Consider the following 144,179-nt stretch of genomic DNA (forward strand, 5'->3'; position numbering starts at 1 on the left):
TAACACACGCCTTCCTGATGGCACACCAAACATTAACTTTCGGGGAATCTGTCTCATGTTGCCAGACTTCCTGAGGTTTTTCCGTGCCCCAAATACGACAATTATGACGATTAACTATGCCACTTATGTGGAAAGTGGCTGCATCAGAAAAAGTCAATTTGCCCAGAAGGTCACTGGAATTTTCCATTTTTGACTTCATCACTTGACAGAAGTCTAACCTTGCATAGTAATCTTCTTCTTGCAGCATCTGAATAGTTGTAACTTTGTAAGCATACTTATGTAGCTTCACAGTTAATATCCTGTGCACAGTGGTCTTCGGAATGTTCAGTTCAGCAGACACCCGGCGCACTGATTTTTGGGGATTCTGTTCAAATGCCCTCTCAATTTCAGCCACAGTCTCTTCACTTGCTCGACGTCTCCCAGATCTAGGCTTGTCAAGAATTGAGCCAGTTTCCTTGAATTTTTTCATCCAGTTGTTAATTAAATTTCTGTGGGGAGCTTCCCTCTTATAATGGGAGGCGAATTTTCTTCTTACTGCTGTTGTGGACTTGAGTTCAGCTAACCAGAGAACACAGTTGACTTTTTCTTCAATGTATGCCATCTTCAATCAGAGGGACTAAGGGAAAAAAATGTAATTAATTATAAATTTTTTAGCATTTATAATTCTTAAGTTATTAAAACTACACTCAAGTTTTTTGGGGGGACACCCTGTAGAGATGGGATTCAAAGGTTAGAGGGCTGAGCAGGGTGACCTATAGCCTCCTTTACAACTTTAATTTTCCACGAGCAACATCAGACTCAAAAAAAAACTCATTTGAAATTTATAAGGTTGTATAACCTACCAATATTTTTTAAGTTGGAAATGCTTAACTAGATGAGGAATTAGGCAAAGGACAATAATTGACACACACAGACTTGTTAAATTGTACAAAAAGGAACTGAAAAAAAAAGTGCAATTCCCCAAAGGATCGTATTTAGTTTAGCCTAAAGTGAAACATTCAAAAACATCAACTACATTTAACAGTTCAGGGGGAAAAAACAAAACAAAACCCTGGACTCTGAGGTTTGATTCAGATTCTTATAACATAATACTAACAGCATTGTTAGTTCAAGGGGCTAGACTAAGCACTGCCACAGCTCATATATGGAAAAGCTCTGTCTCAGGAACTGGACGGGCCTGTGATTTCACTGATAGAAGCAATTCCCTAATGAGGAAACCTCCTCAACCAATTCAGGTGTGCACTTTCTCCTCTGAGAGCTGCCTAGAATCCTGGGAAATGAGGTGACTCGTCCTAGGTTTTTTAACATACACAGTATGTACTGTAACCCTGCCACCCAAGTTTGGCTACAAATGTTTCTTTACAGAACCAAGCGGACAAGCATTTTATTAAGTATCTACTATGTGCCAGGAACTAAACTGCTGGGGATGGAAACACACACACTGTTCATGCCCTCAAGGAGCTCACAATCAAGCAGAAAGACAAGATGAAAATAACAATAATCATGTTAGCATTTACGTAACACTTGTGGTCTGCAAAGCCCTTTACAAGTATCTCCTTAGATCCTCACAAGAACCCTGGAAGATGGGTACTATTATTCTATTTTACAGATGATGAATTTGAGGCAAACAAAAGCGAAGTGACTTGACCAAGGCCACACAGCTGGAAAGTGTCCCAAGGTAAATCTGAAATCAGGTCTTCTTGACTTCAGGACCAGCAGTCCACCCACTCACTGTACCTACCTGTCCGGCTGGCCTATCCATCCATCCATTCACCCATCCGCCTACCTACTAATTACATTTCAAGGTAAATACATAGAGCTTTAATGCTTCAAACGTCACTAAGCCCTTCGGAACATCCCGTACAAATGTGCTCGTGTATACGTAACACACATGCATGTCTCTCTGTAGGCAGATGCGTGTGATTGTATTTAACATGTACATAACACCAAGAACATCTACAAATAAAATCGGTATTGCGTGTCTAGGTGTACATGGATACATGTGCACGTGCATACGCCTACATGCATGCATATATACATACACACCACACCGCCGCACCTGCGCTTCCAAGCGTCTATAAACGTACGTCTCTATCTCCCATCCAGGTATTCACACACACACATCCGTGTCTGCCAGTCCACACCCCGCCCCCCCCCACACCTGTCCGGACCCCGGGCCCATTCCGCTCCCGCCCCGGAGGACCAGGCTGGCTGCGGTGGCGGCGAAGGCCGGGGGCCTACTCACCGAGCCCCGGAGCCCGGCGTTGCGCGGAGCAGCCCCCGCCGTAGCCGCGGCCCGCCCGGGCCCATGCCCCCGCCCCGCCGCCCAGCAGGCCGGGCCGGAGGCCGCCGCCGTCGGGAGGAGGGAGCGTCCACGCCCGAGCCGTCCGGCCGGATGGAACGCCAGCGCCGGAACGTTCCGGTGTGAGTGTGTGCGCGCCTCAGCCAATCGCGTGCTCGCCCGCCCCCCGCGGCCGGAGCGAGGCTGGCGGTGGGAAGAGGAAGAAGAACATTCACCCTCCTCCTCCCAGCGCGCGGGCGGGCGGCGGCGGCGGCACCGGGGTCACGAACTCTGACCTTTCACTGACAAAAACAATAACAAACCCCCCCCTCCCCAAACCTCGGCCAAGCCTCCGCCCCCCCCCGCCCCGGGCCCGCACTCCCCCCGGCGGCCCGCTCCCCGCGGCCAAGCAGAAGCTGCTCCCCCCGCCCCCGGCGCCCCTCGCCCGCCCGCCGCCCGCCCGCGGGAAGCGGCCTCCCCGGCCCTCCGTCCCGCCCGCAGCCCGCCCCCGCCGCAGACACGGGACCAGCTTCGGGGTCAGATTCGAAGCCGCTTTGGCGCCAAATCCTGAGGTAAACGGTCGGGGTCGGTGGCGCGGCTCGGCTCGGCCGAGGCCGCTGGCTGCGGAGCGGGGAGGGGAGGGCTCTCGGCCGGGGCCGCCCCGCGCTGGAAGATGGAGGCGGCGACGGCGGCGGTTGAACCCGACCCCTTTACCTTTGCCACGGGGCGGGCGGATGGACGGGCGGGCGGCGGCCGCCGCTTTGCATAGTGGGCCGGGCCGCGCCGGGAGTGCAGGGTCGGGCGGGCACCGCTCGCTTCCTCGGCGGCCTCGCCCGCCAGCCCGCGGCCGGGCCGGGCCCGGGCCGAGCGGAGGCGCCGCTGCGGCCAGGCCGGGCCGGCACGGCGCGGGGGGTGGGCACTGCCGGGGGAATGGCCGCGGCTCCGCCTCACTGTTGGCCCTCCGCCAGCGCCGCCATCTTGTCCTCGGCGGAGATGGCTTCTGGGGTGTGTGGTTTCCCACCCCCGCCCCCCTTCGCGCCCGCCCCCCGCCCCCCTCCCGTTCGCCCCCCGGCACTCTCTCCGGCCTCGGACGGGCCTGGGGGGAGGCGGTCGGGCCGCCGATTTCTAAAGGGCGGGAGAGGCGGCCGAGCTGGAGGGACAAGTGGGAGGGAGGCGGGGCGCTCGGGCGTGACCGGCAGCGTGGCGGGCCAATCGCGGCACGCCGGGAGGAGGGGAGAGGCCGGTGCCCCTCGCTCCCCCCGCCCTGGACGCAGCTGATTGGCCCCGGGCGGAGGGGGTGGGTGGGTCAAGCGGGCGGCTAAGAGCCCTGGGGTTTCTGCTCCCCGCACCGCGTGGGACCGAACGTGCTGGGGGCAGCGTGTGGGGCGCGTGGGGGCGGGGAGCGCGAGACGTTCGGTGCGCGCGCAGCCGGCGCTGTCGGGGGGGCTGTCGGGGGGCTGTAGGGAAGCGTCAGGTGCGTCGGAGGGTGCCCTCGGGGTTGGCGTTCTCGGAAGCTCGTCTCGTGCTTTGAGGCTTGTTTCTGGCGGCGCTGCGGCGGCTCCGAGCCTTGTCTGTGAATGACTTGTCCCGTGGATGCCTTCTGTGGCGTGGCCCGCCCCGCGCCCCGCTGGACTGCGAGCTCGCTGAGGGCAGGCGCTTTGCCCTCTGCCTGGCCCACGTGTGTGCGAGGGGCAAGGCCTCCGGCCGTGGTCACCTGCAGACAGGTGTCAGCCCGGAGAGCGGCCCGTCCCGTCCGAGGAATAGCAAGCGCGCGCTGGTCCGCCCGTGTCTCTCCCAGAGCCTTCTTAAACTTGGGCGAGCGCGGGTCCTCCGGGAAGATGGCAGGTTGTGGTTCGGGCCCAGCCCTGCCTGCGGACCCCTCCTCATCTGAAGGGTGCTGGGGTGGGGCTGGAGGTCCGCCTGCAGTCTTCCTGTGGGCACCTGTCTAGTACGAAGCGTGCGAAGGGGTACGAGGCCGGGTTGGCTTTCTGACCACACTTCGGTACCATTGCCCGAGGAGTAAGCATCCGGATCGGATGGAAGGAGCTGAGAACAAAGTTCATTTCTGACCACGGTGAAACAATGAAATGACATTTCTTAAAAGAGCCGTGTATCTCTTAGGGCAGCACTTCAGCTGGTGGCCAGTCACGGTATCGTGTTTTGTTCTGTGTGACACAAACATTCTGTGGTGTAGAGTTAGAGACCGAAATGTATTCATCTGTCCTTCCTTTAACTTTGGTCATGGATTGCGGGCCCCTCCCCGCCTGGCACAGAGCCTGTGTTCGGTATTTGAGCGCTTCCTTGTCGCTGCCAGGATAGTGGCTTCAGAAGCGAGCTGTGGCCGCGAGCTGCCCGCTCTGCCTTGAGCCCAGCGTCTCCTTCTGGCCTACTTCCGGCTTAGCTCACAGCATGGCGCGTGGAGAAAACCGCAGGATTTGGAGTCAGAGGAACTAGCCCCAAGCCCCAGCGCTCCGTCACCATGCGACCCACCTGTCCTGTAAATTTTCTGGGCCTCAGTTTCCTCCCCTCTGAAATGGGGGTTGTAGAGGTGACCTCTTCTTTGTCCCCTTCCAGCTTCAGATCTGTGATTGTGTAGTTCAGAATCCTAGAACGTTTGGACCAGCTGTCCTCAGTCAAAAGCCAATAAAAGAAGAGTTAGATGTAAGAATCTTTATGTGCTATAAAGAGCATCTTATTCGGAGTTGGTATTCCTGAGTTTAAATCTGGGCTTCTAACACTGCTCCTCTGCGTAGCAGCTGAGAACTCCCTCCCTCACAAGGTGTTTTTGTGTGGTTTTGTTTAGAGATCATTCTTATAGAAAAATATTTTGTAAACCTTAAAGTGCTACAGAAATAAGAACTAGTATTGCAAAAAGTATTGTGGATAATGCAGTATAGACCCAGTGATAGACTATACATTAAACCAAGACCAGCCTAGCTAAATTCAGATTAGTCACATGATGATGATCTTTGTGACCACGGCAACTGTCTAGGACATTCTGCTAAATCATAGAGGTATTGAATCTGTTGGAGGTTCAGAAAGTATTGACATGAATGGAATTAGAGTTTCCCCAATCATGATAACTGGGATGTCATAGTGAAGGGGCAGAGTATCCAATTTTACTTGTACTTAATTTTTTGTGATAATAACAATAGCAAACCTAGTGCTTTAAGCTTTGCAAAGGTATTTGCATATTTTATTCTCATTTGATCTTCCCCATAAGATTGAGTATGACATAGTAGATAAAAGTTGGCCCCCATGAGTTTGGAAGACCTGGGTTTAAGCTGCTTCGCTGAAGTATAGTGTTCTAAGTGTCCCTTCAGCAACTCTCTAAGACTCTAAGTTATAGAATACATACCCAGTGGCATTGTTAAAGGGAGTTTCTTCAGTATGGAATTACCTTTACTAGTGAAATTACAGGCCTGGTCTAAAAAGGAAATATAAACCACTGGACAGGTTTTTTTATCTGCACTTATCTGCTATATAGACAGCAGCTTTATAAGTATGAATGGAGTGATTGTGGGTGCTTTATTATCCATTGGTATCACGGAAGAAAAAAATTGGCTGGAGAGGAACTACCTGGATAATGAGGGCTTCTAGGCTTAGCCCTGCTACCAACTGTAGTAGTGACCTAAAGCAGACTATTTCATAACTTTGGACCCCATGTTCTTCATTTGTGTCTATGAATGTGCTGAAGTAGATGGCTTTTACCAGCTTTAATAGTCTGTAATTCTACGAGGAAGGACAGTTATATTTAAGTATCTGTATATAGTGTGTGTATATATATATATATATTATATAAGTATTTAAGTATAAATATATAAGTATTTCTGAAAGTCATTAGGAGTAAGTGGTTATAATGAATTAAGTTTTTGTTAGATAAAAAGGCAAATCTTTCCATTATAGATTCAATACAGAGGTATAATCTTACATAATGAGACCTGGTTATAAATGTATATTGTTTTCACTATGAAAAAAGAGTAATAAAGAGCTACATAAAAAGCTGTTATGTATATACACTAAAATTCATAGAATAAGTTAAATGACAAAGTAGCTGACATTCAAAGTTTGCAAAGGGCTACATGTACTCTAACATTTGAGACTTATCAGCAATATTGTGAGGTATTGTTATCCCCATTTTTCAGATGAAGAAACTGAAGCTTAGGTTCACTCCAGGCGCTCTGTTCCATTACACTGTCTCCCTTAGAGATTAGAATTTGGATCTCTGGAAGCATGAAAGCAACCACTTAGATAAAAGTGCTCCTAACTAAGGTCAAGCACAGTTCCTTTGTTAGTCCCTTATTCATCCATTTAAGTGACTTCATTAATCATGTATGGCCGTAAAAGATTATATAAGTATATATGGCAGTAGGCTGGAGATGTAGCCAAGGAGATAGTTTTTCTGTACATAACCATGAGCTGAGTAAGAAGACAATGCTAAGAGAACTGAGGAGGGAGTGTACTCCAAGTATAGAGACAGCCAGAACAGATACAGGGAATGGGAACTGGAGTGTCTCATGTGAACAACAGCAAGAAGGACAGTTTGACTGGGAAGAGTAGACAGGCTAGGAGTAAAGAACTGCAGGAGCATTTGTGAGAGGGTCAAAGCAAGGAATCCAATTAGAAGTCTGTTGAGTAGTCTAGGCAAGAGGTAATATGAGCCTGAGTAAAGAAAAAGGGGTGCTTATAAAAGATGTGGAGGGAAGTGGATGTAACGAAATTGACAGCTTGCATAGGGGAGATGTAGGAGAGTGAGGAATTGGGAACGATAGATGGTTTATAAGCAAGGACTATTGTGTCCTTATCAAAAATAGGGAAATGTGAAGGGTGTAGACTTAGGGAGGTGAGTTTGAGATGTCCTATTTGAAATGTTCATTAGACCAAGAGGTACCAGTGGAGTCCAGTAGAGAAAACAGCACCATGATAGTTCAACTCATTGTGGTTGTGTGTGGTTTGTTCTTCATTCTCTAGGAGGACCATGAGATTAGGGAGATGATCACATGACTTGCAGTTGACTTTGATTTGAGTGAGGGAGGGCTATGCAAAGTCACCAGCCTCTCGATGAAATTAAGTGAGATGTGTAGAGAAAGAAGAGATACTTAAGATGCACATTGGGTATACTCACAATTAGTAGTCATGATATGAATGATTAAATAGCCTAGGAGACTGAGAAGGAACAGATAACCAGAAAAGAAATGTCACAGAAACTCAAAGAAGGTAATCAACTAGTCGCCCAGTAAACATTTATTAAGTGCCTGCTAGTGTAAGGCACTGGGGTTACAAAGAAAAGTGAGTAAAAGATAGACCCTCTTCTTAGTGTAATGGGAGAGACAAATGCAAACAACTACAAATAAACTATATATAGGATCCAGTGTGTGTGTTTGTCCTTTGTTGCCAAGAAAGACCATGCCATCAGAGAAATAATGACATGACTTGCACTTGACTTTGTTTTGCGTGAGGGAGGGCTGTGCAGGTCACCAGCCTCACTTCTCCAGAGCCATCTGAATCCAGTGACGAGATATTCACCAGGATGACTGGAGATGACCCAGAATATATAGGATAAACTGGAAATAACAGAAGACATAAGAATTAAAATTAAAATTCAGTCTTGAAGCTAGTCAGAAAAATTGGTCTCCCTTGAAATGCTACAAAAAAATCAAGAATAACCATTGAGAATAGGTCATTGGATATGGCAATTAAGAAATCATTGGTTATTATGGAGAGAGCATTTTTAGTTGAGATGTGAGATCAGAAAGCTAGATTCTTCAGGGATGAGAAACCTGTAGCCTTGGGGCCTGCAAGGGGTTAGGAACTGAGTTAGGAAGAGAAGTGGGCAATGTGTGGAGACAGCTCCTTTTTTTTTTTTTCTCATAGGAATTTAGCTGTGCGTAAAAAGAGGAGATAAAGGATCATAGTTCGAGAGCATAATACGGCCTACTGAAGATTTTTTAATAATGGGAAAGACTTGTGTGTTTTTGTAAGCAGTAAGGCAGGATCAATAGAGAAGAGATTGAAGGTAAGCATGAGAATAGGAATAATTGTGAGGTCAGTTTGAAGGAGAAGATGGAGGGCATGAGATGGGATCAAAAATACATGTAGAGGAGTTTGCCCTGGTAAGGAAGGTCATCTTTTCATCAGAGATTGGAGTAAAGGAAGAGAGAATGGGGGTAGATGTTAAGGCATAACCTTTAAAGCACTTAATAGAAATGCGTCTGGATCAGTTCTTCACAGTTCAGCTGCCAATGCCAGTCAGGAAATCTGACCTACCGAATTTTGGGCCTGGTCAGATTTAGCTGCAGATGAAGAGAGGCCAGTGTAGATATGCAGTGTTCCCTATCTTACTTTCTCCAGATTGAGTATGCTCTCCCTACTGGTATGGAGCAAAGTATAGAACAACCAGAAATTGTTTTAAAGCCGTTCAGCTTTGCTGTTCATTTTAAGTAAGCCCCCATGAAAGAGGCATAGTAGAGCAACGGAGAGTATGGTATTAGAGATCAGATAACTTGCATTTGAGTCCTGACCATTACCTCTGACCATAGCTAAGTAAACCCGCTTTATGTCAGTTTTCTTTTCTATAACATGAGGAAGTTAAACTATAAGACCTAGCTAAGGTTCCTTCCCGCTCTAAGTCTATGTTACTATGATCCTATATGTAGTGAAGGAAGCGAGCTTGGGAGGGGAGAGGTTCTTACAGAGATAACTGAGGTTCATAATTTATAATTAACTATAACGCAATTACAAGTCATTGATGAATTGACATAACAAAATTACTCTTGTGTATTTTAAAGTTCACATATTAAATCTTATTATAATAAGTATCTATTATAGAAGTCAGCTAGATTTGGGGTATGACCTAGAGGCAGAGGGTGGTCAAGATAATAGCTATAAACCTCTTTGGCCAGTATATTTGTAATTGTTCTTTCTCCATGTCAAAGCAAAATAACAAGAAACAAATGTACAAATTTAATTGTAAGTAATATTAGTAGATAGATTATGGCTTTAAGGCAAGTAGTATATCAAGTTAGTGTACATTTCTTAAAATGTCTGGGTTTGATTCTCTTGATTCTCTCTTAGGGGGTCCAAGTTCAAGAAAAACAAAACCTTTAAGCCCCAAGAGAAAGACTGTCATCTATGACTGTTATGACTTTTTGTATAACGGGGATACAAAATCCTATGACAGAGTAGCTGGAGATAGGGTACATCAGTGTGTCTTCTTCCTCCTCTCCCACCCCATCCACTCCAATTGTTGTGTGAATGGTTGCGATCGTTTTCCAAATCATTAGAAGTTGTCCTTGTTTGAAGCACTTCAGAGCTTGTTGCTTGAAAATTCTTAGATGTAGATTTTGTCTTTATGGATTATTTGTTATGATCTGAAGCAGTTTTGATTTGTTACTTTAACTAGATTTGTCTGACTTGCAAAAATCATGTTTATTTGGTTATCATCATAGAAAAACCATGTTACTATAGGAAGTTTTTAAAAATATGTAATAAAATAAAGGTTCTTTTAGAAAAAGTCTAGTAAATGTAATGTTTTTGTTGAATTGGTACAGTACAAATCTTGTTTTTATAAATTATAAATAAATGTGAAACTGTTGTGATATTTTGTCTTGCAGTCCAGTTGTGAATTGTTCAAAAATCGGATATTTGGCTAACTGAACTTTTTTTATAATGTAAAACAATTTATTTAGTTATCAGAACAACTGTATTCACAGTGGCTTTGGTATTTATAGTTTTTCATCTCTAAAAATTGATTGGCAAACAAAGGTAGCACAGAGCGTATCTATTTGGGCATTGAGTATATTTAGAAACATTTGTGACTCAAGTGTTTTCAGTGCAAGAACAGCAACCTTATGTGAAATCAGGAGAGCTGGGCTCTAGTCTCACCTCTGCCAATAACTGCTACTAACAGTGTGTCCCTGGGCAAGTCACTCTACCACTTTCCCCTGTTGTTTCATCTGTAAAACAAAGGAGGTTGAATTAGATCGCTGGTTCTTAACCTTTTTATTTGTCATGGACTGATTTGACACTCTTACCCCTTCTCATAATAATATTTTTAAATGCATAAAATAAAATACACAGGACTGTAAAGGAAACCAGTTTTATTGAAACACAATATTTCCAAAACAATTTTTTTAATACTTAAAAAAAAAAAACAACAACTTTCCCAACCCTCAAGTTAAGAACTCCTGAATTAGATAATTGCTGATGTCTCTGGTGATTGTAAAACCCTTTGGGTTTTTGGTACTTTTATTCAGGTCTTACAGCTGATCATAATGTTAAAATCTAGCTTGTCCCAAGGGTTGTTTTCTTTTTTCTTTTTTAAATATGTATTTATTTTGTTAAATATTTCCCAATTACATGTAAAAATATTTAAATCATTTTTAAAAATTTTGAGTTCAAAATTCTCTCCTCTCTCTCCAGCTCCTCCTTCCTCCTTAAGAAGGCAAGCAATTTGATATCAGTTATATGTGTGAAGTCATGTAAAGCATGTTTCCATGTTAGCCATGTTGCAAAAGAAAACACAAACAAAGAAATAAAAAGAAAGTATTTTTAAAAAGCTTGCTTCAGTTCTCATTCTGAATTCATCAGTTCTCTCTCTGGAGGTGGAGAGCAGTTTTTCATCACCGGTCCTTTGAAGTTACCTTGGATCATTGTCTTGATGGAGCAATTAAGTTGGTCATCCTTACAGTATTGCTGTTACTGTGTACTGTGTTCTCTTGGCCTGCTCGTCCTACTTTTCATGAGTTTTTTCAAAGTCTTCCCTGGTTAAGGGCTGTGTTTTCAAAAAAGATAAGTATGGAGGAAGGAATCCATTGGTAGACCTTGTAATCCCTCTTTAATTCTGGCTAACCAAAAGTAAAAAGCAAGGTTTGGAAGGCAAATCTCAAAGCTTAGATTCTGAACCAGGATTCACGTCTTTCAGAAGGTGAGACTGGAGGAGGATTCATAGGGAATCCCAGCACAGCTTTAGTATTTGATCACAAGTTGTCTTTCTGAAATTACATGTACATTTTAAATATGTTCTGCATCTTCTTCTCTCCATATTTTAGTTCATAGATTATTTTATCAATTGTCTATATAAACCACATCAACTGATAGCCATGTAGTGCCTGTCACAATACAAAGAACAATAACTGCTCCAGAACTAGAATCTTGGTTATGTAAACCAGGCTTTCAAATTATACAGTTATGATTAAAGTAATTGGATTTAGAGGTGGTTTAGATATCTAGGCTTCAGTTTCCTCATTTGTAGAATAATAAGGGGGTTAGACAAGACAAGTCTCAAAGATCTCATTCAGTTTTTAACATTGGTTTTATCCTTTGAACATAATAAATGGAATATCTCAAGATTTCAGATACAAAAATTGTCAAGGTTCCTTTTTTCCTCTCCCTGGCTATTAATAATTACATTATTCTAATGTTTATAAAGAGGAATTATGTAAGGGCACTAACAGTTTACAATCACAACAATTGAAATAACACAATGTCTTATTCATGTCAAGAAGTTCTCTCAAAGAACACTGGGCAAAATGGTCATGGAGCATTTCTGGCTTATTTGACTAAAGGAAATTCTGTACAAGGGCTCAGTAAATCTTAAAGTAGTCTAATATGAGCCATAGTTTTTGTTTGAGAGGCAGCAGAGTGCTGGAATTGGAATCAGAAGAGACCAGAGTTCAAATTCTCCTTCTGATATGTACTATGTGACCCCAGGCAGTCAATAAACATTGAAGTGTGTATCATGTGTTATGCTCCATGCTAGCCACAGAGATTGTCTTGGGTTGGCTTTCTTTTCCCTTTGTACTATTTTCACTTGGTGATTTCATTAGTTTCCATGAATTTAATGATTCTTAAATCTGTGTATTTGGCCCTAATATCTCTGTTAACTTCCGGTATCACATCTTCAAGTGCTTATTAGATATCTCCAGGATGTCCCATAGACATATTAAAATCGTCATGTCCAAAACAGAATTTGTTCTCTTTCCCCAAAAACCTTCCCTTCTTCCTAACTTCCCTGACTTTGGAGGGTGCTACTGTTCTTCCCAGGTTCAAAACTTGGATTTATCCTAAACTTCTCATTCTCCCCAATATCTACCTTCATAATACTTCTCAGATATGCCATCTCCTTCATTTGACTCTTCCTTCTGGTTTTTCCCTTTTTTTCTGATTCTTTCAAACATGACTAATATGGAAGTATGTCTAACATGATTGTACATGTATAACCTATATCAGAATCTATATCAAATTGCTGTCTGGGGGGGAAGAGAGGAAAATCTGGAACTCAAAATCTTATAAAAAAATGAATATTGAGAACTTATCTTTACATGTAATTGGAAAAAAATACTATTAAGCATGGGGGGAGGAGGGAGAGAAGATATGTTTTAGTTCTTTTCAGAGTTTTAAGCTCCATCAAGGTAGAGGCCATGTCTTGTAACAGCATTTAGCATGCTACCTTGAGCATAGTGGGCTTTTAATAACTGAACTGCACAATGAATTTATTTGTGACATTTGATTCTTCAGTACTGCCTGGGTGATAAGATAATACATATCTTAAAGATGTAGATTTAACCCAGTAAAGTGGAAGTAAGGGAATCAAACCTAGGCCTGGAGGAGATTGGGTTTCCAGCCTCCTGGCTTTCACTAATGTATTGTTATAGCCATGGACAAGTCATTTCACTTTGTTAGGCACAAGGTTCCTCAACTATAAAATGGGAAAGGGGTGGACTTTATGTTCTCAGAGATTTCTTCATTTCTAATAGTTGCTGTGTCACAATGGAAAGTTACAGTAGCTGGTAATGAAAGCTCTCAGCTGTATTCACATTAAAAACTAGCCCTTGCTATCAAAATTATCTGCTACTGGCTAGGAAATAGAAAGGTAGATCAGTGGAACAGAGTAAACATACACAGTAGTAAGTGATTATAATAACGTTGTGTTTGACAAGTATAAAGATTGAAGTTTTGGGGATAAGAATTCATTATTTGGTGAAAATTGTTGGGAAAGTTGGAAAGTAGTCTGGCAGACTAATATCTTAAACCATTTAGCAAGACATGGTCAAAACAGATACATGACTTACATATAAGGGAAGATAACAAGAAAATTAGAAGAACATGGAACCATATTACTATCAGACTAAAGTATAGGAGAACAATTTATGTGTAAATAAGATATAGAGAGCATTTTAAAGTGTAAAATGTATAATTTTGATTATACTAAATTAAAAAGATTGTGTATAAATAAAACCAGTGTAGCTAAGATTAGAAGGAAAGCAGAAAATTAAGAAAATAATTTTCATAGTCTCTGAAATAAAGGTCTCATTACTCAAATATATAAAGAACTTTGTCAGATTTGTAAGAGGAGTTATTCCTCAAATTGATAAATGGTCAAATCAGAACTATATATAGTTATATGAAAAAAATGCTCTAAATCATTGTTGATTAGAGAAATGCAAATTAAAACAACTTTGAGATAACATCACGTTGGCTAAAATGATATACGACCTTCAATTGGGAATGGCTAAATAAGTTGTGGTAAGTGATTGTGATGGAATACAACTGTCCTATAAGAAATGACGAACTTGTTAAGCTTAGAAAAACATGGAAAGGCTTGCATGAAATAATGACAAGTAAAATGAATAGTACCAAATAAACATTGTACATAGTAACAGAAATTTTGTCCCAAGAACATCTTTGAGTGACTAATTAATCTTGAGTATCATAAATACTTAAACCAGCTACAAAGGACTTAGGAAGTAAAATGCCATCTACTGCCAGACAAAGAACTGATCAGTAGAAGTATGTAAAATAATGGTGTGTGGGTATGTTTAATTGTAGGGTGGAGGGAAGGGAGGAAAAAAATTTAAAAGTGCACAACAGAACAAAAGAAAACTTTGGAAGCACAGAAATGCTGGTAGCTTTGAAAACAATATTTAATATGTATTATGTAGTTCTTTAAAAAAAAGAAATGAAAATTCATGGTTTTGTATTGAATCTTTATGTTGTGCTGTGTACATGGAAAGGTGGAGGGTTTTTTGGGTTTTTTTTTTATATTAAAGTTCAAAATAAATAAAAAAGGAAAAATTGAGCCTTTGTTTACATATGTTTTTCTTCCTTTTGCTCACCTTTTACCACCCCATTATGCTACAATGACAGATTTTCTCCAAATAGTTATTTTGGTATCAGCTGAAAAGAATAATGATGGAACACTTGTTTGCTCACAGGCCAGTGAAGGTGACCAAATACTTTTATACAGAGATTATAGTCTCTTACTGGCCTTCACTTTACTTCTCATGAAATATCCATATAATTACAGGTTACCTGATGAGTAGATATCTAATCTTTTCTGATGACAAAATTTACCCATATGGGAAGGTAGGTACCAAATCCAAATGTTTTAATATATAAATACACTTCACAACAGTATGTCTTTGTCTATAAAGATGTATTTGGTTTCACGGGTGTAAGATATTCTCTCCACTATTGCAGAGCACAGCACCCCATCCCACCCATGCTCATCTTAGCTAATGGTCTTTGGAAGCTGTTCTGGCTGAAAAGTTTTTCACCAGGCCTTGCAGCTTGAGCCTCAGAACTTACCTACGGTAGTTCTCCATCCACACCTACACAGTGCATTACCTGACTATATTTGAAAACCTTTCGAAGTTGTATATGTGGAAGAAGGGGTTTAGCATGAACAAATGGTATTGAAAAGCCTATTATTGATCATTTGCATATGGATCTTTTGGGGAGGACAAATAGCCATCATATTTCTCAGGTGGAGTTGTCTCACGATTTTCTTTAATTCCTTTTTGCTTTATCATGTAGCCTATGTTGATTTTTTTTTTTTTTTTGCACCTTTGATCTCAGTCTAATAGTATAGTGTTAGGTTGCTGTTGTGTTTGTCCTTCATTTTTGAAATGGACCATGACATCAAGGAAATGATGACATGACTTGCAGTTGACTTTGATTTGAGGAACAGAGAGCTGTACAAGGTCACCAGCCTCACTTTCTCCTCCAGAGCCATCAGAGTCCAGTGACCAGATATTCATCAGGACAACTGGACATGGCCCAGGATGCAAAGGGAGATCCTGGAGACCCTGGCGCTTAGGTTAAAGCCTTTTCAGGTTTTCATTTTGAAGTAAGGCTCATTTAGTGAATCGCCCTCTTTAAGAAGTGAGTCTAGGAATGGCCCATTTAATTAAAAAACAATGAAAATGGGAGGGGAGGCCCCTCAGGGTTGCTGGTCGAAAGAGAAACAGTTACTATTGACATTCACTGAGCCAGAAGGGCCCAAAATATGGCAGTAAAATGGTGCTTGGGCAGGGGCCTATTGTGGTCCAATATGTGAGCAACTTGTGTCCTCATTTCCCTGATGTCATGGTCCTCTTCGAAAACAAAGGACAAACACAACCTGTGAGTAGTCTAAGCTGCCAGAATGGGGACCCAGCCAGTTGGGTAACTCAGCTCATCCTCTTTCTTTCCCTCTCCAATCCAAAAGAAGGTAAATTTTGATGGCTGGAAGCTGCCCAGTTAACTTGGGGCTTACTGGCTAGATTCTTCCCTCCCTCCGTTCCTTCCTTCCTTCCTTCTTTCCTTCCTTCCTTCCTTCCTTCCTTCCTTCCTTCCTTCCTTCCTTCCTTCCTTCCCTTCCTCCCTCCCTCCTTTCTTCCTTCCTCTCTCCCTCCCTCCCTTTCTATCTCTCTCTCTCCTCCCAAACCATAAACCCATTTTACTCTGGAGTGTAGTGTTAAATGTGGCCATGAAAAGTTGGGGAATCAAGGCTCGTCATTTCCGAGGTAATTCTCACCCCTCTCCCTTTGTATAGCTTCCAGAGCAATTGAGGGAACCTGCCCTCCCTTTTCTGCAAAAATGTGGTTTGCAGATCCACTGTGTAGCATGAGGAGAGTCCAGTTAAAATGTTTTCATCTTAGGGGGCAGTCTGTCACCCTTACCAGAACCACCTGTCTCTCCATAGAAACTTCCTTCCAACTCTTCCTCTCTTTCCTTTGAGACTTCTCTGTCTCCCCAATTCCTGCATTTTCCAGGTGGTGAGGAAAGCCTCTGAAAGGTCAGTGGCACTGTTGTGTCAGTGCTCCACCTCTTTCTGAGGGCTCTTCATAGAGAATGGACTCCATTCTTTCTTCTCATCATACCCTTCGATACCATGTTTTCTTTTATAATTACATCACGATTCCTTTGAGGAACAGGACTCTATCCTTTATTTTTATAAGATGATGTCATAGAGTTGTGACATGACATTTTCAAAAAAAGAACTGGAAAATACTGTGGAAATTATTCTAGTCTACTCAATTGATAACATTTAAACATCTCTGTTGAAAGATTTACTACAAATAGCAGTTTTTTTAATCATTTAGAAGGTGCATCTTCCTATTTATTAATTTTTTTGTTCATTGTTTTTAAAACTGCTTCTGGAGTTGCTATTGTTAAAGCTTAAGGCTGATGTTTGAGGCAGAAAAGTCTTCGGTGAAATCAGTATTATTCATAATCATTGTGAGAAAAGGTCAGCTTGTTCCTATGGGTAATCCCTGGGAAGAAAGTGTCTTATTTATTACTAGCAAAAGAAGAGAGAATGGAGAAGTATAGACGGGAAGAAGATTAATTCTTTTTCCAGTTAAGATAGTTTTTAAAAGAAAATGTTCTTAAAAATAATTTGGTTAGGTTACGTTTTTTGTTTTCCTGGGGTGAAGCATGAAATAGAGTAAAAAACTGTTTTGGCCTGTCTCATGCATTGAGGTCAGTTTTTACCTTTGCATTAGCAAAGCTTTTTCACCTACTACCATTTTTACTATCATCCTTTTTTCCTATTAAATTGGTTAATTAGCTTGACTGTTATATTAGATGATTTCAATTTTGTTAGTTTAGTGCATATTTTTCTCCACTCAGTTTATTTAAGTAGATCCCTTCCTCATTTTACACGTAAAACAGAAAATTTCTGTCATATTAATATATAGCTCTACAGCTACTCATTCTACAATGAGTTGATTATTGTCATAACATAGCATAACTTATGAAACGATAAAACAAAAATATAATTTCTACTGAAAAGATTTTGCTTGTTTGAGAAACTACTGCCTTATAACATTATTTTTGTTGTTTGTTACATGTGCATAATAGAATAATTTCTGTTAAGTTTATTAAATAAATATATATCACTCACTATGTGCAAAACCGTCCTAAATACTTCAGAATATTCAGAAAGCATAACAGAGTGCCTGTAAGTCTGGAGTCTTACAACCAGTTAGGTGAGAGAAGGTGCATACAAAGCAGCACCTTTCCCTCCCCAAAGTTCTCATGGTAGTGTCCAAAGCTCTCTCCTTTGCATTTCTTCCATTCTCCCTTTTGTGGTAGTTATTTGTGTACTTGTTTTGCCTTAAAGCCTCTATAGTATATATACCTTGGTGTCTGCAGGACCTTAGTGCCTTGTACACAGTAGGCACTTAAATGTTTTTGAGTTGAAATTATTGAATCACATCTATAGAAATATCATGTAAGTGCTCCATGTTATGTATCCTATAGGAGTTAAAAGTAAGGAGAGGGCTCTTCTGGCTGAGATGATCAGGCAAGTCTTCATAAAAGAGTAGGTAGGGATTTGAACTGAGTCTTGGGAGAACGTAGAGGTTTCTAAAATCAGAGATGGGAGGGAAGGCATTTCAGATGGAGTAAATATATTGCATGAGTGAATCATGAATGGGAGGCAGTAATTAATATAGCAGTCTATTGGGGAAGAGTAGGAGCATAGCATGCTTGAGGGCAGTGGGAGGAAGGCCACAAGATGAAAGAACTGTGAGTTCTGGACAAGGTTTGTGTGAAGGGCCTTGAGCAGAGTTGATGATGATGAGATGATCAGATCTGTGCTCAAGGAAGTTTAGAAAAGAGAAAGGCTGGAAATGGCAAAACCCCTTTACTACAGTTCCCCAGAGAGGGCCTCTGACATCTTGTCCAACCCTGAGCTTTTGTGATAGTATGGAAGCACTGAAAATAGATTAGGGATATGTGCAAAAAAAATAATTCAGAGGTAGGTGCTAGAGGAGAACTGACTGCATGTGAAGAGTGTGGGAGGGGGAAGAGTCCTAGATAGCACCATGGTTTCAGACAGGCATGAATAGGTGGGTTAATGATATCACTGTAAAGGAGTTAGCCAGTGATTGTTTTGACAGAAAGAGCACGTCCAAAATAGAACTTAGTCATTGAAGTTGTTGGTAGTTCGTATAGGTGGAAGTGACATATAGGTAGTTTAAGATTGGAGCCTAAAACTTAAGGGAAGGAACAGAACTGGAAGCCACAATGATGACTTAGTTTAGTCATGAATACTAGTTTTCCAGTGAAGAGAATAGAGAAAGTTCATCTAACCCAACAAGCAATTATTGGGCACCGCCTGTTGTAGCCGCTGGATTTACAGAGACAGAAGCCAAGCAGCTCTGACCTTTGTGAGTTTATATTCCAATGGAAGAGACAATATGAACACACATATAAAACATACAGTGTGTATATGTGTGCAGATACAGGAGCCAGGCATGGGGCCACAGGCCTGTAATCACAACTCCAAGAAGGACTGAGGCTGGTAGATCTCAAGTGTGGATTACATCCTGGGTCCTCTATACTGCTTCCCTCGGTGATCTGATTAGCGCCCACGGATTTAATTGCCATCTGTATACTGATGATTTTCAAATGTCTTTCCTGCTGTATCTCTCTGCTGACCTCCAATGTCTCATTTCCAGCTGTCTTTCAAATGTCCCGAATTGAATGTCCAATAGACAACTTAAACTAAACATGTCCAAAACAGAACTCATTCTTTTTCCAAAACTCTCTTCACTTCCTACCTTCCCTATTATTGTAGAGGGCAATACCATCCTCCAGCCCCTCAGGCTCACAGACTAGAAGTCAAACTGGATTCCTCATCATCTCTTATCACCCATATGCAAGCTGTTTACAAGGCCTGTCCATTTTCCCTCTTTTCTCCTCTGACACTGCACTTCCTCATCACCTCTCACCTGGATTAGTTCAGTATCTGATAGGGGGGTTGCCTACCTCTTCCACCCCAGCCTGTCCTTCATTCAGCTACCAAATTGATCTTCCTAAAACACAGGTTTATGTCATGTCATTCCTATTTTCCTCCAGGAACAAATACAAAACGCTCTGTTTGGCATTCAGCGACTAACTAACCTAGCCTTCTACCTTTCCAGTCTTATTACTGGAATCCCCAACACATACTCTTCAATCCAGTAACACTGCTCTCCTGACTGTCTCACGAATATGACATTCCATCTCTCAATTCTGGGCATTTTCTCTGACTGTTCCCCCATGCTTGAACATTCTCCCTTCTCTTCTCCAACTACTGACTTCCCTGGTTTCCTTTAACTCCTAACCAAAACCCCACTTCTACAGGAAGCCTTCTCCAACCCCTTAATTCCATTGCTTTCCCTCTTTTAATTATTTCCTGTTTACCCTTGACATAACTTACTTTGTATATAGTTGCATGTTGTTTCCCCAGTTAGATCGTAAGATCCTTCATGTATCCCCAGAACTTAGCACATTGCTTGGTATATGATAGGTGCTTAATAAGGGTTTATTGATTTAATTCTGAGCTGCCCTGGATCATACTGATCCTGTATACATTTGACATTAATATGGTGAATACTGTTAAGTAGAAAGATCAGCCTAATGAAGAGCCCCTGCATTTCTAGCCTGATTGAGATAGAGCTGTCCAAGCCTATTGCTGCTACTCCTGAATAAGGTGATGGTGATAATACAAGAAAACCTTGAGGAAATAAAGGTACTAGGAAAGGCTTCAGATGATACTTTAGTTGAATATTGTGGGAAATGAGGGAAGGAATCTCTTATTTATTTTTACCTTACAGATAATCATCCAGCCTCTACATAAAACATCCCTAGAAACAGGGAGCTCACCACCTAATAAAGCAGCCAGTTCAATAGCCTCAAGTTCCTAGAAACCTTATTTTGATCAGAAAACTTTGTATACTTAGCCCAGTGTCTGGGACATAGTAGATACTTAATAATGCTAATCGACTAACTGACTAGTTCTGCCTTTAAGAACTGTATAGAGCGAAGCTACTCACTTTTCTACATGAAAGCCTTTGAAATTGTAGTCTCTTAGTCTTCTCCATGGTAACATGTTTAGTGTCTGAAGTCATTCCATCTTGTCCATCCTGCTCAGGACATACGCTAGTTTGTCAGTTTTTGCTTATGACAATATATTAATGTTTGGTAGCATAGTCTTTTTTAGCTTGTTTGACCTGTTGTTAAATACATGTATTTAAAAATCTGTTATAGTATAACATTGAGTTATTTAGATTAATTGGAACTAGACATGATCTATAAATACAGATAATCCCTTCATATTTCTTGGGATATTTTCACACCTTCCCCTATCCTATTTACATTTCTGAGTTTACCTGAAAATTGAAATTTTTAACAGTGATCTGTGAAATTTTTTCTAAAAACCATCTTTTAATAAAATACTATCTCACAATCTCCTAATTGGCTTTCATTGCCTTGAGTTTTATAGAAATTAATTGTTCCTAAAGTAGATATCATATGTAAATAGAGCGTAGTGACAGATGTACATGTCTCAATGGCTACAAAGGGAGAAGCCCCAGCATATGGGGCAGGCATTATTCAAGATACCATTTTAGAAAACAGTTTAAAAAGTGAGAACAGCCACCAAGACCATTGTGGATCAGATGTTTCCTCTTTTAGCACCTTGTACTTAATAGGCATCTAATGTAGGGATCAATCATTAGTTCATCAAGGTATAATTACAGAAAATTTGAGGAAGTTATCTAAATGTACATGAAATATTACCTTTTGACTATAGCCTTTAATTCCAGTCAGCTAAGCAACTTTTTCAAGTGACAAGGATGTCTGGTGCTGTTTTTTCCGCTTTTTATGCCATATAGTTTTCTTACTTTCACATTTCCCCTAGCAGATTGCTGTTATTAGTAGCAGCAGCAGTCCTGATCTTCCAAAGGTGGTAAAAATTAGTAACCACAACATCAAGGTAGGATTTTTAGCATATTATATGTAACAAATCATGGCAGTGTTTATTATTTGTATTATTTGGAGAACTATTATTTACCCTTTCAGGAGGAAAAGGTTAAATTTCTGCTTCACAGGGCTTTTGCAAATAGTGCTAATGTGTTTTTATAACATTTAGCTTAGAGGAAAGTAATTCTGCTGGTCTTTCTGGTAGTAATACATTTCAAATGATTTTTATGTTGAGGCAAAAGGAATCTGTGGAGGGAAGAAGGAATTATGAATATAAATATTGTTAGGGTTCTTTAAATTTTCACAACAAAACAGTCTAGGTAACTAAATGTTTAGCAAAACAAGAGCCAGGTAATTGCATTTGTATCTTGTATACTATACAGATACTATATATCATTTGCATATATTAAGGCTAAAAATAAACTCCATAGTTTTCTTGTTATACTAAATTTATGGTCAAAGCAGGAAAGTGAATACCTTCTGTGGCATCATAGAAAAGAATAATGGATGACTCAGAGCCAGGAGATGAGGGTTCAAGGCTTTGCTTTACCATCAACTCACTGTGTAAATATCTCTCCCACTCTCTCAGCCGCAGTTCCTTTACCTAGTTGCTAGGAATACTGCCCCATCATGGAACTACCTGATAACTGTGCTAATGTGGATAGTGTTGTAGTGAAGCAGTAATGTTGTTACAATGAGCATCATAAACGTTTTCATTTAGACTCGTATCAGCAGATAGGCATTGGAATAAATAGCACATGTAGCATGCTACACATTATGAACTCCTCACCAAGCATCTAGTTATTCATACTCTTGAAAATTGATGAGACTAAATCTAGCTCTTTATCAGTAGCAAAAGAGCTAAATTCCATGGTTTTCATTTTCAAGGGAAGGCTTTTAAAAAAATAAATTTCCTTAGGACCATATTCTTGGCATACTTTAATACTGTTAATGTTTTGTTGTCCTGGTTTGTTTGTTTGTTTTAATATTTGTTCCTTTTCTGTTAGTGATAGCCTTTGCATTTGTGCCTGCCAACAAAATGCACCAGCATTTCTGGAGGATTTTACCTTTGCAGTAATGCTAATACCAAGAGTAGAGCTGATGATGCCTCAGTATCCAGACTGATCTCAAGTCTTTCTCAGATAGCTACATTCTTATTCAGCACCTGTCATAGGAGCTGCCCTCTCAGGTGTGAGATCTACCTGACTAAGAGGTAAACAAAACTGGTAGCCACCTTAGCATTTTACAAGCCGCATTATCAGTTATCCAAATTGGTCTTTTCCTACACTTAGACTAGAGGCTTTTTCTTCTTATTTGGAATGTTTTTGTTGATCTGGTTTTGTCTCTGGGTATTTTTTGTTTTTTGGATATTTTTTAAGTCTTGTAGATAACTGAAGAAGATATTACTAATGAATAATATTCCCCAGTATGCAGTAAGCATATTACACTGCTTGCTTGCTGCCATGTCTCCAGCAGAGGGTAAATTCACGTTACATTATGCCAGAGATTAATTTTGATTATTAATAATTTTCAAGTAGCCTAATTTCTTCTTGCCTGATGGAAGTTGCTGGCATCTTTCCAAACAGGTTCTCTAATGATCTTGCTTCACCATGGCAACAAATATGGAGGTGCTGGCTCAGCAGATAGTGGAGACACAGCAGGTGGCTGAGGTGAGTGACAGATGCTATTACAATAGCTGGCACACTTCCTTTTGAAAAAAGAAATATGTCAGTGTGCTCCGTTGTTTCCAAGTGACAGAGGCAGAGTGAGGCATCCTTACTGGGCAGATTCTGTTTATACTGTAGAGTAGAGGAAGTGTCAGTATAATGTGTGCCATCCCTTTATTTTCATAGGTTATGTGAGAAGTAGGGTGTCCCATTCTAAAATCAGACTTCTTTCAAAAATTTTAACTTTGTCTCCCTTACTGCCCAACCCCATGAGAAAATTGATGCTTCTAAAAATAAGAGGGCTACATTTTGACTTTGGAACTCAATTTCAATTTCTCTTACTTGATAACCAAGCTAAAAAGCTAATGCTCTGGAATTACTGAAGACCTAGTTCTTTTGAACCACAAGATATATTTCCAAAGTAAGTACACAAACTGTAAAGATGTGAATCCTCTAAAGCATGAAATTTTGAAGAGATTTGGAAATTGAACACAGACATTTAAAGCAATAAACATGAGTTGATCATTCAGATTGTATATAAACCTTTAATTTACCTACTCTATAAATAATGATTTATATCAGCTGGGAATTAAAGAGATCAAAGCAGATTTATTTCACCTCATTAAAATATTGAAATTTTCACTTAATTTACTAATTGTGTACCATATTATGGAAAAGTCAGGCTTGTAAAACTATTTACTCTTGTAAAATTGGTGTATTTATCAGTGTTTATAATGTTTTGTTATTGTGCTAAGAGAGGGATAAATTGCCTTCAGAATCCCCATAGACTATTGTACAAATGTGAAGTGAGGGTGAAGAGTAAGTTGTATCTATGGTCTTACTTTGTAGTCAGTAAAGTTTACTTTGGAAGCTAATTTGGACAGTCTTATTTTATGGATCACTGGCCTGAGAGATTAGAGTAATTCCTCGGGGGATCAGAGATCTTTGGGTTTAATGCGGTTGTGTGCTATGTCTACATTCATAAAATTGGCGTATGGAGATTCCTATGGATTCTGCTTTGCAGCTTTATGGCTTCTGTGTGCTTTAGGTTGTGTTCTTCCCAAGGAGGAATTTATCATGTTGCCTGGATTCCAGTATTACTTCTCTTGGCAGAAATTCTCTTCTGTAGATTTATAAAACAAAAAAAGATAGTCTAACACCTACTAGCTGTGTGACCCTGGGCAAGTCATTTCACTTCTTTCAGTCTTAGTTTCCTTATCTATAAAATGGCCAAAACAATTGCACCTCTCTCCCAGGGATGTGAGGATCACATAAGACAATATATGTAAAGTGCTTTGTAAATCTTAAAGCACTATAAAAATACAAGTTAATTTTTATGTTCATAATTTGGAATATAGAAATAATGTCTTTTATTCAAAAAAGGTGAAATTTTCCTCCAAACCATCTTCTTTTAATTTTCCTTACATTATTTTAAGATTTATTTTTATTTTTGGTTCATTTATGATATTTCAGTCTTAATAGTTTGAAAGCTTTCACAATTTCCCATTGAAAGGTAATAAAGGAACACCTAGAAGACAAGAAGAAGTACCTGTTAGATTAATTCAGAAGTAGATAAAATAGGTCTTACTGTTTTTCAGCTTCATTTGCTAAACAAATGATAACATAGTTGTTTGTATCAAGTACCCTGTCAGTATAGAAAGAATCACAGGTCTTATTTCTATGAGATATTTGTGAAGTGCTTAGCACAGTGCCTGGCACATAGTAGGTGTTTAATAAATGCTTATTTCCTCTCTTCTTCCCCCCACTTTATGTTACAGTCAAACTGGCCTACTTTCTGTTCCCCAAAATTGTCATTCTATACCCTCTTCTCTTTACTTTGTACAGGCCTGGACTTTGCTCCCTCTTCCCCTCTGCCTCTTAGACTACCCAGCTTTCTCAAGGGTTAACTCTGGTACCACCACATATAGGAATTTGTAAGTCATAGATCTAGAGTTAGAAAGGACCTTCGAGGCTCTCTAATCAAACCCCTTCATTTTGCAGATGAGCAAACTGAAGCCAGGAAGGTTGCTGCTTTGTCCAAGGTCACACAGGCAGGAAACAAGAACAAGGAGGATTGGAAGCTAGATCCTCTCGATGCTAGAGCCAGTACTCTTTCTTTTCTTGATCTTCCCAGTAGTTAGTGTTCTTTTCCTCTTTCAATCATTTTGCACATGTTGATGTGCTTGCTGCATTCCCTTCCTCTCCTCCAAAGCCCAACCGTGCTTAGGCAGTTTTTAGTCCTTACATCCCCCACACCTAGTGTGATGGCTTACATATAGTAGTTGCTTAATGAAGGTTTGATCAACGAGTGAGGCATCTGGTTTACTTTCTGGCTTTGAGTTATGAAAACTGTCATGATTATTATTATCCCCAACTTACAGATGAAGAACCCAAAGCCTCGAGAGTGGTGATTTGTCCGAGGGCGTACATCAGTAATGATACACTTGAAACTGCTGACGTACATTCATGTGGAATAAATTGGCCATTGTATTAACTAGCTTCTAATACGTGCAGATTCCTAAATTCCTCAAGGTAGAAGAGCAGTAGGAGTCATTTGAGTTTAGAATATGTTGCCTTCTCCTTATGAGTATAAGAATGACATGTATAAATAACTGAAATGAATGTCCGCTTTTATGCTAGATTAGTCTGTAGTGAATGAAGAGTTCTTGATAACCCTGTTCATTCTTAGGAGGATGTTTGTGGTAGGCCTTCATTCCCCCAACTCCCCTCCAACCCCCCGCAAAAACAACCTACACAAAGAACAGTATATTTAGAGGTATTAGAGTCCTAGGTCATTTCCTATGACTTCAGGTTTGGACTTCTTCTAGGATAGTATATCTTCTTGGTAAGAGACCTTGATTTCTTAGGTAAATCTAATTTTGTGTTTTAGTAAAAACACAAAAATGATTTAAATGGAAAATCTAGTTAAAATTGTATTTTAGACAATTGTGAAATACACTTTTAAACACAAGCTAAGGACCTTGAACAAATTTTTGACAAGTTTCTTTAACAAACTCAGAAGCTTATTTATATATAGATATAGATATTTGTCATAATATATTTAAATTTAAAGTGAGAGGTCTTATTTTCACCTTCCTGAACAGTTTGATATTTTGCATAATTAATATATGACATTTATGCATCTATGGGCAAACAAAATGCAAAGAACTCACACATTATGATGGTTTTTGTGACACACCCTGTGCTTCAGTCCTAGTAATGAAATAAAGGCTTCATGTTTTGATTCTAGTAGCCTTCAAATGGATAAGCTCACTGTTAAAAAACAGAACTATTTTAAGATAATGTTAAGAATCAGTCTATATTTTAATATTAGCTGCAGTACTGCATTAGATATGCTTTTTTTAAGAAAAATTTTAAACAAGCAGCCTTTTCCAAAAATATTAGATTTATGTATTTTTATTCAAATTAATCCCTCAATACAAGAAAAAAAATATTGGTTCTTTTAAAGGGAGTTTTAAAGATTTACAGATACCATTTATAAAACCAGCACCCTTGAGGAGGAAGCCCCTTATTTTATTAAAGATAATTGAATGGAAGAAAAAGAAAGAGCTTACCATTTATCAAGCAGAGTGTACTCATTAGCCTATCTACAGACTATACTCAGAATTTCAGGATGTGAATTTTAGATGTCTTTATGTGATGTGAATAAGATATAATGGTGATTGATTTTTGTACATGCTACGGGTACCTAAGTTACCAAAAAAATTTCAAATTATTTAAGTTCCAATACAATTTTTTTTTCTGTTACTTTGGATAGTAAGAGAAGGAAGAAGTGTAGTAAAACAAAATAAACCATTTCATCTATCACCTTAACTACACTTCACTGCTACCTCCAGATGGCTTTTGGGCATTTCAGATATTGGTGTTCTCCTTGAGGCCCTGATTTGGAACCTTTTTTCCATCATGGGAGTGATGATCACTTCTTCCAACCATCAGAGTTCAGTTTATATGGCCTGTCTAGTTCCATCACTCATTCCTTCAGCATGCTGTTGTATCTTTTCTGATTATAGAAGGTTAGAGAGCAAATCTGTCTTACATCTTGAAGTAAGACATCTTAGAAGATAGTGTTTACAGGGTAAAATCTGATTAAGAGTGATAAGAATAACTTTGTTTCCAGATAACTTAAAAGGTGTATGTGTGGGTGTGTTTGTATTTACCCCAGTATCTCCCAGTTTTCAGTTCCTCATCACCAACTGCCTATTGGAATTTCAGATGGAATGTTCCAGAGATGTCTTGAACTCAACCTAAACTGAACTGACCCTCTTCCAAACTTTCCTGTTTCTATGAAAGGTGCAACCATCCTTCAGTCCCTCAGATTTGTAGCCTTGGCATTAAGCTCTCCTTCTCCTTACCCTCACTGTACATGTCTAGTTATTTGCCAAAGCTTTCTGTTTCTACCTTCACAACATTTCTTGCATCCTACTCCTCTGTACTCACACAGCTACCACCTTAGTTGAATCTTTTCATTGCCTTTTACCTAGATTATTGTGTTTTATCATCTGCATTTCAAATTTTATATATTTTTCTCTTCTCTCCCTCAGGCATTCTGAGTGAATGATGTCATAATAACTGATATTTATATCATGCTGTACAGTTCATAAACAAACATTTCATGCATTATTATCCTCATTTTTATAAAAGAAACAGATTAACTGACTGACCCAGGGTCCCACCTGATAACAGTTCAAGATGGGATTTAAATTTAGGTCCTTCTGACTCTGTGTACTATGCCATACCATTTCATGGAATGTCAAGTTTTTAGCACCTTTAATGGGAGTGCAGAGATCTCTTGGATTTCTAACTTGATTTCCCTTGGGGGTGTTCTTGACAATTCTTTTTGATTATTTTATATATATATAAAATTCTTGATATTCTGATTCTTTATTCATTTGAAATGAATTAGTCTCAGTGTCTTCTGATTTGCAAAAAATTCCCCTTAATTCAGTCTCCTATTAAATGACAGTGCATAGAAAAAATTAGCAAAGATTATAATACTTAGTTTGACCATTAGTTTTTTTACCTTAGTTTTCCTTTATGTCATTTATTTCTAGATTTTCAACCAAATTGGTTACTGCATTCCATTGATGAAGCTACTAAAATGCAAAGGATTTTAAGGACCTTGTTATTTCTCTCTATTATAGCTTTTATACTTTGTAAATAATGTATACCGAGTTGATTTCTTTTTCTACATCAGAATTGTCTGTAGTGAAGTGTTTTGTTTTTTTCCATCTCATGGCATCCATTCCAGTTAGGTCATGGCTACCTTATTATTTGAAAAAGATATGAATATATTTATTTAAATGGTGGTATATTTTAACAATGTAGGATGTAATTATTGGACTCCATATCTCTAACTTTTGTTTTAGCCTAAACTTAAGTTTATCTTTTGAAAATGTAACTGATTGCTGATGGAATCCTTATATTTTAGAGCTCTTGGGGACTTCAGAGATCAGGTCATCTAATTCCCTTATTTTCTAGATTGGGAAGTCAAGAATATTGCCCCCCCTCACCCCCCCAAGGTGAAAGAATTCACCCAAGACCATGCAGCAAGTTAGTGACAAACCAGAACTAGACTTAAGTCTTCTGACTTGTAGTCAGTGTTCTTTCTACCTTAGTATACCATTTGCTATTACTGTTAATCAAGGATAGGAAAAATAATTAAAATCCATGGCTGCTCCCAAATCTTCATTTTTACCATTTTCACCATCTCCTTTGTTAAACTTATAACCAAACCTACACAGTCACAAATTAATTAATTTAATTTTCATTCCCTTATGCCTGAGCCTGGTAGAAATGCTGCCTCGAAAAGATGTTAGAAGAAAAAAAAGATTTGGCTAGTCTACAAACTAGATAATCAGCCTGACAGCAACTCTGTGAAATAGGTAGTATAGATATTTATTGTTCCCATTTTACAGATGAAATAACTGAATGTCAGAAAGATTGAGTCTGCATTGACTTCAGGCCCCAAGTACACTATGCTGCTTCACTTTATTTGGTATTTGGTTATCATTTTAGTGCTGACTATATGTACAGCATTAGACATTCATAGAAATTAGAGCTATAAAAGACTTCAGAGATCATGTATTCCAGAGGTTCTTAAGCTGGGGCCCATGAACTTTTTATATGTAATATATATTTTGATAACAATTTCAGTAATAGTTGGTTTCCTTTGTATTTTATTTTCTATACTTAAAATATGTTTTTCTGAGAAAAGGGTTCATAGGCTTCACCAGACTGTCTATGAGACCCATGACTCAAAAAGGGTTAAGAGTCCTTGATCAAATCCAGCCCTTTCTTTTTATAGATGAGAAATCTGAGTTCCTTAGAGTTGACATGATTAAACTTAAGTTTACACAGTTAGAAAATAGCAAAGTTGGGATTTAAACCAAGTCCCTTGATAGAAATACTTCATTCTTTCTATTCTTACTACAAGAGAGAGTAACCTCAAAAAAATTTTCAGTTCCAGATTTTCTCCCTCCCTTTAAAGAAGTCATGCAAAACCTTTTTCCATATTAGCTACCTTGTGGGAGGAAAAGCAAAAAAAAATAAAGAAAGGACAAAATGCTTCAGTCTGCACTCAGAGTTCATCAGTTCTCTTTCCAGAGGTGGAGAACATTTTATATCATGAGTCCTTTGGAGTTGCAGCGGGTGATTGTATGCTCAAAGTAGCTAAGTCTTTCACAGTTAATTCAAAGATTGAATAACTAATAAATACATGAAATTGCCAAAGAGTATTTTCACATAGCAGCAAGACCAATCAGTACTAATTAATATGTCTTGGCTTTTCTCTCTCTTAAACTATTGGTTATTGAACTTGCTTTTCACCTGACAGTCTAGTTTCCCCGGTTAGATTGTTAACTAAGGGCAGACTCCTTTGTCTTTAAATTCTGGATCTCCCATAGTACCTTGTACCTGTAAACATGATTTATTTATTTGTTCATTTAAATTTAGTAGGGAAGGAGTAGCAGGAGGATAGATAAGGAGGTATGACAGCAAGAAAACTAGTCAGAGATGTCCTGTTGCAGCAGTAAATAAAAGCCTGTTAGAGAGCTACATGAAGAATTTTCTTGATAAAATAAACATTTTAATTGATCGTGACAGTTCAACTGGATTCATAGGGGTTGAATTTGGGTCTTAGCTGTCTTTTCTCAGTTACTAATTTTTTAGCTCATGGTTACCATTTAAGTTGAAAAAGTAAAACTGTCATGTCCAGTAAAAGATTATGCATTGTTTCAGGTATTTGTGCACAAGATTAATGATGACAATAACTGACATCTATATGATACCTTAAGTTTTCAAAGTAATTTCTTGACAAAAATTATCTTCTTATTAATAAATGTGGAGACCAGACTTGTTCAAGATTATGTGGCTAGTAAGAAGCTGACCTGGGATGCAAATCCAGGTCTTGTGACTCTAAGCCCAGGGTTCATTCTGCTATTGTAGGTAGCTCCTGCCTTTTGGTCACAATTCATTTATAGAAACCATATCATAGAGTAGACCATATTTTTATTTAGTAACAATGTTGTAATTGTGGGTCACTTTAAATATGTGTCATTGAACCAAAACCACAGTTAGAAACCCCTAATGTAGCATGAGAGATCCACCCCAGCATTTTGCAAACAAATCATTGGATATTTCTTTTTAAATGTTCTTTTATCAACTAAAATCAAATTGTGAGACTTATGCTTAGATCCCAGTTGTATATCATTATATGAATTACAAATTCTTTGATGGCTCTGTACTCAAATGAGATAATCTCTGGTAGAGTGCCTTATAAACCTTTAAACACTGCATACTAAGATGGAGCCAAGATGGCTGATTAGGGGCAGCAACCCATCTGAACTCTTACATCATACTCTTCCAAACAGTTTAATGCCTCAAATCAATTTTGGAGCAGCAGATTCAACAAATGACAGGGTGAGACTTTTTTCCAGCCTCCAAAAACTCAGGTCAGCAGGAGAGGTCTGTAACATGGATGGAGGTCTCTCTGGAATACATAGTGCCAGCACCAGCCTCAGACCTTGAAGGGCCATAACAGCCGCAGCAGCAGCAGTTTTGGGAGCTTGCAGCCCAGAGACAGGAAGGGAGTCAGACAACTGGTTAGGAAGAAATTACAAGGGACCCTTTACTGGCACCAGGTTCAGCTGGTGTTCATTGGCAATCCCATTGCACATATCAGTTCTGGGTTGCAGTTTCAGGGTAGGAAGAAGTGCTTGTGGTCTGTCACAGGGGAGCAGGGGACCTGGTCACAGTTCCAGGGCCAATCACTAGTGTGTACAGGGAACAGGGTCCTGGGTAAAGACCAGAACACAGATCAAAAGAGCAAGGACCACACTTCTCCCTGGATCATACCACCTGGGCAGCATTAAAAACTTAGAGACTCCCAAAACTAGCTCAGAAAACAGCAACACAAAAAAGCCTGAAGCTTGGGACAGGGTTCCCCCAAAGTCCCTCCCTGCCCAAGTGAGCAAAGCCTAGCTTTAACGTAAAGTTCAAAGTCAAGAAATAGACTGGGAAAATGAGCAAACAATAAAAGAACTTACCCATAAAAAGCTACTGTGGTGACAAGGAAAGCCAAGACAAACTCAGAAGTCAATAATGTGAAAACAGCCACAAGCACAGCTTCAAAGAAAAATGCCAATTTGACACAAGCTGAACAAGATTTCCTGAAAGAGTTAAAGAAAATGATAAGGGTAGTAAAGGAAAAATTGGGGGGCAAAATGAGAAGTGATGCAAGAAAAATAAAGGAGAATTAAGAGGTTGTTTTTTTTTAAGACACAAAAATTCACTGAAAAAAAGAACTGTTTAAAAAGCAGAAGTAGCTCACTGAAGAAAATAATTCCTTAAAAATTAGAAGCATAAAATTAGAGAAATCATAAGACTCGATAAAATTAAACTGTTTACATTTCTATGTGGGAAAATAACATGTAACTCCTAAGGAGTTTATCATTTTCAGGGCAGTTAGAGGAAATCTCTAAATACAGAGGGCATGGATGTAAGTTGATCACGTTGAAATGATCTCCAAAAAAAAAGAAAAAAAGGAATGGGAAAGAGGAATTCACTGGGAGAAAAGGGAAATGGGGAAGCAGAATGGGGAAAATTTTCTCACATAAAAGAGGCATGCAAAAAAGAGCTTTTGCAGTGAAGGGGAAAATGGGACAGGGGGTATGACAGTCAATTCTTGAACCTCATTCATTGGAATTGGTTCAAAGAGGCAAGAATACATACTTGGGTATGGAAATATTTTACCCAATTGCGAAATAAGAGGAGAACAAGATAGAGAAAAAGGGGTGGGAGTAGGGGGATGATAAAAAAAGGACTGTGCGTTAAGGAAGGCAGTGATCAAAAGCAAAATAGATTTTTTAAAATTAATTTGTTTTCAGTTTTCAACAATCACTTCCATAATATGTCTTAAATTTTCTCCCCCTTCCTCCCTGAGTTGGTATGTATTCTTATATGGGTTGTACACATATGTTCTTATTAAACACATTTTAACGTTAGTCATGTTGCATAGAGGAATTAAAATGAGTGGGAGAAACCATGAGAAAAACCAAAACAAAAGATAACACAAGGGAAAATATTCTGCTTCATTCTGCATTCCAATTCCATATTCTTTCTCTGGATGTGGATGGCTTTTTGCCTCAATAGTCCTTTGGGAATGTTTTAGGTCCTTGCTGTGAAGGACTAAGCCTATCAAAAACAGTCCCTGCACATTGTGGCTGTTACTGTGTATAATGTTCTCCTGATTCTGCTCATTTCACTTAGCATCAGTTCATATAAGTCTTTCCAGACTTTTCTGAAGTCCTTCTGTTTGTCATTTCTCATAGCCTAATAGCATTCCATTACATTCATGTACGATAACCTGTTTGGTCATTCCCCAACTGATGGGCATCCCCTTGATTTCCAGTTCCTGGCCATCACAAAGAGAGCTGCTATAAATATTTTTGTACTTGTGAAATCTATAAGTATTGTCTCTACCTATTAAATGTGAGCTGCATGAGAGTAGGAACTGTCTTTTTTTAATGTATCCCCAGTGCTGAAACATACTTTGACTAAGCACTAATAAATGCTTTTTCACTTATTCATTTAGGTGAAAGATAGTAAAAGAGAGTTTAGTTAGATTTTTGATCCAGGCCATCATAAGAACAAAGTAGTAACTTATAAGTTTTAAAATAGGCTCATCTACTGTCATTCAGATAGGATTATTTAGTACCTGGGGTTTTTTTGGTTTTATTGTTTTTTGTTTTTTTTTTAAATATTATTTGAACTCTCTTAGGAAGATTCTGAAGATCATCTGGCAGGATAAGGTACCAAATACTGAGGTCATTACTCGTATTAAACTGCCAACCATTCAAACTATGCTTCAGAGAACACAAACCTCATGGGCTGGTCACGCACATTGTTTGAATGAAAAATGTACGCTTGCCAAAAAGACTATTTTATGGAGAGCTCTCATGGGACAAGCAATGACATGGTGGTCAGAAGAGGTGATACAAGGACACTCTCAAGGTCTCTCTCAAGAACTTTGATTGTGTGACATGGGAGACAGTGACACAGGACCACTTAGCAAGATATGCCCACATCAGAGAAGGTGCTGTGCTCTCTGAGCAAAGCAGAATTGAAACAGCTCAAAGGTCAAATAGGATGGTCAAATTTAGAGTATCCACCCCAAATATTCACCCGGACTAACTGTGCCCAGTCTGAGCTCGTATTGGTCTGATCAGCCACAGTTAGACATTGAATCTTGACTTTGTCATACTGATGTCATTTTGGTCCTCTTTAAGAACGAAGGACAACAACCACCACCAGCACCATTTAGTGCTTGGTACATGCTAGGTTCTATGCCAGACACAAAGACAAAAATGAAATTGTCTCTGCCATCAAGAAGCGGTCTACAGGGGGTGAAACAACATGTTTGTAAGTATATAAAAAGTAGAATTCACTATTTGACAAAAAATGCTAGGAAAACTGGATAACAATGGAGCACAAACTAGGTATATATCAATATTTCACACCATACACCAAGATAAGAACAAAATGGGCACATGATTTAGACATAAAGGGTGATAGCATATATAAATTAGAACAGTAAGAAATTGTCTACCAGTCAGATCTATGAAGAAGGGAAGAATTCGTGACCAAATGAGATAGAGCATTATGAAATATAAAATAATTAATTTTGATTATGTTAAAATAAAAGGCTTTTGCACAAATAAAACGAATACAACTAAGATTAGAAGGAAAGCAGAAAGCCGGGGAAACAGGTGTCTCCAATAAAGGTCTCATTTTCCAAATACATAGAGAACTGAGCCAAATTTATAAGAATTCAAGTCATTCTCCAGTTGATAGATAGTCAAAGAATATGAACAGGCAATTTTCAGATGAAGTAATCAAAACTTTCTGTAGTCATGTGAGGAAATAAGAAATGCAAATTAAAACAACTCTGAGGTACCACCTCATATCTATCAGATTGGCTAATATGACAAAACAGGAAAATGATAAATGTTGGAGAGGATGTGGGAAAACTGGACTCTGATACATTGCAGGTAGAGTTGTGAATTGATCTAATTCTGGAAAGCAACTGGGAACTCTGCCCAGAGGGCTATAAAACTGCATACCCTTTGATCCAGCAATACCACTACCATATCTGCATCCGAAAGAGATTATAAAAAATGGGAAAAGAATATCAGGGCAGTTTTCCTTGATAATTTCATGAAAAATGATGTCTAGGTGCTTTTTTTGATCATGGATTTCAGGTAGTCCCATAATTTTTAAATTGTCTATTTTCCAGGTCAGTTGTTTTTCCAATGAGATATTTCCCATTATCTTCTATTTTTTCACTCTTTTGGTTTTGTTTTGTAATTTCTTGGTTTCTCATAAAGTCATTAGCTTCCATCTCTAACATTCTAATTTTTAAAGAACTATTTTTCTTCAGTGAGCTTTTGAACCTCCTTTTCCATTTGACCCATTCTGCTTTTTAAAGCATTCTTCTCCTCATTGGCTTTTTGAACCTCTTTTGCCAGTTGAGTTAACCTGTTTTTAAAGGTGTTATTCAGCATTGTTGGGGTCTCCTTTAGCAAGCTGTTGACTCACTTTTCATGATTTTCTTGCATGGCTCTCATTTATCTTCCCAGTTTTTCCTCCACCTCTGTTACTTGATTTTCAAAATCCTTTTTGAGCTCTTCCTTGGCCTGAGACCATTGCATACTTATTTTGGAGGTTTTGGATGCAGAAGCCTTGACTTTTAGGTCTTCCTCTGATGGTATGCATTGTTCTTCCTCATCCAAAAGGATGGAAGAAAATACCTGTCCACCAAAAAAGTAGCCTTCTAAAGTCTTAATTTTTCCCCCCTTTTTGGATATTTTTCCAGCCAATTACTTGACTTTTGAGTCTTTTGTCAAGAGGAAGGTATACTCTTGGGACTTGTAAATTCTCAATTCCTACAAGGTGGCACAATCAAGGGAGAGGTGTTTCCTCCTCTCCTGGCCTAAGCTCTTGTCTGTGAGCAACCACAAGCACTCTTTTCTGCCTAGGATCTGCAAGTACAATTCCCTCTCCACAACTGTCTCCAGCTCCACCATGCCAGTACTCTTCCTCAACCCAGGAGAGCCACTCAGGGCTGAGATTCAGATCAGTGGCTCATTTCCCCCACAGGCTTTAGGCCGAGGGCTCCAAAAATGGATGCTGCCGCTGTACTTGCTGCTGAGGGCGGGGCCAGACCCTGTTCTCTTCTCACACAGGTAAATGAGTTTTCTCGCTGACCTTTGAAGCTGTTTTTGGTGTGTGTAGGTTGAACAATCTGGGAACTGCAGCTGCTGCCAGGGATTCTGCCCTCTGAAGCCTGTTCCTGTCCTGTCCCTGTTGTACCGTGGCCAGTTCCGGGCTGTGCTCCACACCCAGTGCAATAGACCTTTCCTGTCGGCCTTCCAGGCTGTCTTAGGCTGGAAATCTCTTTCACTCTGTCATTTTGTGGCTTCTGCTGCTCTAGAATTTGTTTAGAGTCATTTTTTACAGATATTTTATGGGCTATAGAGAAGAGCTTCTACAGGTCCGTCATTCTATTTCACCATCTTGGCTCCACTCCCCATATATCAAATTTCTTATTTTAGGAAGAGGGTAGTGAGGGGAAAGAAAAATTTGGAACTTGGAATCTTGTAAAAGTGATCATTAAAAATTGTTTTTATATAATTGGGAAAAAATAAAATACTATTAAAAATAAAAAAATTCAAGTAAACTAAAAGAAATATATGCAAAGTAATTTGTGGGAAAATAAGCATCTGGAGGAACTTAGGAGAGTTTTGTGTAGGAAGTGACTGAACTCAGCTTAGAAAGAAACTCAGAATTCTACTAAGAGGAGGTTAGGAGGAACAGAATTCCAGGCTTGGGAAACTGTCTGTACAAAGTTATGTAGAGAGGATATGAAATGTCATGTGGAAGGAACAGCAAGAATGCCCATTTGACTTTAGTTTGTAAAGGCAAATTATGTGTAATTAGCCTGCAAAGATAGGTTGGAGCCTGATTGTAAAGGGCTTTAAATGCCAAACAGAAGAGTTATTATGTCATCCTCAAGACCAGTAGTATCAAACTCAAATAGAAACAGGGGCCATCTAAGAAGAAACTGAGGCCCAAAGAGGGTAAGTGACTTGTCCAAGGTAACAGAAAAAGTGACAGGTGGAACCCAGTTACTTTGACTCCAAATCTAATACTCTTTCTACTGGATCAAGCTGTCCTTGAAGAGAACTTGGCCTCTTGTAGCAACTGTAGAGAAAGGGGTCTATGCAAGAGATGTGGGGGAAGAGAGGATTGGTGAAACCTGGCAACTCTTTGGATATGTGGAGGAGGGGAGAGTGAGGAAACAGATGACACCAAAGTTGCAAATCCTAGTAATTTGGATTGACAAAGTTAGGGAAGTTCAGAAGAGGGATGTGTGGAGGAAGAAATAAGAGATGCCTATGAAACATCCAGTTCAAAATGCCCATGACCCCAAGTAAGCAGTGGGTGATGTTAGACTGGCTCTGGTTAATAAATAAATAGCAGTAAGAGAGTAAAGAGTTAAAGGCCCAGGTCAGAGGGTTATATATCCCCAGTTAAGGAGTAGAACGTAGGTGTGATCAGACCGGGAGGAGGAAAATCAATCCGGGGGGAGAGGAAAAAGTGGCCATACTTTTTAAAGTTTCAATGTTTTTATCCTATTGCTAGAAGTTAGTCAAACCAACAGGTATATATTAAGCTCCTACAATTCCTCTATCACTGTGGAAGCACTAGGTCTACAAACAAACTACTCCCTTCAAAAGAAAAAATTCCTGCTTTCAAGGAGCTGACAGTCTAATGTAGGGGATAACATGCAAAATGACTGTTCACAAAAGATAAGTTGGAGATAATTTCAGAGGGAAGACCCTAAGATTAAGGAGGATTGGGAAAGACTTCTTGTAGAAAGTAGAATTTTGGCTGAGACTTGAAGTCAGGGAAACCAGGAGGTGGAGATGAGGAGAGAAAGAATTGTAGGCATAGGATACAGCCAGAGAAAATGCCTGGAGCACCATGTGCAAGGAATAGCAGGGGAGCCAGGATCGCTGGATCAAGAGTGTGGGGAGGTATAAGAAGACCCTTAAGGCAGAAACTGGCCAGGTTATGTTATGTGGAGGATTTTATATTTAGTCTAGGTGCAATAAGGAGCCACTTGAGATAACTGATCAGGGGGATAACATGGTGAAACTTGCACTTTAGGAAGATCAATTTGACAGCTGAGTAGAATATAGACTGGTATTGAGTGAGACTTGAAGCAGAATGACCAACTAGTAGACTACTGCAATGATCACTTGCAGTAGACCTATACCAGGGTGAGAGTGTCAGGAGAAAAGAGACATATATGAGAGATGTTAGGAAGATAGAAACAACCAAACTTGGCACCTAATTAGATATGGGAAGTGAGAGTAAGGAGTTGAGGTTAACAACTAGGTTGTGAACCCAGGTGATTGGTAGGATGGTGATGCCCTTGACAGTAATAAAATTAACAAGAGAAGCTAGATTGGGTTTGGAGAGGAAGGATATTTTTTTTTTAAATGAAATTGTACTTCCTGTTGGAAGAGTAATCCACAAGTTCTGGTTGGTGTAGGAAGCATTATTGGCATTTATAATACATTATTGAGTTCCCTTAGATACCTGTTGGAAATAGATTTCTCTTTGTCCTCCTTCACATGTTTTCAATTGTGGTCGTGCAATAATAAAGTTATTTGTGACTGACCAGTTAATAAACAATTAAATCATTTGAAATGCTTCAAATTCTAAGTAAAAATTAGCTATCTTAACCTGACATCTTTTATTGCTCTTGCATGGTATCCAGAGACATACTTTCTCTTAAGAAGAGAGACTGAAAGAGTTTACTGATAAAAATAAAATGTCACCTCTGGATTCTCAATCAGTTTTCTTTTAGAAATATTATGGCATGGATACGTACACAACTATCACAAGTTAGCTACCAGGAGAAGTGATTACTCACAATTTCTCAAGGTATTTTGTACCTCATAAGCACTTTCATATGCTGCATTGTATTTGTGTACATGCTTTTTCTTCCCATTAGACTGTAAGCTCCTTATTAATGTATCTTAATCATCTATATATTCTTAGGATGTAGTTATTAGCACACAGTAAATGTTGAATTGTCCAAATGCCACTGGAGACTATATACCTTTCTGAATAGTGCCCAAACCTATATCCATTTTACTGAATCTTAGTGTCTGAAAGAACATGAGGGGCCATTTAATCTAACCTGTACCTGAAAAGGAATTCCTCTAACATATTTGATAGGTAGTCATGACACTTTTGCTTAATTTCTTTAGTGAGGGGACTTACCAAGGCAGCCCTTTTCATTTTTGAATTGTTCTAATTGTTAGGAATTTTTTCTTTACATCATACCTAAATCTTCTTGCTACAAGTTCTACCTATTGTATCTAACTCTTTCCTCTGGAGCCAAGGAAAATACATGTCTTCTACATGACAACCCTTCAGGTACTCATATAAGTATCATTTAAATCCTACACCCTTTCCCCCAGTCTTTTCTTACATCTAAACATTTCCAGTTCCTTAAACAGATCCACATCTGATCTCTAGCCTATCAGCATCCTTCTTAATGTAGTACTTAGAAATGGACAAAAAACTCCAGATGTGTTCTGACAAAGATAGAGCATAGTGAGATTCTTATCTTCTTAGTCTTTAGATACTCTTAAGTGTAGCCTAAAATTATATTAGCTTTTTCTGGCTGCCATATTGCATTGTAGATTCATCCTGAGCTTTCGGTACCCTTAAACTCTCAGACTTTTTTAAGACAAATAGCTACTTAGCCATACTTCCCTCATCTTGGAATGAATGAAAAAAGCTTTTATTAAGTGCTTACTACATGCAAACCACTGCTAAGCACTGGTTTAGCAGATCAAAAAGTAAAACAATCCGTGCTCTCAACAAACTCACAGTCTATTGGGAGAGACAATACATGGAAGATTTGAGCTGCAAATGTAAGAGATGTTAAGCTTTACTAGTATTTAACAGAAGGTTCTATCCTGGTACCCTCATTCATTCTGTAAGGCAGACAGTCATGTGTTATATAAAGCGTGAGAGCTATCCTGAGGGAAGATCAGAAGTTACAAATCATGAAGTTAGACAATGGCTTCTTCATTCATGTATTCACTTTCTGCATGTTGCAGTGAATGAATGAATGAAAATAGCATTTTTCAGTGTGTAAAGCACAATGCTAAGCTCTAAGCATGCTAGTGGCACTCATGTTCTAAATGGGAAGACATTATGATGTATTGTAGTTTACATATGCCCAGTTTAGTTGGTGTATGGATTAGATTATTTAGTTTTAATCAAACTAACCCTAACAAGAGTGGACAAGTGGCTTAAAAAGATTCTTGAAATGAAACCATGGATTGCTGATATTACGGATAATGTGAACATAAGCAAAGAAGGGCTGTTAGGTGGCACAGTGGATAGAGTGCCAGACCTGGAGTCAGGAAGAGCTTAATTCAAATCTAGCCTTAGGCACTTACTAGTCACTTAACCAAAGTCATCTTTGAAATGAACTGCAGAAAAAAATGACAAACCACTCTAGTATCCCCACCAAGAAAACCCCAAATGAGGTCAAGAAGAGTCAGGCACAAGTGAAAAACAATTGAACAACATGCGAGCAAGAAAATAGAGCTGATACTTGTGTTATAAGATGTCACCCATCTTTTTCTTTTAACAGGTGAGGAAAATGAGGCAAACAGAGGTTACACGACTTGCCCAGTGTCACACAGCCAATAAGTGTGTGAGGCCATATTTGAACTCAGGTTTTCCTCCCTCTAGGCCCAGTAGTCTGTCCACTGTGCTTCCTAGCTAGCAATGCTAAGTGCAACTAGTGTTGAACTTCTCTATTTAGATCTCTGTGTCTTTAAAAGTATCTTTTCCAGTCAAGACGTTAAAGCTATGTATCAAAGTAATCTGAACTTAAAACCAAAATTTTGAATCTCATAGTATTAAAATATTCTTAAAAAAACAAGGGGGTAATTTAATCATAATGCTCCCACTAAAGAATATTATTATTAATAACATTTTTATTTTTGGACCAGACCTGGAATTTTATTGGTGTTGATAACTCCCAATTAGAAAACTTCCTGTACTGGTGTGGTTTGGCACTTACTCTTCAATTTAGTCCAAGAGTGTTGCCTCAGGATATTGAAGAGATCTTTCCAAACTGATAACAGCATTGAATCATTTTTTGATACGGCCATTCAGCCGTGACTGTACCATGTTCTGCTGTGCATCTCCATCTTGTCCACAAAGGTGGTGCTTTGCCCAAAGCTTTAATCAAAATAGAAAAGGGGAGCAAGGGAGAGTGTATTTGTCAGATTATGGAGAATGAAGAAATTTATGACCAAACGAGATAGAGAACATTATAAAGTGTAAAAGGGATCATTTTGATTACATGAAATTGAAGTTTTTGCACAGAGCCAATGCAACCAAGATTAAGAAGAAAGCAGAAAACTGGGAAAGAATTTTTCATTATTATTATTATTTTATTTGTTTTCAGTGTTCTACAATCACTTCCATATATCTTAGATTTTTCCCCTTCCTTCTCCTTTTCTCCCCTACCTCCCTACTCCCTCCCTGATAAGGCATACAATTTTATATGGGTTCTACACATACATTCCTATTAAATACATTTTTACCTTAGTCATGTTGCATAGAAGAATTAAAATGAATGGGAGAAATCATAAAACAAAACAAAACATAATACAAAAGAAAATGATCTGCTTCATTCTGGGATCGAATTCCATAGTTCTTTCCCTGCATTTGGAAGGCATTTTGCCTTAAGAGACCTTTGGGAATTATTTAAGTCCTTGCATTGCAATGAAGGACTAAGTCTACCAGAAAAATTCCTCACACACTGTGGTTGTTGCTGTGTACAAAGTTCTGGTTCTGCTCCTTTCACTCAGCATCAGTTCATATAAGTCTTTCCAGGCCTTTCTGAAGTCTTCCTGTTCATCATTTCTTATAGCACAATAGTATTCCATTACATTCATATATCACAACTTGTTCAGCCATTCCCCAATTGTTGAGTATCCCTTGATTTCCAGTTTTTGGCCACCACAAAGAAAACTGATATAAATATTTTTGTACATGTGGGACCTTTCCCATTTTTATGATCTCTTGGGGATACAGTCCTAGAAGCGATATTGCTGGGTCAAAGAGTATGCATATTTTTGTAGCCCTTTGGGCATCATTCCAAATTGCTCTCCAGAATGGTTGGATCACCTCACAGCTCCACCAACAATGAATTAGTGTTTCAACTCTCCCACATCTTCTCCAACATTTATCATCTTCCTGTTTTGTCATGTTAGCCAATCTGATAGGTGTGATGTGGTATCTCAGAGCTGTTTTGATTTGCATTTCTCTAATCAATAGTGATTTAGAGCATTTTTTTCATATGACTACAGATATCTTTAATTTCTTCCTCTGAAAACTGCCTGTTCATATCCTTTGACCATTTATCTATTAGGCAATGACTTGTATTCTTGTAATTTGACTCAGTTCTCTACATATGGGAAAGAATTTTTACAACCAGTGTTGTGATAAAGGTCTCATTTCTAAAATATATAGAGAACAGAGTCAAATGTACAAAAATACAAGTCATTCCCTAGTTGATAAATGGTCAAAGGATATGAACAGACAGTTTTAGGAGGAAGAAATTAAAGCTGTCTATAGACAAAACAGAGATAAATTACCTCCACTACATTCCTCTGACCTGCCAGTTCTAATGACTCTGAAACAAAAAATAGAAGTGAGATTACTCTTCTATGATCTCTTGTTGGAGCCAGTTTGTAAATCATCCCGTTAATAGGCCATTAGAGAGTTTTGCCAAGAATTGAATTCAGGCTTAATTGTCTAGAATTCTCAGCTCTCCTCAATAACATTTGCCTATTTCCAGTGTCCTATTCGCTATAATCTTTTCAGTATCCCTGATAGTGATCAGAAGTCACATTTTTATTTTAGGGCCTTGAGATAAAATAAATACAGGCCTGTTGACTGAAATTTATCAAGATCAGCTAGGTCTTTTTTTACTATCTTTCTGTTCACCCATGCCTTGTCCTTTCCAATCCAAAGTTTATTCTCTGTGGCAGAGAAATTAGGAACAAAATAGATGTTGAGCAGCTTTTTCTTTCCTTCATAGCATGTGGGATCTGTTGTTACATCTGCTCCTGTCCCATCTTTGTTATACCAAAAAACAACCCTTTTTTCCTTTAACTTTACTCTGGGCAAGTTGGCCGTCTCTGCTCATTCTGAGCTTTAGAACCTCTGACATTCATCTCAGAGGACTTAACTACATCGCATTTTTATATTTATTCCAGTCAAGACATTGCAACTTATTATCAAGATACACTAAACTTAAAACCTGATTTTCGGCAGTACTCCCTTTTCTACCTCATTGTAATTATTTCCCTTTGGTTTTTAAGAAGTTTATTCCTAAGAGTTTCCAATTTCTCCTATACTAATTGCCCTATACAATATTTATTCATGGGCTGCTTCCCATCCTTTGTCTTAATCCCTTGAAATTGCTGTCCAAAAATCTAGAATAGAGCTCAAAGTATGTTTGACCTTTTCTATCATGCTTCCTCTTCCCCACTCCCGGAAGCCAGTACCTACTTATTGGGGAGAAAATGAGCTGGAATAGGAGTTCTCCTCTCTGCATCTTTCACATTTTTGAAATATGAAATTGTTATTAAGGCAAGTTAAGAAAGTATTAGTTACTCTGCTTTGGGCAGAGAGTACCAGCAAATAGATGGATAATTTATATCTCGTATAATACAGTTATCATTCCTCCAAGTTAGGCTTGGTATCTGTACCTTGAATTCTCTTTCTCTTTCCTGTTTCTGTCCTGGTAGTCTGAAGTATACTCTAACATTATCACTTCTGTTCCATTATCTGTTGATCTTTACCCACTAGTCTTCTTCCTTGTGATTTTTTTCTTTCTTCACATGACTTTATCTTAATATATTAGCCTACTCTGCCAGATCCCCTTTATGTAGCTTTTTCTTTTCCTGTACAGTATGCCCTTCAGAATAAGACATGCCTTTCTCGACCTGTATTCCAGTAATGGTTTGCTTTCCACCAAGTTTCATTAATACCTATAAAGTCAAATTTGTCTCCTTGCACTAATATCTCTAGTTTATTTGGTTTGTTACTCTGTCTGCACATTTGTGTATATAAACATCTAAAGTGGTGATGTTGTTACTGAGTCCTTTTTAGGATTTTTGTCCCCTATGAACTTACTGATGTTTCTGCTACTAGGATTTTTTCCTGTGGTGTAAGTATTTGTACAGCCTATACATAGTTTTCTTTCTCTCTTAGATTTGTAGGACTCCAGCTTATATAAGGTGCACATTATCCCTAACTAGGAGCTTATTATTCCTATATTTTAAGCCATGATTCAGAAATCCAAATCCCATTCTCAGATACCATTTCTTAACCAGCTGTTCACTTCCCAGATTTGCCTTTTTCTGAGGCCCTTGCCTTCATTGGGTTGCAGTGATAAAAAAAACTTCTTATGTTCACAAGGTCTTTAGTCCAAGATCTTACAATCCTTTTTTAAAAAAATAATTGTTTTTATTAAGTTAAATATTTCCCAATTAGATGTAAAAAAAAATTTTAACATTCATTTCATAAAATTTTGAGTTCTGAATTCTCTACCTCATACCTACCTCTCCCCTTCTTTGAGAAAACAAATAATTTGACACTGATTCCACATTTGAAAGGCTTAACAATCTTCAAGCAATATACTGTAGACTCCTCCTGCTAGTAGCATTTGTCCCCTTGTATATCACCAGAGGTGGGCCATATTTATTTAGTTGTGTCATTTGGCTCATTGTGTGGTGCCTATGCTACTGCCCAGCATTCCACTTGCTTCCTGATTTCTCTTATTGATTCCACTTTCTGCCTCTAGTTTCATTTGGAACAGCAAATACCAGAATTCATAGGACGGAGGAGGATTCTTAGCCTGCCCATTCACTGGCCTTCATTAAAGTGGCTTCTTAAAATGTTACAAATGGCCCTTCTGTGTATGTTTGTAATCCTCTTCCAAACAGCCAAAATGGTTTTTCTACGATATCTTCAGTCTAGTCCTCTTTGAGAACCAGTATGGTATAGCTTATATGTGAAAAAATGCCCCCTTGAGCCTTTTAGAAAGCCTTCTCTTTGCAGTAGATTAAAACAATGAATGAGTGGTGTTGAGCCATTTCATCCTTCATGAATAAATTGGGGGAAATGGAAAGATGAGAATTTGTTACACTGCCTTTCAGACTGAGCGTTATTGGTATTATTTAAACAAGTATTTGTAGTTGTACAGTAGACGTTTTGCTTTTCTTTGTCTATATGACTAAGTTAAACCCCTTAATACTTCAATTTTCTTTATAAGCCAATCTCCCTCATATCACTTCAAATTATAATATTTGATGTGTATCAGAATCACATTTCTGAGCACAAACTTGGTTTTCATCTAAATGAGTTAAACTGACAGTTTCTTTTCAGTGTGTTTGAATTATTTGGTCCAAAATCTGGTAAGAAGTTAGAATCCAGAGAATTGGAGGAAGACCTTGAATTTTTAGGTTATTTGTTTTATAATTTAAAATTAATTGGACTTTAACATGCTATTTCAGTATGTTTTCTTTAGGGAAAATGATGTCCTCCTGAGGTGCTTGATTGTAGCATGTAGGTGAAGCTGGGGTCTTGTAGGCTTCACCAGTGCAGCAGAAACTCTGGGCAGTTTCTACCAAGATGGAAAGAGTGAGCCTAGAAACAGCGATGACCTGGGTATGTCTCTGCGCAGAGAGTCTAGCAGAGTTCAGAGAGGTCTGTCCTAGCAGGTCTGAGAGATCCTCAGGAGGGGATACAGTCTGTCTGGAGTAAGTACCCACACTGTTACTCTTACGTTGATAACTTTAGGGAAAGGAAAGTCCTATAGTTTCACAAGGCTCTTGCAAATGTGTAATTTTTTAGTGCATGTGTCACAGGTATTTAGATCTGGGAGAGACTTGAGAACTTACCTAATCTATTGCTTTACTTCATTGATGTGCCCAAGGATACTCTGGTAGTAAGAGCCCAGACTCATCCAAGGCTTTTGATGTCAAACACTTTGCTTTTTACACTACAGGGTCCTTCCACTTTGAAGATGCTGAGACCACCTGGGCTACCACATTTTACAGATTCACTCTATGTAATACAAAAGTTTTGTTCATAGGGGGAGAATAATTAAAATTTAAGTCTTGATGGTTTTTTCCCTCCATTTGCATTTCAAAATTACCATAGACAAATGCAGTCACCAGTCAGCTTCCCAAATTTCAAGTATAATGGGTAATGTAATCAGAAGAATTCCCTTTCTCTCCCTTCCAGCTCAGCTCTGATGAGCACTCTAGGAGTTAGGCCCCTCTCTGGTGCCACATGTGCCTTTCTATAGGCCTTGTGTACTGACTCAGTAAAGATAAGCCTGGCACTTTGGGACCATGTAGCGATCTCTGGGCAGCAGGAAGAGGGCCTGCTTCAAAGCCAATTGACCACTGAGGAGTGGGTGCCTTCTGGCTTAGGCAGCACATGTGTGCACTGGCTGCTGGGGAAAGAAAAGCACCTCCATGTTCTGGGGCATGTAACTCTCTCTGGGACTTCCTGTGAGGGATAAAGAAGGATGCTTTCCTCCAAACTTACACATTCTTCCAGCTGGAATGTGAGCCTGGGCCTCTGGTCTCTGACTACTTCTTTTGCTTTGTGTTTCTTTCTCTGATCAGTTATCTCCACTGGCTCCTTATTGCTTCTAGACTAAATATAAAATTCTCCACATAACCTGGCCAATTTTTGCCTTAAGGGTCTTCTTACATCTCCCCATACTCTTGATCCAGTGATACTGGCTTCCCTGCTATTCCTTGTATATGGTGCTCCATTTCCCAATGCTGGGCATTTTCTCTGGCTGTACCCCGTACCTGCAATTCTTTCCCTCCTCTTCTCCACCTCTTGGTTTTCTTGGCTTCCTTTTAGTCTCAGCCAAAGTTCTACTTTCTACAACAAGTCTTTCCCAGTCCACCTTAATCTTAGGGTCTTTCCTCTGAAATTATCTCCAACTTATCCCTATATATATCTTTTTTGTACATGATTATTTTGCATATTATCTCATGCTTTAGACTGCAAGTTCCTTGAAAGCAAGAATTTTTTTTTGAGGGGAGTGGTTTGTTTGTAGCTTCCAATTCCACTTGTGATTTTCATATCCTTTGGTTGGTTAATTGGAGAATAGTTCTTATTTTTATAACTAACTCAGTTCTCTATATTGTGAGAAATGAAGTCTTTATCAGAGAAACTTCCTATAAAAAATTTTAATATTTTCCCCACTTGTCCTACTCTTTATTTTTACTCTGTTCTCAAAATGTTTTGCTTCTGATTGCCTACCTCCCTCAATCCACCCTCTATTCTCTCAGTACCTCCTTCTGTTTTCCACTTCCCCTTCTACTTTTCTATGAGGTAAGATAGACTTCTATACCCAACTGATTGTGTACATGTTCCCTCTGTATATATTCCCTCTTTCATCCACTTCTGATGAGAGACTCCTTCTACTTCCTCCATATTCCCCTCCACTGTAAAAGCTCATTCATACCTCTTTTTATGAAAGATAATTTACCCTATTTCTACCTCTCCCTTCCCTCTTCTCCCAGTGCATTCTTCTTTCTCACCTTTTAATTTTAATTTGTTTTTCATATTATCCAATCATATTCAACTCACATCTATGCTATGTATACTCGTAATTGCCCTAATAATGAGAAAATTCTTGGGAATTACAAGTATCATCTTCATATGTAGGGATGTAAATAGTTTAACTTTATTGAATCCCTTATGATTTCTCTTTCCTGTTACCTTTTTATGCTCGTCTTGAGCCTTGTATTTGAAAGTCAGATTTTTTATTCAGCTCTGATCTTTTCATCAGGAATGTTTAGAAGTCCTCTATTTCATTGAATGTCCATTTTTCCCCCTGAAGGAGTATACTTAATTTTGCAGAGTAGGTGATTCTTGGTTGTAATCCAAGCTCCTTTGCTCTACAGAATATCATATTCCAAGTCCTGTGATTTTTTTTTTTTTAATGTAGACAGTGCTAAATCAGAGGGAAGCTGACTGTGGCTCCATGATATTTGAATTGTTTCTGGCTACTTTCAGTATTTTCTCTTTGACCTGGGAGCTCTGGAATTTGACTGTAATATTCCTGAGAGTTTTCATTTTGGGATCTCTTTTAGGAGGTGATCAGTAGAGTCTTTCAATTTCTCTTTTAGAATAGAATACTCCAAAATATTTCCTTGATTATTTCTTGAAAGATGACATCTAGGCTTTTTTTTTTTTATGATCATGGCTTTCAAGCAGTGCAGTAATTCTTAAATTATCTCTCCTAGGTCAGTTATTTTTACAATAAAATATTTCATATTTTCCTCTATTTTTTCATTCTTTATTGTTTTATTGTTTCTTGATGTCTCATGGAATCATTAGCTTGCACTTGCCCAGTTCTTATTTTTAAGAAATGATTTTCTTTAGTGAGCTTTTATATCTCCTTTTCTATTTGGCCAATTCTACTTTTTAAGGAGTTCTTTTCTTCAGTGAATTTTTCTACCCCTTTTTCCATGTAACCAGTTCTACTTTTTAGTGAATTCTCTTCAGTGGATTTTTATATATCTTTTACCATTTGGCCTATTTTATTTTTTAAGGTGTTATTTTCTTCAGTATGTTTTTGTGCCCCCTTTACCAAGTTCTTGTCTTTCTTCATGATTTTCTTCCATCACTCTCATTGCTTTTTCCCAGTTTTTCCTCTATCTCTGTTATTTGATTTTTAAAATCAAATTTTAGAATGCTTTTCCAGGAATTCCTTTTGGGCCTGAGACTAATACACATTTTTCTTTGAGGCTTTGGATGTCACAGTCTTGACTTTGTTGTCTTCTTCTGAGTTATGTTTTGATTTTCCCTTCTACTATAGTAACATTGTAGTCTCAGATCCTTGTTTTGTTGTTTCCTCATTTTCGCAGTCTATTTCTTGACTTTTAACTTCATGTTAAAGTTGGGCACTACTCCTGGGATGAAGGGGGCATTATCTAAACAAAACTTCAGGTCTTTTGTGCAGCTGTTTTCAGAGCTAGTTCTAGGGGTCTGTACATTTTCAGTTCATTCAAGGTGGTATGATCTAAGGAGAGGAGTATTTACTACCCTCCTGGTCTGTACTAGGATCTATGGGTGATCACAAGCACTTTTTTCAACCCTGGAACTCTGACCAGGGTCACTGCTCCACTGTGGTCACAAGCTCCAGTGTGCTAGTGCCCATCCTTGCCATGGGACTGTGACTCAGGATTGTGACCTAGATCTTCATATGGGCAATACAACAGAGTCATGTACCCAGTGCCAGCAAAGGGACCCCCATAATATCCTTCTGATCAGTTTTCCAACTCCCTTAACTTCTATGGTCTGAGAGCTCTGAAATCCATTACTGCCATCAGTGATACAGTCACCCTCAAGGTTTGATCTGCTTGCTTACTAGATATGGCCTGTGCTGGACTATGCATCACTCTTACCCCATTGTGACCTGCCAAGCTTCTAAATTGACTTGGGCTGGAAAATTATTTCATCGTCTTACTTTCGTGAGTTCTGTTGCTGTAGAATTCATTTTGGGGCATTATTTAAAGTTATTTGGAGGAAGATTTGGGAGAGCTTTTTTCTCTGCCATGTTGCCTCTGCCCCCATCATACATTTTTTTAAAAATTATTTCCCTACAAAAATACACCTTCTTTTCACCCTACAGAAATCTTACATATTCTTTCTTTTCTTACTTGCTCCTTCTTTCATTTGTACATCAGTTATATGACCTAGCAGCCACACTTTTAAAGGTGGATGTCCAACCACTTAGTATAGCCACCACTTTAAATCTAACCAAGGTCTCCACACCTCTTTTCCCCCAAAAGGATGAGAATTATGTGACGTTGAAGGGTGATATTTGTATACACAGTTTTTGTTCCCCCATAGCAGCAAAATGTTGAGCAGGGAGCCAGAGTTTAAAAGCAGAGAAGGTGTGTATATTTCTGCAGCTGTTTTTGAAGAGTTGCTAATCTCAGCTTGAGAAGAACTAGCTACCATGAAGATCTTTTCATCTAGTTCAGATTTTGACCTACTATGGTCAGTTCATCAGTAGCAGAATAAAAGAGAAAAATTGAGACATGAATCCACATGTTTCGGGCCTTAATCCTAATTTGGCATCCATTATATATGTATTGTTAGTGAGTTCAAAGTGTAGGTTTTATCTAAAAGATCTTTGTTAACATAAAATCAAATTTGTATTACTCTCAGTGAAAGGGTTAGGGTTTAGCTACTTGCATCCCATGCAGTTACCATCCTGAATAGGATTGAAGGAGGTCACAGCAGGAAAGCTGAATAGAGTACAGAAGAGAGAACAGTGGAATAATTGTGATCTGGAGACTTGAGAAAGTCATGTCTCCACCTTCCTCTGTTGCCTTATCTATAAAATGGAGGTGATAATGCCTTTCCAACTTACCTCACAGGGTTTTTGTGCAGACTGAATGAGGTAATGGATAGAGAAGCACAGTGAATAGATTAATGTGCTATGAAAATATTAATTCTAGAATCTGCCTTTTTATGTGAGAACTCTTTCATATATGCAGAACTCTGCTCCTTAGTAGATGTCTTAATCTATTTAATTGAGGTCAAGAGGTCAAGTGACTTGCCTAGGTGACATGGCTAGTCTGTAGGTAAGATTTGAATCAGTTCATTCTGATTCAGATACAGTACTTTCCACATAATACTTTTTTTGCATGCAAATTATTGTTCAAATGTAAAATAAATCTCCAAGGGGAATTAGACTGAAAGAGATGACTTTGTGGCAGATTGGTGACTATAAATTTAATTATATCATTTCACCACTTTACTTCTTTCTGTTCCATTTTTGTTCATTTGGTACAGGTATTCCTCAGGAACTAGAAATAGAGTATGTGGAATTATGCTGTTATGAAATTTCAGAATAAAAGAGTAAAATGTGATCTACATTACCAGAAAAATCAGGGTAGCCCGAATTTTCCAGGATTTCACCTCCACCTTGACTATTCTTTCTCAATTCTGTTCCAGTATAAGACAAAGTTTAAAATAGCTACCATCTCAATAGCTGGAGTGCCCTTTTTTGGTTTTGATTTTTTTGTTTGTTTGTTTTAAAGAAGCATTATTGAGTTGCTGGAAAAACAATCACTTGAAACCCTAATCCGTCATGTCTTTTCTGTCATAAATGCAAGTAACAAAATACAGTCCAGCCAGTCTCCATTGCAGTCTAGGAATTGTATAATGCAAGCCTTTTAGTTTTCCAGTGATACTTTTAGTTAAATGAAACCTTAGATATTCATGGTAGTGCTGAGCCCAGAAATGAGAAAGAAAGAAAAAAGGAAGTGTTGAGGGGGGGGAGAGAACAAGAGCCCTTGGGGAGCAAAATCTATCCCACCTGAGCACTGAGCAAGGCATGGGGCAAAGTATGGGACCCAGAGATTTCACCTGACAATTGGCTTGGCTGATGATAAATATAAATGCTTAGCTACTCAGAAAAATAACAGAAGGGACAGGAAAAATAGAAGAAATACAAAGAAGAGAAGAGCAAACCCCAGAAGCCACCGTTAAGATTAGAAGAAGCACTGAGAACAATAGCAATATGTTTGGACAGCAGGAAAGAAGATGGCAGACAGCAGAAGACAGGAGAGGAGGACAGGGCAGCCGGGCATCCTTTTGCATGAGTGATCTCCAAATACTGAGTCATGGCAAAATGTCTATAAAACTTCTATTCGATTAAATTGAATTGAACAAAGATTATTAAGCAGTTACTAAGTGTGAGGCCAAATGTTGGGAACTGGCATTATCCATCTAGAAAATCAGAAACTTTCTATCAGTGGATAATGCTTTCCTCAAGGAATAGTAGGGAGATGAAAACTCAGCAAGCTAGAATAACTGACATACACAAAGTGTTCTATTTTTCCCCTTCTATGCATTGTCCTTTATTACAACAGTTCTTTGAGATGTTACCATCGCTAATATTTTATCCACATTTTACAGATGCAAAAATTGAATTGTGTTAAAGGGACTTGCCACATTGTGAGGGATGTTGTGGACCTGTGATTTTGTGGGTTTCAGCTCTTCTATCAGGGAAGCTTGTAAACTATAACTTAGTGTCTTTGTTGTCTGAAGCAGAGTAGCATAGTCCAGCTCCTGACACCTATTGTTTGATTGATTGTGCTAAGTGGCTAAGTGCCTTGCTCATAATCACCCAGTTAGGTTCACAGGTGGGAAGGCAAACCCAGTTCTTCCTGACTCCAGGTCCACTAGTCTTTCTACTGTACTGTACTGTACTGTACCAAAAGTTAAACTATGATAAAGTGCATGGAAAAAATAAAGTAGATTGTCATAGCATCTGAACCACGAAGGAAAAGGATTTTAATAGAGTTAGGGATGAAATCTTTTTCAGGCAAGGGGGAACATCATATTTGTGCACAAAAGGTGAGATCTGGAAACAGCAAGTTCCTAAAATATAGTGTTCTAGAAGGGAGAATCATAAAATAGTGTTGGAAAAGGTAACTTGGAGCCTGACTAGTAACTCTTGTACCAAACAAAGGAGTTGGTATTTTATACTAAAATGGGTTACATTCAAATGGTGATGTGAATTTTAGAAAGCACTTTCTCTACAAGAACCCAGCGGAGTTGATGGTATAAAGGTTATTATCCCTATTTGGTAGATGAAGGAACAGGCTCAGAGAAGTTGTCATTTGGCCATAGTCAGCAGTGGGAAGACACTTTAGGGGCATGATGCAATGAAATGTGAACATTAGGAATATCATTTGTACAGCAATGTGAAGAATGGGTTGAACACAGAGGAAAGGCTAAAGGCAGGGGAAACCAGGAAGCTATTATAATAGTACAAGTAAAAGATAATTAGGGACTACACTCGGGAGGTAACAGTGGGAATAGAAACAAACGTAAGGATAAATGCCAGAGACATTTTGAAGTGACAGGGCTTGGCAGCCAATTGGCCGGGCGTGATGGGTAAAGAGAATACATGGATGAAAAGGAAGAGTCAAGGATAACACCAAATTTTTTAACCTGAGTTGTCTAAAAAATGCTGGTAGCATCAAAAAGGGAATTTAAGAAAGGCAGATTTTAGAGAGAGTTCAGACATTTTATTAAGTTACTATTATGAGCTAATCAGTGGAAAATGGATGAGCCTTATTTTGAACATAATTGAATTTTGAGGTGTTGGACAAATATTTAGGTGAAAATATTGAATAGGCAACTTTAATCAGAGGGAGTTCAGACAAGGGTCAGGCCTAGCAATATACTTTTCATTCATTCAAAAACTATTTACTAAGTAAGTACATTGTGTTTGAAAGGAACTGTGCTAAGCATTCTGGGTCCAGAGACAAAAATGTAACAGTCCCTGCCCAAAAGGAACTTATTGTCTGCTGGGGGAAAACAGCTTGTACCTAGATAATTCAATATAAAATATATACAAAGGAATTTCAGAGGGTAGAGGAAAGGCACAACTTAGGGGGAGGGAAGGGTCAGAAAAGGACTCCTTGCAGGAAGTTAGAGGTTCTGTGACTCAGGTAAGGAGTGAAAGCATTCCAGGCATGAGGAATTGCTTGGACAGAAACTTTTTTGTATGAAGGGAATTTAATATTATGCACAAGGAATAGTAAGTGTACCAATTTGTCTTGAACTTATAGAGTGCCTAAGGGGGAATAGAATGCAGTTCATCTAGAAAGGCAGGCTAGAGCCAGATTGTGAAGGATTTTAAATGAAAATTCAGAGGAGTATGTATTTTATCCTAAAGGTGATAGGGAATCACAAGCTTCTTGGGGAATGACATGGTCAGAACTGTGCTTGAAAGAAGATTATTTTAGCAGTTATGTGGAGGATGCATTGGAGAGGGGAAAGACTGGATGCAGGAAAACCAATGCAGAGACTGTTACAAACAGGTAAGATTTAATGAATATCTACCTGAAGTAGAGTGGTAGCAACGTAAGTGGAGAGAAAGGGACTGGATCTGAGAAGTATGGAGGTAGAATTGTATGGCTTAGCAACTTGTTGGCTATGGTGGTGGGAGTTAGGAGGAATGAGCAGGGTTATAGGATTCTATATATATATAAATGTATGTATGTATGTATATATATGTATGTATAGAATCAAGGGGGAATGAGGTTAGAAACCTAGGTTACTGGAAGAATAGTGGCACGTGAACAGAAAGAAGTTAAGAAGAGAAGTAGGAATGGGGAGGGAGGAATAATGAGTTGTGTTTTGGACATATTGAAGATCGTATATCTATAGCTGTAAGAGACCTCAGAGGCTGTGTAGTCCCAACCCCTGCATATTATGGGTGAAGAAACTGGAGCCCAGGAAGGTTAGGAGGTCTTAATTCTAGTCATAGAACAGTAGACATGATTCAGAGCAGACCCTGACTCCTGAACTGGTGCTATGTTCTTGAATTATTCTTCTGGAGCACTAACAGGAAAACTTGTGATGTGGCCCTGGGGCTGGATCTACAAACCTGGGATTCATCTGCATAGAGATGGTGATTGAGCCCATGAGAGCTGAAAAGATCACCAGAAAAGACCCTGAGCCAACACTGTGGGGGATCAGAGTTTGGGGGTGAGGCCATTTGAGAGTCATTTGCTTATTGAAGCCCTGGAAATTGATGCGATTGCTACTGAAGAAAACCGTGAGAAGAGTCTTATATTATGCCCACATTTAGGAGATCCTGTAGTTTAGGATGTTGCAGGGACCTTGAAGACCATGTGATCCACCATTCTTTCTCCTCCTCCTGCCCTCTCTTCATTCACATTTTTACAAGTGACAAAAATGAAGCTAAAACTGCTTAAGTAACATGCTCAGTTACATAGGTTACTGGATTTTGAACACAGGTCCTCTGACTCCAATATCTATCACTTCACTATACTATGCTGCCAGCCACAGAAGGGAGTAAGGAGAAAGAAGTAAAGGAGTGGTAAGAGAAGTAGGAGGAGAACTAGAAGGGAACAGTATCACAGTAAACCAGAGTGAAAGAAAGTGTCAAGGGATAGAGGGAGAGAAGGATCATAGATTCATAGGTGATTAACTGTAAAATAATATGAAAAGTCCAGAGACAATGAGGACTAAGAAAAAGCCATTTGATTTGGCCATCAGGAGGTCCTTGATATGCCTTACAGAGATCTAATTCTTCAGAATGGTGGAAATAGAAGCCAGACCACAGGAGCATAAGGAATGAGTACGTAGTAAAATAGTGGAGGTAGTTGAGTATAAGCCATTCAGTCTGGGAACTTAGCGATAAAGTGAACAGGAGATAAAACAAACAATAGTGTCAGTGGACAAGAGAGTCAGAAAGACACTTCAGAGACTGGGAAGTAATGAAGACAAACGGGAAACTGTCAGCAGAGGGGGAAAGATAAGACAAAGGGAAGAAATTATATAATAGCTAACATTTATAGTTTATTAAGATTTACAAAGCACTATCCATGTATTACCTTATTTTATCCTCTCAGCAACCCTCAAAAATAGATCCTATTATTATCCCCATTTAACAGATGAGAAATCTTGGGGTAAGTGACTTACCCAGAGTCACATGGGTAGTGACTGAGACAGAATTTGAAAAGAAGTCTTACTCACTCAGAGTTCAGTACTTTACCAACTATGCCATGTAACAGAGTCAAGGAATGAAGTATAAGGAGTAGTTGGAAACACATTTGCTCAGAGAAGAGGGCCACTTTATCCTCTAATTCAGGGAGAGAGAATGGCAAAAGATATAGAAATTTGAAGGCAATCATATGAGGGATATTACTTTGGATATTCTCCATCTTCTCTAAAGCAAACATTAAAGTCATAATGAAGGCTGATGTTAGGGTTTAGAGAGAATATTTGTCACACCCACCCTCTGGTGGGTGTGAGAGGGCCAAGGAAAGGATTGCCAAGCAGTAGTGAGGATCTAGTCAAATAGAACTAATTAGCACAGTGCTCTAGCTGTTCAGAATGAGTAAGAGGAAATAGGGAGTGAGGCTGTTAGAAGGCTGAGAATTAACAAGGTAGAAACAACAGAAAGTCAAAAAGGTCTAACAGTCTGACCATGCACTCTTTACTTCTCAGGGCCTGAAATAAGGGATGTGAACTGGACTGTCTCCATAGGCCCATCTCCTTGGTCACTGGTCCTATGAGCCAAGCACCAGTCGCTGGAGAGGCTGAAAGAATGCCCCCTACAGATCAATTGTGAGAATCATGAAAGATCCCAGAAAAGTTGCTATGAAGTTATGAACAGAGGCTAAGGTTTTATTACCAAAGGCCCTTGTTTTTTTAAGACATAAACTTAAAAATCAGAGCCTCTCTCTTCCTTATATCCTGTTCCTCTTAAATTGCCCAGCTCTCCTCTCCCTTGAGTCACAGCTATAGCACTAAAATTGTGGAGGAGAGAGTAGTCTGTGATAAGAACTTTAGGTATTATACAAGTCTACAGCATTGTTTGGGTTGGGAAACACTAACTCCTGAGGACATCCAGTGTCATATACAAATCTATTAAGCATCTACTGTCTCCAGGCTGGGGATATAAAGATAAAAATGAAACAAGTCCCTGCCCTCAAGGAACTTATAGTCTATCTGGGGATACAACGTGTACATAAGAAAAGCTATCCAGAGTAAATACAAGATGATTCTGGTGGGGAGACATTAATGGTAGGGAAAAAGGATTAGAAAAGGCCGCCTGTGGACCCTGAGCTGAGAGCTTTGAAGAAAGCAAGATCTTCTAAGGAGGAGGCAAGGTAAGAGGATCTTCCAAGAATGAAAAAGAGCATATGCAAAGGCAGGTCTTTGTGTGGAAGAGCAAGGAGGCCAGTGGCTGGACTAGGAAGCCTGCAAAGGGGAACACTAATTAGTCTATGTGGGAGCCAGGTTGTGAAAAACTTGCGTTTATATTTCCATGGGCACAGTACTTGCTTTGAAGTCAGAAAACCTGGGTTCGAAAGATGCCTCTCCTCTTACTTTTTCTGAAACCTCGAGCAAGTCAATTAACCTTTCTGGATCTCTTTTTTCTCTTCCACATTGAAACAGTCACTCTAAAAGCATTATTCAGTGGTTGCTTTGTGCTAAGCACTATCCTAGGTACTGAGAATACAAAGACCAAAAAAAGAAACAATTCCTGCTATCAAAGAGGGCGCATTCTTTCACAAGAGATGATGTATACACATATGCATATACAAAATTAAAATATTCTGAATAAACAGAAAATAAATACAGACTAGTGGGGCAGGGAGAGCACTGGCCTTTGATGGGGTAGGGAGAGGTGTTAAAGAAAAGCTTCATCTGGTGCTTGAAGGAGCTGAGGGATTCTTAGAGCCAGAAGAGTAAAAGAAATATGTGGAAATAGGAGATGAAATATTATGTGTGAAAAGCAGAAAGAATTAAGTTTGGCTTTAATGTGGAATGCAGGAAGGGTAGGAAAGGAAATAAGCATTTATTAATACACCTGACTTACGTGCCAGACACTGTGCACTTTACAAATATTATCTCATTTGATTCTCCTAACAACCTAGAGGCATGTTTTATTATTCCTGTTTTACAGTTAAGGAAAGCTGAGGCAGGTAGAGATTAAGTGACTTGCCAAGGATCACACAGTAAGTGTCTGAGGCCAGATTTGAACTACCTGACTCCAGGACAGCAACCTATCCACTTCACCACCTTGCTACTCCAAGGGGAGTAATATGTAGTGAGATTGAAGAAACCGGTTGGGGCCAAGTTTTGAAGAGCTTTAAAAACCCAACAGATGAGTTTCTGTTATGACCTGGAACTGTTTTGTTTTTTTTTTTTAATGGAATGGAATGCATCTCATGATCATTTCCTGTCATTAGAAGTGTTCATGAGAGCCACAGATAACTAACAGGTATACTTTTGTCCTAGGTGGAACTATTAGATTTAGCAGATGCTAAAAAGGTCATAGGCTTATTTTTAACTTTTTACTTTATTTTCTTCAACTAACAAGCATGCAATCTCTTTTCCTCCTACTCCCAACTTAAAAACTAAACTCCAGCAACAAATAAGCATAATCAAAAACATTCTTTCCTTGTCATGTCCAAAAGTGTGCAACTTTCTCTGCAGCCAAAGTCTTTCCTCCTTCCATCAGAAAGTACTTAGCATAGGACCCACTTTTTTGAGGTCAACTACTCTACCCTTCTCAACTGACAGATAAGGAAATAAGCCCATAGAGGTGAACTAATCACACAGCTAATTAATGCCAAAACAGGAATGTTCTATCTTGTCATCCCGTGTTTTCATATTGAGTTGCTATTGACTTTTTGAGTATGATTCCCTTCAAAAAATCATGAGAACATTGGATGTCTACAAGCTAAAAAAATCAGAGGAGAGGTTTCACAAATTTTGCCTGTCATAGTTAAGTAACTGGCACAGTCCTACAATCATTATAAAATGAGAAATTAATAGGTAGAAATGAAATTGATATATCTTTGACATTATTTGGGAGAGTCTTCAAGAAAATGGAGACCTCTGTTGTAGTTGTTTTATACAAAGGCAAACATACTAGCCTTTTCTTGAAACAAGTAGAAAAATTATACTTTACAGTAACAGCCTTTACATATTCATTTTCTTATTTAATCCTTATAACAGCCCTATGAGATTATTATTACAGAGAGGGAAACTGAGATTTTTAAAAAACTGCTCAAATCCACATTGGTTTTTTGGTGTCCTTCATGCTTAAAGAAGACCAAAATGACATCACTAAGTTATAGTCAAGTTACAGTGCATCTGACCGTGGCTTCTCAGACCAATATGCGCTTAGAATGTTCTGTCTACCACAGGTCAGTCACAAATAGTCCAGGTGAACATTTGAGGTGGATTCTCTAAATCTGTGTATCTTCTCTTTCTTTTAAGCTTCTGCTTTGCTCATATCCAAACCAACATAACTAAGAAGTGTTACAATGAGCACTCAAATCTAGTTCTTTAAACTCAAACCCCAGTGTGTTCCATTATATCACCTAGAAATTAGTTATGGTATTCCTCATTCTAATTTTTAGATTTTGGGTTAATTCATAAAACATTGTTTCTATGTTCAAGGTGCTGAAGATACAAAGTCAAGATCAACAACTGTCTGCCTTCCATAAGTTTATATTCTACTAGGGAATACTATCTGTAAATAGATAAGGAGGTAAAATTTAAGCTGAGGAAAAAAGTGCTAGCATCTGGGGTTTGGAGAAGGCAAAGAATTCTAAGAGATAGAAGTGAGGACGAAGGAGGGTATTCTAAGCATGGAGAACTGCCTGTACAAAGGCACAGAGGTGGGAGTTGGGGGAACAACAAGTAGTCGGTCCAGTTTGGCCTTTGGTCATCGAAGCAGCATTTATTAAGTGCCTGCTCTGTGCCAGGCACTGTGCTAAGTGCTGGGCATACAAAATACCAAGAATGAAACAGCATCTGCTCTCAAAGAGTTTAGGGAAATGAGAAGAAGTCCACATATCATGATTGACAGAATAAATACAAGGTTCTTAGGGAGGAGGAGGCACCAGCGGTTGGAAGAATCAGGAAAGTCTTCCTGTTGAAGAGGTGCTTGTGCTGGGCTTTAGAGGAAGAAAGAGGCTGAGGGAGTAGCAGAAAGAGGATGTGCCAGTCACAGAGAAGAGGTGGCGCAAGGGCAGGAAGGTGGGGGGGGGTAGAGTGGTATGAGAGTAACAGAGAAGATGCCTGTTTGACTAGATAGCTGAGTGGGAAACAGAGAGATATGTAATGAGGCTGCTAGAAGGGTGGGTTGGGACCAGGTTGTGGAGGTCTTGGCTTTAAAAGCTAAACAGAAGAAGTTTATAATTGATTCTACCAGCAAAATTGAGGAGATAAGTAACTTGGATCTACACTTAAGCATTGGCTGCTAGGGGATTGGGGGGGGGGGGGTGCAGAAAGGATGAGACTTGCAGTAAACCGAGTTCTGAACTAAAGTGCAGCTCTGTAAATAAAGAAGTTGGATGTGAGAAATGTTTTGGAAGTAGAAACAGCAACATTCCACAACTGATTGGATATATGGGATGGGTGATGGCTTGAGTCAGCACACTGAGCCAGCTGGTACTGGCTAGCCAATTATTAAATTGTCATTGCAGCACTTGCACCTTGAAAATTGAAAAGTGCTACAAATCAGAGCTTGGTTTAGAGTTTCGTGAAAGGAAGGAGAATTAGCATTTAGGTAGTACTAATGTATCAGAAAAGGTGCTAAGCACTTTAAAAACATAATTTCATTTGATCCTCACAGCAGTCGAGTGAGGTAAGTCTTATTATCCTTATTTAACAGTTGAAGAAACAGAGGTTAAGTGATTTGCCCAGGGTCACACATCTAATACGTGTTTGAGTTTGGATTTGAACTCAGATCTGACTCCAGGCTTAGCACTCTTTTCACTTCAACCTCTAACTAACTCTGGTTTATTGTTTTGTTAATGATCTAGACTTCAGATAAGTGATAAAAAAAAAAAATGTTAATGCAGATAACTTAAAAGCATGTCACCTTTTTTTCTTTATTTTTGGCGGGGAGGCATACCTAGTTGTTCCGTGTTTGCCAGCATACTCCTCCAGTCAAGGATGATGCCAACATCAAAAACCTGAGAAACTGGAGGAATGATGATTCCTTTGCATAAAAATAATGTGAAATGTCTGAAAAGGTTGGACAGATCCACACTATGAAGAGCTTTAAACGTCACCCTGAGGTGTTTGTCTTAACCAAATGGTGGTAGGTTAGCCACTGAAGCTTCTTGAGCAGGGGAGTGGCATGTTCTGATCTCTGCTTTAGGAAGATTCTTTATGCAGCTGTATGAAGAGAGATTGGAGAGGAGACAGAGTGGAAACATGCAGTCCATTTAGAATTTTAAAATTCTCTACACAAGAAGTCAAGAGGGCTTGAATGAAGATAGTGGCTGTGGAGAGAAATTGTGGCGGCAAAGAATGACAAGTTTTGAAAACTGACTGGCCATGAAAGAAATCATGAACCCACGTGTCTGGAAGTAACACTTGGCAGAAATAGGGACATTTGGCTGAGGACTGGAAATTGCATGAGTTCTGTTTCAGACATGTTGAGTTTGAAGTGTCTAAAGAATATCCAAGTGGAGACATCCATCTTGGACAGTTGGTGATATGAGACTCAGTCTTAGGCAGAAGGTGAGGCTGGATGTATAGATTTGGTGGTTGTCTACATGGAGAGAATTGTGGAACCAGTGAGAACTACTGGCAGCTATCTGGGGCAGAGGATAGAGTGTTAGACTGGAAATCAGGAAAATCTCAGTTTTCATCCTACCTCAGTTATTTACTTAGTTGTGTGATGCTAGGTAAATTAGTTTTCTCACCTGTAAAATGGGGATATAATAATAATATTTAACTCACAGGATTGTTGTGAAGTTCAAATGAGATAACATGTAGAGTGCTTTTAAAACATTAAAGTGCTGTATAAATGCTATTACTATTATGTTAAAATATCCAGCTGATTTATTTTAAAAATGTTAAATAGGAATAGATTTCTATTATTCAGAATACACATCTTTATCCTCTCCTACCCCTTGCAATTTAGTTTAGTGAAGGGACAGAAAAGACTAAAAAAATTTACCACCTGCCTTTGGCTTTTTGGGAGAGGTGGGGGCGGGGCGGGAAAGAGACTTTCTAGCTTCTAAGAGAGAGCTGCTAAGTTGGTTCCAGCTTCAGCAATGGAGTAAGGGAAGCACTATCATGTCTTGTCATCTTATCTGATCACCAGAGATGTATGGTATTAGCCTTTTCCTCATTTTACATATGTAGAAACAGAGGCTCAGAGTGGTTAGATGACCTGCCCATGCCTAAGAACCAGCTTAGGAACAAGTAGGAAGGCGAGCCCTATGGTGGCTATGAGAACTCAGCTTGCCGCAATTCTATTAACGAGGAATCCTTCCTTTCCCACTAGCGGTGAGGGTAGCAGTTGTACCCAGCCCACACACTGGTCTAGCCTAGAATATAGTGTTGTTATTCTTACACTTGTTCTACTCTAGCTAATTTCCCAGTACTTCTCAATTGTAGTTACCCTGTGCACTTGGGATTAGTCAAATAAACAAATACTTATTGATTATATGAGAATTCCCTGGACATGATTCTATTAAACAAATTTTCCTGGAACCAAAATACCAATGAAAATACTCCCCTATGGAAGATGCTATTAATAATTTGGCCTAGACACATGTACAACTCATGTGCTATCTGATTGGCCATGAGTTCTCATAATATCATATAGTTAGATCTCTGTCCTCTAAAGACAGAGCTCACACAGTGCAACTAAGACAACTAGTTCTCAATGGAATCTGAAACTGTACTTATCCTTATATGTTCTGTTCCATGTCATGGATTCTGGAGCAGCATAGTCATTGACCCTGAACTGGTGCTAACCCTGTGCAGCTTCCTCCTTACCACATTCCAGACACAGTGGACAGAACTAAGCCCTGAGACTGGAGACGTTGTCAGAGCGCTTCTTCCTCCTAGCCTCTCTGCTTACATTCCTCCTGTTCATTACTTATACAATCTAGTGTGATCCAGAATATACTGGTCCCCTTTCCACTACCTGGTTACCCTAACTTCTCTAGCCAAGAGTGACAATGGATCATCCTTGATTGAATTGAATTGTACCCTATTAAACCTCTCTTAGACTATTCCTGGGAATCCTGCAGTGCTCTCTACTAGATATCATCTGAACCCTCTTCCCTCTCCCTACTCCAGTCCTCACTTTGCCTGCAGTTCATATAGTATTTTTTTTGGAAGTTTCCTATGACATAATGATCTTTAAGGGAAAATCCTATATGATAAACACATGTGGCTTGTTCTTTAAGGCTCCCTATTTATTGCCGTTAGAATAAAATAGAAGCTCCTTGTTGGCATTTAAAGGCCTTCACACTCTGGGGTTGACTCACCTTTCTCAGCTTATTACACATCAATCCCCATATCACTCTATACTCTAGCTAAATTGACTGATTTTTGATTATTCTTTCATACAAAATTTCATCTGTCATGCCCATGCTTTGAACTCCATGCCAAGACTACATTCTCTACTCCTCTCCCCTGTTTGAATCCTTTTCTCCCTTCAAAGCTCTGTTCAAGTGGCATCTCCTTCATGAGGTCTTTCCTAATCCTGTGGTTCACCCCATGAAAGTTCTTTCTTTTGCCTTGTTTGTGTGTTATAGTGTGCATATGATTTCCTCACAATGGTATAAAACTTTCCTAAAGGGCATTGGTTTTTGTCTTTGTATACTGAATATTAATATAATGTCTAGCATATACCAGGTACTTACTAAAGAGTTGTTGATTGATTTCTATTTACTAAGCTCCTGCCCTATCTATACCCAAAAATCTGGCCTAGAAACTAAGCAGACCTGGATTTCAGTTATGTCTCTGATATCTGCTTCTTCTGTGACCCCAGGCAAGTGACTTACCCTCTCAGTGTTCTAGGAAACTGTCTATGACTTGGAAGGACAAAGCCAGGGCCAATCTGCATTAGTAGTGATAGTTCTTTAATGAGAGCTCCTTATAGTGATACAATCACAGACTAGGACTGATCAAAAAAATTCATGTAGTAATTTACCTGAACACTTTATCTTTTAAAAACCTCCTCAGAATGACTCTATGTATGATGTATTTCATGAAAATATTACTTTTAAGACTTAGAAACTGAGGCTCAAAGAGATTATATGAGATTATATTACTTGTTATAGGTTACACTGAAGCCTTTCATCTTCTTATCCAACTCCTTTATTTTCTAGATAAGAACTCTGAAACCCAGAATGGTTCTCTTACTAATTAACATCACAGTGGAATTCTAAATCGCAGTCTCAACACACTCCAGTGTTTTCTGTTGATTTATTCTTCCTCTCTTCACTGGGCTCCTTCTTTGAAAGCAAGTCTTAGTGCATGATAATATCATGTAAGCTACATGCAGAATATTTTAGAAAGGTTTAGAAACAGTTCAAAGTGGGCATGGCTGGCTATAATTGTACTAAAACAAGGTTTAAACTAGCATTTTTAAATGCCATAAGATAGCTAAAAATAAACAATTATATTTTGCAAGTCTTATTTTAGAGAATTCTTTGCAAGAAAACAACATCATGGTACTTATTTTAGTATTTCAGTTCTTCCTATCCCCATTCAGTTTTCTCCAGAGGTCTAGCATATCTAACTTTTCTAAAATTCTGTTCACCACTTTAATGTCTTTCTTATTTACTTTGTGGTTAGATTTATCTAGTTCAGAGAGGAGGAGGTTGAGGTCCCCCATTAGTATAGTTTTACTATTTCTTCTTGTAACTCATTTAACTTCTCCTTTGGAAATCTGGACACTCTACCATTTGGTATATATATGTTCAGTATTGATATTACTTCATTGTTTGTGGTACCTTTTAGGAAATATATTCTGTTTTTGCTTTTGCTTTGTCTGAGATCCGGTTTGCTATCCCTGCTCTTTTTACTTCAGCTAAAGCATAATATATTCTGCTCCAACCTTCCACCTTTACTCTGTGTGTCTCTGCTTTAGATGTGTTTCTTTTTTTAAAAATTAATTTAAGTTTTCAACATTCATTTCCACAAAATTTTGAGTCCAAACTTTCTCCACATCTCTCCCCTCCCCTGCCAAAATGCCGTGCATTTTGATTGCCCCTTCCACCAATGTGCCCTCCCTTCTAACACCCCTCCGTTCCCTTATCCCCTTCTTTTCTCTTGTCCTATAGGGCAAGATAAATTTCTATACCCCATTACTTGTATTTCTTATTTCCCAGTTGTATGCAAAAACAACTCTCAACATTCATTCCTAAAACTTTGAGTTCCAACTTCTCTTCCTTCCTTCCTCCCCACCCATCCCCACTGAGAAGGCATGCAATTCAGTATAGGCTATATATGTGTAGTTTTGCAAATGACTTCCATAATAGTCATGTTGTATGAGACTAACTATATTTCCCTCCATCGTGTCCTGCCCCCCATTTCTTCTGTTCTCTCTTTTGACCTTGACCCTCCCCAAGAGTGTTTACTTCTAATTGCTCCCTCCTCCCATTTGCCCTCCCTTCCATCATACCCCCCACCCTACTTATGCCCTTCTCCCCTACTTTTCTGTAGTGTAAGATAGATTTTCATACCAAATTGAGTGTGCATGTTATTCCTTCCTTGAGCTAAGTGTGATGAGAGTAAGCTTCACTTTTTCCCTCTCACCTCTCTGCTTTTCCCCTCCATTGGAAAAGCTTTTTCTTGTCTCTTTTATGAGAGATAATCTGCCCCATTCCATTTCTCCTTTTGTCCTCCCAATATATTCCTCTCTTCACCCCTTGATTTTATTTTTTTTGGATATCATCCCTTCCTATTTAACTTAACCTGTGCTCTCTCTCTTTCTCTCTCTACGTGTGTGTGTGTGTGTGTGTGTGTGTGTGTATAATTCCTCCCAGCTACCCAGGTACCAAGAAAAGTTTCAAGAGTTACAAATATTATCTTTCCATGTAGGAACATAAACAGTTTAACTTTAGTAAGTACCTTGTGATTTCTCTTTCCTGTTTACCTTTTCATCTTTCTCTTGATTCTTGTGTTTGAAAGTCAAATTTTATTTTCAGCTCTGGTCTTTTCATAAAGATTGCTTGAAAGTCCTCTATTTCATTGAGCGACCATTTTTTCCCCTGAAGTATTATACTCAGTTTTGCTGGGTGGGTGATTCTTGGTTTTAATCCTAGTTCCTTTGACTTCTGGAGTATCATATTCCAAGCCCTGTGATCCCTTAATGTAGAAGCTACTAGATCTTGTGTTATCCTGATTGTATTTCCACAATACTTGAATTGTTTCTTTCTGGCTGCTTGCATTATTTTCTCCTTGACCTGGGAACTCTAGAATTTGGCTACAATAATCCTAGGAGTTTCTCTTTTTGGATCTCTTTCAGGAGGTGATCTGTGGATTCTTTCAATATTTATTTTGCCCTCTGGTTATAGAATATCAGATAATTTCATGAAAGATGATGTCTAGGCTCTTTTTTTGATCATGGCTTTCAGGTAATCTCATAATTTTTAAATTGTCTCTCCTGGATCTGTTTTCCAGGTCATTTGTTTTTCCAGTGAGATATTTCATATTCTCTTCCATTTTTTCATTCTTTTGATTTTGTTTTGTAATTTCTTGGTTTCTCATAAAGTCATTAGCTTCCATCTGTTCCATTCTAATTTTGAAAGAACTATTTTCTTCAGTGAGCTTTTGAACCTCCTTTGCCATTTGGCTAGTTCTTCTTTTTAAAGCATTCTACTCCTCAGTGGCTTTTTGGACCTCTTTTGCCAATTGAGTTAGCTTTTTTTTAAAGGTGTTATTTTCTTCAGCATTTTTTGGGGGGTCTCCTTTAGGAAGCTGTTGACTTGCTTTTCATGATTTTCTTGCATGGCTCTCATTTCTCTACCCAATTTTTTGTCCACCTGTCTTACCTGATTTTCAAAATCCTTTTTGAGCTCTTCCATGATCTGAGACCATTGCATTTTTATTTTGGAGGTTTTGGATGCAGAAGCCTTGACTTTTAGGTCTTCCTCTGATGGTATGTATTGTTCTTCCTCATCCAAAAGGATGGGGGAGAATACCTGTTCATCAAGAAAGTAACCTTCTATAGTCTTATTTTTGTTTCCCTTTTTTGGGCATTTTCCCAACTAGTTGTTTGACTTTTGGGTCCTTTGTCAAGAGTACGTTATACTCTGGGGAACTGTAAGATTTCAGTTTCTCCAGGGTGGCACAATCAAGGGAAAGGAGTTTATTCCCTGTCCAGGCTTGAGACTGAGATTCAGATCAGCTGCTCAGTTCCCCCAGGGGCTTTAGGCGAGCAGTCCCACTCAGGGGTGAGGTTCAGATCACCTGCTCAGTTCCCCCAGGGTCTTTATCCAACAATGAATGCTACCTGCTAGACCTGCTGCCTGGGGCCGGGGTTAGCTGAGGACCCTTCTCCCTTGTCATGGAAGTGAAAAAGCCCTTTCACTGACCTTTGAAGCTGCCTATAGCACCTGTGGGTTGAGGGATCTGTGAACCATGGCTTCTGCAACTGGGGATTCCACCCCTGAGGCCTGTTCCTGGACTCTGCTCCACCTCTGATGCAACAGGTCCTTCCCATCAGCCTTCCAGGTCACCCTGGGCTGGAAATTTCCTCCACTCCGCCATTCTGTGGCCTCTGCTGCTCCAGAATTTGAGAGTCTTTCCTTAGAGGTATTTTATGGGTTGTGAGAGAGGAGCTAGAGTATGTGGGTCTTTCTACTCCACCATCTTGGCTCTGCCCAGATGTGTTTCTTGTAAACAACATATTATAGGATTCTGGTTTTTTATCTACTCTGCTATCTGCTTGCATTTTATGAGTTCATCCCATTCACATTCATATTATGATTACTAACTATATTTCCCTCCAATCTATTTTCCCCGTTTATGCTTTTCACTCTCTCTTTCTCTTTCTCTCTCTCTCTCTCTCTCTCTCTCTCTCTCTCTCTCTCTCTCTCTCTCTCTCTCACATTCTACTCTGTCCCCCTTCACCAGTGTTTTGCTTTTGATCACCACCTCCCTCCATCTACCCTCTCTTCTTACATCTTCCCTTCATCTTGTCCCCTTCCCTTCCTACTTCCCTATTGGGTAAGATAGATTTCTATAGCCAACTAAGTGCACATTATTCCCTCTTTGAGCCAAATCCTGTGAGAGTAAGGTTCAAGCAGTGCTAATCCCATCCTTCTTTCCCACCACTGTAATAGATTTTTTGTGCATCTTCATGTGATATAATTTTCCCCAATTCTACCTCTCCCTTTCCTCTTCTCCTAACAGAATCCTCTTTCTCATCCCTTAATTTTTTTCTATCAGTCCATCAAAGTCAACTTATACCCACACCCTCTGTCTATGTATATTCCTTCTAACTGCCCTTATAAGAGATATAATTCTTAAACTGTTACAAGTATCATCTTCCCATGTAGGAATATAAACAGTTTAACCTTACTGAATAACTTATGGTGTTTTTCCTTTCCTGTTTACTTTTTTATGCTTCTCTTGAGTCTTACATTTGAAAATTGAATTTTTGTTCAGCTCTGGTCTTTTCAACAGGAATGTTTGAAAGTCCCCTATTTCATTGAATATCCATTGTTTTCCCTGAAAGATTATCCTCAGTTTTGCTGGGTAGTTGATTCTTCGTTGTAAACCAAGTTCCTTTGCCTTCCAGAATATTATACTCCAAGCCCTCTAGTCCTTTTATAGAGAAGCTGCTAAATCATGACTGACTCCTTGGTATTTGAATTGTTTCTTTCTGGCTGATCACAGTATTTTCTCCTTGGCCTGAGAGTTCTGGAATTTCACTGTCATATTCCTGAGAGTTTTCATTGTAGGATCACCTTCAGGAAGTGATTGGTGGATTCTTTCAATGATTTTTTTCCCTTCTTGTTCTAGAGGATATCAGGGTAGTTTTCCTTGATGAATTCTTGAAAGGTGCTGTTGGGGCTCTTTTTTTTTTTTTTTTTTAATCATAGCTTTCAGCTAGACCAATAATTCTTAAATTCTCTCTCCTGGATCTATTTTCCAGGTCAGTTATTTTTTTCCAATGAGGTATTTTACATTTTCTTCTATTTTTTTCATTTGTTTTATTTCGTTTGATTGATTCTTGATATCTCATAGAGTTATTAGCTTCTAATTACTCAGTTCTAATTTTTAAGGAATCATTTTCTTTAGCTATCTTTTTTTAACTTCCTTTTCCATTTGGACAATTCTACATTTTTAGGATTTGTTTTCTTCAGTGGATTTTTGTATATTTCTGCCAATTGCTCCTAATAAAGCAACTTTCTCCTCTGATAAGTCTCATCTTTTTCATACCCATACAGTCCTCTAGACTTCCATCACAATTTGGGGGGAAATGGGCCCCTTCTTGCCAGAGGCAAGAACTCAGGGTAGTAAAAAAATAAATAACTTTGCCTCCCAGTGAGCAACCACATCCCCTAATGCCTGTAACAGTTTTTTGGACTCATAGTACTATTTGAGGTGGATCTTCCCAGGTGACTTGATAGTTCAAATGGTTTACATGATCCTCCCGATGCTGGAGTGCCGATTACATTAAGCCTCAAAACATTATAGAGCTTCCTGAGGTCCATAATCACTAAGAAAATTCAACCTAAACACAGAGGAAAGAACAAATAGATGGAAAATAATCACTAGTATTTATATTGTTGTTCTTCAGTTATTTCAATCATGTCCGATTCTTTGTGAGCCCATTTGGGATTTTCCTTGCAAAGGTACTGTAGTGGTTTACGATTTCCTTCTGCAGCTCATTTTACAAATGGGAAAACTGAGGCAGGCAGGGTTAAGTGACTTGCTCAGGGTCACACAACTAGTAAGTGTCTGAGGTCAGATTTCAATCTAGGAAGAGGAGTCTGCATTACTCCAGGCCCAACACTCTATCCACTGTGCCACCAAGTTGCTCCAGCTAGCGTTTAATATAGCACTTTAAAATTTGTAAATCACTTTACATATGTTATTTCATTAGATACTCACAGTCTGTTATTATCTCCGTTTTACAAATGAAGAAATGGAGGCAGACAAAGGTTAAATGACTTGCCAGAGTCACACAGCTAATAAGTAAGGCAGGATTTGAATGAAGGTCTTCCTGACTCCTTAGTTCAGCTCTCTGTACACTATACCACCCAGCAACACTTTGTGGCCACATTAGAACAAGGAGGAAGAAAACAGTTGTTTACTGTCCACTGCCAGGTGCTGTGCTAAGTGCTTTTTTACAAATATTATCTCATTTGATCCTCACAACCACCCTGGGGAGCAGTTACTATTATGATCCCCATCTTAAGGCTGAGGAAACTCTATTGCACCACTAGTTGGATGGACCACCTGTGGAGCTTGGCCATTATTTTTACTTATTTCTTGGACAGATATATGGCCAGAATTGAGGAGCGGAGGCCAGAATTGGACAGGAAGAATTGTCTTTGGAGAGTTAGTTATTTTAATGACTCTGATTCCTGAGACACAAGACATATTTTTTGAGACTAGTATTCTTCTAATGATGTCCTATCACTAGGTGTCTTAGAACAGCACTGCCTCTGAAGAATTGAAACTGACGTCATACAAAGTGCTATGGAGAGACTCATGGTGGGTGTGAGTAACATATTGCAAATGAGAAGTTGCCCAGGAGAAGCATCATAAAGGATGTTATCAAAGAAACGTGTATCAGGAGAAAGGAAGATGGACCAATCATATAGTGGGAAAGAAGCAGTGGGTACTCCATGAAATCCACACACTGGGAAGAGAAAAGGAAGAAAGCCCCCAGAATGTTGAGTGGGAACTTCTTCATAGATTTAAAGGAAGAAATGAGGATGAGTCACATTAAATGGGTGCACATCTCTAAGTATCACTGGATCACAGTCTGCTTTGTTGGGAGCTATTTTAATGCCAGTGTGATTGTAGACCCATGGGATGATTGCCCTGTGGAAAAACTTTGTGACAGTTAGAGCTGCCCAGAATTGAAACAGGTGGCTTCAGAAGACAGTGGATTTCCACTGCCTAGAGACCACTTAAGGTATGTTTAGATGAGATTCTAGTTCTGATATGGATTGTGCTAAATAGCTTCTGAGAATTTTTCCGGTTCTGAGATTCTGTTATTCCGAATACCCATATTGACAAAATTATACATCCATCAAAGTGATAATACTCAAAAGCACCCTGAGATTCATAAAAGGAGAGCATTCTTTCCCTAAGAAAGAAATAAAATACCACACTCCTTCCTTTTGACAGGGTGTTACAGTTTTCTTTGAACATAAGGGAAAAAAGATTTCAAATAAGATTTTACTTTTAAACTTTTAATACAAATTAAAACACTTTTGATACCAAGTTCTCAACCTTTTCTCCCCACCCTGTCCTCCTCCTTTTTTTTAAAATAAAAGACTATATTAGTAAGTTGAGAATATTTACATCTCAAAGCGTTGACATGAATAAAAATCACCCTTTTACCTCCTATCTCTTTCCATTAAGTGACCATAATGTAGACTAAATGCAGAAAATTTAGACATTTTGTTAACTTTTTAAATTTAAAAAGTGTATGAATAGAAGATTTTCTAATTTTCTGTCATTTAAAAATAAACAAAATTAGATTTTTACTTAGGGTTCCTAAGCTTTTATTCTTTCTCATCCCCTACCCCATGGGACAGGTCACCCTCATCCCTTTAACTCCAAACCATGCAAAATGGCATGTACCTAAAGCCCCTCCAACTATCCAGTCAAAGTTCTAACGATCTATGTAGTTTCTTTCATTTGCTTTTATAATTTTCCAACACTCAATGCAGATGAGCCAAATATTTTTCATGGTATTAAAGCAAATAGTCACCATGCTTTTTAGGAGAAGGCTGTGTAAGAGACAGACCAGACTACTGCTCTAGGAGCCTGGGAATCTTGATTCTACCTGTGAGTCTGCTGTGACTCAGCATGTGACAAGTTACTCTTCTTTTGGGCCTCATTCTTGCCTCCTCTGAGAGAGTGTGTGTGTGTGTGTGTGTGTGTGTGTGTGTCCTTGTTTCTGTGTCTGTGCACATCTCTACATGTGTATCTGTGTCTTTGTGTGAATGTGTCTATGTTGGGGGAACTGTTATAATCTGATCCCCGAAGTCGTTTTCTGCTCTACCATTCTGTAATTCTCCATGTGGGTGGTAGTGATGTGGTTGATTTTATGACTTCATCTTTGAAGGAGATTTGGAATTTGTTAAAGGACTCTGTTTCTTTAAATAAATTAGCTTAATGAGCAGTTCAGATGAAGATGCACTGTGGGGGGGGGTATGGTGGCCCTGTTTCTTCCTTGTTGTGTCCTGAAATAATCACAGAGGTAGTCAAAGCATCACCAAGGTAGCCTTCTGTTTCCCCTATCTCCCATGTCAAGAAAGGTGGCTGTCTGAGGGGTGTCTGTGCAGAGGCAGGGGGCAATTGAGGAGCAGGGACTTCCCAGAGAGAGCTTCTTCTCCCCAACATATAGTAATCATGTTATTAGACAAACAAACTGCTCCAGTAGCTGGCCACCAAGCAGGAGCCCCGCAGGCAGCTCTGCTTCCTTGGTTACGGGATAGTGCTCTTGACCTTCAGAGGAACAGGGTCACCCAAAGGGCATTTTTAAACAATCTGCTCTCCTTTCTGGGACTGGAATCAGCCTTCGTGAAGCCTGTATCCAAATGCCTTTGAATTTACTTAAAAAAAAAAGTCACTACTTTCTTTTGATTGGATTGGAGTGGTCTAAGAGATTGCTGAAGAAAAATGTAAATAAAGCTGCAGGAAGGATTTAACACTGTGAGTATTGGAGTTTTGTAGCATAAAGCTGTATAGCTGCTCCTCAAAGCAAACAGTACAGAGGTTGTTGGAGCAGATTCTCTTTCTTTTCTGAGGTAGAATGGGGTTTGCCGCTTTCTTAAGGGAACCGTATTTTAAAGCAGTATCTTCAGTAAGCACACATTTCAAAGATATATTTATTAGGTATATGGTATTAGGTATTTATTAGGTAGTGATTAAAAATAATCACTAGCCTTAAGATTTATTAGGAAACCCATTTTTCTTACTGCCATACCAAGTTATGTCTGATTAAAACTTCAAAGTATATACCTGTCTGTGTGTTCCTATTAATCAAGCCTCAGTGTAGGGATGAAAGTTTTATTTTTTTAATCTCATATTAACCTTTAGTATATCCCATTTCAATAGATATAAGTGAACATTGAATGATTTCTCCTTATTAAATAAATATTTGCTCTTAAAGATACAGCACCCATATTATTGTGCCCTATCTGAATGTTCCTTGGTGGCTATGACCCCCTAAGTGCTCTGCAGGCAAGTTTGCTGGGTTTTTCCTTATTCCATGTGGTTGTTTAAAAAATGTCTCCCCCCATTTTGCTGTAAAGAAAAGTGAATCACATCTGATATCACTGTATCTGAAATTTAAGGAAAAAACCACAAGCCTCTGTTTGTTTGGCATTTGTGTGCTATTTTTCTGGTTCTTGTTAGAAGTAGTCTTACTTGAAACAAATTAGAAATACAACAAATTGATTTTATACCTTATAATCCTTTGTGTGGGGGTGACATGCAGTTTCCTGTATCCTCCAAGATGCAAGTTGGGGCTTGGACAGATTAACCCTTCCTCTGCTGACTTGTCACCGTTACTGCATTTTAGTCCTCTACCTACCTCAGCAGGAGGATAGAATAGCATGGAAAGATACAGTCTGTGACAGGTTAGCTTCTGCATATGTTCCCTAATGGAAACACTTAACCCCACTTGGGCATTTAAATAATTCTTTCAGTGTGGGTACATCATAGAAAACATAAACCTGTTGCAGGGGAAAAGGAGGGAGGGGGTAACGTGTTAGAGGTTTTCGGACTACACACAGGCCGGTATAAGGATCCTTTCTGCTACAGAGTCTTGAGTATCGCTGTCCTGTTATGAACCCATCCACTGTCCTGGAAAACAAAAAGGCATCGTTAACAGGCAAAGCGCACAATATTCGGGAACCAACATGGTTTTAATAGTTAAGATTTTGTAGGCCTAACTTGGTGGGCTTTTCCCCTCTATGTCCATCTGTTAGAAAAATAGATACGTAGACATCAATATACATAACGCATTAATATTTTGCTAAAAATGTCTTTCGAAAAATGAAAATGCATGTATTTTTTGTTCCATGTAACAAAACATTTCTTCCCTACTGAAAAAACAAATGTTAGTAGGTACACCTTTCCTATTATTAGTACTAAGAACTATAAACAGTGCTTTGACATTTACATGCTTCTTTCCTCACAATAACCCTGTGAGGTAGGTAGTGCTATTATTATTATTCCCATTTAACAAATGAGGAAACTAACCTAGAGTAAGTGACAACACCCACACTTTCAACCAAGCCTCCAGCTTCTAGGCCCTTTCCACTGTTTTCACTTTGGCTCTTTCCACTACACACTATGCCACAGTACACCCTGACTTTTAGTAAATGGATTTTCTTGGACAAAAGAGTTCTAAGAATTTTATTAAGCAAGCTCTTTTATTAAATACTTTAACCATTAAATATTTGTAAATTGTACAAACTATTTGCGTAACTTAAATAAAATAACTAATAATTAAATTTATAATAGCATTTTATAGCTTTCAAACTCTTTTCATATCCATTCCTTATGAAGTAAATAGAGTGGGTGGCAGAATCCCCATTTTCGAGATAGGAGATCTGAGGCCCAGGAAAAGTGATTTTCCCAAAGTCACATACTACTAAGCCTCAGAGCTGACTCCCAAGATCTCAAATTCCTCCTCCGGTGTTCTTTCTACCATACCAAACTTTATAATTATGCTAATTTTGCCAATATAGGATGCCAATACAGTATGGTTTGATGAACACTTAAGAAGACCTCTGTCCATAAATATCTTTTACTAATGCTAGAAATTTTACATTGGAGCTTTATTCCTTCAGATTAAGGGTTCTCAAACTATGAATAGTAGTGGACAGAATGTTCAACTAGAAATCAAGAAGACCTACATTAAATCCCATCTCTGACACTTACTGACTTTGTGATCCTGGGCAATTGACTTAATTTCTCTAGGCCTCAATTTTCTCATTAGTAAAATTAAGGTGGTTGAGGAGGCCTCTCAAATCTATTTTAGTTCTTATTTTATGATTCAGTAAAACCCTTAGGAAGGGTAATACATATTGAGCATGTATCAGTAATTTATAACATGATAGGAGTTAGCTTATTTCAGAGGTGAAGTCAGGGAGTAATTATAGCGGTTGTTGTTAGTTGTAACTGACTCTTCATGATCCCATTTGGGATTTTCTTGACAAAGATATGGTTCGCCATCTCCTTCTCCAGTTTATTTTACTGATAAGGAAAGTGAGACAAACAGGGTTAAGTGATTTGCCCGGGCTCACACAGCTAAGTGAGACTGGATTTGAACTCAGGTTTTCCTGACTTCATGCCCAGCATACTGCACCACCTAGCCACCTCAATTATGGTAGTAGAGAGCTAAAAATGACTACAAATTCTCTAGTCTAACCTCTTCATTTTACATGTGACCCGTCCTTTCCCACCTGACAGCCAGAAGTAGCTTTGGATAGGATGTGAGGGCAGAGAGCATTATGGTACTACAGGGAAGGAGGGCCTGTGTTGCAAAAGTGAGGACTTGGGAGTTAGAGTAAGAAGACACACTAGGAGCAGTGAGCTAACCCTACAGGAGGTGGTATCTTTAGAAAGTATATTCTTATAGATATTAAGGGAGGGATGAGGGGGTTGATCTGTAATTTCATTGGTATAAAAAATTCCCCATGTAGACCCTCTACACCAATACAGATCAGCAACTTTTTTTTTATAACTTTCAGAGTCTTAGTTAGGATCTTGCTTGGGAGGATGGGGGGGACTAAGAGACCACTTGCTATAGTCACCAGTGAGGATGTTTAAGAGGCATATAGTGTAGCCCCCTCTCCATACACTGTGCCTCCTATCACACACACACACACACACACACACACACACACACACACACACGTGTGTGTGTCATTGTAAAACTGTCCCCTTTCCTACTAATCTATATCACTATAGGTATCTCCTCACAAAAGTCTACTTTGCCAGCCATGAATTGACTTCTCTTCCAAAGTTTAGTGGACTAAATTCACATGAACCATATGGAGAGCACACTTTAAGTCAGCCTCCAAGACTGAAAGAGAGTTTTCAACTATTACCCATGTTCACCTTATTCCAAGGTATTTAGAAGCAATGTAGTATTGTAGAAAGTATGCTGAATGTAGAATCAGAAACTGTGGGTTGAATTCTCAGTTCTGCCTTTTACTTCTTTTGTGACTTTGAGCAGCCACTTAACTAGCTGACCTTAACCTCAATTTCCTCCCCTATAAAAATAAGGGAGTTGGACTAGATAATCGGTTAGATCCTTTCATCCTAAACTCCCTGCTTTCCAAAGACCTCCATAAAATGATATCCTATAATGTAACTTTGACCCATCTCAGTATTTAGTATCCGTCGATGTTTAATATGGTTCTATCAGCCTAGAATCAACACAGCAAATTAAGATGATCCTCACCAATCTTATTGGAGCTATTAAGGAGCTGTCTGATCGAGCATTTATCCAACAAAACCTTGTAGGTATGTTTTTTAAAAATATCACATCCTTTAGGCTCTTTACATAAATAGAATAATCACATTATAGCTCAAAAATCATTTAGGCTGTCTGATACAACAGAAAGTTGACTGAATTTGGAGTCAGAGGAACGAGTTTATAACCCAACTCCACTAATTACTTAGCACCTCATGTGACCCTGGGAAAATCACTGAACTTTTCTGAGCCTCAGTTTCTTCAGCTATAAGATGGGGAAGTTGATTAATCTCAAAGGTCCTTCCAGCACCTAAATCTGTGGATCATGAATCTAGACCAGTCTCGCTACTTGAAAAGGATTGGATAGGTAGAATCATTTGCCCAAGACCACACAGTTATTGAGTAGCTGAGTTGTTATTGAATCCTGGCTTTCTGACTCCACCAGGTTATCTCCTCAGCAGCCTTTTCAGCTTAGAGACCTCAAAATGTATTCAGTTTCAGGGAAAATAGCAAACATTAAATAACCTAATTTACTTTTTATCATCCTGGCAGGAGTAATTTTTCAAAATTGCATTATAGGATTATAGATTTAGCTTAAAGGAAAGCTAGTATGGTTTACCTGTCATTGAATTTGCTTAAGTTTAACAGGCATTTATATGCCTTCTATATGCCAGGCATTGTACTAGTTAGCAGTGACACAAAGTCAAAAGTAAAGTATCTCCTTACTTCCAGAAGTTTGCATTTTACTGGGGAGGAGGCAGGGACACAAGAGGTATAGGCATTAGATGTGCAAATATCCAGACTATATACAAAGTATTCCCAGGGATTTGGGCAGAATACCAACAACCACAGGGAAGGGTAATGGCCTCTTACAAGAGACACCACCTATACTGGACTTTGAAGAAAGCTAGGAATCTTTTGGGGTAGAGGAGAGGAGAAAAGGAGGGCTTTCCATGCCCAGTGAGGAAGAGGACAAAGGCACAGAGATGAGAAACAAAACTACACATAGAGGGGAAAAAATAAGTTGGCCAACTCATCTGAAATGTGGAGTGTGAGGAATAACGAGCAGTTAGTCTGCAAATAGCAGCTGGAGACACACTGAAGGGATTCAAATGATGGGGGTTGTCTTTTTTTAAAGGCAATATAGGAATCCAGTGAAGCTTTTTGAGCACGGGAGTGACAGCATCAGACCTGTGCTTTAGGAATATAACTTTGGCAGCTGTTTGGAAAATGGATTGGAGGACAGAGGCTTGAGGCCAGAGCACTTCACAGGAAGTAATTATAATAGTCCAGGTTAACTGGCTGTGTGAGACAAGGGGATGGATGAGAGAGAGATCATGGAGGTAGAATTCTGCACCCAGTTGCCAGGGATAAGGGGGTAATGAGAGAGAATGAAGAGTCTGTGATAACTTCAAGCTAGAAAGCTGGGGGACTGGAAGGATGATTGGTAGAAAGAGGGAAAGCTGGAAGAAGAACGGGATTGGGGAGAAATATGCGTGTAACAGGCCAGTTTTAGACATTTTACAACTTGGACGATACAAACAGCTTCCCAGTGTGGCTGTGTAGAAAGGAGCATTTAGTAGCTGCCTTGAATGCGACTAGAGATGTCAAATAGTGGGGGGAGGTGGGAGAACATTCTTGGCATACGAGTCTGTCTCTTCAGAGACAAAGAAGCAGGAGATGGGAATGGCAAGTGGGTCAGTCTGGCTAGAATGTAGGATGTGTGAAGGTATGTACTATGAAAAAAGTATGGAAGGATAAGCTGGGTGGGCACTGCGTAAGTACAGCTTGATTAATTTGCAAGTCCGATTGTGTGAAGATGACAATGTAAACCAGAAATTCTGCACATAATTCAGAATCCTCTTGGCATTTTATATATGTGAAAAAATACTTGATTGATTTATAAAGTAGCTACAGCTTCATTCAAAAATCATACATTTTAAATAGAGGTTATTAGGTGCTTTGTCAGTGACCATTCATATTTTATTAGTTATTAGAAATAAAGTTAGTAAAAATTTCAGTTCATTTTTCAGAAAATTAATCTATGAGATTTTAATTTAATTAATTTCATTTTAATTAAAAATTTTATTCATTTTCTGAAAATTTGTGAGATTTAATTGTATGAATTAATTGTTCATGAGCCATATACATAGAAACATATTCAGCATTATTATAGCATTAATTTTTATTTTAATGTGTTTTTACTTTAAAAAGTAACTATCATATGGAGCAGTTTAAACAAATATTAACTTAAAATAGTAGCAGACATTTATATGGCATTTTAAAAAGCTTTTAACTAACTTATCTCATTTAATCCGCTTAACAACTCCATTGTTGTTGATAGTACAAGAATTATTAGCCCCATCTTGCCGATGGGGAAACAGACTCAGAGCCCATTGACAAGGGTAAGATTTGAACTTTGACCTCTTCTGACTCCAAGTCCAACACTCTATCCACTCTTCTCCCCATCCCAATCCATCCTCCACATGTTCGTTAAAGTGATTTTCCTAAAGCACAAATCTAATAATTCCACTCTCCTAATCAGTAAATTCCAGGAGCTCTAGCTCTCTGTTGCTTTAGGACCAAATATAAATACAAGTTCTGTTTGGCTTTTAAGCCTTTTCTGGTGCCTCCATCTAGCCAGACTGACCATCCTCTGCCTCACATGTATCTTTTAGCTCGTTTTGCCTTGGCTGTACCTGGTGCCTGGAATGCGCTCTCTCTTCCCTTCCATGGCCTAGCATCCCTTATTTCCTTCTGTCCTCACCCAAGCAGCTCCTTTTACAGAGAGCCTTTTCTGGTCCTCCCAACTGCTGTTTCCCCTCTAAAACCTTGCCTTCCCTGAAAAGACACCACCAATTACATCATATTTATTTTGTATATACTTACATATATACATATTGTCTCCCATGATAACGAAGTTAGAGCCCATTGTATTTTTGTCTGTGTTCTCAGTGCCCAGATAGTACCTGTCAGACTATGGGTGTTTAGTCATTTCTTGTAAAGTGATTGATATGTAAGGCACTCTGTTGCTTTCTGTGGAAAATTGGAAGATTCATGTGACACAGTCCATGGACTGAAGAATTTATTGTCTAATGCAGGGGGATATGCCATAAAACAACACAATATGATGATGGACGTGAGAGGTACAGAATATGTGGGAAGCCTAGAGGAAGGAGAAGGCCCATCCAGCTTAAGGGATTCTGTCATTGGTAGCCAGCTAATCATCAACAGGGAAATTCATATCTTATCTGTGGATTGGTTTTTCACTAAGGCCCCAGACTTTTCTGTGATTGATTACCACAACTAATCCACATGGGGCTGCTCATGACTTATGTGCAAGCATCTATTTAGTATTTTAAATGTCAAATTCACATTACCTTCCCATACAAAGCCATTAACATCCTTCATGTCAAATCAACAACCTCTGATAAATGAGTATCATACTATATCTGTCTATCAAAGATTGGTGAGAAAATTAGGTGACCAGTTCTGAAAAATGATTTCTGTTACCTTTATTTTGTTATTAGATGAAAGTTACTGTGGTGGCAGTTGTCTATTTCTCATTTCTAATATTTTAAAGCTATTTAATGAGTTATTTTGAGATCATATTTTCTGTTAACATACCTGTGTTCTAATTCTGTGTCCTGAATCCTAACTAGTTTGAAATTCATAAAGATTTACCTTCAGCATAATCTGATGGGCTTCAGATATCTTCTACTGTACATGGAATGAATATTTCTTCTAAAAGGACCCACTTTAAGGGGATGGAGGAATAGCAGGCAGGCTGTTCATGTCAAGAGTGAAACTCTTCTAAATGTATCATCCTTCTTGCTTGAGTCTCTTGTCTCACTGCTTCACACAAAGTAAAACCATTTCTTTGGTTGTTAACAGGTACAGACTGTGCAGACATCACTTTCTGAATCTCCAGTAATGACCAGCCCCTCACAGCGCATCCAGATAATCTCCACAGACTCTTCAGTTGCTTCACCACAACGCATTCAGGTAATTCACTTCTTGTTCTTATCCGGGGCAGGCTTCCCATTTTTAGTGCCTCTCTGTGTGTTAGGGTCTTCTCTACATGTGCCAAGGCTAAAGGTTTCCCTGGATTAGTCCGTTCTTAGTGATCAAGAATAATATAGCCTCATAATTCAAAGTACAAGGAGAAAGTCTTCGTTATAAATTCTAATTTAATTTTCAGAAGCATTTATTATGTTTCCCTCCACCCCCACCCCCACCCCCTCATTGAACAGTCTTTGGCCACAAGTGAAGGAAAGAAATCCTCCATTGCCCACGTCCAAATGATATGTCACATTCTGCATTTTATGTGTATCTCTCCAGTCTTCAGGACTCAAGGTTTCTTATCACTTCGTTGGTCAGAATTTTAAAGTCTTTCAAAGTTACTTTTCTCTGTAATGTTTGTTTTCATTACGTAAATTGTTCTCCTAGCTCTGCTCATCCATATCAGTTCATAGAGGTTTTCTTAGTTCCCTTCAAAACTACTAATTTCATCATTTCTTATGGCACAACAACATTCCATTGCAATGTAATAATTATATTAATAAGACATAATTTGCTTAGTTATCGTACGACAGGTGGGTACTCCCTTGATTTCCAATTTTTTGCTGCTACAAAAAGAGCTACTATAAACATTTTTGTACGTATGGGTCCTTTTCTTCCTTCTTTGATCTCTTTAGGGTATATAGGCTTGGTAGTGGTATGACTAGGTCAAAGAGCATGGATAATTTGATGACCTTTGGGGCATAATTCCAAATTGTTTTCTAGAATGATTGAACCAGTTCATAGCTCTAGCAGCAGTGCTGCAATGTGACTGTTTTCTTGTGGCCTCTGACTTGTATCACTTTTTGCATTATTGATGATTTAGAGCATTTTTACTTGGTTGTTGATAGCTTGATTTCTTGATCTGAAAACTGTTCGTGTCCTTGAATGGCTATTATTATAAATTCAAATTAGTTCCATGTACATCTTGGGTATGGGATCTTTGTCAGAGAAACTTGCCACAAAGATTGTTATCTATTTATGTGTTTCCAAAGAGTAAGTCTTATCAAAATTCTCATTGAAAGTAAAAATGTTCTATAATTTGGACTTTTCAGAATGAAATACTTTTATCACTGAGATTACCTTCCTTTACTATGTTGATGTCAACTTGAAGAGGGGTCTCTAGTGCTATTGAATTCTTTTTCTCCTTGATCCTGTAACGTTCTATACTTCTGTCAGTAGCTTAGATATAGAGATAGAAAGTGTACAGATTTATAGATGCCTCAAAGTTAGGAGAGATAGTTAATATATTGAAGTACAGAAACAGTATTTATAATGTTCTCATTAAACTAGAATGATGATCTGAAACGAATAAGCCCAATAGTAACCTGGATAAATGTGATATTCAGAAATATAGTTGGGGAAAACCTGCCTGGGTCAAAATTCATGAATAAAGACGTAGGGGGTTTTCATTCACCACAGATCCCACATGGATCAAAAGTATCACTCATTCATTTGTCAAGACAGTTGATATAATCTTGGACTAAATTAATAAAAATATGGAGTCCAGATTAAGGGAAATAGTAGTCCTATTGTATTCTTGGCTAGATTGCATCTGGAGTGTCATGTTCATTTCTGGCCCACATTTCAAGAAGGACTTTGGCAAACAAGACTAACCAAAGGAGAGCAACCAGGATATTAAAGAATCTATAGAGCATTGTTTGGAAGGAACTAGGTTTGTTCTTCCCAGAGAAAATAAAGCCTAGGGTGGCAGTCATCCCATCATAAAGTCACCACTTTTCAGGACTAGGAGGGAACTCAGAGGCCGCCTGGCCTTGCCTATACCCACAAGTCGTCACAAGGCTGGCAGAGAGGGCATCTCAGAGAGCAAACGTGTAACAAGGGGCATAGCTTTGTGTGAGGCAGGGGGCATGGGTCAGCTGCCATCTGTGCTTCTTAGACTCCTCTAGGGTTTAGCAGTCTATTCAGTGGAGCTATCCTTTTGGTGTTAATGTACAATAATAACATTTGAATGCCTATTAAACATTAATAAAACTTTACATGCTGTTGATTTGTTTGCCTTTAAAAAAAACACATACACAAAACACTTTTTCCTGGTTGTTAGTATTTGATGCAGTTCCTTTCTTTAAATCTCAATGATTTTGGGGGGGAAGGGGAGCAGTGGCTGGTGTGTGTGAGAGGCAAAAACTAGAGTTCTTGTCATAGGATAAGAACATAGTTCTAGGCTGTCCAGGTTGGAAGGTGCCTTACTGGCTATATAATCCAACACCCTCATTATATAGGTAAGGCAGTTGAGGTTCAGGGATGTTAAATTGAAGACCTAAGATCATAAAGAATGCATTATGGAGCTGGGATTTGGACTGGCTTCCTGGTCTCCTGACTCTGAAGTCTAACATTCTTTTCACTTTGTCACACTACTTCAGTTTCAATCAGTCAGTAAACATTTATTAAGTGTCTACTGTATGACAGACACTATGCTAAGCATAGTGTCTACTGTATGACAGACACTATGCTAAGCATTAGAGATGCAAAAAAAGGCAAAAGACAGTCGCTTCTTAAGGAGTTCACAATGGGGGCAATGACATGCAAACAACTACGTACAAACAAGCTATGTAGAGAATGTATAGGAAATAATCAACAGAGGGAAGGCACGAGAATTAAGAGGGATTAGGGAAGGCCTTCTCTAAAGGTGAGATTTCATCTGAAACCTGAGGGAAGCCAGGAGGTGGTGATGAGGAGAGAGAGCATACTGTTCACAAGAGACAGTTACTGAAAATGCCTGGAGTCAGGAGATGGCAGTGTCTTTTGTATTGCAAGGAGGCTGATATCACTGGATGGGAGATTACATGGTGGCCTGTAAGTTATAAGAAGACTAGGAACTTGGGTAAAGGGTCCAGTTACTAAGGATTTGGGTGCCAAACAGGATATTCTATTTGATCCTGGAGGTGATAGGGGGCCACTGAAGTTTATTGAGTAGAGGGGCTGAAAGGGTGACATGATCACACAGGTACTTGAGGGAAATCACTATGTTGGCTGAATGAATGATGACTAGAGTGAGGAGAGTGACTTGAGACTGGGAAACCACTCATTGGGCTATTGCAGTAGGCCAGGAGTAAGGTAACAAAGTTCTGCACCAGGGCAGTGAAGTATCAGAAGAGAAGTGGGTGCATTCAAAAGAAAAGGTAAAATCTGGCTTGTGGCAACAGATTGGCCATGGGGGCAAGAGAAAGTGATAAACTGAAGATAACACCTAGGTTGCAAGCCTGGGACCCTGGGAAAATGGTGGTGCCCTCAGAGTACTAGGGAGGTATGGAAGGAGGTTATGGAGTTCTGTTTTGGCCATAGTGTGTTTAAGGTGTCTATAAGACATCTAGTTCAGAATGTCTGAAAGGTAGGGTGGAGATGTGAGACTAGATATCACCAAAGAGGTTAGGGCTAAATAAGGAGAACTGAGAATTGTTACCATAAAGATGATCATTGAATCCATGAGAGCTGACGGGATCATCAAGTAAAATAGAGTAGAAGGGAAAAGAGCCCTGCGGGACACTCAGAGTTAGTGGGCATGACCTGGATGAAGATCCAGCAGAGAAGATAGAGGAGCATGCAGATAGGTAGGGGGAGAACCCAGAGAGAGCCATGTCATAAGAACTTGGAGAAAAGAGATGATCAAGAAGAGGAAGATTCACAGTGTCATAGGCTTCAGAGAAGTCAACAATGAGAATTAAGAAAAGGCCATTAGACTGACAACTAAGATCATTGGTAACTCTGGAGAGCAGTCTGGGTTGAATGGTGATATCAGAAGCCAGACTGTGGGAAAGGCAATGGAGTCACCTATGAATAGCCTTCCTAAGGAATTTAGCCACAAAATGCAGAAGAGATGGCACAGAAGGTAACCGAGATAGATGGCACAAATGAGAAGTTTTGAGGATGGAGGAAACATGGGCATATTTGTAGGGAAGCAGCCAGTAAACAGGGAAAGACTGAAGTGACATGAGAGAGGGGTGGTGAAGTTGTGAGTTCAGATCCAGCTTCAGGTAGTTATTAGCTGTGTGACTAAGCAAGTCACTCAACCTCTGTGTCTGCTACCAGGTTTCCTCATCTGTGATTAAAGGACAATAATGGCATCTGTCTACCAGGGTTGTGGTAAGAATAAAATGAGTTAATATTTGACAAGAGTTTTGCAAACCTTAAAGCTGTATATAAGTACTAGCTATCATTATTATTGCTTAAGATGAAGGTCACAAGAATTGAAGAGATCAGTGAACTAGATCAGATTGCTCAGGAGGCCTTTAACATATATACATACATATATAACATACACACGTGTGTGTGTGCATGTGTGTGTACGTACATCACAAGTAAGAGGGCTCCACTAGGGTGAAGCGGAAGAATGGAAATCAGGGTACTGAACTACTGGAGAAAGGAGGCAAAATGACTTGGAGGCTGTATGACTGCTGTTGGGGCTGATAGGGAACACCATAGTGCACAAAGCCCTGGGCCTGAAGTCAGGAAGACTCATCTCAATTCAAATCTGGCCTCAGACACTAGCTGTGTGACTCTTGGCAAGTCCCTTCACCCTATTTACCCCAGTTTCTTCATCTGTAAAATGAGCTAGACAAAGAAATGGCAAATCACCCCAGTATCTTTGCCAAGAAAACCCAAAACAGAGTCAGACATGACTGAAACACAACTGAACAACAATCTGACTGCTGTAGGAATATTGATTTCAAGCTATGTTTCTGGTATTTGGTTGTAATTGCATCAGCTTGCCCTTGTGACTAGAGAGACTTAGGGTGGGGAAGAATTCAGAATAATGAGGATACCCTTAAAATGTACTAGAATCTGATTTCATAATGGTTACTTCAAAACTGCCCTTTTGGTCATCAGTCCAGATTTTAATATCTCGAGGTTGTTTGTTTTGGGGGTGTTTTTTGTGGGGGTACAGCTAAACCATATGTACAGGAATATAATGAAATAGTTCTTCCCCTTAAGAAACAATAGAAAGAATGTAGAACATAGGAAAACTTACATAAACCGATATGGAGTGAAGTAACTATCTTGGAAAATATATTCAACTATAACAATAAAAATAGAAAGATTCACAAAACAATCAAAAGTGAACATGACATGGCTAATGTAGCAATTTGTTTTGCTTAATTATACATATTTGTAACAGGTTTTGTTTTGGGTTTTTTGTTTTTGTTTTCTTAACGGATGGGGGAGGGGGAATTGGGAGAGAGAAAAGTCAGTCCTGAAAATAAAACTGAGTATTAAAAAAGTGAACTCTACAAAATTATAGACAACTAGTATGGCCCCAAAGAAGAGATATGAGAAGACATCACCCCCTATTCCATTACAGAGATGGGAAGTATATAAGTATAGAATGCTACATGTGTATTCAGACTCTAATGTATTGATTGCTTTCACTGAATTTTTCTCTTCCTTTTTTTTAATTAAAAAATATTATTTTGTATGTGACATGGCTCTCTTGGAAGGGAAGAAGGAAGGATACTAGGGAAAATTTTGGCTATGTAAAAGCAAAAGATATCAACAAATATATTTGTAAAAGCCATATGAAAGAATGTTCCAAATCACTGACCAAAAAAAAAACCCCAACAATTAAAAGAATCAAAACAACAGCTAATTTGCCAGCTAATTGGCAAAGATGTCAAAAGATAGAAATAGTCCATGCTGGAGGGGTTGTGGAAGGACAAGCACACGTTGTCAGCTGAGTTGCGGTCCAAATATTCTGGAAAGCATTTTTAAATTTGACAAAGAAAGTGACAACCCAGAGATTCCCTGTATCAGGTATATATGGAGTATTGTTATTTTTTTTTTAATCCACTTCAGTTTTTTTAGTCTTTTCATTTCTCAGGGTTCCTTTCTTTTTATAGGCTCCCTTCACCTCAAGGTCTGAGACCTTTTTGCTTCCCTGTCTTTGACCGATCCTCTCCATCCTGTAGTCATTCCCTCAGTCTCTGAGCTGATTTAACCTAGTTTCTTTCCTTATTCTGTTCTTTCTTCTCCCTACTTCTTTGTACCATGATCATCTGCTTTGATCCTTAATCAGTTTTGTTGGAACGATCTTATTTGAAGGGATAAAAACTAGTATTTACTCATTCAGTATTTACCCTCTCGGACACTATTGCTCTGAAACCCACAGAGTCAATCAGCCAGCACATATTTACTGATGATTCCCAGCCCTTACGGTACTCAGTCTTGTTGGAGAAAAGGCTAATACAGAAAGCATATAGAGAACATTACAAGGCAGTAATTCATTCATTAAGCAGATGTTTTTCATGATCAGAGCGCATAGTTTATAATTAAGGGCAAATCTGTGTGGTACAGGTTGTATTCTATTGCAATTCTAAAGAGTTGTAGTATATATCTACTGAGTTGTAGTATTGTCCAAAGAAGATTTATGGGATAAGTTTCATTTTACCTGGCTTTTAAAAGATAAGGAGAATTTGCATAGGAAGGCCAGCCACCATTCCTCTTGAAGAATGACTGAAGGTTTAGGGACAGAAGTGCATGAATTATGGTTGTGAAATAGTGAGGGTCCTGGGCTGATCTAGAGTTAATTGTGCTTGGTGGAGAGAAGGTCAGAAAGAAAGTTGGGTAAAAAAAGAATGGAAACAGGTTTTTGAGTAGCTTTGAAAGCCCAGAAGAGTCCCCATAGCTTCTTTTTGCATAAACCCCTGCCCCAGTTTTTTATTGTTATAAACAATAAAAATAAGCTATAAGCTACAGAGGACATCTATGAAGATTTTCATTGTGGAAATGAATGTATTCAGCACATGTTTATTATGCCTAGTACTGTGTTCCAAACTAAGAGGAAATAGTCTGTGCCCTGAAGAAACTTGCATTCTACTTGGAGGGTATGGTGTGTGCATAACTAGCTAAATATGAAGTTTATGGAAAGTAATTTTAAGAGAGAGAAGTGCTGGTGGGATCAAGACCAACCTCCTGCAGGAAACAGAACCTGAGCTGGGCTTTGGAGGAAGCTTGGGATTGCCAGAGGCAGACTGACAAGGAAGGGAATTCCAGAGATGAGGGGACCACTAGAGCACAGTCACCAAGCCTGGAAGTGGATAAACAGCTAGAAGAATCGTTTGATGAAATCACTTAATAGTACTGTATTTCTCTTCTATAAGACCTTATATTTGTGTAGCTTTTCAGTTTGCAAAGCACTATTACAGGTATTATCTTCCTTAAGCCTAACAACCTTATGAGCTAGATAAAGTAGACAGTATCCTCATTTTGAGATTTAGAGAAGTTAAATGACTTGCCCAAGATTATACAACTAATTAGTAGAAAAGCAGGACTTGGATTTACAAGTACAAGTACTTGGATTTACACAGCCATATGAATTGTTATCGAGGTTTAGGTAAAGCCTAATTGTGATGTTCTAGCAAGCTTATTAGAATAGGATTCTATTTATGACTGTTTGCTATGAATGATAGACACTCTGAGAGAATGGTTACACATGGAGTTTTATACTGGCATTCAAAGTACAACAGTTGGAACACATCTTCACATCAATAGAGTATACTTAAAATTTAGGGCTCCACATTAAGGCACTTTCTGCAAAAGAAGCATGCAGAAAGTCCCGTAACATGTGCCAGGGGCTTCATTTTGTTTTGTTTTTCATATGACTTTTATTTTATTTTGCTTTTTTTCCCTTCCCTAATTCCTCTCCCCAGTTGAAAAGAAAAGAAAAACTTTTGTAATAAAAATGCATAGCTCAGTGAAACAAATTCCTGCATTATGCTGCTGTTTTTTGGAAGTAACTTAACATAATCATACAAGGATTATTAAGAGATTTTTTTGTTTTTCTTCTTCCCTCTAATTCTCTTTGTCTTTGACCTATAAGCATGCCTGAGTCTATCCATCCAGAAATGGTGGGCTTATTCACTAGTCATATATTTTATACTAATATTTAATATTTTATTTCATATTTTGAACTATTTAATCTCTTCTAGCAAGGTGGTCTTTTTTGAAATGTATATACATGCACATATGTGTGTCTGCGCATATGTATGTATGTACATATATATATGTATATATATATATATATATATATATACACATAATTCCTGTTGTATTAAGCTCCAAATTTATCAGTATTCAGTTTGTATAATTCTGTTCTCAAGCCCACATGATACAATAACTCACATTTCTATGGCATTTTAAGATTTACAAAGTACTTTACTTGCAACTCTAAAAAGGAGATTGTGCAAGTGTTTTTTATCCTTCTTTTACAAGCTAAGTGAAGTGCTTCCCCCAGTCATCCAACCATTAGGGTCAGTGTTCAAATTGGAATTCAGGTCCTTATAACTCCTACCGTGTTATTCTTAGCACCATACCCAGGACTGGGAACACTCGACCTGAGTTCTAATCTGGGATCCAATTCTTAGTAGAGTGGTGTTACTTGATGCAAATCATTTAATTTCTCTGGGCCTTAGTTTCCTCATCTCTTTAATAGAGATGATATTACTGGCCTATAGGGATGTTGCCAGCTAGGATAATATAAGTGAAACCACTTTGAAAACTATAAAGCATTCTATATTTTTATATGGTAAGTTATTATTGTCATTATAGTAGTAGCCAAAACCATGGTTATTTATGTTGTGTCCTTTCAAAAACATCTCCCTTCTAAAGCAGCATTTAGAAATATAAATGTCATCTTGCACTTCTCAAAATACTCCTGCATTTTATCTTGTAGATTGTGACAGATCAGCAAACAGGACAGAAAATCCAGATAGTGACTGCAGTGGACTCCTCCGTATCCCCGAAACAGCAATTTATCTTGACCAGTCCAGATGGAACTGGAACAGGAAAGGTGATATTGGCATCACCTGAGACATCCAGTGCCAAGCAGCTTATTTTCACCACCACGGACAACCTGGTTCCTGGCAGAATCCAAGTAAGCACAGTCAGTAAGAACCAGAGTTCATTCTGCTGAGTAGACATTCAGATAAGTGCTTGGTTCTTGTTCCCTTCAGGCTGACCCTTCTAGCAGAGGGAAAGACAGGGCCCTATAGCAGCCTTTGAACCTCAGACCCTGGGCTAAGGCCAGTCACTAGTTCCCACTATAGCTGAAAGATTTTTAAAATCTTCTTATCAGAGACAGGCTTGCTTCATTTCCAAGGTTGTCTTGTGTATGGTATGTTCTATCTAGAGGTGTGTTACATATGTTTCAGCTCTCCTCATTTAAAATACATCTTTACTCCAGCCACTCTTTTCTCTCTGCTACTCTCAATCCTGTGTTTCAGTTTTAACTTCCACCTTGGCTCTAAAATCATAGGATTATAGATTTGATGCTTGATGGGGCCTTGGTCTTAGCCTTTCCCCTCACTTTTACAGATGAGGAATCGTAGATAGGTAGAAATTTGTGATGTGCTCAAGATCACAAAGGAAGTGAGTCCTGTAGGCAGGATCCTAACCCAGGGTCTTGAATTCTAAATCCACCATAACATCCACTGTGCCACAATGCCTACATAGTGGTTTTAGCCCAGCTTTCTTTATCATGTATCCCAGTACTCAGCATGACAGTCCCTCTTGCTAGATTCTCTCTGCCCTGTTCCTTCTCAAGCACTACTAAACTCAAGTATTTACAGAAACATAAGCATCAGAGATAGAGGGGTCCTTGAAGGCCATCTAGCTCAAATGCCTTCTTCATAGATGGAGAAATGAGGTCCATTGTAGGCCTTCACCACCCAGTTTGCTTTATTAGACTTACTTAGTTCAGTATTTGGAGGCCAGGGCACAGACCTTCAAAGCAGCAGGTTTATTAGATGAAGAAGAAAGACTTGTGTGCAGATTGGAGAGTGAAAGAAAGACAAGTGACCGTAGAGTTAGGCCAGAGGTTCAGTTCAATGCCTTCATGTGCATTTCATTGTCTGTTCTGTGTAAGGCACTGTGCTCTGGGTCACTGGGTCGGGGTTATAAAGACAAAAAAGATAAGCACGCCCTCTATCCCCCTCTCCCAAAGGACCAAGATCTCAGAAAATAAGACATTTGTTTCATTTCCCCCACAAAGCAACACCTTTAGTCACGGAGTGTGCCATAGTACCTCTGAGGGAGTGGAGTTCAGTCCTGTCGACCATTTCTTGTTTCAGTAATCACTGAGAGAGAAAGTAGGAATGAAATATTAGGGGAAGGGAAGTTCTCTTTAGGATGAGCCAGAGTTCAAAACTATAAAATACCAACTTCAGATAAACTTATAAGAAAATTATAAGTAAGCCTTTTTCTTCCTTTCCCAGAGAATTTTCACTTCATTGGAAATCTACATTGTCTGCCATTTGTCTTGCTGAATTATTTGCTTGTATTAATGATGATGTGCTTGATTTTGTTTTTGTTACAAATCTCATACAAAATGGATTTATGTTAGTGATTTTTTAACATGTATGCCATCAGCCTCAGCACAGCCAAGGATACACATGTGGCCACTTTTTGCATTTTCCTGTCAACACCAGTGAGGGTTGATTGCATCTGTTATTGGTGCATTTAAAAAAGAAGAGGAAGATAAAAGGTTTTAGAGGTAAAGTGGCCCAGTAAAAAAAGTATATTGAAATTCCTGTGTAACCTGCAGCCACATGTGCAGGGTCACCTGCCAGGAGGCTGCTGTTTGCTGGGGATTTTTTCTCTAAGGTGTTCCATGCAGTTACCACCCACAAAGCAGGAAGAATAGAAGTGTTTGCTGAACAAAGCATCACACCCTGGAAGGATTGTGGATGGAGGCATTTGGGAGACCCGGACCACTGGCTGAGGCAGCTAGTGGTAACAAGCTCTCTGCTGCTTAAGTCTCCTCATTTCTGAAATGGAGACAATAGTTACTTCACACCTCATAGGGTCTTTGCGAAGGTCAGATGTGGATGGGGGCCCCACATTGGCACTCTAGTGCTTGTTAGCTGTGGGGCCATGGAACCGCAACACTCCATACAGCAAGCTCCTGGCATTTAAAACAGAAGTGCTAGTGTTTGTGCTACCCAGGTCACAGTGTTGTTTGGAGAAAGACACTCTGGTGATCTTCAGGCATCATAGAAACATAACATACTACTGTTGTTATTGTCAAGTAACTCCCCCTGACCCCCTCCCCCCGGGGAAGGAACCTGGCTTGTCATTTCCACTGAATCAGTGAGAGAATGCTCACTCTTACATTCTGGATAGTTTGGTAAATGTGTTTATCTGCATTTTAACAAGCATCATACAATAAATGAGAAAGATAACAGTAGTACTTAGCAAGTGCCTCTCATCTGGATGATCTTTGTGGCTGCCAGGGTCCAGTCTTCACATAGACAAATAGCCCACTTTGCTCAGTGGACCCAGGCCATCTCACAGATGAGTGTCTTTGGTGACCACAGTGACCCATCAGGTAGAAGCGGTTAGAGAGATGGTGTGCATATACTCTTCTTATCTGTTCTTACTGATGACAGTTTAGAGCAGGACTGGGGAACCTGCAGCCTTGAGGCCATATGTGACCTTCTAGGTCCTTGGGTGCAGCCTTTTGACAGTCCAAGTTTTACAAAACAAATCCTTTTATTAAGGGGATTTGTTCTGTGAAGGTTGGATTCCATCAAAGGGTTACACTTGATGACCTAGAGGGCTGCATGTGGCTTTGAGGTCACAGGTTCCTCACCTCTGGGTTAGAGAATAGAGTGATGAGATTAAACTTTGGATTTACTGTGGTGGTGTTCTCATTGATGAGATCCTTGTTTAGAAGCACAGGATTAAGGCTTTGCCCTACATGTTAGGTGATTCCATTGTTAATTAATAATTTTACTGTTTCCAAACTTCTTCTCAGATTGTGACTGATTCTGCTTCTGTTGAGCGCTTGTTGGGGAAGGCAGATGTCCAGCGGCCCCAGGTGGTAGAATATTGTGTGGTGTGCGGAGACAAAGCATCAGGTAAATAAACTCAGAGTATGGGTTTTGTAGGAAAATCTGCAAAAAAGCTAATGAGCCAAACTTTGACAAGAGACAATTCAGAGAAAGAAGCTAGGAAACTTCTTCTCAAACATTTTGACGTGCAAATAAAGTCTACTTTTCTAGTTGCTGCAGAACCAGGTATACACAAACCAGGTGTGACGAACTAGCTATTGTCCCCTTGTGGATGCAGAGGTTGGTCCTCCAGTGTTATCACTCAGAAAAGAGTGATTAAAACAAGAGTCTCTGAAATGCCCAGATTCACCTCCTAGACTTAGCCTTTCTCTGCTTCCTGTTTGGCCATCATTTGGAAACCTGGCAAGCTCTTGATGGGTATTCTTGTGATCCAGAAAACATCTTATCCTTTGTTCCAGATTGCTTATGTACATGGCCCTGCCTGTGTCTCTTTTGTGAGGAAATAGATATTGATGTCAGAGCCCTGTCTAAGAGTGCTTGACCTGCCGCTTGTTTCTTTTCAACCCCCGAAAACACTGAGTGAATGTGGCTATGGTGTTTGCCACCTTTGGCTGTCTTGCCTCATTCTGGTACTGTTTCTAGTCATAACATTCTGCATTTCTTTCGTGATTATCGACACACTTCTGTGTTTTCTCAGTGGTTAGAGTCCGGTGCTATTTTACCCTATTTCATCTCCACAGACCATGCCCTGAACTCTGCCCAGTCAGCTCATAGATGTATGCTTTTGTCCTTAAGGAAGACTAGATGGGAGGGTGTGCGTAGATAAATGCAAATGTATCCCTGCTCCTGGGAAAACAATTCAAGGCTATGAATGAAAGGCCAGGGGAGCCAAGTGTCCCTCAATGCGATTGTATTTCTTAGTTTTGCTGGGATTGAGTATAATTTCAGTCCCCAAATTGTTATCTAGTTTCCTTAAGAGTTTTTTTTTCTTACAACCATGGCAGTTGACTTCCTCAGTACCCTAGGAAGATCAAGATACAAATAGTTATGTAAGTTCTTTCTGTATTTTTACAAATCATGTAGCTGTTTGAATTTTTAATTTGTATAATAAGCAAGGGTATCTGTAAATTTGTCTCCTTTTTATCTTACAAAACCAGACACTGACTAGATATGTAAAGAAAATGCATTAAAGTGAATGTTGTAATTACGCTAACAGTCTTGCCACAGTTTAAATTTGTAACTAAGTCATTTAAGATATTTTACATGTAATCTACATTTATACTGCCTGTATTATGCTTTTTAAAATTTGTATACATTAGGCATATGTTTTTGTTTCATCATAATTTTTCTTGGCATTTTGCCCATATTACAAAACTTTTTGAAGGAATGATATCAACTTCTCAAAAGTTGTGAATACATTTTTAGATTTAAAAGTTAAAAAAAGAAAATTACTCAAGGCACAACAGAAAATGAGTAGTATCTTCATGTGAAAGGGGAAAAGATGGCATTGCAAGAGATTTGAAATAACCAGAAACTTCCAATCTCCATAGTTCTCTTTGGGTTCAAAGAACAACAAAAAATACTTGACCTGAGGCATTAGTAGTCATTTCACATATCACTGATGTATACATATTCAGAGTTAGAGAAAGTATCAAAATACCTACTATGTGCTATACACTGCAAGAAAGACTGGGAACATAAAAATAAAATGAGATAGAACACCTACTTTCAAGAAGTTCACAGTCCCAGTCCGGGGTTAAGATAATACAAATAACCATAATACAAGGCATATCTTAGGAAGTGTCTCAGAGGGGTCCAAACACAGTGTGAGAGATTTGGGGAAATGGGATTGGGGTGGGGGGGATGGAAGAGATCACATATAATCCAAGGGCTTTGTGACCTTGAAAGAAAGGAAGACTCTCATCAGGAATGGTACGTAGGGAGTGTGGATGGTGGCATGAACAAAGGCTTGGGGTTCAAAGATGGCAGGATGCGATAAGGAGAACATCAAGTAACAATTTGTCAGCACCAGGGGTGGGGAGGGATAAGAAGAGTAATGTTAAATAAAACTGAAAGATTATGAAGGGCTTTGAATACTAATCTAAGGAATTTGTATCTTATTTGAAAAAGCAGTGAGGGACCAGAATGAAAATCAGCCAAGGGGCAGATAGGCAGTATGAATTGTAGAAGGAAACTTGATGATGGAAACTTAGGAAGGTGACGGGAAAGAAAAGATGAGGAGGTTGAATTGTATTTCATAATTGTGTACAAGACAACTAGAACCCCAGCAACTCTTAATTGCCTCAGAATTCCAGAGCAGAAGTGGAGGTCATTGACCCATGGCACCTGTCAGAAAGTCTTTGGTGACATTGGTCCTTACCCTAGCATTGAACCATCACTGTGGCCTCCTCCTTTCATCTCTCTTTCCTGTTATTCTACATCTCCCAAGAAAAGCTATATGCATTTGTGTTCAGAGACAGTCTGAAACAAATAAACTTCTCCCTTTAGTACATCTTCCACTGTTGAAAATTGCATTTAAATTGAGTTAGCTGTATGGCCTATCAAGACCTGTCTTAGAATGTTATTGGGGTTGGGGGGAAGGGGAGAAGCTTGGCTTTCTTTGGTGAACTCCCATTCATTTTCTGTCCCTCTAGGTCGTCACTATGGGGCTGTCAGTTGTGAAGGCTGCAAAGGTTTCTTTAAAAGAAGTGTAAGGAAGAATCTGACATACAGTTGCCGAAGCAACCAGGACTGTATCATCAATAAGCATCATCGAAACCGCTGCCAGTTCTGTAGACTTAAAAAGTGCTTAGAGATGGGCATGAAAATGGAATGTGAGTAATGAGTTGTACTAAAAATTACAGTATACTTGCTGGAGGCAAAAATGGGCACAAACCAATTCAGGAACTGAAAGCTTTTAAAACATTCTACAGCAAAAAAAAAAAGACTCAGCAGCCACTTCATTTTACTTTAAGTATAAATTTGGTGGCTATAGCAGTGAGTATTTTAAAAAAATTAATTTGGTAATTAAAGCACTGAATCAGTGAGTAATCTGTATGTACCACCCATTATAGGTATACCCTATTCCTTAGGGAAATTTAAAAAAAAGAAATTCCATTTTAGACATAGTTCCTATTCTTCAGGGACTGAGACCAGACATAATGAAGACTGATTCTATTCAAATATCCTATGTTTGGGCTCATTCTTAACAGCATTCATGCTGTGGGCTTATCAGTCTTAGAGAAAAACAATAAATTTCTGTAGTGAGTTGTTCATCATTGCTTTCCCCTAAATATGAAAAGTGGGAGATCTCTTAACATTTCAGATGTATATCAACATTTTCTGTGTTCTTTTTTGAGTACGGCAAAAGTATACTTCAAATATTAACCTTACTATTTTCACCTATGGGAGAAGGAGGTGGGTTTCCACTATGTCTAAATCCTGAGTAGTACACATAATGCATCTGCTGGATAGTCACATGTATTTGAATTCATACTATTCTAAGTTATAATTATATGAAATATACTCATTGGTTCCAGCCCAATGGAAATAGGCTGTATGAATTCAAATACTATGACCACTTAACAGCAGTGGTATGTGAAGGAGGGCCAGCATCATTACTTGAACTAATTGGGACCTAGCTATATAGGACAACTTATTCTGGAGTTGTCAGAGGAAGGGACTTTGACACTTTCAGATAAGTCTCTTCAGCAGTGAACCAAAAAGACTGAATGATCTGTGTTTTTATTGCTACAAATAAAAAAAGTCAGCCAGCAGTCAACCTGATGATGAGCCTTCCTAAACTTAGTAGATATTTCATAAATGACTAACATAGAAACCAGTCGCCATCTCTATACAAAACCACTTGTTATATTATACATCGGACCAGGAATTCTTTTTTTTGTTTGTTTCTAAGGTCCTTTATTTTATTATTATTATTTTATTTATTTTCAGTATTCTACAATCACTTCCATATAACTTTGATTTTTTTCCCCCTCCCTCCCCCTCCTTCTCCCTTCCAACCCCCCCTCCCTCCCCAAGATGGCATACAATTTTATATAGATTCTACACATACATTCCTATTAAATACATTTTCTCCTTAGTCATGTTACATAGAAGAATTAAAATGAATGAGAGAAATCATAAAACAAACCAAAACGTAATGCAAAAGAAAATGATCTGCTACATTTTCCAATTGAATTCCATAGTCCTTTCTCTGGATTGTGGAAGGCCTTAAGAGAACATTGGGAATTTTTAAAGTCCTTGCATTGCAATGAAGTTCTAAGTCTACCAGAAAAAATCCTTACACACTGTGATTGTTGCTGTGTATAAAGTTCTCCTGGTTCTGCTCCTTTCACTCAGCATCAGTTCATATAAGTCTTTCCATGCCTCTCTGAAGTCTTCCCATTCATCATTTCTTACAGCACAATAGTATTCCATTACATTCATATAGCACAATTTATTCAGCCATTCCCCAATTGATGGGCATCCCCTTGATTTCCAGTTTTTGTCCACCACAAAGAGTGCTGCTATAAATATTTTTGTACATGTGGGACCTATTCCCATTTTTATGATCTCTTGGGGATACAGTCCTAGAAGCGATATTGCTGGGTCAAAGAGTATGCATATTTTTGTAGCCCTTTGGGCATCGTTCCAAATTGCCATCCAGAATGGTTGGATCACCTCACAGCTCCACCAGCAGTGTATTAGTGTTCCAACTCTCCCATATCCTCTCCAGCATTTATCATCTTCTTGTTCTGTCATGTTAGCCAATCTGATAGGTGTGATGTGGTACCTCAGAGTTGTTTTGATTTGCATCTCTCTAATCAATAGTGATTTAGAGCATTTTTTCGTATGACTATAGATAGCTTTGATTTCTTCCCCTGAAAACTGCCTGTTCTTATCCTTTGACCATTTATCCATTGGAGAATGACTTATATTCTTGTACATTTGTCTCAGTGCTCTATATATTTTAGAAATGAGGCCTTTATCACAAACACTAGTTGCAAAAATTCTTTCTCAGTTTTCTGCTTCTGTCTTAATCTTGGTTGCATTGGGTTTGTTTGTGCAAAAACTTTTCAATTTAATGTAATCAAAATTACCCATTTTGTATTTCATAATGTTTTCTATCTCTTGTTTAATCAAAAATTCTTCCCTTCTCCATAACTCTGATAAATACAATATTCCTTGCTCCACTAATTTGTTTACAGTATCAGTCTTTATATCTAGATCATGTACCCATTTGAACTTTGTTCTTGGATATGTTGTCAGGTATTGGTCTATGCCCAGTTTCCATCATACTGTTATCCAGTTTTCCCAGCAGTTTTTGTCGAACAGTGAGTTCTTATCCCAGAAGCTGGGGTCCATGGGTTTATCAAACAGTAGATTGCTATATTCATCGACTGCTGTGACTTGTGTACCTAACCTATTCCACTACCCTTCTGTTTCTTAGCCAATACCAAGTGGTTTTGATATTTGCTGCTTTATAATACAATTTGAGATCTGGTAGAACTAGGCCACCTTTCCTAGCATTTCTTTTCATTAGTTCCCTTGATATCCTGGACCTTTTGTTCTTCCAGATGAATTTTGATACTGTTTTTTCTAGCTCTACAAAATAATTATCTGATAGTTTGATTGGTATGGCACTAAATAAGTAAATTAATTTAGGTAGAATTGTCATTTTTATTATATTGGCTTGGCCCACCCACGAGCAACTGATGTTTTTCCACTTATTTAGGTCTGACTTTATTTGTGTGAAAAGTGTCTTGTAATTGTGTTCGTATAGTCCCTGGGTTTGTTTTGGCATGTAGACTCCCAAATAATTTTATAGTGTCTACTTTAGCTTTAAATGGGATTTCTCTTTCTATCTCTTGCTTTTGGGCTTTGTTAGTAATATATAGAAATACAGAAGATTTGTGTGGGTTTATTTTGTAACCTGCAACTTTGCCAGAGTTGTTTATTATTTCAAGTAGTTTTTTACTTCATTCTCTGGGATTCTCTAAGTATATCATCATATCATCTGCAAAGAGTGATAACTTAGTTTCTTCTTTGCCTACTCTAATTCCTTCAGTTTCATTTTCTTCTCTTATTGCTACAGCTAGCATTTCTAGTACCATATTGAATAATAGTGGTGATAATGGACATCATTGTTTCACCCATGATCTTATTGGAAATGCATCTTGCTTATCCCCGTTGCATATAATGCTTGCTGAAAGTTTTAGGTAGATAGTGCTTATTATTTGAGGGTAAGTTCCATTTATTCCTATGTTCTCCAGTGTTTTCAATAGGAATGAGTATTGTATTTTGTCAAAAACTTTTTCTGCATCTGTTGAGATAATCATGTGGTTTCTGTTAGTTTTATTGTTGATATGATCAATAATGTTAGTAATTTTCCTAATATTGAACCAGCCATGCATTCCTGGTATAAATCCTACCTGATCATAATGTGCTATTCTCATGATTAGTTGCTGTATTCTTTTTGCTAAAATCTTATTTAAAATTTTTGCATCTATATTCATTAGAGAAATTGGTCTATAGTTTTCTTTCTCTGTTTTGGCTCTTCCTGGTTTAGGTATCAGAACTTTATTTGTATCATAAAAAGAATTTGGGAGGACTCCTTCTTCCCCACTTTTCCCAAATAGTATTGAAATTAATTGTTCTTTAAATGTTTGATAGAATTCATTTGTGAATCCATCTGGCCCTGAAGATTTTTTCCTAGGGAGTTCATTGATGGCTTGTTCAATTTCTTTTTCTGAGATGGGGTTATTTATTCAGCTTCCTCTTCTGTTAGTCTGAATAATTTATATCTCTTAAAATAATCATACATCTCATTTAGTTTGTCGAATTTATAGACATACAGTTGGGCAAAGTAATTTCTTATTATTCTTTTAATTTCCTCCTCATTGGAGGTGAGGTCACCCTTTTTAGTTTTGATATTAGTAATTTGGTTTTATTCTTCCTTTTTTTAATCAAATTGACCAAAGGTTTATCAATTTTATTGGTTTTTTCATAAAACCAACTCCTAGTTTTATTTATTAGTTCAATAGTTTTCTTAATTTCAGTTTTATTAATCTTTTCTTTGGTTTTCAGCATTTCTAATTTGGTATTTACTTGGAGATCTTCAGTTTGTTCTTTTTCAAGTTTTTTCGGCTGCATGCCCAATTCACTGATCTCCTCTTTCCCTATTTTATTCATGTAGGCATTCAAAGATATAAAACTTGCCCTAAGAACTGCTTTTGCAGTATCTCATAAGATTTGGTAGGTTGTCTCATTGTTGTCATTCTCTTGAATGAAGTCGTTGATTGTTTCTGTAATTTGTTGTTTAACCCACTCATTCTTTAGGATTAGATTGTTTAGTTTCCAATTAGTTTTTGGTTTATGTTTCCATGGCCTTTGATTACATATAAGTTTTATTGCATTATGATCTAAGAAGGATGCATTGACTGTTTCTGCCTTTCTGCACTGGATTGTTAGGTTTTTATGGCTTAGTACATGGTCAGTTTTTGCATATGTGCTATGTACCACTAAGAAAAATTTTCAATTTAATGTAATCAAAATTACCCATCCTTTCTATCTTTATCCTTTCTATCCCCATTCAATTTTCTCCAGAGAGCTATTGTATCTACCTTATCAAGAGTTCTATTCACCGCCTTCATTTGTTTCTTGTTTATTTTGAGGTTAGATTTAGCAAGTTCAGAGAGAGGGGGAGGTTGAGGTCTCCCACTAGTATAGTTTTGCTGTCTGTTTCTTCCTGTAACTCCCTTAACTTCTCCTTTAAGAATCTGGATGCTATACTACTTAGAGCATATATGTTTAGTAATGAAATTTCTTTGTTGTCTGTGGTGCCTTTTAGCAGGATACGGTTTCCTTCCTTATCTCTTTTGATTAGATCTATTTCTGCTTTTGCTTTTTCTGAGATGAGGATTGTTACCCCTGCTTTTTTTGTATCAGCTGAAACACAATATATTCTGCTCCAGCCTTTTACCTTTACCCTATGTGTATCTCCCCTTTTCAAATGTGTTTCTTGTAAACAACATGTTGTTGGATTGTTTTTTAATCCATTCTGCTGTCTGTCTCTGTTTTATGGAGAGTTCATCCCATTCCTATTCACAGTTATGATTACTTTTTGTGTCTTTCCCTCCATCTCCTTTCCCCTTTTTTATGCTTTTAGTTCTCCCTTCCCCTCCCCAATAGAGTTTTAATTTTTGACCACAACCTCCCTCACTCTTCCCTCCTTTCTTTCAGCCCCCCTCAGTTTTAATCTCCTTTTTACTTACTACTTCTTCCCTCCCTTTTAGCCTCCCCTCCCTTTTCTTTCTCCCTTCTCATCCTATTGCCTATAGAGCTAGTTATATTTCTGTACTTAACTGAGTTTGTTGTAGGACCAGAAATTCTTAAATGAAACTGTCATGAGAAGAGAGAAAACAAGATTTAGAGTCAGACTCAAACCCATGGAGACCAAACTCTGGGATGAAGGAGAGACCATAGATGGGAACAGAAGGCTTACCAAACTCAGATCAGAAACATAGGACAAAAAAACCAGGAGTCCCCAGAGGGGCCTCAAAGCTTAAATTCATAGACCAGAACAAGGCCAACCTGAAACTTGTGATAGTGTTAGTAACAGGTTACTTGACTTCTGACCCTGAGGACTCTTTTCTATTCTTTTTCTTTTACCATTATTCCTGTTATTCTGTCCCTGGCATGCATAGTCACTTTATATTTGACTCTTTACAGAAGAGCTTGCTGGTAAGATGTTAAATAGCAAACAACTAATGTCTACTTTCTGCAGGCTCAATTTAAGATTAGGATTGTTTTCTCAGTGTATTTGGTCCAACTTATAGTGTAAAGTTAAACTTAATTTCATTCTCTTACCCCATTTAAATGTATTTCCTTAAGCACACATTTGTTGACACAAGCTATTAAAAGGGTAGGGGGAGAATGTTTCCTCAACAGCTTGTCCTTGCCTAGGAAAGGGCCCTACTCAGTACCCGATTTTAAGGCAGTGATGTTTCTCTGATCCTGAATCCTTCTTACTGGGGGAAGTAAGAAGCATAGAAATAAAACCTTAGATAGATAGACAGACAGGGCAAGTAAATGAGCATATATTAAGCAATGACTGTGTGCCAGACATTGTACTAAGTGCTGAGAATACAAATTCAAGGAAAGAGACAGTCTTTAAGAAGGATCTTGCATTCTATTGCAGAAGACATCACGGAGAAGAGCAGGATAGTGAGGGGAAAGAAGGAGGCAGAAGTGTCCTTCAAGGCAGGAACAATATGAGCCTGCATGCCCTGGGCTTTTGAAAGGGTTTCCCAAAATCCATTTCCTTCTTGCACAAGCTCGTTGGACACTTTGAGATCTTTTTCTTTCCTTTGAATTCATGAACATAACCATAAGCTTTTAAGTCAGGTTTTCATTTGTGTACTAGTGTAGGACAATGAGTCCTCCCTTCAGTACCTGGCTTCTTTATGCTGATCGGCTGTTTGGTGCTTTGGGTACTTTTCCTTAGGATGTTTAATTTAAATACTCCATTCTCTTGTTCTTGAAGCTGTTCAGAGTGAAAGGAAGCCTTTTGATGTGCAACGGGAGAAACCAACCAATTGTGCTGCTTCAACAGAGAAGATCTACATCAGGAAAGACCTAAGGAGTCCCTTGATCGCCACACCAACTTTTGTAGCAGACAAGGATGGAACAAGGTCAGTGGCAGAGCCTGCCCTCATGTTTGCAGAAAGATGTAAGAATGAAGATGTGAGACTAAGGCAGAGGGAAGCTCAGGGCTCTAGAGGAGGCAGACCCCTTCATGTTCCTACTTCACCATCTACACTTGCTGGCTGGAAGGGGAGGACAAAGTAATAGTTACAGGGGCCTGTCCTGAGTCCTCAGTCATTCTCTAGCCTGTCTCTTCTACACCTGATTCTCATTATGCCCTCCCCATTATACCCCTATAAATGTGAAGAGTCGTGCCTTAAAATGTCTTATTTGTAACAATCATGATACCTCTACAAAAAAGATTTTAAGTCAGTTGGCTGTTTCTTTTGTTGGGAGGGGTTTTGTTTACATACAAGAACTTTCTTTCTGCTAGATGCAATTGTTCAAAAGTTCAGCATCTGAGGCTTATATCAAGTATAGCCTCAAAATCTTCTTTCTTGAATTCATTCCAGATACCCAGTAATGATGTATTGACACTTGTGTAGTCTAATTAATGTGTGTTGAACATAATTTAAAAGGTTCAAGAAAGACAAGGAAGTCAGAGATCTATGTAGAAAATAGTTCTTAAACTGGAGTCCATGAACTTGTTTTTGGTTTAGGGTTTTAATTTAGATAAGTGCATTTCATTATAATTGGTCTTCTTTGTAATCCTATATACATTATTTTGTGAATTAAAAAAAATGATTCTGAAGAGTCTCCAGACAGGCTTCCCCACAATGACTGCCACAGGTGTCTAGGACACCAGAAAGCTTAAGATTCTCCAGTTTAGAGGAAGATGGAACGGAGACCAAATTCATGATGTGCTGAAGGGAACCTAACTTGCTTAGTAGGATTTCTGCAGACTGCTGCCACATTGGAGGTTTAACAGTACTTCAAAGCAGTCTTGTCAGTAGTGCTTCAGATGTCCCCATCCCAAGTAAAGGTGAATCACCTATTCACTACAGAGATTTTTGTTAGATTCTTCATTTTTGAAGGTTTTAGCATATCACATAAACAAATCCTAATGGTATAGCTAATAAAACATCAGAAATTTCTCTGAATGTCTCTATGTCTCTAATAGACAAACAGGTCTTCTTGATCCAGGAATGCTTGTCAATATCCAACAACCTTTGATACGTGATGATGGTACAGTCCTTCTTGCAGCTGACTCTAAGGTAACCTTCTGTCGCCTGTGGTTTTCCTTTCCTTGAAAGAAGTCTCTAGCCTTGTGGTCAGGGAATCTAGTTTTGGAGCCTGGCTCTCTGTCCTACCATTGGGGACCTCAGGCAAATCTCTGCAGTGCTCTAGCCTCGGGTTCTAGCCCCAGGATCCAAAAAACCCATGAAATCTTACCTGTAAAGTTGAAATAATATATCTACTGCCAACTTCTCAGGCTTATGGTGAGCTTTTAATGATACGAAGCGTGTGAAAGTACTTTGTAACCATAAACTGCAATAATTGAATTACTATTGAATTACTACTGAATTATTGAATTGAATTACTATTTTCCTGAAATATATACATCACAACATTTTTAACATACATAATCACCTTAGTAGTGTCTATGTCTGTGTTGGATATGTTTCCCTTAGTGAAATAGTTTGCTTTTTACTTAGAATATGACAAGGACCCATCACCAATAACCAGCACCTCTCAACTCAACACCACAATGAAAATGCAAATTATCTTAAAAGAAACTTGATTTTTTTTTGTTGCATTGATATTGCTATCTCATAATCATTAGAACATGTTTGCATTCAGATTTATTTCACTTATTGAAAGTGCCACAGCTTCATTCTGATGAAAGTGCTTTGCATTCTAGCATACAAATTGACAGGCATTTATTTTTCACTTGTTCTGAGTCCCTTTTGAAAAAATTCATTATTACTTTTATATAAAATTGTCCTGGGACCATATACTCAGCTAGGTTTCTAAAAATGAGCTTGGTGGCAAATTAGCTGTTTGAAATTGAATATATAGCAAGTGACAAGACTAAGGTGGCATTTGTAACATTTGAGAGACATGGCTGAATTAAAACCAGCTGAAGTAAAAGCCTAGGAAAACAGATATTCAGAGGGGAAAGTGAAAATGTGACATCTTCGTCTCATGAGAAGATGCTGTTCCTAAATGATACTGGATTGCAAAATTAGTGACCTTTGCTTCTTTCTAAGAAGCTATTGTATTGATGCAGCTGTCTCATGTCACCCATTACCATAGAGCTTAGAGCCTTGCAGAACTGTTAGGGCTTCTGGAGATCATCTAGTCCTCACTCCACCTCCAGCTCTCTGACCTGTGCATTTTCTAGAGAAGATGGATGTTTCTGACTTAAATCCAGTGATGATGCAGCATAAAAGCAGTACACCAAAATCAGACTTCTAGTATGATTTGTTAATTGGTGCAGAAGTTGGTGACTCTCTGATTAAGATAATTCTGCCCTTGATACACCTAAAAAGGTTCCTCTTACAGTTGTAACTAGTGCTTGTTGTTTGTCTCATATTTAATGAAAAGCCTGAAGTTTCGGGTTCACTAAGGAGCATCTTTCAGAAAAATAGTTTTTCAGAGAAAGCAAAAATGAGTGCTCTTCACAATGCAGATAAACCTGCACCTGCCCCTGGGGACGAGGCAGTCCTCTTGTGCTAGGAAACAGCTTTTGGGCAGAGCATAAGTTTATGATTGCAGGTGATAAAGTCAGCTATTCTGCCACATGACATAGAAGAGAGGTAAGTGAAGGTATGGAAGAGTCAACAGCAGGGCCTAAATGAGTAGCATACCAGAATTGGAGGGTGTAAACCAGAGACCTAGTGCCAGGCAACTTCCTCTCAGCTTCCTAATTCACTAACCTGGCTCAGAAAAATGTGATATGACTCGCCTGAGTGTGATAACCTATTTGAAGACTTCGGATCCCTTTCCAAATACCAGACCTGCATGGGGGCCACTGCATGAACATGGAGCTTGTATCTGCCTGCCATCCATTGACCGACCATGTGATTTTGTGTGTTTGTCTTTTCTAGGCTGAGACAAGCCAGGGTGCTCTAGGCACATTGGCAAACGTAGTGACATCTCTTGCCAATCTCAATGAATCTCTGAATAATGGTGACCCTTCAGAAATCCAACCAGAGGACCAGTCAGCAAGTGAGATCACTCGGTAGGAACTCAGGGTAGCAGCCTGCGTGAAGGCCTCCTTAGGTGGTGACTGGATTTTTCTACTCTTTAGACTGTTGTGACATTTGCATCCATAGTAGTTACTAAAATCTTACCCTGTTTGAGCAAATCAATTAAAATTGGTTGCAGTCAAAGTAAGTAACAGAATTGCATAATTAGTGGCAGACAGCAAAAACAAAACTCACCTCTTAATACTAAATGAACATTACTTGCTATTCAGCATTTTTATTGCATTTTACTATTAACAGTTGTCCTTCAGTTTTACCCTTAGTTTTCCTTTTTCTTTTTCTTAAATAACTGTAAAATTCATCAGAGTTCAAAGGCATTAATTGGTTCTAGACTTCTGTAAACAGAAAGTGCATATTTCTATCTCCAAATTCTACTATTACATTTTATTCCAAATGCCTTACAACCAGGTTATTTTTGTCATTGCTTTCTTCAAAAGTAAACAAGTCAATTACACATTATTGTTTGCTCTTTTTTCTAAGTAAAAAAATGAGGACTAGATTGGGATTCCCATTTGCTTGCAGCCTGAGATAGAAATAGATTCCAAGTTGTGGCTTCATTCAGTTAGTATAATTCACCCTCCTTTCCCTAATTCAAAAGTATATTGTATATTTGAACAAGACTCAGACTTTACAGAACCTTTAGTTTTTCAGGAAAAAAAATACATAAAAATTCAGGATGATAGTATTCTTTGCTATGTTGTGTAAAATATTGAGAAGTGTCCTATCATCCTGAAGCTGCCCAAAGTTTGTGATTTATTCTCTCTGTGAGGCTATTGATTCACATACTTGTATATGATTTGTTTTTGCTTTAAGGGCATTTGATACCTTGGCAAAAGCACTTAACACCACAGATGGCTCTTCAACACCAAACTTAGCAGATGGGATGGATCCTACAGGAGGAGGGAACATTCATGTCATCAGTAGAGATCAGTCAACACCCATCATCGAAGTAGAGGGACCCCTGCTTACAGATACACATGTCACATTTAAAGTATGTGCCTTCCTTCTTTGTTTTGCTGTCCTCATTTATAATAGCATGATAATTTGAGTAATGAGGGTTCAACAGGGTTAGTATGAATTGTTGTCAGTCTAATCTTTGAGTTATGTCTTTTTAGTGAACTGACATTTGATATGCTTGCTTCAAAGGGTTTATTTCAGGAATGTCTTCCTTTTATGAAGGAGAAAAGTACCATATTTTATTTCTCCCTTTGCTTTAATCCAAGTTTGCCTTGGACCAGAGACCTTCGAGGACTATTCCTTTCAGCAAATCCTGATAAAATTCTTCTATTTATTAAACAACTGATTTTTCTGGTTATACAGACTTTTGATGATGACTTGTCCACACCACAGATATGTCTCTCTTGTCCCCTATCTTTTGAGTTGATATATCTTACATTCAGTCCTGGAATTGATTATAGAAACTTAACAGCCCACAGTCATCTAGAGTTCCCAAACTCTTTCACAGACAAAACTAAAGTTCTTTGTTCCTTGGCTTTCATAAGTTTTTGTTCAATGTTACCTCATAGCTAACTACAAAGCTTCTTTCATATCCTTGCCAATGAGTGCTATTAATACTATTGCCAATGAATTTCGCCCTGTTTCCCATATATTAAGTAAGATTTTTATCATATATTCATGAGCTACTGACATAGAACAGCTTAGTACTAGAGCCAGTGGCTTGTTACCTTTACTCAGAACCTCTCTAAACCTCAGTTTCTTCATCTACAAGATGGAAATAATAACACTGACACTATTCACTTCATGATGATAGTGATGACAGTGATTCCATGCCACCTTAGTGAGCAGGATCCTGGTCCTGTGTGACTAGTTAGCTGGCCTGGTCATTTAATTCAAACACAAAAGTCTCTGGTCCCTAGAGAGGAAGCAGAGGAGTGAGCTGGATCAGCAGATCCTGAAGAGTCACAGACCTTCCTGATTACAAGTCAAAAGCACTACCTGCAGAATACAAGTCTGACTTTAAGATTGTTTAGTACTGACTAGATCAATTTCTAAAATAAAAAACTAAGCCTTTGCATGTCTTCTGTTGACACTGCATGCCTTGTGCCTCCTTCCTCCCCAGCTCACGATGCCCAGCCCGATGCCAGAGTACCTCAACGTGCATTACATCTGTGAGTCAGCTTCACGGCTGCTCTTCCTCTCAATGCACTGGGCCAGATCCATTCCTGCCTTTCAGGCCCTTGGGTAAGTGAACCTCTTCTCTGAATGAGTAATTGAATCATTGTGTGTCCAGGATCAAGGGACCCCAAGATTCTTCTGCTGATAAATAACACATGGAGAACCATGATCACACAAAGGACAGAGGTCACCATTTGAATGCCTTTTCTGTAAAAAGTCTTGCTTCCATTCATTTAAGAACTGGTGTCCTATACTTTGCAAGACACTCTGCTAGGTATACAGAAAGGTCCAAGGATACAAAATGTCTTGGACAAGAAGGTTAGACATAAGATTTGTCAAAAATTATGTGATTTCTTAAGCTATTACTTTAAGAGATTTTTGGAATCACGACTCTTCAGGTCTTAGCTCTGCACTAACATCTCAGCCTCAGTTTCCTCCTGTTTAAACGAGGGGGGTCAAGCAACAGACATGTATTAAGTGCCTACTTTGTACCAGGCACTGTGTGCTAGCCTCTGGAGACGTAAGTACAAAAAATTAAACAAGCCCTGTCTCCAGAATTTACATTCTAATGGACTAGATGAACACCAAGATGTCTTCCACCTCCAACATTCCATGACTGTGAATGTTACAGAGTGATTCACAGTGAGTACTTGATAAATAATAGAGTGAGTAATAGATTGTAAGACACCAACGAAGGAGGAGATGATTAAGCATTTCACTTGTCAGGAAAGGTTTCATAAAGAGAAAGAGAGAGAAAACAAGCATTTATTAAGTGCTGGGGATACAAATAAAAGCAGCGCTGAACTTACATTCTAATGAGGGGCATTGGAAAGAAGAGGGAGTCAGGGGTCTCCCTTGGGGAGTCAAGGCTGGCAAGTATCATGGAGGCATTGGCTCTGATAAGTTCACCTATCTGAGCTCAAGACTTGGATCAAGTCCACATTTGCAGTGGAGTGGAAATGGTCAAAGTAGGACAGTAATGAGAGGACAGTGGAATTCATTTACTGTATAGTAAGAGTGAAGACATTTGTTGTCCCTGTCTTCCGAGATAAACCATACAGGGTGTCATAGCATCCAGTGGCTGCTAAAACTAACCTTAATTGGTGATAGCAAGATGGCCCAAATGTGTATCTACTCTGGGAAAGGAAAACTACACAGTGCCATTGGTCCTAGAGCACTGCTGTCATAACCTCAGTGTCACTGATATCAAGAGCTACTCTTGAGGAATTTTTAAGACCTCCAGGTTTGAAGTGCAGGAAACGCCCATGGTCTTTCCAGTCCTACTGTGATCAACATCAGAACTTTCATTTGCTCTCTGTCTGACCTGAGCCAATTCACCCCTCCTCCAGCAACGTGGTAGCCCTTTCTGCTCCTGAGGGCTCCCCATATTGATTCTAAATGTGGTATGGACCTCTGAGCAGCGTAGCCCATGACTGCTCAGACCAAGACCTTCCAGCCTCAGCCTCCCCAGGAGCTGGGATTGTTCATACCTAATGTTCCTCAAGAGCTTGTAGGAGTGAAGGAAGGGTGATTTTGCACTGGCATGCGTGATTTTATTTGTGTTATCTGGAGTCTATCACATCAAATATGAAATCTGTCTTCAGGAATTGAAATGCAGAATTGGAATGCTAAATTAACTCTGACATTTGAGAAAGGTGGGAATCATTGTGAAACTACACATGTGAAGACTGAGGTTCGCTGAGTCAGTGAAGGCTGATCTCATGGACGCGGTTTCATACATGTGCATGACAGGGCACAGGATCGCTGTGGCGTAACAGAAGGTCCCTGGGCTTGGATTGGAAGGACGCGCTGCGAGCTGCTGACATGTCATTATCGTCATCATTATCAGTGCTGTTATTAGCAAGTCACTTAACCATGAGAAGCCTCAGTTTCCACATCTGTAAAATAGGGTTACTAGTACTTTCAGTACTAAACCCACATTGTGAAGAAAATGAAAATTATAAAGTTCTGTGAAGTGTGAGCTGTTAGTGTTAATAATAAAAAGGACATAAAGCACTGGAATTTAAACATCTATGTCCACTCTTATGTATCTTGAGAGAGGATGTGCAAATTGAAAAAATTCTTTTAAAGACATAATAAGAGAAGTATAAGTAAAATGATCTTCTTTAAGCACTTTTTATGTGTTTTTGTCTCTTCTAGTCAGGACTGTAATACAAGCCTGGTACGTGCGTGCTGGAATGAGCTCTTCACCTTGGGCCTGGCCCAGTGTTCCCAAGTGATGAGCCTCTCCACTATTCTAGCAGCCATTGTGAATCACCTACAGAACAGCATGCAGGAAGGTATGTGGGGTCACTGCAGCTTTTCAGAAGTGTTTGTATTTGGGTGTCTCCATTTCCAGTAATTTTCACAGTAGAAGGTTGGCCCTAGAATAATACCTGTCTTTGTGGTAAGGTCAACTCCTAAGGAAGATACCAGCTGATCAGACTCGAGCTGCCACCCATTGCTGACATGTTTCAAAATTTCAGAGTGTTTCATTCATCTTTTTTCTCTTTAAACCAAAAATAGTTTAATTTCACTATTTTAATAGTGAGAGAATACTCTAAGTCCATACTTTGGGTTTTTTGTACAAACTCTTCTCATTTCTTCTGAATATGGAAACTTATTAGTAGAAAACAATTACCGATTCTCAACTCTTAATAGTGACACTAAAATTTAGAGTGATGAATTTTACTTTTGGTAAAATATATAATATTGATGATATCAGCAATCTAGTCACCTGACAATAATACTGACCTTTATATAGAATCTTACGTTTTCTTAAGCACTTACAGAACGTGATATCATTGGAGCTTCACAATAACCCAGTGAGGTAACTGCTAGATGTTATCATCTCCCATTTTTAAGATGAGGAATTTGGGGCTCAGAGAATGAGTCACACAGCTTAAAAATACCAGAGTACCCTTCTCTGTCCAAATTCAGTTTTCTTTCCTCTAGACCACAATCCAAAAAACTATCTACTTAGTATGTAGCAAAAAGGGGAAGAGAGGCTCTTCCAGTCATGGAGCAAGGCAGAACTAGCAGCCTAATGGACAAGAGAGCTGTAAGATGTGTCCAGAGAACAGATGATCCATTTTGGCACAGAGAATAGTAATGAGAGAAGATGAGAAAAGCAAGGTAGCTCCACATCATGGCAGGCCTTGAATTCCAGAAAAAGGAATTTGCTACTGAGTAGTTAGTTCATGAAGGGAACACTGACAATGCCTAATCAGAGAAGGAATAGTATAAGCAGGTGTATGTATAAGGGAGACACTAGGAAAGGACTGAGTGGAGGTGGGAGAAGAAAAGCAAACTAGAAGAGGCCTGGCTTGGAAACGAGAGGGTTCCTTAGGTTTGCATCCATCTTCATGTGTGGGAGATGAAAGTTAATCTAGACCATATCTAAGGGCCCTCCAATCCTCAATCCTGCGATGCTATAAAAGCATCACATGTGTCACCCGAATTCTAAGAAGAATTCATTGTGAAGGCAGCCACCCAGAACTCAGGGAGAGGAGAAAAGCTAACATTTCCATAGTATGTGCTTTACACATATTACCTCACTGTTCAAAGCTGAATAAACAAGGAAAGTTTGCAGAGATTATAATGAGAAAAGACCAGAGGTCCCAGGATTTAAAAGAACATAGTGGATTGCCACTCTTGAGAAGTTACAAATTAAAACAGGTAACACTAATGTAGACTAATACTTCTAGAACTTGGGTATAAAATAAAAATAATAGAACTGTGTATGTTAACTCCCACAGGTCATAAGTACATTATTAGAGTGGAGATCAGAGAGAACAGATAGGAATCTTTGATAATTAAAGAAAATATAATGAAAAGCTGTTAACTCCTCAAGGTGAATAAGGATCAAGGAAATTTTAGGAGCCCTTTGAATGTTAGGAGAGAGTGGTTTGACAAGAATGGTGACAGTTACTTTGCACGGTAGAAATCCTCTGCACTCTAAATTGTCACCCTTCCTCCTTGTACTTTGTCCCAGTTCAAAAATTAGAATTTGAATATGTTAAGATTTTAGTGTTTAATTAAAATCTAAATTATTTTCTGGTTTCTTTTGATCTCTTCATAAAAGAAGAAAAAAAATTTCTTTGGTTATATTCAAAGGTCTAGTTTGCCTTTTTTTAGAGGATTTCATTTTTGCTTTCTAGATAAACTTTCTGGTGACAGAATAAAGCAAGTCATGGAACACATCTGGAAACTTCAGGAGTTTTGCAACAGTATGGCTAAGCTGGATATCGATGGGTATGAGTATGCATACCTTAAGGCAATCGTACTCTTTAGCCCTGGTAAGATGACATGCCAGAGGTACTATGAGGCTTCCATCAGATTTTTAGTATGTATGTCAAATGATTTCACCAGCCTAAAAAGTCACAGCAGTGTATTTATAAGTTCTCTTTTATAATATTTCTTTTTCCAACTGGCCTACGTTTATTTGAAGGGGAAAAAAACACCTAAAACAAGAAATGTATAGAGCCCAGTAGTTTCTTTGGTAATAATTTATCTCTTTTTCCCTTTTATTTAAGCTCTCAGTTAAACTAGAGTCCTTTCTGGATAGTAAATGCTTGTGGTTTTTTTTCCTTACTTGTTTTTAGAATTCATTAGCATGTGCAAATCAGTATTTTTCTTGAAATTACTCTCTCTAAAACACGCATTTAGGTGGCTAAACAGGAATTGTGGAACACTTTACAGTATAGACACGGGTTGATTCTCCATATATTAAGGAATTCCATATACCTTTGTTTCTTCATCCCTTCTCTCCTCCCATCGTTCCCTTGTAGATTCCCCAGCTCAAAAACTTTTGAGGAAGAAATATGCAGCATTTTCTGTCTTCATAATTTCCCCACTGTTGTGCTGCTGTGCCTGTCAACAGCAGTAAAAGTCGGAGGGTTAATAAAAGCAAGTTAAGGGAAGTGAGTGACCCTGTTTGAAGAGTGGGAAGATTTGTTTTAGTAAGGAAGGTTGTTACCTTCTTACCAAAATAGGCATTCATTTCCCCGTAGCAGCACTCTGCATGAGCTTTTCCCTGTCTACATATGTGTTTAACCACCATTCATCTGCCTTCAGCTGCTCTGACCAAACTCTGTGGCTTCTTCAAGTGAAATGATATTTGTTTGTTTTTCATTTTCAAAATCTTGTTTATTTTTAAAATTTTTTTAAATTTTGAGTTTTGTAGTAGTCCCTCCTGCTCCCCCCCCCCCCAAGGCAAACTTATACAGTTATATCAGTTTTACATGTGAAGTTATACAAAACATATTTTCATATTAGCCATATGTGGGGGGAAGCAAGAAAAATAGAGAAAGTAAGAAAATTATACTTCAGTTTGCACTTAGTTTTCATCAGTTCTCACTCTGGTGTTAGATAGTATTTTTCATCATGAGCCTGTAGGAGTTGTCTTTGATCATTGTCTAGTTCAGAGTAGCTAACTAAGTCTTTCACAGTACTCCTGTTACTGTATACAGTGATCTCTTGGTTCTGCTCACTTCACCTTGCTGCAGTTCATACAAGTCTTACCAGTTTTTTTCTGAAACCATCTTGCTTGTCATTTCTTAGAGAACAATAAACTCCATCACAATCATATGCTACAGTTTGTTCAGCCACTCCCCAATTGATGGGCATCCCCGCAGTTTCCATTCTTTGCCACCACAAAAAGAGCTGTTATGAATATTTTTGTACATATAGGTTCTTTTCCTTTCTCTCTGATTGATCTCTTTGGGTTACAAACCTAGTTATGGTATTGCTATGTCAAAGAGAATGCACAATTTTATAGCCCTTTGGGCATAATTCCAAATTGCTCTACAGGATATTTGGACTATTCACTACTCCACTAGTAGTGCATTAGTCTCCCTATTTTCTCACATCCCCTCCAGCATTTGTTATTTCTGTTAGATATGAGGTTGTACCTCAGAGTTGGAAGGGCTCTCATTCTTATAAATTTGACTCAGTTCACCGTATAGTTAAGAAACGAGGCCTTTATCAGAGAAACTTGATTTGATAAAGAGCAAGACTTTACAAAATTTCTTTCTGAAGGAATTTACAAAAAATTTATAAACATTTTTGATATTAAGTGAAATGATGTTTTGAGCTGCAGTGATTAGGTTTTTCTTTCCCCACGTAATTCTTCTTCTCTTTTTCTTCCTTCCCCCTACCCTTGTTTTAGGCTCTTTTAGTAGTAAAATATTGTTAAAAGGAAATGGTAAAATGATATGAGTAAATATATTCAAAGTAGGTGATAATGTCTAATAGTACATTTTGGAAGAGATACAAATTTTATGCTTTTCATCTCAGAAATCTTCAGAATCCAGTATTTTGCCAGGTTTCAAATAGCTAGAAATTTGGGTCTTTTTCTGCTTTTCAGATCATCCAGGTCTGACCAGTACAAGCCAAATAGAAAAATTCCAAGAGAAAGCTCAGATGGAGTTACAGGACTATGTGCAGAAAACCTATTCAGAAGACACATACAGGTATATAAACAGAAATATCCTTGCTCTGCGGGAATTGACAAATCATGATAATTTTAACAAGTCTAGACTCTGAATAGTAAATAACTTTAGGCCTCATGATTTCATTACAAACACACATTGTTAAAGTTGCTTAGCAGATGGTGAACATGGTCATGTTACTATAGTTTTATTCGTTCTTGTTATGGTAATATGCTTTTAGCAGTGTGATTTGGTGTACCAGGAATCCAAAGACCTGAATTCTGGTTCTTTATCCACCACTAGCTATCTGGGGGACTTTCGTTTTGTTAATGGGAAAATGAGAAGTTGGAAGTAAATTCCTTCTGAGGATCCTTCTCGGTGCTAGCATTTACTATGAGGAGGAGGATTTGGAATCTCATATTGATCCTTTTTGCTTAGAACAGACTGTTCTAGTGAAATGACTCAAGGGAGGGTGACCAGCTGAAGAGCTATGAGCTTAAGACACATCTTTTGATATATGGACATATTTCACTGAGAGAAGTGAAATCATACCTCTACAAAGAAATAGGGGTCTAGAAGTGGAAACAACAGTAACCTCACTCATGGACAAGTTTCTGAAATTGTTCAAATGACAAGTTACTATTTGCAACTAAATTTTTTACTAGCTAGGATTTGTTTTTAGAAAACCTGGGCTCTAGGACACTGTGCATACTCTGTAGGACAGGCTCTCATTGCCTCTCACCTGGACAGAGACCTTCCTAATTAATCTCCCTGCCTCCACATCTGTCCTCCAAATGGTTATTGCTAAAGTGATTTTTCTGGGAGCATAGATCATCTCCCTACCTGCCCCCCTCCTCTTCCCCAAATTGAATTTCACTCTGTTCCATTAATTCCTGTTACCACTATAATCAAGTACAGACTCCTCCATTTGAGATTGAAAGCCTCTTACTGCATGGTTCCAGTCAACCTTTCTAGGTTTGTTCTGTGTTACTCCCCTTCACGTGCTCTGCAGTCCAGCCAAAGACTGTTTTTGCTCTTCAGTCTGTCTTTGGTCTCCTTGCCTTGGCATTGATGGTACCAACGGTGACACCCAGAGGGCACTCCTAGCTTATTTTTCACTCTTATAAAATCCAGATTTCTTCAAAGCTCAACTCAGACCCAACTTCTTCATGAAGTCTTTCTTGATCCTCCTAGCTGCCTCTGCCTTCCTCATTCCACAAAAAAGGAAAGAAATTACCTTGTTTTTATTTTGCATATATTTGTGTGCATCTTTTTTGTGTACATGTATGTGCACGTGCATGCGCACACGCACACACATGCGTGTGCACACGCACACACACACACACACTGTAAGCTCCCTAAGGGTAGGGCCTGTTTGGTTTTGATCTTTCTATCCCTAGGACCTAGCACAGTGCCTAGTACATAGTGTTAACTCTTTAATAAATGCTTCTCTGTTGATTGATTACAAATTAGAATGTACAACATCACTGTAAAGGACTTTGATCTCAGCACACATCTGAACATGGGTTTCATGTTATAGTCACTGAGACACCCGAATACTGCCATAACTCTGCTGCTGCTGGATGTGCAGCTCCTGGTGGGGGGGTGGGGAGGGTTGGATGAGGACTGGTGCTCTGTCTTCTTGGGTGGCAGGCCCAATGGCCTCACTCCTACAGGGGTACTCCATTTGCTTCCTAGGTCCTCATTCTAAACTTGTCCAAGAAAAAGTGAGGACTGTGGAAATCTAGAGCCCAGACAGGAAGGAATCCTTGATTTGGAACCAGAGGATCTAGGTTCACATCCTGACTCTACCACTTAGTACTTGTATGACTCTGAGCAAGTTACTTCTCTCTGGGTCTCATTTTCTACATCTGTAAAATGAAAAGTTTTAGGTAGATAATATTTGAGTTTTCTTCCAACTATAAATCATATGAACCTATGATCATATTATCTAAGGTGTGACTTTCAGGTAACTTTTTTTTTTTAATAATCACCAGAATTTATCTGTTCAAATTTGTTATCCCATTGAGAGACTCTAATATAATTATTCTAGATGCTTCCATTTCCAAAAGCATCACTGGAGTTGTTCATTGGGAATTCATTTCAGTCTTGTCTTTTCTGATGTGCTCAGTGGTGGCCAGTTGTCATTCTTGGAGGATGTATTTAATCATTTAGAAATAGCCCAATGCTCTTCACTTGGTGGAATTTACTGAGTCCCTGGTCACTACGTCTCCACCACCCCTCTCTGAGGTCAATGGTAGCTGTCCCCACTTTACACAGAGCCTCAAAGAAGCAGTGCTATTCTGGCTCTTAGGATTTTGAGCTGGAATTGACACCATTATTGCCCATTCATTATATAGAAGAAACCTTGAAAGGAAAAGTGACTTGTTCAAGGCCACCCAGCCAGGAAGTCAGGGAGGCAGGGGCCTTCCCCTGGAGTCCTGCTGCATGGCCTTAGTGAAGCATGGAGGATACAACTCCAGGTCCTTAGCCTCCAGCATCAGTGCTTTTTCCACTGCACCAGAGTTCCTGGACCCCTGTTGTCTCTCCCATCACCCCCAGAGAAACGGAAATTCCTTCATGTCAGGGATAGTTACTTCTTCTTTGTATCCCCATTGCCCAGTACAGTTCCTGGCTAGGGTAAATGTTGCATAAGTATTTGAACTGCCTCAAGTCCTAGATGCCGTGCCTCTTTTCTGCATCCTTGGTTCCCAGACCACTCTGTCAATTCATACTCAGCTTTCAGTCCACTAAACCCTTCCTTGTCCTGCCCCTCTTTTTCCCCCAAAATGAACTATTGTATCCACATTCTGTGCACTTGTATTTAAGTTGATTTTTAATCCAGTTGTAAGATTTTGCATTTATGCCTCTTAAATTTCAAGATACTAGATTTGGCCCAATATTCTGTTTGGACAATTGATGTGGAGCTGGAAGGAGCCTTCAGGGTCATCTGGTGTAACTTCCTTATTTTACTAAGGAGGCCCCTGTGGATTAAGTAATTGCCCAGGGCAGGCAGAGGGATTTAATCCCAGGTTCTCTCAGTCCTAATTCAGTAATTGTTCACTACAGCCTGCTGCCTTTTTTGAAAATATTTACAATATTTGTCCTTCTCCAGTCCTGCAGCATTTCTTGTTCTTCAAGTTTTTCAAAGATCACTGATAGTATCACTCAGCAGTTGAATCTACCAATTCTTGCCTTGACTGGTATGTAGTTCATCCAGGCCTGGCACTTTGCATTCATCAAGGGCAGCTAAAGTGTTCTTTTACCAAGTCTCTTCTTTCCTTGGGTCTCAGCCATTTTTTTTCTGTCATTTTTAATCCAAATATCTTTTTACTTGGTAGAGAAAAACAAATAGGACCATTGTTGTCGAATGTCCTCATTCTGTCCTATCCCTACTTTGGTATCCTCTTTTCTCCAGAAGAACGTAAAAAGTCCTTTTTATTGTTGTTACCTTCCTGAAGAGCCCTCCTGGCACTGTTCTTCTGTGTAGAACCAGGCCACGACTTGGAATTCATCATCACTTAACCTGGCTTATATCTAAAGCACATGTTATTTTAAAATCTTAGTTGATTGATTACATCCGATGCATCCATACCACTCACCTTAGATAGGCCTCCCTTTTCCTCCTTTTTGGAACTTGTTTCTTTATATCTTAAGAATTTCATTGTTGAGAAGTTTTCATCCCTAGGCCACACCATTCCTCTGAACTTTTAAAAATCTGCTCCTCCCAAATCTGGCTTGCATATCAGGGTAGGCCCACCCTTCCTCTCTTTCTTTTGTCGCAAAATCTAAGATGGAGCAGTCACTTCCATTTTCTCAAGGTTCCCATCCTTTCTACCCCAACAGCCAGTTATTCTTTTTGGATGAGCATCAGCTTTAGAATTGTTTGCAACGTTGGTCCTTCCATTTTTGAAAAATTAAATTGCCAGTGGTGCACATCAATAAATTGTTAGCTGATCTGCCTTTGGTAGAGCAGGTGCTATAAAGAGATAGAGGATCTGTTTCTCAAGTGCCTCCTCTGCTTCCTCTTTCCCCCAGGTGGTCTGTAGTCTCTTCTGATGGCAGGATCAGTTTTGTTTCTGTCCCTGTTTATCTTCACTAGAGTACCCTCCTCCAGTTCCTGGTTTTCCTCACTATATGACTGTATCTCTTAAATACATAACACTTCCCCTCTCTCTATTGCTCTTCTTTCCCATCCCACTGCCTTTTAGATAAATTGTACCCTTCTTAATCCATATTCCAATCCCAAGTCCCACCCACCAAGTCTTAGCTATGACTTTATCACATTTGTCTCCTGTGTTAGGATCTCTCAGTCACACTGCTTTTTATCCACACCTTCCACATTTGTATACACACACGTATCATGGGAACTTTCTCCATGCCGTAGCATGGAGCATAGAGAGCTCCACTCTTCTGATGTCCATAGTGAGTAAATGGTGAACAAATGTAGGAAGTTTTTTCTCACCCATTAACAAGTAGGAAAGTCTTTTATTACAGCCTCAGTAACTGATTGTCATCTAAGGTTCAAACTAGGTAAGATACGAGCAAGGCTAACCATCAGATGTTGACCACCAGTTGATGTATTTTTTTTTAGCCACAGCAATTCATGATTTGTGCTTGAGTGAAGAGCACTTGCCACTCACAGTAGCAGAGGGGCTGCCCACTGCTGCCGAGCCAAGCTGCTCTGGCATATTAAAATAAAGATATGGTGCCATTAAAAGAAACAACAGCCCAACAGTTAAAACACTCTAAGGTGGAAAAGCCCCTGAAGTGGCAGTGATGGTCCCTTTCTGGTTGTGCGTCTCATCTTCCTTTCTCTTCCAGGCTGGCTCGGATCCTTGTCCGCCTCCCAGCACTCAGGCTGATGAGCTCCAGTATCACTGAAGAACTTTTTTTTACTGGTCTCATCGGCAACGTTTCAATAGACAGCATAATCCCCTACATTCTGAAAATGGAGACCGCAGAGTACAACGGCCAGATAACGGGCACGAACTTATAGTGGGAACAACACATCTTCGTGGATCAAGATCATTTTCATAGAACCAGTAACCACACCATTAAGATAAAAAGAAAATAAAAATAGTGATATTTTGGTATGTACAGATATTTCCCATATGTTACCCATTTCCTACCTGGTTTCTTCGTCTAGGAGGCCCCAACAGTAGCTACTGAAAACCTGGGCTCCTTTTCTGCCACCAGGAATATTTTAATGACTTTTGATTTCAAAAAGACAAATAAGGTGTCAGATTTCTGAGCAGCCTTTTAACTCACTTTGTATTTAGAAGTTGACAAGGGGCAAAAAAAAAGTTTTATAATATCAGAGACTAGTATTAAAGAATACTAAAAATAGTATCTGTATATACATATATAACCGTGTCCTTGGGAATATTTCGCAATTACTTACCAGGGTAATGACATGAGCACTTTCTAAGAACTTTTTGTCCACTTGATAATGTTGTCAGCATCTTGCCTGTGAATAGGCAGGGAGAAGATGATACACGTCCTTGGCCAAAATGCTGGTGATTTCTGTGGAAACTTAGAGGGGGACAGAAAAAGCGACAATCACTTTTGTGTAAGACAGAAAGGCATTTTGAGTTTGTATGCACATGGTGGTGGCGTGCACTTTTAGAGTCCTCAAAACTACTGAGAATGGGGTTTATTTGCAGCATGTCTAGAGCACAATTAGCAGCCAAATAACTGCCACAGCCATGATCTGAGCAGGGATGGCCAGTGATCCTGAACCCTCGGGAGAGGTGGACACCACTGTGGAGAGCCAGGACTTGTTCTCATAGCTGGCTCTCTGAAGTCAGTGCACTTAGTCAGTGATTAACTGCCAGGATTCCCAGTTTATTCCTTCCTCCTATTGGCTGCACAGTGCAGTGGGCATTTTGTGGACTTGTCAGGCCCACGGTGCTTCTTTGATCGGTCCCAGATAAATAGAAAGTTTTTCTCCCCCTGCCTCCCTTCCCTGAATTCTCCCGTTTCATTTCACATTGTTGTCCCATTTGGGCTGGCATTCAGCATATATCCTATAAAAAAAGATCATGTGCTCCTGCAGTTAATGACTAATTAATTGTATTAAGGTTACTAATGTCTTTGGCTTTTGTACTGGAGAAGTGACTCAGGATGTTCATTTGGTATTGATAAGTTCCTGCTTAAACTGAAGAGAATATGGGACTGGGGATTTTCATTGCTGTCATTCAAACACCAGTCATATTGCTTTGATTGTGTCTTCATCGAACTGCTTTGATAAAATGTAACCTTTGTGTCTGTGAGACCAGTCGCTGAGAAGAGGATGCTGGTCCGTAGCATGCACTTGGTTCCCCCATGTTTTGTTTCCCACCCTGGGTTCCTGGGTGTAAGGATCAAGCAAAGAACCTGTCCACTATTATTGTAAAAAATTAACAGCTCTAGGTGATAGTCAGGTAGAGCATTTACATTAACTCAGAAGGATATAAACAAGGGAAAAATTCTAGATTCACCACTTTTTGTTCCCTTTTGTGTTCAGCAAAGTAATCATCCTATAATGTGGAGTTCAGTGTTGTATCCCTTGGCAGATGGGTCAGTTAGCAATTGCAGGTAACAAACATTATCTTTAAATAGCTAAGTTATACTGGTTTCATCATTACCCTATCACAGTAAGACTCTTTCCCTGGCCACACTCATCCTTTGCTTACAGGTACAGCCTATTCCTCATTTTGGTCTGCCACATGGCTGTAGTTCTCTTTTCATAACAATTGGACAAATTAACTGCCCAGTATTATATACAAGGTGCAAGAGAAAACTGATTATCCCTAGCACTAACACAAACATCCCTATTGTCCCTTGTGCCACCTCATTCAATGAGCTTTCTGGAGGCTCTGTTCAGAGTCAACCAAAATTAAGTATTAGCCCTTCTTTAAGACAGCCATTGTTCGTGGGGATCAGCTTCCACTTGTAAACTCTATTTTGGTAGAACACCTCCTGGTATTAAATGTGACCATTTAAAAATTATGTAAATATAAAGAAAAAGAACATAATTCTCCTACTTTTTGGTGAGGTTTGGTTTGTTTTGGTTTGTTACTGATTCCCCAGTGTTCTGAATGATGAAGGAAAAAAATTGGCCAAAATAATGAAGTTGATGGCTGTCTATATCAATCCAAAGGATGTAGGTAGATGACACTTGTAAACAATAGATATCCCATAGAAAATGATACCTTTTTTAAAAGCAGGCACACTAGTGATTATGTGGTATAGTTCTAGAACAACTTCTACGTTAAGGTTTTCATGGAACCATGTTGGCTCTGAGCTCCCTGTTGGTAGTGGCTTTGATTAGTGACGAGACAGCAATTGTTGATGCATGCTAATTCACCTGGTTCCCATTTCATTGGAGGGGTGGGGATGGGAAGAGCTTTCCATGTTCATTATGTGGTTTTGATTTAAACTGTCCTCTCACATTGGAGCAGGCCATCATAAGGCTTAGAATAATGTCCCCAAAAACAGTTATTTCAGATATGCTAGAAGAATGGAATAGAGAGACCACCATAAGAGTTACATTTCTCTTCTATAAATTACTCAAATCCTAACACTTTGGTGTGTAATTAACCATAAGAAAGATTAGGATTTGTGCTAAAAATGACTTATAGTACCTGAAGAAACAAGTCACCTTCAGTTCTTTATTTACATTATTTTAAACATCCCTGCTAGTGTTGACCAAACTGCTTCTAAGAAAACAAAATATTTTAAGTTTTCAAACACTCTCCTTAATGCCTCAGGTCTAATTGGTTCAATTATCAAAGAATAATTTTCCATAAGGATTATTTCAAATGAAGGACTTAAATTCTGTCCTGTCATAAATTGTCTAGACTAGATAGTGCCCACATCAAAATAGCCCTGACGGTCTATTTTTGGCAACTGGGCAAAGAAGAACAAACTCTTGGGTTATGACTTCTTTAAAGAAATTCCTTCCAAAAGATTGGACTCCAACTTTGATTGAACCTTATTACCATTTCTTATTAGAGCTCATGAAATCCCAAATTCAGCAAGAAGAGAAATTAGGTCTCTTTCCACTAAGTACTCTGAATGGTAGAAGTGAAAGTTGTCCCCAGACAGTGAAGTCCCTTTAAGTTTACATTAATAAAGAGAATGCATTCAAGACGCAGAGTGGGCTTAACAATGGCCAGTTTAACATTTAGCTGTTACCTAGTTTCCTGGAGTAGAGCCACAAATTCTTGGATTTCATTTTCTTTTATACTTTATGAGACATTTCCCCCAACTCCACACATAAACATCCTGCTAACGTGCAGTATATGCCCAGGAAACATAAAGTTGATATCCTTGCAGATAATAGAATATGCCTTCAGTGTTAAACAAAAAACAGTTACTTCAGAAGCCATTACATACAAAACACCAGGAAGAAATTTGGTTCAGGAGAATGAATGCTTCCTAGCATTTTCTTAAAACCTGAATTCAGGGAGGGCTGCTGCCTGGTTCTCTGATTTTGGAGTGGGGGAACACTTGGGAGAGAATCTTGAAAGAAGCCTGACCTTGAACACTCTTAAGCTCAACTAAAGGACCAAAGAGGTGAAATCCATGATGAGATTTACAGCGCAGCCCTCTATCAGCCAGGCGTCCAACCACTGTCCTCTGCTCTGCCACTACTCTCTTGGGTGTTAGTCAGGAAAGGGACTCTCTCCAGAGAGTCAGTAGGTAGACATGGCCTTCACCTCCTTCACAAACACATGTCCTGAACTTCCTCTGTTAAATAAAACCTTGCCTTCAAGACTTCAATAGCACCAGTGGGTTTTAAAAAGCAGTGATACTGACACTTGAAAAAAGATTGGAGTGGTTTAACTCATATAAGAAAAGAATTACATTTTCTGATTTGTTAGGTTTTACAAAGATCAGAATTTCAAAACAATACTAAGTAAGCGTTTTTAGTAAATATAACGTCATTTTTCTAGTTGTGAAATTTGTGGTTCTGAAGATTTTTTTAAAAATATTATTTATTGTCCAGCCCTTTTCCAAGAATGTGATGAGTTTTGAGGTTATTTGTTTTTGGGTGTTTTTCCCCCTGCAGCTTAAAGTATATTTTTGTGTGTTAGATATGTTCTATAATTCTCCAATTTGGGGATGATTTTTTAGGTTCTATCAGAGTCAGTATTAAATGTTCACTTTGGGTTCTTGATGTTTTAGATGCCAGGCTAATGATGGTGTGGCTGTATCTATTCTGTTATAGGCATCTTTATTTTTTAGCAACCCATCATATAATTTGTGTCCATGCTACAGACCTCGATTATTTAATTTACTTATAGGGTGGATGCATAGAGCTATAAAAGGTTTGGATTTGTGTAGTGCATTTAGTCTGGGGGGAAAAGTCCTTATCCTTTTAGCAAAATTATATTAGAAATCCGTCTTAAAATTTATGACTTGTTCCATACCACATGTGTATATTGTAGGTGCTTTTTGAATCCAGCACAGTTCCAATTCAAAAACAGTTATCTCTTGGTAGACAGACCTCTTACTCATTGTAGAGTCTAGGTGTCAGTCATCCCTCTTTTCCGTTGTAGATACATCTCTTTGCCTTCACAGCACCATTCCTGATGTAGCTTAATGGGAGCAGGTTCTCAGTTCATTATGAAGTCACTGCCTTTTGGTTCCAGTTGGCAGGGTAGGACATTTACTCCACGTACTTCCTCATATCTCCCTTTTTCAAACCCTCTGGATTAGGGAAGATTCTTTTTAAAAGAAATATCTGAACTCAGATGTAAAGACAAAGAGAGAGGGCCCTAATAGACTTGGGGTTGTGTGGGGGTTGGGTTTTGTATGCAGGTTTATAAATATCTTCTTTTGTGCCTCCCAAAATTGTGCATTTCTGCATGTCCTGTACTAGAAATCACTTCAGCAACTATGTATGTGTACAGATTTGTATGTATGTGTGTATGAATGAATGACTTTATAAGTGTTTGTATCTTATATATATGTACAGTGTAAATACGTGTGTATGTTTATATATATGTATATTATGTATACAGATATGTAGCCATGTATTCAAACATTTTTATGTTTAAAAAGAGTTTATGATTGAGTTGCTAATGTGAGCTAAATTGTCTTCAATGTTTATACAATCCCTCAGCATTGGAGGTTTTCCTAAACCTTTTTATATTTTTCTTATTTGGGTGGTCGATTTGGGGGGCAATATACCACCCAGGGAAAGAAAAGTTAGCTAAGCCCTAACTGTACAAGTTTAAAAAAAAAGATGAAATAAAAACTATTCCAGTAGAATGCACATGTCCATCTGTTCCCTAACTATCTAGTGGAGGATAATGGCTTGAATTCAGAGGGCACTCTAGTTTACTGTGTCTAGAATAGTCATTCTCTCTGTTTTCTTCCATGCCCAACTGGAAGAACAGGAGGGTGTGTGTGCAAAGCTAAAATCATGTTACACTTCTGTGTTTCCCAGAGCATACTGGGAGTAGCCCATCCCCAGCTGCAGGCATTCTCCTAAAAAAATAACATTTGCAAATTCAGAGATGAAGAGAAAGGTTATTTCATTGATATGGACTCAGCTCCCAAGTGTGCTATTAGTTTTCCACTCTCCCTGCATGCTGAGTATGTCTGCTCGGGGGTTGTTCTCTAATGTACCTGGTGGGGAGGGGTTCAAGGAGGTCAGGGAAGGGGAGCAAGCAGGAAAAAAATGAACTAGGCAGGGGCAGCTCTGAAAGGATATATACATATATATTTCAATCAAGTATTCATTTTTAGAGAAGGAAAAAAGTATGAATGTATTACCACTGTTGAATTTTTATGTGGCCCTAGTTTTAGCTACCAAACTGAAATCCTTTTTAGTCACGTGAAATCAGCTGAAGGGGTTTTCTGCCCATAATTGTGCTTAGTTTTAAATTCAGGGGTGCAAATGGCCTCTAATACTGCTTTGTGTATGTACGCATAATGAGAAATGCAGAACCATCCCTGCCAGATTCCACACTAATGCTTAAAAAAAAAAAGTTAATGTGGATTTAAAAGTTAGAAGTTCTGCCTAAGGAGAAAACTGTTATCCACATCAACCATGGTACAATAAGTAAGATGGTAGCATTTTGACAGAATTCTATGATGGAAAGCGGGCTTACCAAAAATATTTAAGAGGCAGCATGCTGGAACAAATATTTCAGTGACTGAAGAAATGAGAGGAAAATCACATAGGATTGTTTTTAAAATATAAAACAAATTGCCGCAGAGATGACTGAATTGTTTAGGCACTTTTTGAGAAAATAATAAATAACGACTATCCCTAATCAAACTGGAGGCTGTGGGACTAACTATTTTTCAGCATTTTGGTTTTATCAATTTTAATAACAATCATCCCACTGACACTTTCTAAGGAAGGGAGGGTGAGGGAGAAAAGAGGTACAACAAATGAAATTTTGATGACTCTAAATCCATTTTAAAAAATAACTTTCCTTCTGGAGTAGATTGATCATACTGCCACCATTTCAAAGAATAAGTCAACTGGATTTTAAGGAGCAGGCGCTCACTCACATCCTGAGTGCTATGATCAGTGAGGAAAAGAAGAGTAGATGGCATAGCTTTTGTTTCTTTTTTAAATACATAGATATGTTTTTGATTAACCCAGTTTGAAGCGCTTATTTCTATATTTCCACACACATAGCACCTAGGAAGCTATGCAGAAAATCCACTAGTATTGATTCTTGGAATATTGGCTTAGTGTTTTAGGGTGTTACTGAAAAAAGAGAACTGTCGTTTAAATGGCCATAGCACCATGAGAATCAATGCTGCTGCCACATACAATTCAAGGGCTGGACTACTTCTAGGGGCCCCTGGTCCTCCAGAATGGTTTGTCATCCCGTTTCCCCGCCAGGTTTCAGGGCTGCCACCCTGCCCCCTCTCCGTGGGCCATGGCTGCTCGCTGCACTGCACCTGGGGCTGCATCCTCAGCCTCCCAAAATAGCACTGGGGACCCGGGACCTTTTCTGTAACCTCTGCTCCTCCACCTTAGCAGGTGACTATGCCATTTCATTTGAATGCCAGGTTTCCAACCCGCTGGAGGCTGTTGCTTTCCCCCAGCTTTGTAGAAATCGACTCTGTACGTGTGACAGCATCTAAAAAAATAATAGCATGTTCTTTTTTTATCTGAGTTTTATATCTAATCAGTGTCTTCAGACATGAAGAGGAATTTGCATTGTTGTGTTTGTATATAGAGTGTTGCAGTGCATGAATTAGCGTATGCATTTTATTAAATGCTGTCTAAATGTGGCATTATATTGTTGTGGCTTAATACTACTACCTAAGTCAGGTTTATATTATTAAAAGTGAATTACAAATGGAAATGTATCTTTGACTTTCCTTTTTACATCAATTGGACTCCCCCTCCTGTTATCTGAGCACTCTTTTCAACTACTCTGAACTCTTATTAAATTATTCCTGTAAAGATGATGTTTCCTATCTAAAGAAAATTTGCTGTGTAGACTCTTTAGTATAAACTTGTATTCATGGACTCATGGTATTTTTTTTAGACCTCGAACGGTCTTTTAAAGATTACTTAGTCCGGTAGGTAGTACAGTAGAGCACCAGCCTTGGAGTCAGGAGGATCTGAGTTCAAATTCAGCCTTAGACACTTACTAGCTGCATGACCCTGTACAAGTCATTTTACTTCAATTGCCTCCCCCCCCAAAAACTAAATAAAAATAAAGATTACCTAGTCTTACTAAAAACAGAGTTACCCCTTTGAGTAAGAAAGCCTGGATTCAGGTACCACCTGTCAGAAGTCAGATTATCTCTGAGGAAGTTCTCTTCTTTACATGAAATAATATCTAGATTACCTATGAGAGAAATGATTTTTAATAACCAATAATTTGGGTTTCCCATTCTTCTAAAGTTTAATTTTAAAAAGTTGAATCTCTTGAAGAATATTGCTAATAGTGAGATTGGATTCAGATCCCCACCCTGACATAGGGGTAGCTGTTGTGTTCTGCTCAGGCTAGGGGTGGTCAGAGCTTGTAGAAATCTGTCCAAAGGTGACAGGACATAATGTTGAGTGGGACATTCTCAGTCCCTCGTTCTAATATTGCCCACTTCCCACTGTGTTAACCAGGGTTGGTGGCCACCCCTCAGAACTCCCACTCTTCAAAGGGCATATAAACTGCGAGCCCACTGCCACCATGGGCCAAATGAGGTGCTGGCCTTACTAAGGAAATGATTAAATGAGAAGCTGGAAGCCGTGTCTTTCGAGCCTTTTTAATCCCTGCAGGCCTTTCACTGACAGAACATTCGTGGAATATTTTGTGACTCAAGGTGTGTGGGGCAGTAAGCAGAAGTAGCCTTCTACCGCCTGGGGGTCGGTAATACAAAATTCAGATCCCCACGGAAGGAGACTGGCAGTGTGACCTCTGGGGAATCACTTAACCTCTCACCCTTCGACCAGCTTAAGTTGTGGATAGAAGTGGTCAAGTTTCCACGCAAGGACTTCCCTTTACACACACATACATACGTGTGTGTGTACACAAACACGTCACCAGACACTGCATAACCAGGGAGGAAGCCCTTCTCTGCTTTGGGCCGCATCTTCAGAACGAGAGGGTTGGATAATCTCTGTGGTCCTTCCGGGTTCCAAAATTCTACTTACTTCCCAAGGTCAAAAGGGTGATCATAAAGGGTGTAAAGGCAGGGATTCAAACCCTCGTCTTTGGATTCCAAATACAAAGCCTTTCTATCAGGAGACCCAAACTACAAAGTGGTCTGTAATGCGCACGGAACCTGCGGAGGATTAAAAACTTGGCCATCCGCAGCCCTCGCCGGTTTGTGCTTGGGTCGTGTCTCTCTTCACGACCCCCTTTGGGGTTTTCTTGGCAAAGACAGGGTTTACAGAGGGGCCACTGAGGCAAACGGGGTTCGGTGACTTGCCAGGCTCGGCCAGGGACACGCAAGTGCCTGAGGCCGCATCTGAACTCAGGACCACCAGGCTTCCCGGCTCCAGGCCCTGGCTGCGGTCTCAGAGAAGGACTCGGCCCCGGAGGGCACAAGACGAGGTGGTAACCTCGGCCCAGGAGACGGTGAGGTGGCTGTCTATTTCAGGACTCTCCGCGTGTCTATTTCAGGCTCTGCGCCTGCGGAGCGGGAGAAGGCTGATACTGTTACAGTTCGTGTTGGAGAAGACTGATACTGTTACAATTCGTGTTGGAGAAGACTGATACTGTTACAGTTCGTGTTCCTGCGGGGGAAGGTGAGGTGGGGCACGTCTGACCAACAGCGCGCTCCAGACGTGCACGGCCTGACCCAACATGAGCTAGCGCCGCAGGCCCGATGCACGCGTTTCTCGGGCCCCGATGTCACTGGCGGCTTGCTTCCGCACGTGTTTCCCAGAGTTGGGAGAAGGGCTCCGGCAGACCTCCCCCGCCCCAGGGCCCCCGGCTCCGAAGCGGAAGCAAAGGCCCTGGGGCAACTTAGACTTGGGGGAGGGAATTAGGTCAGAAAACGAGGCCCCCCTCGTTTATTTTCGGGCAGATCTATCCCACGTGTCGGACTCTGTAGTAGTGGGGAGCCCACGCTCTCGGGCACGCAGGGACGACTGGCACAAGTGAAGTCCGCGGGGAAGAAGAAAAGAGGGGAGGCTGCTCCCGCCCCGCCCCACGGCTACCGCCACTGGGCTCTGCCGAACCACAACCACCCAGCGGCTTCGCGGTAGCGCCTGCGCAGCGTCCAGGGCCGCGGAGCTAGGGCGAGGCCGCGCAGTAGGCGCGAGTGCGCGAGAGCGAGTGGTCGGGAGCCTCGGAACCCCATCTCCCAGACGGCTTCAAGGCGGCGCCTTGCGCACCTTCCGGGTGCGCGGAGTTCGTACGAGTCTGCGCAGTAGGCGGGAGTGCAACGGCGCGTGTGCCCGGAAACCCCGTAACCCTAGCTCCCAGCCTGCTTCACGGCGGCGCCTGCGCAGCGTCCAGGGCCGTGGAGCCGGCGCGGGCGGCGGGGTCTCTGTCACTGTCGCGGCGCCCCCGGCTCCGCCGCCTGTGCCGCCGCGATGCCGATGAAGGGGCGCTTCCCTATCCGCCGGACCCTGCAGTACCTGAGCCAGGGCGACGTGGTGTTTAAGAGCTCGGTCAAGGTCATGACCGTGAATTACAACACCCACGGGGAGCTGAGCGAGGGAGCCAGGTGAGTGAGCCGCGCTCCGCCCTCTGGATGGAGAGACTGAGGCCCGGAGGCGTCGGGCGGGAGCGGGAGGGGGAGCGGGGCCTCGGGACTAGGCCCTGCTGCCTCCGGAACCGTGCCCCGCCCCCCGCGTTGGGGGCGCGCCGAGGGACCGACTGACCGACAGACCGAGGGCCGGGGAGCGCCCCCAGCTCGTCCGGCCTGGGGCTTGGGGCCAGGCGATCGTGGGCCCGAGGCCTCTAAAGGGTCCCTGCAGACCACTCCTTTAATTCAGCGAGCTTTCATTAGCCGCCACCTGGGTGCGTGATGCCGCGAGCATCGCCACTGCGGCATTTATTAGGCGCTCACTAGGTTGTGCTTTGTGTTAGTCACCGCCATGGGTCTCCTGGGGGGGCAGGTTCCCAGCTGTGTCTTTGACCTAAGAAGGCATTTCCTATGTAGGAAAGACCTTGAGGGAAGATGGGGGCGTCAGGGGGCCCTGACCCCCACAGGTTTGCATTTCCCGTGGAAGCCGCGGGGCCGTCGCCCCCTGAGGCGGGGTGGAGTTCAGGTGCTTGTGCTCTTGAAGGAGTCGCCCCCCACCCCCGAGTGTCCCTGGAGGTCACGAGGACCCGAGCCGAAGAGGGCTGCCGGTCAGCGGGGCCCGCAGAAGCCTGTTGCAGACCCACAAGTCCTGCAGGTGGTTCCGCTCTGCTCAGAGGTCCAGAGTGACCCCGCTGTGCGGTCACTGTACGTGGGGAGACTCCGCTTTGCCCAGAGAGCGCAGCCTTCGTGGGCGCTGGCGGGCCTGTGCCAAGATCTCCCCGTCAGTTCCAGAGTTCCTCAGAGGCCTTGGCAGTGCCCTGGCATTGCTCATCTGCCTTGCGTGACACGCGCTCCGTAACTGTGGGGTGGGGGCCCATCAGAGCTGCGCCCTCTGCGCTTTGAAAGCTCAAGAAGGGGCTTCGCCGACCTTTTCCTGACTTGTTGTCTTCAGAACCTTCCTAAGACAATTCAAAGGAAGTGATTCCCTTCCTAGCTTGGCGCTGGTAGACTGCCCAGGTTTGAGGTCAGCCTAAGGGCTCCCAGACCTTCAGTTTGGTACGCACAGCCTAGTACTGCTCGCCTCCCTTATTTATCCTCTATGTGGACATCTCTGGAAGATATGCTGCCAGGTAAGTGAGCTTATCCACACCATCCAGTATTTCTTCTGTTTAACTGATGGCTCTTCATAAGGATGGTGCGTTTCTGGTTGGTGAGAGTCTCTGTTTACTTGGAGTTACTTGTCAGGCCAAAATTAGCACAAGAAGTAGAGACTTGATCCGTATTCTGTTGCATCTCAGCCTCAGAGGCTGCATTTGCAAACAAAAAATTGTGCACCAAATCTCCCTACACAAAACTACCTGTGATGTAGGAACCCACTACTTACTGAGGCAACCCATCTACTTCTTTTTGGATTTGTTGTTACTCAGCCTTCTCTGACTCTTCATGATCTCTTTTGGGGTTTTCTTGGCAGAGATATTGGAGTAGTTTGACAGTTTCTTCTCCAGCTTATTTTACAGAGGAGGAAACTGAGGGAAAAGGGGTTAAGTGACTTACCCAGGGTCACACAGCTAGTGGTTTGCCATTTCCTTCTCCAGTTCATTTTACAGAGGAGAAAACTGAGGCCAAAAGGGTGTTTTGCCCAGGGTCACACAGCTAGGAAATGTCTGAGGCTGGATTTGAACTTCCAGCTTCCGGGCCCAGCACTCTGCACTATGGCACCACCTAATGCCCATCCACTTCAGAACAGCTCTAATCACTAGAACGTTTTTCCTTACTTCTCTCAGAAATCTGTCTCTCCACCCTACCCCATTACTCCCAGTTCTACCTTCTAAGGCCAAACACAAGTCCAATGGGCCTACTATGTGCTAAGCCTTTAATATTCTCAGCAGTACTGGCCCTTGTAGCTGGTAAGGATAGGGTGCAGACCATCATAATCTTCTGTTCCAAGTGCTCATTCAGTGCTGCTGCCCACCTTGCCCACCGTGGGGAGCTTGATTTTGATTTGATTTGATTGCCTAGCCCAGTGTGCCAGTTGTCAACAAGAAATTCTGAAATGTGGTCCTAACCCAGTGTTCCTTGACCACACTGTGCTTTATAGTGCAAAATCCCCATGAAGCTCAGAGGGCAAGCATCACTCACTGTTCCTTTGCCTTCTCTAGAATGTAAAAAAGGAGAGGAAGGGCCCAAGGGCTCACGGTAGTGCTTGGAGTCTTCTTCTCCCCACTGCAGCATCCACAGCACAGATGATGTAGTTAGTCTTCAGTCCATGATCACCCTAGCCATGAGCTTCAGCGTTGGGGAACTTTTGGTATAAAGTCTTCCCTAAGCTCTTGGCGTTAAAATGGCATAAGGTCTGCATTCTAGCCCCGGCTGTGCAACAGATCACTCTGGCCGTTACCAGCAAATCTTATCACAGAGCCTCGGTTTCATCCTGTGTAAAATGGGTAAAACACTACCAAAATAACACCCAAGTAAGTGATTTCTAAAGGTGTCCACTGGGTGTCACTGTTGGACTTCCTAATAGATTGTTTACTAGTTTTCTGTTTTTCCCCTTTTCAGGAAATTTGTATTTTTCAACATTCCTCAGATTCAGTACAAAAACCCCTGGGTGCAGATCATGATGTTCAAGAACATGACGCCATCACCATTTCTACGATTTTATTTAGGTGAGTGGGCAGGGCTGGCTGCCAGGCCCCTGGCTGGTGCAGCAGACTCTTCTCTAAGCCAGTTGCAGACATTCTCACTGCAGGACTAGGGGCCAAAAGCCCAGGTTTGCCTGCAATGGCTACATACAAATTAGGGCCTCATATTTTTTTAGAAAATGAAAGTCGTCATTCTGCCTCTGCCTCAACTTATTGAACCAGTAATAGCTCTTTATCATCAGGCCAAGCCCAATGTATTTTTTTTAAGACACTTTAATATGTTTGGATTGAATCTATAAAACAAAACTGCCTTCTGGGGCTTTTGTGAGGCTCAGCTCAAATAATAGTACTTTAGGATGTTAAAATTGCCTTCATTGGGTCATGGTCATTCCCTTAGAGGACTAGCTTTCTTCCGATAATGAGAATGTGCTGAATTCCATCCCTTTGTTCTCCACTTCCCAACCTCTGCCTCAAGTCTTTCTCAGCAGCATCTTGTGGGCTTTCCCTTGTATCCTTTAAGTTGGTGTCTTGGTACCAAACGCATTAAAACTAGGACGTGGTCTTGTGAAGGTAGTCGTGACGGGATCATGTTCTGTGCTGCTTGTTTTTCTAGATTCTGGTGAACAGGTCCTGGTGGATGTGGAGGCCAAGAGCAACAAAGAGATCGTGCAGCATATCAAAAAGATCCTGGGAAAAAATGAGTAAGTTGCTTGGTTCTTGATCAGAGGTCAGTCACTTTGTTAACCTTGAGGACCAGAGGGAAAGACAGAAAAGAGAGTGGCTGATACGTAGAGGAGCAAGAGCAGAGTAGTCCACTGTCTATGGACTCCACAGTGGCCATGCCTAAGCTGAGAGCACATGGTCCTTAGGAGGTTATGTCAGACCCCCATCAGACTTCCCCAAGTCCAGAGCTAAAGGAGAGAAGAAAACCACCAGTGGCATTGGTGGGAACCAGATCTTCTAGAGTGACTTTCCTTGACAGGTGGTAGTCATAATCATAATGGAGATTGTCCTGAGTAAGGGCTTTCTTTAGATATGTTGTCTCATTTGGTAATCAAGAGGGATTTCTGCTCAGTTAATCAGGCTGGTTAGCATCTGTTTCCCAAGTATTTGATAAAAACCACATGGTACTGTGATGTTGTCTAGCAAAATGTTTTGCTTTACATATTTCAGTTTTTGAGGAATGACCAGTGTATGACCACAGCCACTTAATTGAAGCCTTCCATCATTGGTTGATGGCATGCTTAATAAGAGTTCATGGTTTTTTCTACCTTTATTTTTATCAAAAATACAACTCAGACTTTTAGAATTTTTTCAAGAAATAAATTCCTCTGCCATGATTTTACTACAACTCATCCTGAATCTAGCTTGGAATCATAGGCTCCTCCCAGTGAATCCATCTCCTATTTTGAAGTTTTCTCAGCATTAAAACATCCTTGACCTTTGACTATTTAAAGATGATAATGAAAGTCTACTTTTCCACCTTCCCTGATTTTAGATCTTTCTACATGTAGCATAAGAAAGGGGAAGAGGGAGGGAAAGTTGGTGGCTTGATGCCTCCTTTTCTCTAATCCAGAAGAGATATCTTTCACTTAATTCACTTTAACTTTTCTTCTCCCATCAGCTTTTTCTAGCAGGGAATTAGTGACTTGACTTGTATACAAGAGCTGATTTTATAAACTCTCTTATCCTGAACAAAATGTCTCAATTCTAAGCAAAAGTTTTGTTAAGATGGATTTAAACTGGTTTCATCATAGGCATTTAGGGGAAAAGAGTTCTAGGAAATAAGAGGTTGTCGTACCAGCACTAGTGTGCATTCCTGTATGCATCAAGATTATGTGCGAGAATGTCTAGATCTCCCCCCCCCGCGTCCCCCCCCCCCCCCCCAGGCTTACATGATGTTTTTGTATCACCTCTGAGAAAAGTAAATCTGGCAGGTGATCCATTCTGGGCTTGTGACTTTGGCAAGGCAAAGACTGACTCTAGCCCTTGTTCCAGTGATAAACAATGAACATTTCAACAGAGTGCTGGTCATTATCATTTCTCTGAGAGGGGGAATGTTGACAGGTGTTTTCATCACTATTTTAGAAGGGGAATGAGGCAGAAGACCCAAGATCCATCAGGAGTGTAGCAATAGAACCTAGGCTTAGTACTTCTATTCTAGCACCACCATCAGTAAAAACTTGGGTCTTTGGTTGGTGAAGAGGTTACAGCACAGGGGGATGCTTCCAGTAAAATGCCACTTTTTTGTTACTGGCTCAAAGGAAAATTGTCAATTTTACTTCACTGGGTCTCATTGTCTTTGTTCTTTGATAGGGAAGTCCTCAAGATGGAAGAGCTAGAGAGAAAGAAGCTTTCTCACCCAGCTAATTTTGGACCCAAAAAATACTGCCTTCGGGAATGTATCTGTGAAGTGGAGGGACAGGTCCCTTGTCCAGCCATTGTGCCTTTACCCAAAGAGATGACTGGCAAGTATAAAGCTGCTCTTAAAGCCAGTGCTCAAGACTGAGGACCTTACAGCGGAGGTTCTTGCTGTGTGGAACATCTGAGCTCATGCTGAAAGACAAAGGCCTTAGAGACCAAGTGATGGAGAGACAGGTGCTCACACAGTCTCAGCAGCTGATAAGCTCCCAGGCCTCTCCCCAGAGCCCAGGAAAGCCCAAGCTACCTCGTGTTCAAAAGGCCCCATTTCAGACACTAGCACCAGGCTAGAGGAACAAGAAGACAAAACAGAGTTGGGGGATTTAAGTGAAAAGACTTAGTTTGCTAATTAACCACTTTGTATTGACTCTTTAAATGTGATTTCCTAGTTCTATAAGACAAGGGAACATTTACATAAGAAATGTTTTATTAATGAAAATAAAAAGATTGCCTCAAGTCAGTGTCATATATCCACAGTCTATAAACCTCTTTCATCAAAGCTCTGCTTAGACTGATTCCAAGTCTAGTTTTCCTTCTCCCCATTCCCACATTCTAGCCTTTATAAGCCGCAATACTCCTGAGTTTTAAGGGCTGCAAGAGGAGCTACAAGGCCAAGTAATAATAGGGTTTCAATATTTATGGGACAGTACCGTAAAGAGTCTTCAAAGTCCTCATGAAACTGAAAATTTTTCATTACAGGGATGATAGTCTAGTGTCACTATTTCAAAGTGAATTCAATTTTCTTATCAGGATGGATTTAAACTTCAGTCAGTAGTAATCTCTCACATGCTGTGGGGTGACATGTCCTAAACTGTATAGATTGCTTTTCAAAGTTCAAGTATTCCTTTAAGGCATTAAAACCTAGAAATATGTAATAAAGACTTGATAACTACCTTTTCCATGATGACTGGGTATTGCCTACAGTTCCACAGTCATCAGGAGAAAGAAATAAAGTTCTGTTACGGAAACCAGCAGTGACCAACCAAGGTGTTCTAGGGGTACAACTGGAAACCTGATTCCATCTTTCACTAGCTGGGTGTCTATCACCTGGTCTTGATTTGCCATAGAAGGTAATTACTTTGAGGCCCCTCTACTTAATGGAAATCAGTTTCAGAGCTTCAGCAATAGGTAGGTCTTCCATTTTGTTTATCTTCCCCAGATCAAGTTACGGCAGCTAGGTGTGCAGTGGAGAGCACAGGAGCTTGGAGTTAAGAAAACCTGAATTCAAGGGCAGCCCAGGCCACTTTCTAGCCGTATGGCCTGAGCAAGATAGTTAACCTCTGTTTGCCTCAATTTGCTCACTAAAGTAAGGATAAGAGCACCTACTTCTCAGGGTTGTTTTGAGGATCAAATGAGATACTAATGGTAAAACACTTAGCACAGTACCAAGCGCATGAGTGCTAAATAAATATTAATTAGTATTATGTAGCTAGGTAAAACGAACCTAATAACATTGCACCAAACTAGGGAAAGGTATAATAGGGCAGTGAGGCATGAGGGTAAGATGGACAGAGCTAGTCAGAAGAGAACTGTTCTAAAATAGATTGTTTAAAATAGATGAAGAAACATAGAACTGTGTTTGCAGAAGAGGAGGAAAATATAAACAAACTTTAAATATTAACGGATTAAACAGTCCAATAAAATGAAAAAGTGACAGACCGGCTAAGGAAACAAAATTTGTGGCTTAGAAGAAATACTTAAAAACACAAAAAGTAAAAATGAAGGGCAGGAAAAAAATGACCTTGCGTCAAGCTAATCCAAAAAAAAAGACAGGAGTTGAATCGTACTATCAGACAAAGTGAAAACAGATATTAAAAAATTAAAGGAACCACAGACGGCCAATACCAATATTAACACATGCTCCAAATGTCCTGGCATTTAAATTCACAAAACAAATGAGCTACAAGAAGACATAGTGTCACAATAGTGGCAGATGATTTCAGTTTTTCTGTCTTTTATACATCTGATGGAAAAAAAAAATACAGAACTGAACAAATGGTTGGAGAAACCAGAGCAAAAAGATTTATGGCACCTTCTAAACATGGCTGCTAAGGAATAAGACCTAAGTGGAACTTTTGCAAAAACTTACCAGGACACGGATGTCATGAATGTAAAAAGGCAGAAATAGTAATATCTTTTACAGATTACAGCACAGTAAAAATAGTAATCATTTTCAAGGAGCACAAAAGACAGCCCTCCATGGAGATGTAAGAAAGAAATGCTAAATAATGATTGGGTCAAAGAACAAATCATAGGGACAATTAATTAAGTGAAAGAAAATGATAATGATGAAACATAGCAAAATTTCTGTGATGCAGCTAAAACATTCAGGGGCAAAGCCATTTCCCAATAAACATAAAATAACAAAACAGAAAAAGATGCATATTTTTAAAAAAGTAAAAGGCCATCCAATAGACTACTTAAAGTAGACACAAAAGAGAAGATACTGAAAATTAGATAAACCAGAAAGAAAAATCTACAAAAATGAAAAATAGGCTTTAAAACTAAAGAAGATAAAAGCTAGTTTTTTCAAAAGACTAACAAAATTGATAAAACAAGCTAATCTGATTTTAAAAGTAGACAGAAAGTGAAATCCACAAAACCAGCATAAAAAAGAATAATCAGAAGCTATTACATGTGTGTTACATGCTAGGTGCACTGGGCCTAGTCAAGAAGATCTGAGTTCAAGTCCAACCTCAGACACTTAATAGCTCTGTGATTCTAGGCAAGTCACCCAATCCTACCTCTGTTTCCTTACCTGTAAAGTAAGTTGGGATAGGAAATGGCAAACCATTCCAGTATCTTTGCAAGAAAACCCTGATGGTGTCAAAAAGAGTTACACATGATGGAAACAACTGAACTACAAACACAAGAAAAAGGAACACTCACAAAAATAGAATACCCAAATGTAACAGAAGAACCTCAATAATATAATCTCAGAAAAAGGAAACAGAACTGGCTGCAAAGGAGCTACCAGAATAAAAATCTTTTCTGATGGAATCACAGAATTCTTAGCAAACAAAGAACAATTAATACCAATACCAAACTATGCTAATGATTCTCAAAAACTGAGAAAGAAAACCTCACCAGATTCCTTTCATGAGACAAATACAGTCTTAGTATCTAAAGCAGAGAACGAAAAACAACTGTAGACCAATATCATTAATGAATACTGATTTAAAACTTTTTAATAAAACCCTATCAGACTACAATGATTCACCCAAAAAATCATTAAACATGACCAGCATGGATTTATACCAGGAATACAAGAATGGTTCGAACATTAGGAAAACAATCATCCAATTATATTGGAAACAAAAACACCCAAGCCACATGGCTATTTCAATAGATGTGGGAAAAGCCTTTTACAAAGTACAACATTCATTTGCTGAAAAAGCAGGAAAAAAAAATCCCTACCAAGGATAGAGGGACTTTTAATATTATTTTAAAAAAAAAATACCTAAAAACTAAAGCAAGGATCGTATACAATGGGGATAGACTAGAACCTTTCCTAAGAAACATGGATTAAAGCAAGGATGCCCACTCTTCCAGTTCTGGAAATGCTAGCAATAAGACGATGAGAGAGGTGTAAGGAGGTGAAGAGATGAAACATTTACTGATAATATGATATATACTTGGAAAATCCAAGAGAATCGGCAAAAGTACTAGAAACTAGTTTAAACAAAGTTGTAGACTATAAAGCTTCAAAGACCAACGGCATTTCTGTGTAATAGCAACAAAATACAAGGTAAAATAATCAAAAGGGAAATCCCACTCGAAATAACCACAAAATACATAAAGTATCAGGAATTTACAAAAGCATACACTTAGAACTTTGTAGAGATTCAATTATAAAGCGCTTCTTAACAAAGGAGGAGCAAACTAAATTGCTGGAGGAATGCTGAATGCTCCTGGCTGAAACCCTGTCAATACAATAAAAATGACAGTGTTTTCAAGGTAATTCATATTTTAATGCTATGCCAATCCAACTATCAAAGGGATACTTTGTACAACTGTATAAAATAGTAACAAAATTCAGTTGGAAAAATAAAAGATCTTATGAAAAGAGGGTGAACAGCACTTCCAAATGACAGCAGTCTTCTATTGGCCAAAAAACAGGTAGGAGAATCAGAATGGAATCCAATAACCTACTGTTTAAAAAACCTAAAAACAAATATTTAGAAAGGAATTCCCTATTTGCTAAAAGCTGACAGGAAAACTGGAAAGCCGCCTGGCAGGAGTGAGGCTCAGACCATCACTTTACACCATATTCCACAAGATAGTCTAAATAATATGTGACTTTAATATTGCAGATCAAACGATTAAAAAATTAGAAGCAAATTTTCTCTCTCACAGCTGTGGGTAGGAGATACATTTAAAAAAAGGGAAAAGACACAGAAAATTAAAAGATAACTTTGATTACATGAAACTGAAAAACTTCTGCACAAACAAAATTAATAAGTCCAGAATAAGGGAGGTAGTAAAAACGGGAGAAAACGTATAAAGAAAATTTCTCTATACACACATAGACACCTTGTTCATTTATATATAAAACCAAATGCCATTTCCTAATAGATAAGATGTCAAAGTGAGTGGGATAGGTTTAGTGAAGACTTCTCAGATTTTAAGGGGCGCTGACCACCACACCATCTGGGACGCCACACTGACAGACATCAGGTAAATTGAGTCCGGTGCAGGGAAGGGTGAACAAGATGGCGCTGGAAGGGATGGCCCCACCCCTGGTTTGTTTTTGTCACTATAGTTCCAGCTTGTGTTCATTACTATACCTTCAGGTTTGTTTGTGTGTGTTACCATGGTTCACTGGGCTAGCTGGCAGAGACTATATAATCAGAATGCTTGCTTGAATAAATCGGAGTTGCTTCATGACCTGCTCTCCCGCCTCATTCTTTTACTCCCAAGCTCCATGGGAGGACGAGCAGCCTGCTGGTCAGGCATAAGACTTGTTCCTCTCGGTAAGCTATGCCATCACCATAGCATCAGATTGTAATTCTTCTCCCAGGGGTGAGGTAAGACCTAGAGGCTCAAGGTTACAATATTTTTAGAATAGAATAGTTCCATATAAGGATATAAAACTGTGTAGTGTATTAGGGTCTCAATGATTGGATAAAACTTACATAATTCCTCAATGTCTTCATTTCAAAAGGGATTGGTTAGATTTCGTGTCTAGAATGTAAGATCATATTCTCAGCTAATGAGGATAATGGTCAGTGGGGGAGGAGGGACTTGTGTTAGGGTCTATATAAATCACTGCCTTTTCTTTGTCTTTGGCTTTCCTACTCCTACAGGATAGCCCCACTTCTCGAGAATCGAATAAATCTCTTTTCTGTCATCACTTTGAGAGGCCTCTGAGTAACTGGTTTATGTAGGGACCTGAGCCATCCCACATAAAAGGATATGGAATAAAAGATATTTTCAAAAGAAAAACTGCAATTTATCACTTTGAAAGACTGTTCCAGATCACCCTGGGAGCTAGGTTGCACAGCAGAGTACCTGGCCTGGAGTCAGGAAGGCTCACCTTCCTGACTTCAAATCTGCCAGACACTTACTAGCTCTGTGATCCTGGGTAAGTCACTTAATCCTGTTTGCCTCAATTTCCTCTTCTGCAAAATGAGCTGGAGAAGGAAATGGCAAACCACACCGGTATCTTTGCCAAGAAAACTCCACATGGAGTCATAAAGAGTTAGACATCACTGAAAAACTACCGAATAAGAAGTCACTAATAAACAAAGAAATGTGCATCAAAACAAACCTGGGGTTTCACTTTACACCCTGAAAATTAGCACAGTTAACAGAAGATTAGAAGAGTCGGTGTTGGGAAGGAATGTAGGGAGAGAGGCACATATGCATTTCTGGTGGAGCTGTGAATCACTGTGCACATTTTGGAAACCAATTTGGAGTTATGCAAATAAAGTAAGGTCACTAAAATGTCCAAACCTCCATACCCCTGGAGCCAGGCACTGTTATTAGGCTTGTACCCCAAGGAGGCCACTGATAAATAATAAAGAAGTCCCCATGTATATACTTTTTGTACAGCAAAGAATTGAAAACAAAATTCATGGCTACCAACTAGGGAATGACTAAACAAACTGTATTAGATGAATATAATGGAATATTCTTTGCTGTAAGAAATGACAAATTTAGAGAATACAGAGAAACATAATACCTACATGAGCTAAGGCAGAGTTAAGTAAGCACAGCCAACAAAACAAAATACATGATAATTATCACAATGAAAATGCAATGAATCACACACAAAAAGAATGCTGCAAAATTCTAAAGAAGCATGGTTCAAAAGAGGTAAGAGCAAACACTTCTAACCCACCCCTGTCCAGAGGTGGGAGACCCACAAGTGCTGCACACTGCACATATTTTCAAACTTTTTCAATGTATTGACCAGTTAGGCTTTTTATTTTTTTTTAAATTCTATTTGTTATATGTGATGGCCCTCTGAAGGGCAGTTCTTGGTGATACATAAAAAAAGACATCAATAAGAACTTATTTAAAATTTTTAAGTTGTAGGACGTGAGCACAGATTATCTTTAGTGTAGCAAAAATATTTTGCAAATGATACAAGATTTCTAAGATGTCAAAACAGAAAGATACTTTCTACCTCACCTAGTTACCCACTTTCCTAGAGGTGGCAGAATTGGCATCTATAGCTCCCAACTCCTAGCTCAGTAGTCTTTCCACTCTTCCCTTGTTTTTATTCTGTCCATTTGGTTCATGGTTACTTCTCCTGGTGAGTTCATTCTTTCAACGTAAAACACGCAACCACTACAATTTGTTACTTTATTGTTTTTTAAGTTTCAGTACAAGGATGTGGTGTAGTGCATGCAAATGTACAAATCAACATTACATGATTTGGGGGATGAGATGGCTTATTCAGCTATCAGTCTGTATCCCCATATGGCCAAGTACAAACAAATAAGCTTCCAGCTTTCAAGATCAGTTACCTGAATGCCAAGAGGACTAATCTACCACATGACCATAATGACACAGACCTTTTAAAAAGTACACTTTAGTGTCTTAGCAAAAATACACCGAGCTACAAGTACAATAAGTATGCTTGATTAGTGTATTAAACAGGAAAAAATACAAGGCATAATGCAGAGAAATCCAATTTTATCTGATGTATAAAAACAAAATGTGTCAACACATTGTCCAATCTTAAGAAGGGAAGCTAAAAACCAAGCAAGCCCTCTGGCTCCACACAACTCAAATCTCTGCTTGGAGATGATACTGTCTTGGCTCAGATGTCTTAACGAAGGGCTGGGACACCCACAAGGAAGGCAGAGACTTAAAGTTAATTTCCAATCCATGGCCCATCACCCTTCAACTTTGTGCTGGCATGGTAGTGGATTTTAAGGGGCAGAAGGATCAATCACAAAGATTTCTGATCTTCAGAATATGCCTATATTCTTATCACAAGAACTTGGCTTTGGAGTGATATTGTTTCTGAGGATACGGATTTATTTTATTTAGTACATTCAATAAACTCAGTCTAAAATGTTCCCAATAAATGTGTTCTTAGTACTCTTGGAAGTTTAGAGACTGCTGCCAGTGTGACTGATTCAAAGGGTAAATTTAGTCAATTGCTTTTAATATGAACTGCCAACTGAAGCAGCCCTCACAGGAAAAAACTGCATTTTTTATCATAACAGAAAAAAGGTATTTTAAGTTTCTACGAAGAAACTTTGTCACAAGAAAATGATCATCTGAGATGGATTAGTACTTCATTTGAAGAGTCCTGGCAATGCTGTCACCCTAAACATACATACTCAAAACACTGGAAATCAGAACAGCCCTTTGAGGTGGTTTACTAGACTTTGGCTCTGCACACAATTTAAGTGACACACAATTGAAACCTCATTAACACAGTAACAATTACTCAGCTGCTGCTTTGTTCCCTAAACCACTTAATTACATTTGTGGTGTTCACCCATCCCCAATCCCCACCACTCCCCTCCCAAACCCCTTTTCTTCATTAATAAATCAGAATCACAAGGCAAAAAGTGCCTTTTCCTCCCAATTCTAACCCTTTTCATTGGCTAGTAGAGCCAGAATGTGCTGAACTTTACAATAGTACTACTTTACAGTAGTACAGCTTCGATAGTTTTTTTTTTTAATTCCTAGAAGACATTCCATGATAGAAACAGTGACGAACAACAGTCACTCACTAAAAACAGAGAGATGACTTTTGTCATCTTTTGCAAAGAAACAAAAGAACAGAAACTGGAAAATGATTCAGATCACAGAGTGGTAAAGGGTACGGGATTTTTGGTCAGTAACACAAGTTTTACTGCCTGAACTCTACTTAAATCTGAATGTAGCAATAGCTCCAGTTCTTGATAGAGCTACATTAAATTTAACTCTTCAAGTTAGTTAGGTTCCATTCCTAAGAACTGTATCTACCACTAAGGGAGTCCTTGAAATGAGGCCTCTGTGACAAATCAAATAATGCAGCTGTACTATAACAATCATATATTGTGCTTTAAAATTTACATATAACTCTTGTAATACTAAAAGCAGCTGTGAAAATGTCTCATCTGCCTTACTATCTTGAGGGAGGAATGCATGAAGCTGACCAATCGGTCCCAAAAGTAACCTGAACTTTTCCTCTGCTTCAAGAAAATACTCCTTTCCCATAAGGGCTAGAAGAGGTCTAAGTGTAAGGAGTGGTTTTTCCAAAGTTCCATGGGAGGGATTCCCAAAGAATACATATGTCATCATTATATTGGCCACTACATACGAAGTTTTAGGGTTTTGTTTTCTTAGGGTGGTGCTTGTGGACCAAAAAGTTTACACCTCATGCCTTCAAACAGCAGCAGCCAACTGTGGGGTGGCTCAACCAACTTGCTGACACTGGGCTGTGCAAGCCACTGGGTTCAGAAACAAGAAGGGGCAAGGCCTAGTTAGGAATTTTAACATTCCACTGCTTACCTCTCATTCCTACCTCCCCCCAAAAAATATTTCCACAAAACATCCGAAAAAGAGAACTATTGAAAGGTCTAATACCTGTCTCTAGTAACCTGTTTCTATTAGAGAAACAACTACAAAGTTGTTCACAGGTCATAGTGCTAGGGAACTTGGCCTGCTTAAATAGCTGGGTTCTAGTAAGCTACATGATGAAGCTTTAATATGACCTATCCCACTGAGATCACAGACCTCTGCCTCAGCACAACCCAAGTTTGCTCTTGGGTTAGTGGAAGGCCAGTTTGTAAGGTTGCCCTGTAATACTGCATAATGATTAAAAGAGAAGTAATAAAACTGACCCGTGTGACCTTGGCTAGTTCTACTCTGGCCCCCTCAGACCTGCATAGCATTTAGTTAACAATTTTATGGTGACTATTTTAAATCCCTTCTTAAAGGGGAAAAAACAAGAACAGGAAAACAGCAACCGAATGCTTATTCACCTGTCCATGTACCCCTGCTTATTAAGTTAGTGGAAACACCTCAGTAAAAGTGCATAGCATAAAATTGCAGATTCCCTTTCCTAACTTTGTGCACCTTAATTTGCCCCCACTTGAAGTCCCGCCATCTACTCCTGCTCTCGTGCTACCAGGTGGACACGCTGATACAGGTGGTGTTCCTCAGTTAGTTTTCTCTTTCTGCTTGACTAATGCCCGCTTCAGCTCTTTCAAGTTCTCAGTCAGCACCTCCACCTCATCCAAGCGGCCACACTGCTTAGCATCAAAGATGTATGCCTTGATATTGTCAATCTGTTGGAGAAGCAGCTCTTCCTCTATGAACTCCTCTCCCTCCGTCTCATTGTCATCCATCTCAAAAGGATTGGTGGAGACTGGCTCCTCAAATGGGTTGCCAGGATTAGGAGGGCTGGGATGCTTTTGATAAGGAAGCTCATCCACTTCAAAGGGATTGAGAATAGGGCCATCTGCATCACCAGTGGGTTCATCTTCCTCATCTTCAAAAGGATTATATTCCTTTTTACCACTGGGGACAGCTGAATGAGGTGAGGAAGCTCCATGAGAAATATCTTCAGCAAATGGGTTAGCGATGCCTTCATCTCCAGGACTAATGACTTCTTCCTCTTCAAAGGGGTTCAAGGAAGCTGCCTCATTTTGATGCACCCCAGAGTTCCACTGCAATAGCTCCTGACCTAGCGTAGAAAACACAGGTTTCTCTTTATTTGGCTCCTGGCCTAAGTTAAGAGAAGGGCTTTTGAGAGCCACATTATTTCGGACCAAAGAGGGACCCAGGTCCAAAACATGTGCTATCTGGTTCTGAGGTTCCACTCCTGATTCCTGCTGAAAAAGCTTGTCTCTGAAGTCTACAGAATGAGTCCGTGAGTGCTGAGAGATTACCTGGGACTGCTCCCTCTCCCACTCTTTCTCCCGAAGAACCTGCAGCTGCTCCCTCTGCAGATCTTCCTCCTCTGCCTGCCTTCGAGACAGTTCAATGGCCTTCTCTGTCTGCTGCTGGTCATACTCATCCTGAAGCTGCCGCAGGTTCTCCTGAAGCATGCGCACTTCATCAACCCGGCTAGCTGCCCTGGCCTGCTTAATGAAAGATGTGATGTTGTGGATCTGCTGCAGGAGTGGGTCTGACTCCTCACTCTGGCCTGGCCCGCTGGACATGGGGAGCCAGCCCTCTGCTTTCCTCACAGTGCCTCTCTGGACAAAAGTCTCTTCTCCATTCACTGTGCCTCGAGAAACCAATTCTTTCTGCCTCTCTTCCGACCTTCGCTGTAATTCTAGGGCAGCCTAAAGGGTCCAAATGCAGGAAATAAATGGTAAGTACAGCACCAGGGCTTTCCACAGGCTATCACACTAGCCTACACCTCAGAGGGTCCTGCCAGTGCCACAGTCTAAGATGTTTTATACAAGTGAATCACAGTAATGTGGGCAAAGAGAAAAACTACATTTATCCTCATGTATTTCTAGAGACTGGGAAGGCAAGGGAAGAAAAGAAGAAGAGGTAAAGGAGAAAACTCCACAAACTGGAGAACATGGGAACAAAGA

The 144,179-nt window shown here is 39.5% G+C and overlaps 3 protein-coding genes across 8 annotated transcripts in view; 2 read left to right on the forward strand and 1 right to left on the reverse strand.

Annotated features, from left to right (window-relative positions):
• The first annotated feature begins 2,478 nt into the window (after positions 1–2,478).
• NR2C2 (nuclear receptor subfamily 2 group C member 2) lies at positions 2,479–119,467 on the forward strand. Of its 4 annotated transcripts, none has more exons than XM_072598395.1 (16): positions 2,799–2,853; positions 22,306–22,511; positions 22,885–22,968; positions 79,559–79,669; positions 88,410–88,610; positions 91,491–91,593; positions 94,182–94,361; positions 101,075–101,222; positions 102,296–102,389; positions 104,226–104,359; positions 105,198–105,375; positions 106,465–106,586; positions 108,681–108,820; positions 110,681–110,774; positions 112,888–112,993; positions 117,776–119,467. In XM_072598395.1, the coding sequence occupies exons 3-16, from the start codon at positions 22,909–22,911 to the stop codon at positions 117,833–117,835; spliced, it is 1,731 nt and encodes a 576-aa protein (XP_072454496.1). In that variant the 5' UTR covers positions 2,799–2,853; positions 22,306–22,511; positions 22,885–22,908; the 3' UTR covers positions 117,836–119,467. The 4 variants fall into 4 exon arrangements, with proteins under 4 accessions (XP_072454495.1, XP_072454494.1, XP_072454496.1 ...); XM_072598392.1 differs by having other exon boundaries at positions 2,801–2,853; positions 110,681–110,818; XM_072598393.1 differs by lacking the exon at positions 22,306–22,511 and having other exon boundaries at positions 2,725–2,853; positions 110,681–110,818.
• Positions 119,468–127,773: 8,306 nt separating this feature from the next.
• On the forward strand, positions 127,774–133,635 carry MRPS25 (mitochondrial ribosomal protein S25). The gene is made up of 4 exons (XM_072598396.1): positions 127,774–128,095; positions 130,676–130,782; positions 131,372–131,459; positions 133,075–133,635. Exons 1-4 carry the CDS (start codon positions 127,962–127,964, stop codon positions 133,265–133,267), a joined length of 522 nt encoding a protein of 173 aa, XP_072454497.1. The 5' UTR covers positions 127,774–127,961; the 3' UTR covers positions 133,268–133,635.
• Positions 133,636–141,879: 8,244 nt separating this feature from the next.
• The window catches only part of RBSN (rabenosyn, RAB effector), a 16,630-nt gene continuing 14,330 nt past the window's right edge, over positions 141,880–144,179 (reverse strand). For all 3 annotated transcript variants that reach the window (XM_072598390.1, XM_072598388.1, XM_072598391.1), the window contains one exon: positions 141,880–143,921. In XM_072598390.1, the coding sequence (XP_072454491.1) occupies positions 142,791–143,921 (1,131 nt within the window). In that variant the 3' untranslated portion in view covers positions 141,880–142,790. The remainder of the gene's footprint in view (positions 143,922–144,179) is intronic.

The sequence above is a fragment of the Notamacropus eugenii genome, chromosome 3 (assembly GCF_028372415.1).
Source record: "Notamacropus eugenii isolate mMacEug1 chromosome 3, mMacEug1.pri_v2, whole genome shotgun sequence".
Taxonomy (NCBI): Eukaryota; Metazoa; Chordata; class Mammalia; order Diprotodontia; family Macropodidae; genus Notamacropus; species Notamacropus eugenii.

Coding starts and splice junctions, on each gene's coding strand:
- NR2C2 (XM_072598393.1), top strand. CDS start 22,909: ATGGCAACAAATATGGAGGTGCTGGCTCAGCAGATAGTGGAGACACAG. Junction 94,362..101,074: donor GATGGGCATGAAAATGGAAT/GTGAGTAATGAG, acceptor TTGTTCTTGAAG/CTGTTCAGAGTGAAAGGAAG. Junction 105,376..106,464: donor ATACACATGTCACATTTAAA/GTATGTGCCTTC, acceptor CTTCCTCCCCAG/CTCACGATGCCCAGCCCGAT.
- MRPS25 (XM_072598396.1), top strand. CDS start 127,962: ATGCCGATGAAGGGGCGCTTCCCTATCCGCCGGACCCTGCAGTACCTG. Junction 130,783..131,371: donor ATTTCTACGATTTTATTTAG/GTGAGTGGGCAG, acceptor TTGTTTTTCTAG/ATTCTGGTGAACAGGTCCTG. Junction 131,460..133,074: donor AAGATCCTGGGAAAAAATGA/GTAAGTTGCTTG, acceptor GTTCTTTGATAG/GGAAGTCCTCAAGATGGAAG.